Source organism: Meleagris gallopavo, chromosome 2, assembly GCF_905368555.1.
Source record: "Meleagris gallopavo chromosome 2, MGAL_WU_HG_1.1, whole genome shotgun sequence".
Lineage (NCBI taxonomy): Eukaryota > Metazoa > Chordata > Aves > Galliformes > Phasianidae > Meleagris > Meleagris gallopavo.
The window spans coordinates 95,979,998-96,124,176 of record NC_139405.1 but is presented as its reverse complement, the minus strand read 5'-3'; the positions used below and the strand labels follow the sequence as shown (position 1 = coordinate 96,124,176).

Genomic DNA, 144,179 nt, shown 5'->3' with positions numbered 1-144,179 from the left:
ACAGAAATTCTAATTAATGATACCAGATACCAGAGACTGATCATTATTACTATTCTTTCTCATTATTGCGTCTTAAAATTTGAAATACATTCCTATTTTTTATAAATCTTCAGCTGTTCCTGGTTAATCACACATTTTAAGGTTGCAAACAGTATAGGTGGATGACGAAGCACTTCCCCCTACAGGTTTCTGCATCCCACATCTCACTGCTATCAGAAACAGCTTCAAAAGCTGATTTACAACTTGCTGAGAAAGGAAAGCAGCCTCATTAAAAATGCAGAGTAATTTTCTGCTCTTACGATCCATCAACCACAGCAGCACTGGCTGTTATATTGACAGGGTAGTAACACCAGATTGCCACCCTTCCAGACCCAGGGCTGCTTGCTGCAATCTCATCAGCCGGGACACAAGCAGGAACACTGCCAGCTGACATCTCCATGTTGCTCCCAAGGAGCAAAGAGTACCTTTAACTCAAGAGGCCAACAAAGAAGTATTCAAAGCTATCTTAGAATTATCATAGAATCATAGAATGGCCTGGGTTGAAAAGGACCAGTTCTCTCAACCTTTCTTCATAGGAGAGGTGCTCCAGCCCTATGATCGATTTAGTGGCCATGGCTAAGAGGTGATGGTGAGAAGGGAACTGCCTTTAGAAGGACTAAAGGAAGGAAATTTTTTTTAATGAGTGGCCTACAGAAATCCGTGGGGAGATTGTCTTTTCTAATGTTCCTCCATTCCAAGGGGACATCTGAAACAGATGCTATCATCACCTTTGTCATGGTTTCTGCACACTAAGAAACTGAGTTTGTGATACCATGGACTATTATTTGGTATCTAACATAGATTGCAAGTGTGGTTATCCTTGTGGCAAGCTAAGTGAGACGCCCTTGGATGATTGGCTCAAACCACAAATATATTTTTAACCAGGACACTTCCTACCAGCTGGCATATAATAGTACTGTTTCCTGGTCTTTCCTCTTAATCTTCATTCCCAAGAGAGGTCTTGTAAAGATCCTTGCAAAACGGGATCTGATTTCTTAGACTTCATCTATATTCTTCATATATATATGATGAACTAAACAATTCTAGAGCCATTACCTCCCCTGCGGCTAACAGGGGTATAACCACAGCTGGTTGGCATCCATACTGCTAAAAAAACACACTGCGACAACAGGAGAAGTCCCTGGTTCACTATACCTTTCAGACTACACTTAGAAATCCTTTGGGAGAATTCTAGCCGGCCTGGAATTAATCACACCACATTTTTATTATTTTGTAATAAATTGAACAGTCTGGAATTAGACTCCTGTAGTTGACACAGACCATACTTACTGTGCACCTCCCAGTTCATACTCACTGGGAGTTTTGGACAATAATACTAAGAACTACTCTGGTAAGGGATTATTTAGTATTTCAGAATGCTTCGAACAACTCAATTATGAATTATGAAACTCCTTGCGCTTCATCTTTTCAGCGTCAGTCTCACCAAACCTGTAGCAGTTCTCCTATCCCTCATTCTTAAATGAGCTTAGTGTGAAATAATGATACTGGAGTCATCCTTCTGTGTGATGGGAAGCAGCTGAACACAGGGGTCACTTCTTTTCACAAAATCAGGTAATCAGGTGTCTCTGCAGTATGGGTGCAATAGTCTCAGATGGCAGCATGGCTTCTCTTTCTCTCATCTTTGGATTTTACTTTTAAATATTATCATGAATTCTCAAGGTTGTTTTCTGTAGTTGTTTTCAATGGAAAAATCAGGGGAGATATCCTGTAGATTTTGGCTGGATTGGTTAATGCATAATATTCTCTGACTAGATATGAAGGCACTACAGTGACTGCTGTGACATGGGACCCTAGATAAAGAACATGAATTTGAGGCTATGACAGATTGAAAGCTCTGTTCATCCACAGGAAGATTATATCCTTGCAAAAATATTGTAAGTACAACACCCTTGCTGCAAGGATAACATCATCCATACGTGATCCTGTTGGATAGTTAAAAACCTTCAGAGCAGACATCCTTCTCAGTTCAGCTTTTAGACTATATAATTATGCAATAGTAACAAGTGAATTCTTATTTTAATACCTTGGTATTATCTCAGAACAATCTCCCCAGAAGCAGACATCTTCACTTAAACATACAGAAGACCCTTCTCTGAGCTGCAGCAGATTGAATGCATCATCTCATTCATCCCTGTATTTCTGATGAATTAAGTCTAGACTATCATTCAGGGGATGAGGAGGATCTTCCTCAAGCAATTAATGGTATTTAAAATGTGATTGTAGACACTGGGACTAAATGGCAGGAAAAGGCTCTTGCTCAGACTATGCAATAAAAAGCAATCACATCTCTAGAACATTTGAGTTTCTTGTCTCCAACTTCACAAATCAGCTTTTCATTTCTATTACCAGGCAGACCAATGGAAAGTTGCTATTTTGAGTACTTCACTTTTACTCTTGGTGCTAAATTAGACCCCTACAAATGATGTTTGTGATTTGATTAGATGCTAGACGAGATTCCAGCTTTTGCCCACACAAATGGCATGAGAGCCAGCTGACTTTAACCACAGTTTAAAAGAGGCTCATCATTTAGCTCTGTCACATCAGTACCAGCTAGCAGTGGATGTGGTTTTGCTTGGAGCATCATTTCCATATGATCTTTGCTTCAGATACAGATGGGCTCATTTTACAGATTCTGTTTGTCCATGAGGCCACTGAAATCCTATGCAGCAAAGGTTGGATGCTGCTCTCAGCCTTATTTCAGAGCATTAGAGTGCTAAGACTTCCGTGGCTCATGTCTTGATTTCTGTGGTGATCTTCCCAACTTCATGCAGCAGCCCCAGTCCTTTAATAGACTTAATAGGAATGTTTCCACTAACGTTAATGGAGCCATTATAGAGAGCAATGTAATAAGCAAAAGTGAGGCTTCAAAGTCTGTATTTAATTTAGTGTCTTAATAACTTTGCTTTGCTGTGGAAACCAAAGACAAAGATTCCAATCTATTACATTAAATCTTTCCTTAGCACTTCTATGCTAAATCAAAATCAATCAGGCCTAGACCTTAGTGCTAGAAGTTTTCTACTGCAAAAACACAATCTAACATCCACATAATCAATCAAGAAGCTTGGTGTTAGCTCCTGGAGCAATACAAGAGCTCGCTGCATGTTAGCTTAAATAAGGGATCTGAAATAAAACATAGTAGACTGATGCCTGGTGTCACTAAAACCAAAACAAGATGGGAAAGTCATTTTTTTGTCTTCCTTGGAATGGAGACATTTCATTCAAGTGACCAGACGAATGTGTTCTGAATCACTTGGGAGAAAGCTAACATTATGATATGCATTTTGGAAACACTCCATTCGTGAAACAATGAGATAAAACTCAGCAATATGCTGTAAAACCGTCTGCAGAAAACTTCACTAAAGCTCCCAGGTCCCAAAGAAGCATTTGTCTTCAGCCCTGCCTCAGTCTTCTTGCTCCAGCAAACAGTCAGGTGTGATTGTAAGGGCAGCCAGGAAGAGACCTTGCAACCATGGGCATTGCCATCGGGATTACACTCAGCTCTCGCACTAAGATGGAGGAGAAACATTTCCACTTCTCTGCTTTGCACAGCTGTTCAGGGATTTGCACATTTGGCCTCACGTCTTGGAGCCCTTGTATCTGCATAGAAACCTTTGGCTCAAATCATAGGATCACAGGATGGTTGGTTTGGGAGGGATCTCATAGCCCATCCACTCAACCCCTACTATGGGCTGGCTGCCCCCCAGCAGCTCAGGCTGCACAGTACCCACCCAACCCAGCCTTGAGCACCTCCAGGGATGAAGCACCCACAGCTCTCAGAATTGTGGCAGGGCCTCACCATCATCTGTGAGATATGACAAAAAACACATACCATACAGTTTACCCATGTTGTATGTCTTTCTACCATGTGATTGTCTCAAAGACTTGATAGGAAATAGAAGAGGAAAAAACACAGGTACAAGACAAATCTAAATAAGTCGTGGTGAGGCAGAGAACAGCAACTAGATCATTGGCTAGAGAGAGACTATTTTCAGCTGCCAGCTATAATTAAACAACTCACTTTCCTAAGGCAGAACATCCTCTACTGTGAAAGGTTTTTGTTTTTAATTAAGTTGCCAAGGAACTGCTCTCACAGACGAGTCTGAGAGATCTTCAGCTCGTGGGATTGGTGTGAGGCAGTTAAATACATCCATGTTTTGTGAGAAAAGCCATGAACTATAACAAAGAATTTAATGGGAAGCTTCTCAGGTATTTCATAGGGTCAAAGCATCTCTGAGGTTGGCAGGTATCTCTGGATCCATCCCAAACCCTGCTCCAGCAGGGCAAGGTGTTACAGTGCTGTCATACCTTACACAAGTACAGGAGAGTCTGGACACCCCTGGACAATGCATACCATAAAGCATGGCCACTCATGGTCTCTGTTAGTGACACAGCAAGGGGGAATGGCTTCAAACTAAAAGAGCTAGATTTAGGTTAGACATTAGGAGGAAATTCTGTGCTCAGATGGCTGTGAGGCCCTGGCACACCCAGAGAGCTGTGGGTGCCCCATCACTGAGGGTACTCAAGGCTGGGTTGGATAGGCTCTAGGCAGCCTGAGCTGCTGGGAGCAGCCAGCCCATGGCAGGGGTTGGATGGGTGGACTGTGAGGTCCCTTCCAACCCAACTATTCTGTGATTCTGTTCTTTTATTTTCTTTTCTTTTATTCTACAGCTCACAGTGTTGTATTTGAATATGATATCAGTTGTAAACAGAGCAAGAAGGAAGATGCAGAGACAAATATGGCTACATAAATACATTGTCACAGGTGGCTGCCAGTATAATGTTATTTTTGCTCCCTCTCCTCTCTCCCACCCTTCATTATTTACTCTGATTATATTGTTTAGATCTCTAATTGCACTGTTCTCCAAAGCATTTATCTAATAGTCATTAAGTCAAACAAAGCAGTGTTATCTCATTCTAGCACCGTTGCCTTGAGCAGAGCTCTGCAGCAACTTTGGAGAAGATGGGTTCTTGTATGCCCCAGCAATTCTTCCTTATCCAGTAATGTTTAAAGTATATAATTATGTGCCAGATAACGAGTTACCTCAGCTGACATTTGAGAAATGCCAGTGTTGTGCTCCTTTGTGCACTCCAAGTCAGGCAACATTTCTGGAACAGAAATAGGCTGAGGGGAACTCAGTGCTGGGTGCTGAGGGGGCCTGTGGGGGCTGCTCTGGGCCCTCCCACACTGTGGGCATGAGGGAAGCTGGAAATGTGATGTAGAGTTGTGTGTGGGCTTTGGTAGAAGAGGGACAGATGGAGAAATATGCTGAGAGGAAAGGTGAGAATGAAGGGTATCGTGAACACACCTCAATGAAACGAGGGCATTTCTGTTGGGAATTATTAACATTTCTTCTTTCTTTTTTATTTTCCCCTAAGGACAGACAACAAAGTGCAGTTCCTGCAAGGACAGAAACACTTCCCCAAAGTTCTAAGAACTCCCTTGTTTTTTCAAGGAAGCATACTATGTTCCCTTGAAATATGCTGTCCTGTAAATCCCAAATAAGCCATTACCTTTCGCTGTAATTCCACTGGTCCTTCTGCTTCACTTTTCCCTCTCAACTCCTTCCATGTCTCTTCCATTTTCCACCATTTTATAGCTTTTTGTTTTCCCAACAGCGGTGGCAATTGAAGTTGCCAAAAGTGATGGCAGCAGTCACTGCAACCCATAATCATAGAATTATAGAGTCATAGAATCACAGGTGTTGGGAGGGACCTCTAGAGATCATTGCATCCAACCCTCTCCTAAGCAGGTTCCCTACAATAGATGGCAGAGGTGGCACAGATCCAGGCAGGTCCTGAATATCACCAGAGAAGGAGTCTCCACCACCTCTCTGACAGCCTGTTCCAGTACTCTGTCACTCTTACAGCAAAGAAGTTCTTCCACATATCCTGTGTTCCAGTTTGTGTTGCTGCTCCTTATTCTGTCGCTGTGCACCATGGAAAAAGCCTGGCCTCGTTCACTTCACTGCCTGTAGATATTTATAAGCATTTACAAGATCCCAACCCAATCTTCTCTTCCTTCAGGCTGAACAGCTCCATTTCTTTCTGCCTTTCCTCATCCAGGAGGTGCTCCAGGCCATCATCTTTGTGTCTGGCTCTCTCTAGAAGTTCTCTGTCTGCCCAGAATTGGACACTGCATTCCAGATGTGACTTCATCAGGGCAGAGGATGGGGGGGGGAGGGTGGCCTCTCTCAACCTGCCGGTCACGCTCTTTTTAATGTGCCCCAAGATACCATTGGAAAGGGGAAAGAAGTGGGACAGTTGGAGTTATCTCATTGCCTGTGTGTTCCTTTCTGCTTGTGCATTTGTAATACTTTCTATCTCTAAATAAAACTCCAAAGAAGCAAAGAGTGTAGCATGCATCCAGTCACCATCTGATGTTTAGTGCTCTATTTCTGCAGACTCTTCTGTGATTTTTAAACACACATTGCTATTGAGTGTCTGGAAAAAAAAAAAACAGCTTCAGGCCTACTGACTATAAAAAGTCAGAGAATTCTGAGACATTCGCTGGCCTAGAGCTCATTTATTGAGAAGGAAAACCAAACACATTTAAATCCTTAAAATTAGAAGTGGAGCTCTCCTTCATGAACCTGCATCACCTTCTAGAGCTCACCTGTTGCTGCTGCCACGACATCCCATGCAAGGAGTTCCACAGCTGTGTTGCAGGGAGGGGTCTCTGTGTATGCTGCCTGAAGGGACGTCCTGCCAAGGGATCGCTGCAGGAGTTCCGAGAGCTGAGCGTAGCTCTGTGCCTTCCAGGGAGTGAAAGAGACAGAGAGGCAGCCGCACTGCTGTGCCACAGTAGGATGAATAACAACCAGGTGAATTCTGGTCTGCACGTAACTTAAATTACTTAAAAAAATAAAATGGCACTGTGAGATATAATGCTATGGGTAGCAGAACAAGCAGGAAGAAAGAAAAACATTTCTGTGAGTGGTATAAATTCTCAGAACCGCAGTGCTGGCAGCTGTAATGGCACTGAATTTTTCAAATGGCTTCAGGAGGTCGATTCTCTACGTGTGAAAGAAGGATTCTATTTAATTATTAAGTTCTCCATGGAATAATGAGAAAATGGAGAGATCAGTGAGATATTTAACTGTGCATAGGCACTGGAACATAAAATACTTCCAGTAAAAGAAACGTAACTCTCTGTGTGCATATACACTTACATGCATGCTCACATGCATTAGGAGAGCCTACAAGCAGTGTGCACTCATATCCTATAAACAAAGCATTTCACTTCGCAACTTATGCTGGCTATGTGCTTTCCTTTTGTTATTGCTCAGCACCGAGCTCCTTCTGGGCAGGGATTTAATGGTGGAACAGACAGCAGACTGTGCCTGGGCAGATGCCTGAGTAAACTTTATACCTTTCTTATGTAAGGAAACACATTACAGCAAAATGTACTCAGTATGAGAAACCAGAATTGACATTGATGACCACAAGTAAATATTTTTTATATGTGTATTGCATAAAAATATGAGGAATATTAATTCTGAATAATGTTTAGTAATTGATCATAGAATCATAGAACCGTAGAATCATTCAGGTTGGAAGGACTGATTCAATCATCTAATCCAACTATCAACCCATGCCTGTGGCCACTCGAGACCATGGCACTCAGTACCACATCTACCCTTCTCTTGAAAACCTCCAGGGATGGTAAGTCCACCATTCTGATCTACGTTTCACTCCAACTCTGGTCTATGTTACAGCTTCAGAAGGCAGTTATGCAAATGTAGGTGAAAATAAAAAGACTAATGCCATAATTTACTTAATATATAGGGCTCCATTTACAAAAGCATTTGTACTATTTGAGTTTGTGTTTTAGTTCTGAGGTTGACACTGAGGCAGTAGGTTTCATTTCGGTTGGAAGTAAAATGCTGTAGTGCACTTCTTTATCTTTTTCACAGTGCTGCTCTATTCCATGAAGGTAAGCGCTCTAACATTTTAATCTAATTATAACTGATCGCATTATTGAGATTCTCTACTAAGAGCTTCACTAGACATATATGCTTTAGGTGCAATTTGAATGCCCAAATTACACAGTGCACTCAAAGCCCACATTAACCAATAGTTCCAGTCTTAATGACTGGAAAGTAATTGGGCATAGTCATTCCAGATGCCTGTACAGAAATGCCTCAGAACATTCTGATAAATAATATTCACCAGTATTTCCTCTCATTCCTACCCAGAACTTGTTGCATAAGCTCAATGGCAGCAAGCCCTTGCTAATTACTTTTGTCTTCTCCTTGCTGTTATGCAAAAAGGATCACTGTGGTCTCTGAATTAATGGGTTTCAGCCATACCTTAATATGGTGTGGGATTTAAACCCAGAATATGATTTAATTTTCATGTAATGTGAGAGTCAATTTTCATATTTTAAGAGTATGAGCTGTGTATTTAGATGTTAATGGGGATTTTCAAAAGCATTTCAGTGTCTGAAACTGTCAGGACTTCACGCTTAGCACACAATGGCTCCTACACAACCTTCAGAGCATCACAACCATCTGCCTTGTTAGGCAGTTACATACCTGTTAAAATCAGGCTGTAAAATTTTGCTAAAGACAAATTTGGCCCAGGACTTTTTCAGTCATCCAGTTTCACACGATTTGTGTTGAGCTGACCGTAAAGCTTCTAACTACTACTGAAACAGACCCTTTCTCTTTGAGTGCACAGGGATGGTTTGGGTCAGCAGTCAGGATGGGCAAACCAGGAGACTGTGACTTATACCTGCAGGTGGATATCCTGTAGCAGGTGGATATCCTGTAGCAGGATTGCTGAAAAGTCACTGTTCTGCTGGTGATGGACATGGTGGTGATGGGTTGATGGTTGGACTAGATGATCTTAATGGTCTTTTCCAATCTTAATGATTCTGTTATTCTGTGACAGACGACTGTGTTGCAGCACTTGGACCCATGCCATGGCTCGCTATTTTTTTTTTAACCTAATCCTACAGTAATTCTTGAAGGGGAGCTTGTTCACAGGACAGCTGAGCTTTAGAATCAATTTTGCTCTTGGTATGGAAACAGCCTCCACTGTTTTCAGTAGTCATGCCTCCCTGGATTTCCATGAAGTCATGCATAAATTTAAACACTGCATGCTTAGTTGGCATCCTGACCTTGACCGCTAGGGGAATGAATAGATAAATAAATAAATAAATAAATAAATAAATAATAAAAATAAAAACACGCATCAGATCCTGTCGTTACCGTGCTAATCAAAGCCAGCACTATCACAGGATCTGCTGAAAGAAGACCTACGCATACATCAGGCTTGCGCCAATTAAAAAATTGCTCATTGCCTAATTCATCAAACAGTGGGAAGTAGAAATGAAGCTTTAAATTCAGCAGAGATATTACTGCTAATTATTAACCACAGTCTCTCATTAAGCAGTTGTCTGTCATTCTGATGAACAGTATGAACAAAGAGGATGAAACATAATCTACTAATCAAATTGTAATGTAACCATATCCAATCAAACAAGCATGTGGTCATTTTCTCAGAAGATCAACTGGTGGCTTTATCTCACAACTGCTAATTAAGTGGGGATTTATTGCTCAAAAATAACACAAATTATTTCCGTATCACATTCCTTACTGTCACAAGCAAGGAAGGAAGAGTGTGCAGCACTTGAACAAAAAGCACAGCCGTGAGATGTAGCTCAGTTTCCTATCTTTGTGCTCCTTTCTAAGGTAAAGAGCCTTTATCTTCACCAAAGCAAATCTTACCACGTGGCCCTTGCTGACTCTGAGAGTGACTTTGTGTAGATTTTAGGTAATCCACTGCTCCATGGCTTTATCTGCCATATTCATCAAACATAAGAACAGATCAATACCCAATTGCCTGTAAGCAGTTAGTGAGTTGTTTCAAATCACCTATTGTGCTTACACTGAGATCTGTGGTCTCTGTGAATGATGAAATTGTAGAGGCAAGTGCTGCTCTTGTGAACTCAGGACAGTAACTGAAAGGAAAGCCCGCAGCTGTCACTAAAACGAACTCTTGTCCAAGCAATTGTATCTTATAATGACTTTTTTTTTCTCTGTAGGACTTGAATCAAACTGGATTCAACGGATCAGTCCTCTCTATGGCTATTTCAGGTTTTCTACTTGGCTTTGCAAATCCTGATTGAGTACTGGGGAAAAGTTGCAGTTTTGAACTCTGGAATTCTGCCTCAGCTCAGCTAAGCTCAAGGGATTCCTAACAAGATATTTAAGTTTTGGCTTCTATCTGAAAATTTGTTGATGAGTGCTACCTTCCTCTCAAATCCACTACCATTTTGGAAACGAAATACAGAGAGTCCCAGTGTGACAAAGCATGCAAAAGGAAAATCGTAAGATATACCTGCAGGTGTTTGAGCGAAAGGTGCCTATGCATGAACTGCTCATCCACACTCACATCACAGTAAGAGAGGCAATTGCAGAGAGCAATTCATGGGACTCATATATGCAGATACCTTTCACTGAAAGAACTTGCTTTCTACAAGAGCCTGTTTGTGTCCACTGGCTGTAAACAGGGTACCAGTTAATTAGTTTTCACTTGGGTAGCCATGTTTCAGACAGTTAAGTAAGCAAAGATTAATGCTGACTTGCTTCTATTATTCATGGCAGAAAGAAATTCTCATCTATTTATATAATCTACAGGACATAAGAAGTCACAGGTCTGAGTTTCAAGTCTGCAGGATTATTTTCCAGGCTTTCTCTGATCAGGATCTCAACACTCTACAGGAATGGGCTTCACTCAATTGTCTGTTGCACCGCAGTACCAGAGGGATGTAGCAGCAGTGGAATCGGGGTTTCACAATATTATGGGATTTTAACAAACCGTTCAAAAAGAAGAGAAAAGAAAAAAAAAAAACAACAACCATAAAACCTATCATGCGCTGCTTTATTTTGCAGTTCTGAGAATGTAACAGCCCAACATTTACTGAAATTAATTAGAGGTTATCCTTTTTCTTTGCTTCAGAGGTTTTAAGACAGATTTAAAAAAAAAAAAAAAAAGGCTAAAATAGAAATGAAGGTGTTTTTTTTCTGAGCAGAACGTTAATTAATCTTCACTTTTTCTATACTGGTTTGAAACTGCCCTGCTCTTTACACTAATTGTACATTTATTAACCTGACATTTAGGTCTGCACCTTCAGCCAAACCTTCATCTTCCCTTGACTTCCAGATCAAAGTCCTTCAGCCCCCTATCCTCCTCCTAGACCTGGCTGCAAGGAGGATCCTGAAACTTTCCAGGAGTTGTCAGCATTTTCCCTTGTTACTGCCCTTCTCCTTTATTATCGATGAACTTCGAAGGTTTCTTATTAGTACATCACCTTAATTTGTATTAGATTTTTTGACTGTCTAATTGTCATAACAACTTAGTACAAAGCTACCCAAAAGGTATTCACCTTGTCAGAAAAGTATCATTCAGCTAAAGAACTTAAAATGAATGGATTTTTCTTCAATTACCTGTTACAGAAAGATTAATCATGGCTGTTGAATTCCCAAATTAAGATATTCCTGCTGTAAGTAGTTAGGAATATGAAAGGCCTTCTGGTCTGTTTCAATAAAAAGGAAAAATCAATTGTAGAAGACAAATAAATATGATTCTGATAAATCTCAAAGGGTGCATACAAAGTCCAGTGTCTTGGAGCATGTTTCAAATAGCACAACACAGCACCCCGCACCTACAAGAGCCTTTCTGCAAAGGTAACCCTCCATGTCCCTCTGCACTCACAGTCGATCCCTTTGCTGCATGCTGTCTCCATCTGACATGGCTGAGTCACATCTTCAAACCGTCTGTTTCTCACCACAGAGATGAGAGAGGCAATGATTCAAGTGTATATGGTAGCATCTACGCTTGGCCAAATGAATGTCTTGTAAAGTAACATCTACACTAATGACATAAGAAGCAGCAGGGCCCCTTCATGGGGTCTGCATCCGACTGGTAGGAATAGACCAAATAAATGCTCTCATAGCCTCCAGAAAGAGCTGGTGATACGCAAACTGCTTAGAGGAAAAAGCCCCCAGCTGGGGATGAGTGGTTTCAGGGATTGCTAGCTGGATGTGACCAAAATCCTGTTAGGGATATGCATGATGGTTGCACTTTACTTACACGGGATGTCGGTTTGAAGTTCCTCAGGCAAAGCAGATCACAGAATCATAGACTCATAGAATCATTTGTGTTGGTAGGAACCCTTACAGACTATCTAGTCCAATTCCCCTGCAATGAACAGGGACACCCACAGCTCCATCAGATGCTTAGAGCCCTGTCCAGCCTGACCTCAAGTATCTCCAGGAACTGGACATCCACCATCCTGCTGGACAACCTGTGCCAGTGCTTCGCTGCCCTTATTGTAAACAAATTTTTTCTTTATATCTGAGACAACAGTATAAATAAATTTCCTGTTTCCTATTTTGTTGCAGCTTGTGACCTACTCTGCTGGCTGGACTGAACTCTGTAGGGCATCTATTAAATCTGCTGAACTACTGGATCTTGACAGGCCATGAGTATGAGATGAACACTGCACTGCTCTTTAAAATCAAGTTTATTCCATAGGGCACAGAAGGAGGAGGACTCCAGGTAGTTGGTTGCACCACTTAAACAGCTGAGCTACACATGGAGCTCAAGCACCAGCATCTCCGGTAGCAACTGCATCAGAGTTTGGAGGATTTAGGTTGTTGATTCTGATCCACTGTTTTTATACAGAAGGGTCTGAGTCATTTGCCCACTACAGAAAGTTTGACGTAGCTATGAACTGAACACTTTTCACTTAATTTTTTGAAGGAAATTGAGGCAGCCCGAAGCACAAGGAAGAAATGGGAAAACAACACAGCCCATTGAATATGCTCGATTTGATTTTTTTTAATGTATGACTTTTACTTTGATTGTTAGTAACTGCAAGTAGCATGCTATATGCTTATTGATTAGACAAAAAGGCTGCATTTTAACAAAGAAATTTCTACCTATCATATGTGTGCCATGTGCAAACTTACCATCCCCTCACATGATAGCAAGTGCTGAGCTCAGAGATAGGCAGTCACATTTATTCCTGAACTCCTCTATCTCCAGGAAAATTCACCCTTACACACGTGCTCCAGAATGACACTGATGTAACCAAAACATTCACTACAATCAGTGATGTAACCACATACTAACTGGTGCTGCAGTTGAAAAAACTAAGAGCTATCTCTCATGCTTTAAAAAAAATAGGTTCTTTTGACATGAAGCCAGCTGTACTCTTATCTTAATGGGGATGCTCTGACCATGCAGTGAAATGTGGGAATGAAGCCAGGGACAGGACTCCGCATTCAATCCATTGCTGTCTTTGCACACAATTTTTACAGCTTTGCTCTGAGTTTAAGAGCAGAACCAATTGACTCAAAAGGCTTACCCTGCAGAACGGTCAGGATGTGAAGTAGGGTTGGAAGAAGCTATACTTCTGTTTGGCTTTACTGTCTTTCTTTGTCTGCAAATGAAGAACTTGATTAAATATTTTAAAAGACATTTATTTCCTATCTAGAGTGGGTAAATTCTACTTTTGTTAAAGAGCTGAGTTACTCGGCTTTTGTTCTGGTACAGTTGGGCTGTATCACAGCTGTTCCATCTTCCAGATAAAGTAGATAGAGTGTTATGAAGCTGTGGCTTCAAAAGACTAAATATCGAAGCCGTCAGCCCTACAACAGGCACTGACACTGATAGCAGGATGTTCAGTCCATCTATCCACGCATCTGATCGCTGGCCTCCCGTCTCCCACCTCGCTCACCCTGCTCACAGAGGTGGGACATGACCAGAAAATAGTGTATGATCCTGCACCTGAAGCAGTGATCAAATACTGGGCTACCCAAAAAGCACCACTAGACAGCTTTGCTCACAAGATCTGTGTACCTTGTCATTGCTTTTCCTATATGTTAGCACCTTTCCACCATCCTTGTACCTCACTCTCTCTATCCCAATTTCCTCCCAATACACCCATCCCTAAATACTTTTTTCTCACTGTCTGTCCTGCTGTACCTAAATTCGATATTTTGATGCCATTATCTAGGTCATTTTGGACTTCCATAGCGCTACTGATGTGCTTCCCTTGGCACTGCTGATTTGTTCTCCACAGGGTCCCCAGTATTCCCCAACACATCCATCCAACCATCTGTGAAGTTGGGCTTCTTCTTGCCCAACCACCTGTGAAATCCAGCTCTCCTCACAATGCAATCCATAACTTCTGGCAGCTCTTGCACTGCTGACTGTGTTATCACACCGTGTCTTGCTCAGGGAGCCTCAGCTCTGGCCCCATCTGGTCCTAACAGAGCACGTTGCTCACAGAACGTTCCTGCTCCAAGAGTTCCTCTTGGGACAGAAGGAACAGATAGTTATGTCTTGTGTTATTTGTTATTCATTGATGCTACTGTGAAATATCAAGGCCATCTCTTCTAGGAAATAGTAATAGACACCTTCAAATCATGTGAAGGCCTGTCCTAATTCATAGGTGCCCTTCATGCCTGGAAGGACAAGCGGTGTAATGGCCAAGAATGAAGGATCTGGTAGCAGTGTTCATTCCAAATTGGTTCATTGAAATTTGTACTTGGAGCAGAATTAAAATCCCTTTAGTTCACACTTCTAAGATTACATTTTCTCTCCATATCTCTGTCAGTAACTCTTCAGGGGACTATTAAATTGTCTGTATCATATTTTTAGAAAAATATTCCCCCGTTTATTGCTAGGGAACAATTAATTTCTCCAGCCTGGATTTTAGTCCCAGCTATAAGAATTCCATCTAATTACTTGCAGCCCAGCCTCCATGTGTCCTTAGGTCACTTCTTCAAATGAGATTAGCTTCCTTATGGGGCTTCCTTATGTTAATCTGATGTAAATCCTAAACAATTTTTTCCCCAACAAGAAAAGTTCCAATCTGGGAATCATCTCTTTCTGGCAGAGCGGAGCAGCAGGTTCACAACCTCTCTTTGAAACATCTCCTTTGGCAGCAAGCTCTCCTGTGCTGCCTCCTGCCTGGCATCAGGGATGTAAAGAGGGGATAGATGGGATTCATCCCGTGCCTCACTAGATACAACTCATTTGCCCAGTTCTGTGGGTTACTGTGGGTGCAGCCCAACACTTGCATTTAGTAGGTATGAATAAGGAAAGGAAAATAGAGCAGAGGCAGGGGGATGGAGGCAATGGCTGCAGCCATGCTGCTGCTCCAAGGCTTATCTGTCCCCCTGCATAGTTCTTCCCGTCTCTTCACAGCATGAACAGGATGAAGTGGGACTGAGGGACGGCTCTTTATTTTCTCATAGTTAGAGTATGCATTAACGAGATATGCAAAGTAAAGAAAAGTTAATTATTATTTGACACACAAACCATGGGAGATGAATCACTGATGATTAAAGCAATTTTAAAGTCTCTCTTTGCAAGGCTCATGTAAACCAAAGGGGACAGTAGCAGTACCACAGGTCTGGTGGTGCCTGTGACACCTCTGGGAAGCAGAGGGAGATGTTTCCATCAACAGGAACCCACTTGCTCAAACTTCATCTATAAGAAGGCTAGATATTGCATTCATCAAGGCTTTGGTGTGATCAATGACAGAAATATTCACCTCGTCTGACATACCCAGATACTGTTTTGATATGAAAGCAGTCATTTTCTCTCTTTCTTAGTGTCTTACTATGACCAGCAGTCTGGACTTAACAGTCAGTGAAGCCAAGCAGTTGAGTTCTCTTTCTAGGGAAAATGGCATTGACAAGGCAATTGGAAAAGGGACACAGCCTTTCACCCTATGGCAGCAACTTTTGTCAGCTGTAAGGGAGAGATATCCCTTCAAGGAAGATCTGGTATTCCAATTTCTGCAACAAGTCCTGCATTTGCTCCAATCCCTGCTACGAGTCCTGTGGCTCCTCCCAGTATTGCAACAAGAAGAAGAAAAATATTCCTCTCAGGGCAGGTACCCAGAGGTACAGCCCTGTAATTGCTCCAGCTCCTGCAATCAGCCCTGTAGCAGCTCCAACGCCCATGACAGGTCTTGTAGTTACTCCAGCTCCTGTGATGAGCCCTGAGGTTGCCCCAGCTCCTGCAACCAAAGCTTAGCTGTAAAGGCAGCCTGCATCACGTACGTAACTTAGTTGTAGAAGTCAGGCAGATGACTCCCATACTAGATGTTTATTTTTCTGTATTTGTCCCATGATTTTTTCTAATCAGAATGAAACACAAATAAATGACTTAGAAAACAAACAAAACAGAACAAAATAAAACTGAATTTGGATGGCTGCTGGTAAATAAAGTTACAGGGTTTTGTGGAAGAGAAAGCGTAACATGAAAATCTTGCTTTGCACCTCATCTTCTGGCTCTCAAAGTCATGCAAAAACAGTACCAACAGGGAGAACACAAGCTACGTTATGCTGTAAGACTATGTTTACTTTAACAAGTTAGGCTAGAGGAACTGATTTTCTACATTATTAAAAGAATCCATAATACAATTTTCTCTCAGGTCAATAGCAGTTTCCTAAACAATCTCTGGGTATGCTTGTGGAGTAAATGCGAGCCAGGCTTCAATCCACATGCAAACAATATCTTTAAGAATCTAAAGGACTCTACAGTGTGGTAATGGCCAGAGCAGGCCAACTGGCCCGAAGGCCAAAAGTATATCCAGATTCAGCTCAATCAGCAGAAGTGTAAAGCAGCACATCAGCAGCCCAATGGCCAAGAATTTTATTCTTCCCTCGGCAGTTCTGCCATAGTTACACTGAACTCAAACAGTTTGGTGGTGAAATGAGGAAACATTGCCTTATACATTTAAGAATAAAAATATAATATGAAATTGACTGTAAATTATTTCCTTCTTTTTCTGCCTTGTGAAATCTAATTTTCACATGCAGCAGTGTAAGGAAGACAACTTGATTTCCTTCTGAGAGATTTGACTGTAGTACCTCAATTAGTTTACTGAGAGAGGTGATAACCCCAGAGCTGCCCTGAATCAAGGGTTTGTGTATGGGCTTTAGCAATAGTGATACTTGTACAAGTTATACACTGCCTCTTAATCATGAATACTGGTGTAGACCTTTTATCAATCTGCCAGTGAGTTCACAAGGCTCTTTAAACCAAGGTGCTGCTGAGCTGTAATTAGTTTTCTTCTCTCCTCTCTTGAAGGGCAACGTATTGGTGGCTGCCGACCTAAGAACTAGCTGTGAAGCTCTGCCAACTCAAAAGCAAACACGGGCCAATAAACACAAAACAATTTATTTTTATCAGTTGTGGCACTCAGGTCCCAAGCAGTGAGACGTTCTGCAAGTTTCTTTCAAGACTTTTCCCATCAGTATCAGGAATCATCAAGTACACAAATATTCTCTCTACATCTCACTCAAGAAGCTCACAGACGCAATGAAGAGTACTATGTTCCAAAAAACTTCACATTTCTCAGTAGGAATAAAAAACAGTTCCAGTAATTATGTGTCCATGAACCTTCTTACATGGGTAATATTTCCTCTGAATAATACAGAGATGTTCTAAAGCAATAGCTGACAATTACACCCGATTTCATGAGTCTTCTTTCCAAATCTCTCAGCATATATACACGGCCCTGCTCATAAAACAAATGTTCTTCCATATTCAAGAAACTACTTGTTACCAGTTTTAGCAGTGTTGCAAGGACGTGTTCTAACATTCGTTTTCATTATCACATTGTCAACCTCTTAAATTAACACTCAAGATTTTACTTCTTTTCCCTAAGATTGAGCTGAGAGAACTTGTGGCTTTAAACTTGAAATATTACCCCTAACTCTGCAATTAAGTTAATTTCTCTAAGTTAGGTGAAAAGGAATATGTCAGCATTCACTCTTACTCTGCTACCTCCATTTCCCTTACACCTGGCGATACAATGCTAACATTCGCCTGTTAGTCAAGAGTCTCTGTGTGCTGCTGACTGTGTGTGACACTGATGACGTTAAGACTTATAACAGAAATGTTAGGATGGGTCCCAGTGGGAAATGTCTGGATACAGATGCGCCAGAACACATGGAAGAAGTGGGATGGCATGTGTCAATGTCACCTCAATTAGAACATCATCATAGTCATAGCATATCTACCAATAGACATCTTCTACATACTTCACAGACAGGCCAAGGAAGAGAAAAAGGAGATTCTAAAACAAATTACAGCCTACTTCAAGACTAAAACAAGGACTCGAGCCATTAAAAGACAATAGTGAGAAGCTGAGGAACGGGAAATTTCATTAACACATAAGAAAAAAGTTTTCACTGAAACGTTGGTCAAAGACAGTGGTTGTGGAGTCTCCACTCAAAACCCAACTAGGTAAGGTTTCAAGCAATATATTTTGATTAACTCTGTTTTGGGCAGGGATAAGGGATTGGACTGACTCGAGAGTTCCCTTTCAACCCCAAGCATGCTGAGATTCTAATGGGGCTGGATCCTTAACATCCCCCCACAGGAAGACAAAGGATTGTAAGTAAATTCTGATCACTGAAATGCAGCATAGAGGTGTGGCAAAAATCAAAATCACTGTCAGATCCTCTGTGTGCAGAAAAGCTTATCCAAAGTCATCAAATGCTTATCAGCCTAAGGAGAACACTTCCTTTTTTCACAACAAGGAATCTTGTCCACCTGATGCATGAGATGTCCTTCCAGATGCATAAACGCTGGACAGATTCCTTGAACATCTGTGTCCTGATACTTCAGACCACACAGGTATGATGATCATAGAATCTCAGAATGGCCTGGGTTGAAAAGGACCACAATGATCATCTAGTTTCAAACCCCCTGCTATGTGCAGGGTTGCCAATCACCAGACCAGGCTGCCCAAAGCCACATCCAGCCTGGCCTTGAATGCCTCCAGCGATGGGGCATCCAAAGCCTCCTTGGGCAACCTGTTCCAGTGTGTCACCATCCTCTGTGTGAAAAAGTCCTCCTAATAGCTAACCTGAACAACCTCCCCTGTCTCAGTTTAAAACCATTCCCCCTTGTCCTATCACTATCCACCCTCATAAACAGCCGTTCTCCCTCCTGTTTATACGCTCCCTTCAAGTACTGGAAGGCCACAGTGAGGTCTCCCCAGAGCCTTCTCTTCTAAACAAGCTAAACAAGCCCAGTTCCCTGAATCTTTCCTCATAGGAGAGGTGCTCCAGCCCTCTGATCATCTTAGTGGCCCTCCTCTGGACCCGCTCCAAGAGCTCCACATCCTTCCTGTACTGGGGACCCCAGGCCTGGACGCAGTACTGCAGATGGGGCCTCACAAGAGCCGAGTACAGAGGGACAACCACCTCTCTCTCCCTGCCGGCCACCCCTTTGTTAATTCAGTCCAGAACACAGTTGGCCTTCCAGGATGCAAGCACACACTGCTGGCTCATGATGGGAAACACCGTTTTATTTTGTAAATGAATCCATATAACATCTGGCCTTGAGCTTTACCATAGTGTTTCTACAGTGCTGCAGGATTGTTTCCTATGTGATGCAGTGTGAGAAAGTGTGATCTTTTTGTTCTACCAGAGCAATGCAAAATTCAGCGCACAAAACATACGATGTCAGTTACTTGGCTATGATAAATTAAAACTCTTCTAATATTTGGCCTTTATTCATTTTTAAATGGTGTTTGACTGTATGTAGTTTGTCTAGTAGATACAGACTAGTTCTGAATTGAACTAATTAGAATTCCTTGGTTTTAACCTAAATCAACCTGGTCCAACAGAATGAACCCTTCTTGCCCTAAAGTTGGTGTCTACATCTACTTATGACTACCCAGTGAAAACAGAGTTTACAAGGTTTAATCTTGCATAAAATGGCTTTCCAGTTTAGCACTAGCAAACACTGTAACTTATCACATTAGCACAGAAGTTCAACTATTCTTGCTTTTGTTTTCTGTAATCAAGATGTTAAGGACTGTGAGGTTCATTCCTTTCTATTTTTCCCCATACCATTCCCCAGCATTACCTCTCCTGCATGAACAAACAAGCCCAGCTTTGCAGACCCCGCTGTCCCATGACAAGATGTGCCGCACTGCAAAGGCAGCCAGTACCATTGCAAAGGCAACCAGCACCACCTCATGCTGCTCTGCGGTACTGCAAGGAGCTGCGATCCTGCGGCAGCAGTGGATGAGAAATGGTCATTCCCCCCAACACTCCTCACTTCCCGATAATATCCTGTATTAAATACCTGCTTCTCTAGCACTGAATCATTTTGTGATTCAAAGCAATCAAGAAGTTTTGGATGAGATGCACCAAACTACAATATATTTTTCAGATTGTTTTCATTTGTTGCAACAAAAAAGCATCCTAAATCATATGCTAGTTTAATGTAAAGACTTCTGGGGAAGTTTTCACAGATCCAAGCCAGATTTCTGGTAAGAGACTCAGCCCCCACTTAACCTCAGGTATTCATAGATAATTCATATTCTGCTATCCCAAATGACAGTGCATCTTCTCATAGTACACAAGCAGGTTGGTTAGGAGAACAGACACCCCAGGACTCCTCTGGACTCTGGGGTTTTGTTTCTAAAGGAGAAAAAGGGACAGCCCTCCAGACCTGTGCCAAAGAATACACACGTTACAGCTCTGATCTGCTAGCAGTACCTTTCCGTCAGCCTCCTCCCCTGTACAGTCAGGATAATTAGATTTCTCATGGATGACATGTTTTAATTAGTGACAGTGGCTGGACAAGCCAGAGGAAAAGATCAGTTTGTTTGCAGCCTTGTAAACTCGAGTCTGGCAGAGCAAGTGCCAGACTCCAGCAGGACCAAAACTGCAACACAAAGAAAACACATTCCTTATAAAGATGCTTAATATCGATTTCACATACTTCTCCATACCCTTAGTGCCATCAGTTAAGTCCAGACAGAACAGCAGCTGGTGTTGGGAGATAAGGCTTTTTGGTTTCTTACATGTCATTTGTTTGTCACTCAAATGAGAAACTGCAGAATCTAAAACATTACTGAATAAATAGCAATAAATAGCTGAAAAATAAAGGGCATCGCTCCAGTGAAAGCATGGATGCCACCTGTTGAACCAGCAGATAGAGGCAGAGGAGTGAGAACCCTAGGGCTCTTAGTCATATAAGATGCGTTAATGAATATGGAATAAAACAGGAGCAAAAGATGCCTACAGACATTAGTGATGGTTTGCTGCTGGCTCATCAGACCCACAGCCTGGCCAGCTGCAAGGCCAAAGGAACTGCTGAATTCAGGAGGGCTCTGCATTCTTTACTCCTCCTCAGTCACCCCTCGCATGGCTATTTTTGTACTGTAGGAGTTCAAGTGAAACTGGTTGCCTTCTCATTTTAGCAACTTTCCTGCAAAATCCTGTATCTGTATGCCTTGTCCTTGTTGCAGTGTAAAACACACGGTTGTTTTGCACTGTATTGTACTGATGTACCAATTTCTTTGTACTACTACATTCACCTTATCAAGGATCTGCATTTATGTTTCCTTTCATTGTCATGACTGGTGTAATAAAGACAGATTGCAGAATGTGAGCTTTTCATCAAGTAAAATAGAGTCCCTGTGCTTGAAATGCTATTGCTTTATCTATTTTGAGGCCCAAGGAAATTGCCATTGCTACACGCTGATCAGCATAGTTATTTATTGCCCGATTCTTGGACAGATTTCTGAATCTGTTCCATATGCAGACTGGCTGCTGGTGAGATACTGAAAAGATGTTTGACAGCACACAGCCATCCAGTGCAATGGAAGCTAAATGCAACTTGCTTTTAAAAGCCTCCTGCTTAGTAAGGGCCCAAGCAGCCTGTTACTGTCAGTGCACATCACTGCTGCTGGATTGTTATTCAAAGCAACTGAATATTGAGCAAAGACACCTGACTTGCAATAATTATAGCAAATTGACAGTGGCAGGAGAAGTACAAACCAAGCCAGCCTTACAGCAACCATGTCATGCCAACCTGAGAGGAGGATGTGGTTCAGAAAGAGCAACTGGGAAGAAGTGGTCTTTTTGGAGTATCCTGCTGCTGTCCTTATCTGTACAAATAAGGACTGGAAGGGCCCTGGCCCCTTCTGAGGGGTGAAAAGATCCACTTTTTGGTGTCTCCTGAAAGAGAAGGAATATTTTTTTGTGTCACAGTAAGGTAACAGTGCATTAAACCTCACTAAAAATTTTATCATTGACTAAATATAACTAAAGATGTTTGCATACAGCAGCACAGGTAATGTCACAAGGTGGTAATGTCACCAGATAGCCAATGTCAAGCTGGAATGTTACTGGCATTTTTTAGCAGAGTAATTTCAACTTTTTTTCATGGTACAAATAGTTGCAGGTTTATATATTGTTCAGCTAGCAAAGTGGGGGTTTGCCCATTAGAACCTCAAGCCAAGACATTCCAAAAACATGGTGTTAAATGCCATAAACAAGTTTTGCCACCTCCTCCCTAAAATAATCAAGTTCTTCATGAAAGATAGCTGGGCATTTGAGAACACAAATACAGAAACAGAAAGATACAGAACCAAAAAACAGAGACATTTTTTTCCAGTGTAGCCTCATCCCCCTCATGGTGGGTTAAAGGGACTTTCCCAGACAGCCTCCATAGCTAACTGAGATGGATTTTTGTTTTCATCACTTAGTCCAGTCACTTTTTAATCCATTAAGGCTTTTACCATTCAATATTTTCCCAACCTTGAATCAGAACTTCCCTCACTGCAACTTCCATCGACTGGAGCATTTTCCCTGGTACTTCCTCAGAGCAGAGCAGGAATTCTGGCTGCAGGGCTTCAGCAGGAGGAGCACGCTGTGCTCAAGTAAGTTACAGTCTGCTCCAAGGCCCTTCAGTACAACAGTCTACATGGGATGTGCTCAAATCAAACTTCTTTTTTTTTCTTAAAGAAAGGCAGCTATGCTTGGTTTAAAACAGATCTTTTACCATTCCATAATGGCCAGGCAAAACAATCCAGCCATTAAACTGAAAATGACAAGAAACCTACTGAGCTTTCAGAACATTACATTCCCTATTACACTTGTATTTCTTGACAATCCCAAGGTGGTTTACAAAGCCACCCAGTCCCAGCTCCAACACAACCATGGATGTTTTAGGCAGTCCTGAGCTTCATGAAGAGATTAAAACTGCCTGCTTGGAACTACGAGGACCACCTGCAGCAATGCCAATAAACTGGAAGTACTTCTAAAGAATCCTATGGCCTGGGACATGGTCCTCTCCTCAGCATGTTACTTTCTGAAAAGCATACTGATCTACTTGAATTGTTTCCTTGTGACTTTTCTGTTCGTTAATCCTTAATTTTCTGGTATATCCACCAGGAGGATATTAAGTATCTTCCCATGGTTGCTGAAAGTGCCACTTCAAGCTTCAAGCTAGAAAGCTTGAGACTTTCTAAGAAGCTTTGTTTTCATGAAGCCTTCTGGATAAATTTTGGAAAGTCTCTTACGTATTAACTAACTGGATTTGAAAAGCTTTCATGTTTCTAATCCAAATTGGATGCTCATCTTCTATATCCTCTGGTCTGAGAGGTCTCCTGCATCATCTGCTTCCTTGCTTCACTCGAGCTTCCAGTGAGCACAGAGGCATTGTCAAGGATCTGAACCATTATTACCATTTTACTTTTCCTTTTGCTTCTGAAACCTGAAGGTTCATTCTATGGCAGTTTAAGTTAATAGAACCCAGGACAGCTGGGGCCTTGCCACATTCTGCCTCTGAGCTTTCACAGTCCCTTGCACACTGACCCAGGGATCTAAGATCAATGAAAATGAATGCTGCCAAGAACAAAGTCTCTAGCTTTCAGATGGGTGTCCCCACATGCTGCTGGCACTGCTTGCAGAGGAAACAGAAGAAAGCAAGACCAGACAAGTAACTCTGCTTCTAGCAGCACTGGTAAGAAAGTAAACACCTGATGCTGAAAAATATGATCCCTTCTGCTGTTATGCATAAGGAGTAAGCCTCATGTTTGTGCACCATGTGAGAAGGGGACAGGAAGCTAGCACAAGCAAGTCAGGCCAGGTGCATTAAAACTATTAGGTTTTACAATGTCATTTTCAGAGTCCAGAAGTGGTTATAAAATGGCTGTGTACCAGGCTAATCCCAAATACGTTACAATATAGAGAAAGGCAGTGATGGGTCCTGTTTGGGGGATATGGCTAAAATAATATTTATTTGGGGATAATGTTGAAGCCCGGTAACTAAACTCAGGAAAGTACCTGTGACATGCTGGCCCAACCCACACAGCTCACAGCTCTGTTCTTGATGTGAACTCAGTGAAACTAGCCAGAGTTTGAGCTAGGAGTGAGGCCTCGGAGTGGGTTGTGTGGGGTCATTGCCTCCTTCGGGGATCTCAGGTCAAAAGCATGGGCAGGTGGGAAAGCTGGAAGCAGCAGGATGTTCATGTTAGGCTTTTATTACCACATGTGCAGGGTTTGGTGCTTGTTCCAAAATTGGAAAGAGGACAGGACGCCAGCAGTTATGTTGGCTCCTGGGTGAGGAGAACAGGCCTGCATTGGGCCAGCTTGCAGAGTGAGCTGAGTGTCCTAAAGATCTAATCCGTGGAACTGAGAAAAGACGACTGGGGATGAATCTCCTATCTAGTATCTTTCATAACATGATAGTAGAGTTTCAATGAGTAGAAAAACATATTCTTAGATGTTAATTATGTTAGTTGACAGTAATAACTGTTAGTAAAAGGTAGCGAATGTGTCATTTTTGCCCTGTGGCACCCCTGAACAGCAGACACTTAAGTCTGCAAGATCTGTAGGGCTACACTTGCCAGTTAGTGAAGGCCTCTCAGAATGTTTTCTGCCTACATGCCTTCCTTTCTTGTAAGTATGGTTAGTTCTGGTCATGTATATCAAATTAGACAGCAAAAGGCTTTCTTTAAGCCTATAGACCTCCATCTCAGATTCATCCTAAACAGGAAATAAACCTCAATAAGGCAGGTGAGGCCAAGTGGCACCTGTCCCACCTCTGCTGCAAGCAGAGCAGGGAGCAATCCTTACCCTTTTCCTTTTACTCTCTCTTTTCTGGCTTTAAGGTTTCCTTTAGATTAGAAGTTCTTAGATTTGAAGTTAGGAGGCAGTCAAAATTTGTAAAGCTCCCCTGTACGCTATGCTCCTCTTGTGTATTTGTCAGTGTAGGAACCTGACAAGATTCGTTAAATACAAGAATATTCCTCATATTCTTATCATTATTCCTCTTGCTATCTGGTCTGTACAAATGTTATGGGGACACTTCAAGGAGGAGAATCAAAACATCCGCACATGTAACTAGGGCATAGCTTGTAAAGTTCTGTGAAAAGGATTTACACTAAACAATCTGTGTGGTATTGGCTTGGCTACAACAGGGCTAGGCAAAACATGGAAATGACAAATTAATGGAATTTGTGGATGCATAGCAGCCAGGCTTGTATGATGCAGGCTCTTGCTCCAATGATCTCTAGATGGAATTGTGCATAAGTCAAAGCAAGATAGAAAGGCAGAACCGCTAATAAAACCTGCCTTTCCGTGGCAGCAATGTTCAGGTTCTCTCCTATAACCGAGTGGTCAGATTGCAGCACAATAACAGTAGTGAAGACATTAGACTGGAAAAATGTCATGGTTTTACACACAGACCTATAAAAGTTATTCACAGCTCAAAATCACAGAGCTTTTAATTTCATCCCACTTCTAGTACTAATACCTGGGAGAGACTGAAATCATTTTAGAATTATAGAGACTGGAAGAGACCTCTGGAAATTGAGTCCAAAACCCTGCTAAAGCAGGCTCCACAGGAAAATGAACAGGTGAATCTTGAACATCCCCAGAGAAGGCAACTTGTGGGAATACAAAAAAGACTATTCAGAGCAGAAGCTGTGGAGCAAGATAAATGGTGTGAGAATGCAAGGCTGAGAACCAAGAACACCTCCAGAAAAAGAGAAAAACAAAGTCAAGTAAGTTGCATGATGGCCATGTTGATGATGACCCTGACTGGAGGAAAAGTGGATGGGTAGGAAGGACTATCCGGTTGAATAAGCACCTGCATGCACAGTTAAGGAGTGTTTGTGGAATGTTTTGTTGACATGTAAAGGCAGATGGGAAAGTTAAAAGAGAAAACTTGTGAATATATATATGGGATATTAGAACCTGTAATAAACGATTTGGATCATTCACATCTGAATCCATGCCTCAGATACTGCAGCAACTCCACTACTTCTCTGGGCAGCCTGCCCCAGTGCTCTGTCACTCTCACAGTAAAGTTCTTCCTCATGTTTGTGTGGAAATTCCTGTGTTCCATTGCACATTGTTCTCTTGCTGCATATGCTGAAAAGAGCCTGACCTCATCCATTGATTCCCACCCTTCAGATATTTATAAATACTGATAAGATCCCCCAAGTCATCCCCAGGCTGAACATCCCCAGGTCTGTCACCCTTTCCTCCTCCAGGAGATGCTGCAGGCTCTCATCGTTTTTGTGTCCCTCTGCCGGGCTCTTTCCAGCAGTTCCCTGTCTGCCCAGAATGGGACTCAGTATTCCAGATGTGGCCTCATAAGGGCAGAGGAGAGGAGGAGGATAACCTCCCTTTACCTTCATCTATTTTTAAATACAGGCCTTGTCTCATGAACTTCTGCATACAAAGTACCTTTCCATTATTCCCCTTTTCATGCACCCACCAATCACATGAGCATTCTTGCCAGTGATATCACAGCAGATGGTCATGCTGCAATAGAGAGGAAACAGTTCCAAAATCTCTTCGAGACTTCCTTCAGGGGTTGGAGAGTGTTCTTGAACATCCCATCCTCACGCAAATCCTCATGCAAACTCATCAAAACCCTTAATGCATTGCGTCTGCATGCAGCTCATCACCAGATAGCCTGCATCCCTGTAGTGTTTTCACTGTTACCTACAAAACTAGAACATTTTACTGTTCTAGTGATTGGCAACCCTGCCCACAACAGGGGGGTTGAAACGAGATGATCTTTGAGGTCCTTTTCAACGCAGACCATTCTATGTTTTATCACTCTACTAATATTTGTGTTAGTGTAGGCCCTTTCAGTGCTATCTTATGTGCAATTCCAGATAACACTTAATCGCTGGGTGTAGAAATGTTTCCCATAGAAACTCATCAGGAATTAACCAGATACATAAAGGTGTTACAAGTTTCTTATTTTGCAATGAGTAGATCAAGATATTCTCCTTAATGCTATGCAAATGTTTGTCATTCAACTGACTGCTGAGAGCACCAACCACCGCCATACAAATTAGTGCTGCAAAACACAGATGGAAAATAAGTGTACCATCTCTATGCAGTTCCTTTCACATGCCAGATCAAAACGAGTCAGTAATTTTCTCTGGCAGTAATTACGTGCTGTAAAGCCTATCACTGAATAATTTCTTGCTGTGAGGATTTTGCCTCGTTGCTCAATAGGGTCCCAGTGTCATACATGGGGACAAGATAAGTGGGCGTGGTAGAGATGGGTTGAAGGCTGGACTAGATGACTTTGGTGGCTTTTTTCAACATTCACGATTCTATGACTCCACGGTTTTATATCTACTTTTCCAAACCGTACTGGTGGAACGCAACAGACGGTGCGGAACCACCCCCCCTCCACACCCTTTCCCGCCCGCCGCCCTCCGCCCCACAGCGCCTCTCCCCTCCGCCCAGCGACCCTCACGCGGCCGCTTCCCATTGGTCCATTCCAATGCGCCTGCGCCTCATCCACCAATGGGCGGCGGCCACGGCGGGGAACACGGGGGCGGGGCCGGGCGGGCTGCGAGGAGCGGCGGCGGCGGAGGGTGGCTGTAGCCATGGGGGTGCGCGGAGCGGGCGGCGTGTGGTGGGGTAAGGGCAGCGTTGAGGGCGTCTGAGGGCTTGGTGCGGCCGGGAAGCGAGCCGCGGTGCGGTAGTCGGGAAGGGAGGGGCTCCGCGGGGGGCTCCGCGGGGGGCACAGAGTGTGAGGAGGCGGCAGGCCGCGCCTGGAGCCGAGCCGTGGCCGCTGTGCTGGCGGAGGAAACGCGAAGGGCCCGGCGGGGAGCAGCAGCAGCAGCAGCAGGAGGAGGAGGGGTGAATTAACGGCAGACAAAGGGCTGGGAGCGGGGCTGCTCCGATACGGAGGAGCACGAAGTGACGTCCCACGGCGGCAGCTTTTCTTGCCGGCCCTTCGGGCGTAACGCGGCTCTTTGGAGGCCGGGCTGGTGGCACTGCTGGCTGCCTGCTTTGGTTACGTGAGGAATCTGCTTCGAATGGCCGCTGATCTGACTGGTTCCACCCGCTGTGGATTTCAAGCAGTCGCAGATGTGTGTCTTCCTGGCTTAAACGCTTGTAGAAAAATGATCTTGTTACTTGCTGTGGATGGATTAAGCCTTGTGTGTTGTATGTGAGAGTTAGAATAAAACCCAAAGCACACCAGTGCTGACCTTGGTAAACTTCACCGTATGCTTTCTTTTCTGGGTTCTCTTTGGCAGATCTTCATGAGCTAGAGCTTTTCTATTTGAAGTGACTGAAGTAGTTGAGTGAGCTCTGTTCAGTTGCTGAATGTGTTTGCCACAGATCTTTTGAGTGATGATAAAACATGCTGGTTTCAATTCAGTCTTCTCATTCCATCTTGGGAAGGGTTCTCAGTTGAGATTGAGCCCTGAAAGTGCACTGGTCTGCACTGAGGGGGTACTGAAGGGACAGACTCAATCTAACATGGAAGTCATGGAAACCAGTGAGGATCAGCCTGAGAGAAGGGCTGGGAGATGCTGGTAAGGGTGTTATACAGTGGATAAGGTACTCGTTTGCAGTGTGGCAGTTCATCCCTGACCTCTGAGCACCCAAAATACGTTAATTTTGGTTTCCCTCACCTGCAGAATATGTATAATGTAACTAGACTTGCTGGGCAGGGCTGCTATTGCGTAGGTGATGCTGCACAGTCTGTGAACCACATGCTGTAGAATTTTTGCATGTCTGAGCTGTATTTTTCTCTCATATTCAGTCTTGAAGGAAGTGAATGTGCAGCTTGCTATGCAAATTATAGCCACTTGCAGAAAAGCCAACTATTTTTGCCTAGTTCTGACTTCAGTGTCTGAGTCTTTAGTGATTGAAAAAAAGTCTTCTGTTGTATGAATTGTGTTACAGAGATGCTTGTTTGTTATCGTGTCATCTCTTAATTCTGATAAGATAGAGGAAAGGGCTGTGAGATTGTACGTGGAAGTCTCAGATAGTAATAAGATCTAAAAGTGACAAGAAATATGAAACCCATTTTAACGGATAGCTGCATTCTTGTGCCTTTTCAGTGGGGAGTTCTGTTGTTACAGCTCTAAGGGTGTTTGAGTTGCTAACTAGAGAGATTCAGCAGCTGCTCTCCAGTCTGTTGCTAGATGGACAAATCAGTGCTGGATTAGCATCCTCAGAAAGATTGAAGGTAGTTATGCTAGTAGGTGCTGGTCTAAAATTAGTATAGCTGTGCTAACACTGCTTGGGACAGTTCTGCATTATGTGATGCAATGAAAGGTGTGTGTACTAGTACAGTCAACTGAGAATATGTTGTGCCGGAGAGATGGATGGATGGGTTTGGAGGTTCCATGAGAGTGAACTGAAGAAGAAAAATTGTAGCTGATCTTAGGGATCCACACGGAAGTCTGTGTGGTGCCAGCTGTAGTTAGAGTCACAGCTTTGACAGGGTGTTCTCTGGAGATCCTCAGCTTAGCAGAGGTCCAGCTAGCTGTAGGCACAGGAATATAGTATATGATCCAATGGGATCATGGTGTAGGTGAGTGAGTAGCATACATGTTGTCTTCTGTTTTACAAGCTGGAATCCTTTTTTTTTTTTTTTTTTTTTTTTTTCCTGCTGATGTGAAGGCTTGCTAGAGGGGGGGAGACGATTTAGCCACGTGAACAGGAGAGCTGAGAATGGTTTCCGGGAATGCTGATTGTTTTGATTCTTTTCTTCTAGGCACAGTGAGCTGCACATTATTCCTGGCAGTAAACGGTTTATATTCAGCCAGTGATGATGTGATAGAGCTGACACCAACCAACTTCAACAAGGAGGTCATTCAGAGTGAGAGCCTGTGGCTCGTGGAGTTCTACGCCCCATGGTGAGCATTACAACTGTATACTTGGTGCTTCTGCAAGATAAAAGCAAACATAAGAATCTGTTGCTGATAAGTCCAGGGTTCACTGATGGTACATGTGTCAGCTTGGTGGTGTCACGACTAGAAAATAGTTGTAGTTGAGATTCCTTTTTCAAATATCTTCATCATAGGAAGAAGGGGAAAATCGGTAAATGCTGTAACAACAAAGCCTTTTATGCCATTTTACTGCTTCAGTTTTTTAACTGAAATGAAAATTGAAAATGACTTATTAAGTGCAATAGATAAGTTGGAAGGCTCTTCAGTTCTGTCTTAACTTCAGTCAGATGTGAAGCACAGATCTGAATGCACACTTAGCACATCTTAATTTACTACCCTTTTCTCCCATGCAGCTTGTATTCAGAGCAGAGTCTCTTCATCCTGCCTGTAAAGTCTGATCATGCATATTCTATCTTTGCACGAATCCTCTGCCCAAAACTTCCACATCCTAATGAAGGGCCCTTCGTTGCAGCAGGCTGAAGGTGTTTGAACTGGGTGGTTTAGGAGAAGACTTGACCTACTGTCTCTTCTAGTGCTATTGCAGCTTTCCTGGCTAAACAGTGGGAATTGAGCGTAGTTTCAGTAAATGGCCAGCTTCTCTTTCCCTTCAGACTTATTGTGCCATGATGGTATGCTGCTTGCCAGTTAGTCGTGGGTCTTCTGGAGATGTTTGTGGGAGGTGGTGTGCCAAACTCTTTCTATTTAAGGAGTTACCTCTAGAATCAACTTTTTAGTCCTCATCGCAGAGCCATTTTATCTTTCAGCATTTTAGGAACAGAAGGGACTGTGTGCAAATCTGGATTCTGATGCTCACTTTTACCTATGTGTTAGGAATGCTGGAGAGAGGTGTGCATGTATATGTATCTATATAAAATACAGAGACATTTCTCTTCAGGTGGCTGAGGGATGATATGCTGTAGCATAGTCTCTTCCCCTCTTCTTGGGTAGAACTCCTGTGGTTTGCAGTGTGCAGGTGTTCTATAATTTCAAACCCTAGGAGGCCTTGTACTTCATGAGATACTAATGCAGATCGGAAGGAATGTTACTGTTACCCTTTGCTGTTTCTTTTTTTCTTTCATAAGGTGTGGTCATTGTCAAAGACTAACCCCTGAGTGGAAGAAAGCTGCAACAGCATTAAAAGTAAGTTTGACTTCTCACGAGTGTGCTTTTGTGGCAGTGGAGTAAAGCCTAGCTGTTTGTCAGTTGGCTTAGAAACGTGAAAGCAGAATGGAAATCCCCCCAAATTATATCAGTGTAATTATACTTCTCCTGCAGAAGCTGCCTGTCCCAGGTGGTTAAAAGACCATTTAAAAATGTTAATAATAATAAAAAAAAGTAGAGGAAGCAAGTCAGTTTTGTCTCAGTAAGTTTCCATTGCTGTTTTCCAAGACTGCTTTTAACAGCACCACAAGACTGTAGAATTCAGCCATCCCCAAAATAGCATGTTTCTCTTTTCTTCTTCTCACCCTTTTCTCCCCTCCTTTTGAAGTACAGGAACAGCATGAACTGAGTATTTGAGCACAGCTTTGTAAGCTGTTGGTGATGAGTGCTTCTTTTATTGTAGAAAACTTGATCGTGCAGTGATTTGCTGAGCTCTTTCCCAAAAAAAGGGGAAAGTAAAATATATATTCCCTTTTGAGGAGAAAACTATATAAAGCTTTCAGATTGAAGAAAGAAATGAGCATATGAGGTGTTCACTAGTTCAGTGCTTTTTGGGGAGCTGCACCTTTCATTTTGGTGGCTGTTTTCTTACTAATAACTTAACTTCCCACCCTGCACAGTATATAAAATGTGTTACATCACTGTAGAAGGTTTGTCTGAGTTTTAGTTCTTATTTCCACAGGGTGTAGTGAAAGTAGGTGCAGTAGATGCAGATAAGCATCAGTCCTTGGGTGGGCAGTATGGAGTCAGAGGTTTTCCAACTATCAAGATATTTGGAGCCAACAAAAACAAAGCAGAAGATTATCAGGGTAAGTGTGATACTCTTTCATGTGCTGCATGCCTATTAGCATTCCTCAGTATAGTAATGATACTAGCTGTTAGTGCTGGCTTGTGTGGCATTTATTCCATGTGTGGTGGTATGGTAATGGAGAGAGACAGGTGGCTGAGATTTGTTTGACCAGCTGTACATGTCCTATCAGTAGTTTTTAGTTGATGGAGGTTGGTAAGCAGTTCCTGAAGAATACTCATTTCCTGCTGTTTACTGGGAGCTTGCCACAGTCATCTCCCCATTGGATAAAGTGCATATATGAAAAGCAGAAAATAAATCTTGTTGCTTTTGTTTTAAGTCAGCGTCCCACTGCTGTTTCGCTCTCAGCCCAGCCCTGCTTTTCCTGAAGGATCCCAAGGGAGAGAATTTGTTCATTACGCTTGTGATTAATTCAGTGGCTGCCCGAGAAACAATGTGGTGCTTTAATGATTCTTTTTTGTTGCTTTGCAGGTGGCAGGACAAGTGAAGCCATTGTTGATGCTGCTCTAAGTGCTCTTCGGTCCCTGGTGAAAGACCGTCTCAGTGGCAGAAGTGGAGGATACAGTTCTGGGAGACAGGTATTGGAAGAAATGTGGTGTTTGGTTCCTGTGGAGGAACCAAACTGTCCTGTGCAGAAGGAGACAGGCTTGTGCTCCCTATTCTCTAAGTTGGAAGGAACTTCCTAATTTTATCTAGTCCAGTTCCCTGCTCAGCAGAGTGTCAGTTAGAGCACTTGCTTTGGACTATGTCAAGGACATAGGGGCTACAGAGACTGAAGTCTCTGGACAGCCTTTTCTGGTGTTTGGTCACCTTTATAGAAGGAATGTTTTCTTAGATGCTTAAATTGAATTCTTGTGCTTCAACTTGAACCCTTATTTTTTGTTCAGTCACTGGACATTAGAGAAGAGTCTGGCTTTTCTTTACTCCCTTACACCCAGGAATTTATATACACAAAAAGGATTCTCACTGAGCCTTCTTTCTTGCAGGCTTAGCGATCTCAGCTCTCTCAACCTCTCCTCCTATGTCAAATGCATGAAGCCCCTTAATCAGCTTTGCCCCCTGGCTAGACTTACCTCAGAGTGTGCATGCCTCTGTTACACAGGAGAGACCAGAACTGTACCCAGCACTGCATATGTTTCTCACCAATACTGAGCAGAAAAAAAGATGACCTACCTCAACCTTCTGGTAGCTCCTGCCTAATGCTACACAGGAGGTTGTTGGCTTCTTTGCCACAGGAGTGCCTTAGTGGCACAGGTACAACCTGTTCTCTACCAGGACCCTGTGCATGAGTTATTCCTCTCCAGATGCACTGCTTTACCTCTCACTGTGTTGAACTTTGAGGTAGTCTCCTCTCCTTCTGATTGAGGTAGCTCTGGGTGGCAGCACGTCCATCTGGTGCCTCAGACATTTACTGAGAGAAATTTGCTGAGGGTGTGCACTCGGTCCCACTGTCCAGCTGGGGAAGATGTAGAAGCATTGTTGTGCTGCTATTGGCCCTTGGCAAATACCAGTAGTGACTTAGTGGTACTTAGCACTGAAGATTCAATCCTTTGAACACAGCAGTTCTGCAGTCCAACTCCCTGCTTATCTAACCTATGCTTTTATCAGTTCCTGAATGAGGATGTTAGGGAAAACAGTGTCACAGATATCATGAAGTCAGGATAGGTAACATCCACTGCTGTCTCCTTATCCACCAAACTGGTTATCCATCACAGAGCTATCAGGTTGGCATGTTTTCTCTTTAGTAAATCTTTGTTGACTACTCCTAATGACCTTTGTGTCCTTCATTTGGTTGGAAATGCCTTCTGGAAGGATTTGCTCCGTGACCTTTCCAGAGATTAAGGGTCTTGAAGCCTGCTTGGCATTGGGATGAGTTTCTTAGGTTTTCTTTCAATTTGGTAGCATTCTGCTCTAGTTGGTTTGCTACATTTCTCCCTGAAGATAAATTGAAAAGCTTCTGATTCGTACTACCATTTCAAAATCATTTTTCTTGCATCCACATTCTCAGGCTGGTGAGAATAGAAGCCCTTGTTAGACTGTGCCATGTGGTTTATATCCCACTGGCATGTTTTGTATCAAAAGCAAGGCACAGAGGTGGGTGTAATGGGAAGTAGAGAGCACTTTGTTCTCAGACTGATCTGAGTATGAAGAACTGGGGAAGTGTTCCTGCATCTTCCTGGTAGTTGGTGTGACCTGAATGCTGTTTATGAGAAAAGGTTCCCTTGCTGTCTTTTGAAAGTGCTGTGGGAATGTGCATACACTTGTCAGTTCTAAAATGGGAAAGCAGTTTGACCTAACTCTCCCTGTTTTGTATATTCAAATAAAGAGCATTTGGTGCAACACAACACTGAATACCTCATGTGGGAAACCTGTTCTGGTTGCCTGATAGGTGAGGGTCTGTTTGTTTCTTACAGAGCCGAGAGAGCGGAGGTGGAGATAAGAAGGACGTGGTTGAACTGACTGATGACAGCTTCGATAAGAATGTCATAAACAGTGACGATGTGTGGATGGTGGAGTTCTATGCCCCATGGTGTGGGCACTGCAAAAAGTGAGTTCCTTTGTTTTTGTGGCGTTGTTGTTGTTTGTGTGCAGTAGCCTTCATCCCCTGAAAGGGGCTTTGGTTGTATCAGCTGTTCATTGGTTGGTTGGTTTTTTAATGTAATGCGTGGGCTTCTCTGCTTTTAAAGTACCTTGTTTTTGCTTTGGCTGCACTCCTCGACAGTAAAATTGCTGGTTATCAATAGAAATCAGGTTCAGAGGTGGGTTAACCTTTTCACCCCTTTAGATCTAGGATGTTCTTTGGAATAATCCAGCTAGAATATTCTGCAGACTCTTTTTCTTTTCCCTGAGTGGAGAGTGCTGTGTAGTGTTGGAATATGGTATACTTCTGTTGTCACTCTGAGGGAGCCCAGAACACCAATTATCTTGTTTTTCAGTCTGGAGCCAGAATGGGCAGCTGCTGCCACTGAGGTGAAGGAACAAACCAAGGGGAAAGTCAAGCTGGCTGCAGTAGATGCAACAGTCAATCAGATGCTGGCAAGCCGATATGGGGTGAGTGTGCTTTGCAGTGATGGCATTTCCTTTTCTGTCCCTGGTAAGCCAGATTTTCCTTCAATCTTACTGATCTTAACCTGGCATTATTTGTGTTATATTAAATGGCTCATACAGTTTGTATTCAACTAATTCTCGAATGACAGTAGCAACATAAAAGGAGTTAGAGGAAAGGAGTGAATTTGAATGCTGCTGATGAGTAAAGCTGTTTATCATCGTAACGTCTTGAATGATTTTGTCAACTGAAGTGAGAGATCATCCTTCAGGTTTGTATGTTGGAGAATGCTTGGAGAACATGTGCACCTTTGAGCCATGTGTCAAGAGTTGCTCTGCCAGCATTAACTGCCCTGGTCAGTTATGCTGTGTGCTCAAAGCAAACTGCCATTTCTTTTTAGTATAATATGGGAGGGTTTACAGTGTGCTGCTTATTTTCCCTGTGAGTGCAGTTAGCTGGTAATCAGGAGCACTAAGCATGTTGCATATGAAGTGTAGCAGAGGGAGCCTGTGGCGTGTTTGTTGCCCTGTGGGAACTGCACTGTCTCTCTTGAGACAGATTGGGAAACCAGTGCCTATAAGTAGAAAGTGTACGGTGCTCAGTCACTGTGAACTGAGGCTGAAGCCTTTGCTGCTTGTCTGTGCTAAAACTTGAAACAATGTTTCAGTGTGTTAGTTCTGTTTTGAATTGTTGCAGAAGCAACAAAATTGTTGAAGATCCCTTGTAGTGTGTTTTAAGATTCACCTGGATGTTAAATCTCTTCCTCTTAATGTAGGATACAGCAGAGTAATGGATGCCATCCACCATAAACGTTCAGATTTATTTAGCTGGTTATTTTAACTTGTCTTGCAGATTCGTGGTTTTCCCACAATTAAAATATTCCAGAAAGGAGAAGACCCTGTTGATTATGATGGAGGAAGAACTAGGTCTGATATCATTGCTCGTGCTCTGGATCTCTTTTCTGATAATGCACCACCACCTGAGCTCCTGGAGGTATCTCTACTTCATTTATTACTTTCCAGATTTCTTCTCTATTATATCCTTTGTAGTTTTTACAGGACTGTGTTGATTGTAAATGAAACAGCCAAGTTGTGCTGCTTGTGCACCATTTCGTGGCAGAAATAGACAAGAGTAGCAAGTCTGATCACTTAGCTTTCTGTTATTTTATTCTTACTGTGAATGTCCTGTTCACTTAAGGGTTGAGAATCGGTACAGTGAAGGCACCAACAGCACTGGTGTCAGTACATCTGAATTCTCTCTGTTGAGAGTGAAATGAGTGAAAAACTGAGTGAAGAACAAGACAGTAGGATTTTATCATCTATGCTGTCCAGTAGGAGTTGTATGAAGGCTGACACAGCCCGTTGTCCAAAAATTTCTGCCTTCAATATGGTGACTTCTAATTCTGGCTCGATGAAAGTAGGATTGGAATGATAATCTGAATCAGTTGTCTATGAAAGGGGGTATGTGCACTATCAGTGGGCAAGACAACCCACTGAGCTGCAGGAAGAAAAAACATCTTTACTGTTAATAAAATGATCATTTAATGAGATGACTATCTTCACCTCATGTTTTTAACGTCTTCTGTATGTGCTTTATAAAATATTAACAGCAGATGGACACAATTTGTGTAAATATATTCGAGGCTGCAAACTGAGCGGTGCACAAAGTTTGTCGATCACTGGTCTAAGTAAAAGGATTGATTCCCTTTCTAAGGCAATAGATGAGATCTAATTGGGATTGTTCCATCAAATAGCAATTACCTTTCCTTGTCTTCAGCAAATGCTGCACCCTGCTGGCTCCCCTTATGCTAGCAACAGCATGAAAGAACTACAGGCACGTGTAGATCTGGGTGTGCTGTTTGCAGTGATCAGTAATTAGACCAGTGGTTTGTTTTACACCAGCCCTGGTCCAAGGACAGTTATCTCGAGCAGGAGCAACATCTTGCTGTGTTTCCTGTAAGCCTTGTGTGGTACTGCTTGTTTTCCTATTGCTGCAGCTCTTAACAGAAGGTTTTATGAATTCTTTGTAGTTAGTCTTACCTTGAGGGATGAGCGAAGCAGGCAGTGCCTTTAAGGTCTGTATTGCTTCAGCTGCTTATTACCTTGTCAGATGGACCTGACAACCTGTTGGAGGGAAGTGCGGTCACAGCAGGATAACAGAAGTCTTATTTTTAACTGATTTTTCTTTGTCTTTCTTTTAGATTATTAGTGAAGATGTTCTGAAGACTACCTGTGATGCTCATCAGCTCTGCATCATTTCTGTCCTGCCTCATATTCTTGACACAGGTAGACATACAAGCAACCAATCTCCTCTGGGAATTTGTCCCTTTAAGCCTGTGGTTGTGTTTAACTTGTTTAATTGTCTGACAAACAGGAGCCTCGGGGAGGAATTCTTACCTGGATGTCATGTTAAAAATGGCTGAGAAATACAAAAAGAAAATGTGGGGGTAAGTGGTATAGTGGCCTGGTATAGTGGCCTGGTATTCTAGGGTAAGATGTGCACATCTTTAGAGGTGATGGGAGAGAATCTTGTAATGATGTACCTGCAGACAGAGTTGTTCCTTGTTCTGGATTCTCTATCTTGGTTGTTTACTGTCTGGGCTGAGAGATGCTTGCAGCTGTAGAATAAACTGTTGTGGTTTTTTTTTTTCTCATCTCTTATGCACCTCAAATCCTATCTGTGCAAGCTATATCTAAGCATTAATGTGATCAAGTACTCTTGTCATGAATGCTACAGTATTTTAGGGTGATATTTTAGACTCTGAGTCTTTTACTGGTGAGTAATGCTGCCAGTGTGACTGTTACATTCTCAAAAAAAAAAATAAAAATAGCAGCTTATTAACAAATCTCGTCCTCCTAAAGGAGCAAACCAGCAGGTTCCACCTCTTCCTCTAGAATGCATGTTGGTCTCTCTGGAAAGTGAGATTTGTTGGGATGCTGTCTGCTGAGAAGGGGCAGACCAGCATGAAAGTGTCAGGAAGAAATGTGGAAGTTGGCTGGTTCCAAAAGATCCTTGTGGACTTGCTAAGTATTAGAGAAACTGAGACCTGACCAGTGAGAAAACAATACTGGGTGAAATGTTGGTCTTTTAGTGTTTGTCCAGCAATCCTCTACATGTGGTCAGTACTTGGTCATAAAACTTGTTTAATGTAGGCTAGAGGTGCAGAAACTTGTTCAGATTGGTAGCATAGTTCTTTCCTTAGAATACCTTGCATGGTTGTTGTGATTCACCTGAAAAGCAACTGTGACAGTGGGGATGGCCTGGAAGTGTTGCTCAGGAGTGACTTCCTTCTTCTACTTGGTAGAAGAAGACCCTGCTATTCCCTGCTGACATGAATAATTGGCTCTGTTGAGGGCAGCTCAGAGTGCAGTGCTGACTATAGGGCTGCAAGATATTTGTGACTAAAATGACTGTAGTGCCTTTCCTGATTTCCATTTTCCTATTTATTTTTTTTTTCCTTACCCTAAGGTGGCTGTGGACCGAAGCTGGCGCTCAGTCAGATCTTGAGAGCTCTTTGGGAATAGGAGGCTTTGGGTATCCAGCAATGGCAGCTGTTAATGCCCGGAAGATGAAATTTGCCCTCCTGAAAGGATCCTTCAGTGAACAAGGGATTAATGAGTTTCTAAGGTAAGGAATCCTTCAAATAGAAGCTGTGGCTCAAAATAAAGATGGAGAAAGGGAATGGTTTCAATAGAACTGCGACTGTTAAGCAGTACCTTTCTGTAGTGAACAGATATAGTTAGGAAGTCAGCCATTTAGAATTTGATTGTGGTTTTGTTAAGACTTTTGAAAATAGTTAGAAAACCAAGTAAATTTTTGATCTTAAAAAACCTCTGTTTCTGCAGTAACCAAAGGAGTTCTTAGAATTTGGTAATCAGTGCTGTTCTACTACAAGTCACCTTTTTGGTCCTGTTCTGTGTCTTATTTGCCCTTGAAAGTATGCAAAAGGATTAGCACTTCAGTTTGTAGTGTTAGCTTTCTTCAGCAAGCATAAGCAGCAGGTGCAGGATGGGATGCTTCCAAGCAGGAGCTGGTTATCCTGGACCCCTTGGAGACAGCAGGGGCTTAGGCTCTGTTTAAAAGAAACATTGCCAAGAGTATTACAGAGGGCACTGCTGAAATATTAAACAGTGTAGTTTAAAATGTTTGTCTCTCTCCATCTTTGGAATTTTAATTGCAAATTGTCAGTGCTGCTTTAAAGGCTATTTATCATTTTCTGCTTTGCAAATTGAAAAGCTACTTCAAGATAATTTACATCTGGGATCTTCTTATCTCTGAAGAAAGGTAGTCAGGTGCCTTCCTTTAATCTGAAGCAAGCCCTGTTCCAGGTGGATGGAAACTGGAGAAAATTGTTTAATTCTCTCCTCTCAGGGAACTGTCTGTTGGTCGTGGTTCTACAGCACCAGTAGGAGGTGGAGCTTTTCCTAAAATTCATGCAGTTGAACCTTGGGATGGCAAAGATGGTGAGGTAAGAAGTGCTCTGTGTCTACAAGTGCTGATGTTCTGCACAGTTCAGAAGCAAAGGGACAGCAACTCAGAACTGGCAGTGTGGCGAGGGGGGGAAAGTGTAGCAAGTCATCCTGGTGATTCTGTGGCAGGAATTAGTTAACAGGAAGGTAGGCACCAGGCTCATTGTCTGATGTTAGGGACAGGCACTCCTGCCTGTTAGAATGTCACAGGAAAGTTCAGTCCCTTGAGGCTGAAATAATGCATTATTAACCCATGCTGATGAGGAAGATTGTAGCATATGCATCTAAGGCCCAAAAGTTGTGGAAATTTTTTTGATATGCTGGTTTTACTGAGTTCATAAGTAAAGCCCACAGAGTGATCTGAGTATGTTCTTGCTTAAAGTTCAACACTGCTGTAAAAGCCAGTTATTCACAATCTTTGGTCTACTTCAGATGGAAAATACAGTGACCCTGCACATAGCAGAGGAGTTGAAACTAGATGATCATTGTGGTCCTTTTCAACCCAGGCCATTCTATGATTCTATAATATGGTACTAGTTCTGTTACCTTGTCTGTTTGCAATTAACTTTATATGGGATATATTTAATGAGTAAGTAGCAAACATTCTTTGTCCAGTCTAAACTCTGATCAGTTGTCCCATGTTCCAAGTGCTGTCAGTTCTTATGAGCCAGAAATGACAGGAGGGAACTTTGCTTTTTCTATGAAGGATCCAACTCAGTGATGCTCCAGTGCTGTTTGCTGACAAACATTTGCTCAAAACTGTTGCTTTCTCACAGCTTCCAGTTGAAGATGATATTGATCTCAGTGATGTTGATCTGGATGATATCTGGGATAAAGATGAGCTGTGAGATCTTCAGGAAACTTCTTTTCTTGGGAGAGTTTGCGCAGCAGTTTGCAACCTGGTTCACGTTCAGATGGATTTTCCAGTGGCCTTTTTATGGAGAAATGGCACATGACACACTGTGCTATTTGATGCACTGCAGCAGTGAACTGTACGCAACTCAAGAAAACATTGCAGAAATTCTATGAATTGTCATAACCAGTAAACTTGATTGTATTCTGTGCAACAAATATTTTGAGGACAACATCTTTTTTTTTTTTTTTTTCTTTGAAACATCTTGGGTTTTATTTTGACAGTGTGCTGTTTGAGTGTTACAGAAGGCTGTTAGTGCAACCAATTTTAAATGTGTTTTTTTTTTTCTTTTCTGTGGAGGTGGAACCTGGTCAGCTTCTGTTTCAATTAAATAAAACAGAATATTTTTGACACACAGTGTTAGTCTTGTACAGAGAAATGGAGGTGTACATGCTAAAAGTTATCCTGGTTTGGATGACTCCTCAGAAGCAAATGGCAGAAGAGAGAGGCTGGTGAAGAGAGCTATCCTGAATGCTTTAACTGTGAAAGGTATTGATGGCTTGTGCTAAAGCTTGGTTAGAGAGGCAATCTTAGCTTAAATGTTCTTCCCTTTCCTATTCTTTCTCAGGGGTTTTCTCTTTCTTTGTGCCAGCCTTGATATGATCATTAAAACAATGGGAGTTGGGTTGCTGCTGCAATGGGAGATGCCATCCAGTAGAAGACGCTGCTGAGCTGGAAGCTGCTGGTTTTTCCCCAGGAGTGGCAGTGAAACTAATCCCCATTTTTAGGGCATGAGTATTTCTAGGTGCTAATAGTAAAAAGCCAAAGTGCTGTCTCTGGCAAATTGGATCTGGTATTTCTCTCTGTCTGACATTGTTTTGATATGAAATTGCAGTTTCCTTTGAAGAGGAAGCAGAGTTGGGAGTGAAGACAATTAGTGCTCCTTTTTTTTTTTCTTGTTAATAAGAAAATGCCATAGCCTTTTGTTGCTGTCCATGTCTTGTCTATCAGTGTCTAGTAGAGTGACCTTCATGTGATCAGTTTGTTTCTAAGTAAGGAATGAAGGAACTAAAAGTTCCCATCTTTTCAAGGAAATAACTTAAAATGGAAATGAATCATCTGGTGTTGTATGTAAGAGCCTGCCTTGCATAGGGATGAGCTAGGAGCAATGTAGTAACTGTTGGCAGCCTGACCACTGATGGGGGGCAGGAGACCTACTTCAATTCTGTGTTGTCCCAGCTCTTGTAACAAATGTGTTCTAACTGATGTGTCTTGGCAAAAACTGAACTTGTGAGGACTTGGGACCACAAGTCATTCCCCAGTCAATCTTTGAAACTCTTTCTTCTTAAGAAACAAACAAAAGCCTTTGGGCTTTGCTCTGATGCTCTGTCCTTTTTTTTTTTTTCCTGGTTGAAGTTCACTTTATTACAAAATCAGTACTGTACAATTAGTAGAAACATTAGCCACCACACCAAAAATCAGCCACAAAATTGTTTAATTTTAAGTCCAATAGAGATTCCATCTTTGTAACTTACCAAAAAATAATAAATACTACCATAGTACCACCTGCCTCGGAAATATGTTTTTATAATGCTATGATCTGAAGATTTGAAGTTTGAAGTCACTTTAAAAATTACTGACAGTGTTAAGAAAATCTTATTCATCAGCATTTCAATTTGAATTTCAACAGCTAAGGATTCTTAAACTATAACATTTGGGTCTTGAAAATTAATAGATGAAATGGTTGGTTTGTTCCTCTTAACTGCCATCGAGAAGACTGAGGTCAATCTTGAAATAGACGTAAGGATAGTATTCTTGATTACTCAGTTGTAAACCAGGGATGTCCATGCCAGGCTGCAAAAGGAAACAACATGACTTCAATATCAATAAAAGTGTTGTGCTGTTCCAAGCTAAAGCAGATTGCTTGCTTCACTTAGGTGGAATGGAGTCTTGCACTTGCTACACTCAACAAAGAATTTTCAGAGAATCTGGTGTTTGCTCAGTGTTTTTGGTAGGCTGTCTAATCCAGTATAGATATTTCCTTTTTTCTTCTTGGCTTATGCACGAACTTACTGCTTGCCTGATTTCAGGCAGTTGTAAACTCCTTTCGGTTTATCAGGGTCTGGGGAAACAAGTATTGCTGCCTGGTGCAGTCCTAGGCTGAGATGTTTAGTCAGTGACGGCCTTCTACAGAGTAAGGAGATCTTAGAGGCCTAGCATTTGTTTTACATCAGTTCCGTTGCTGGCATTGAGCTGAATGCTTGAAGCTTACCTGGAGAAACTGCCAGAAGTGAGCAGACCTATTTCAGGCCGGCAGCTGTAAGGAGCAGATGCTTACTGAAACAGTAATCACACTCTGCAACTCTCCATGATGACCTGACCCTACCTGACACTAATCCTTTCCATAAGCACCAGGGATTAGAGCTGTATCCAGGGATCCTCGCACTGTGAGGTGTTTGCTCCAACCCCTGGACTAAACTGGAACAAGCTCCAGTTCATGCAGCTGTAGTCCAAATACATACATCCATTATACTTGCTGCTGCAACTTCATCCAGATGTTTGAAGACCACGTTTAGGACATCTCTCAGGCGTTTTACCGACTTCCTATTTGGTTGCAGCAACATTGCTTGGAAGTTCACTGGAAGGCCGTACCTGCAAACACAGCAAAATACCCCACTGTTTTCTACAGGTCACTCTATTCCCTTCCTGCTCTTCTCCCTCTTCAACCTCCTGGTGCATTTCCTAGTGGATAGTTTATGTATTGCAAGGTCCCAGTTGTGCTGCGCTGCCTTCTTCTCTGAAAGCACTTCTATTTTGAAGCCGTAGGGGAACTAAGCACCATTCTTTTTCCTCTAAGTGACCCCAAAGAAGCATCTCATCAGCTTTACATGTCACCTGTTTTGTAGTCATCTGTACCATCTCCTGTGAGCTCCTGGAACTCTCTGTAAGGGATGTCCCCCCCCCCCATGAAGAAAGTGAGCTGGTACTTATTATCTTCGATAGGAATCTGCCAGCGCTGCATGTGAACCCACATACCTCAGGACTGATTCAACAAAAACTCTCAAGGCTTTCACATGAATCCAAGCCACAAACGCTTCACTGAAGTTCACTTTCAGCCAGCGCAGCAACGGGCCCTATGAGAACAGAAGTAACAGTGCTGTGATTCCTCCTATGCTGCATGACATGGCTCCATTGCTGATGCTATTGAAGGCATCACGGGCTGCTGAGTTAATTCTCAGGCAGGCCATTATTGTCCCCTTGTGGATCAGAAACTTGTGTGACCTTGGGCAAATGGAGTTATCTATCCCATGCCTCAGTTTTCAATGCTCGTTGGAGCTCACAGGCGTCTACTGGGATCAGAAAGCCTCTTCTAAGTGAGATCCTTACACACAGGTAGCAAAGGCTGTCAATATAGAGGCCAACAACTTGCTGTACTACTTACATACTGCTGTTTCTTATCAGAAGCTAGCTTCATCAGCTCTTCCTTTTCACATTTCAGTTCCTTCTCATCAAAATAAAACTCTCGAACCATGAACCTACAATTGAATGACATTTGCTCTCACAAGCCATAATCCAAGCAGTATGTACAATCGTTTCTTTGCCTCTGATGAAGCAAGATGGGGATGTTTTGAAGCTGCTGGCCCTTTAAAGGATTTACAGGGTGGGAGTTGAAGTCACCTCCAGAAAGCAAACATCCTGTTGCCTATCGCATGAGAGCAGGAAGAACAGTTGCTGGATTCCTTGCAAAGCATGACTGCTTACCTGTTCTCTCTAGCTTTAGCCTTGAAGTCATCCATCACTTTTCTAAATAGGGTGACTGTGAAGAGTCCTCCCTCGGCATCCTCAGCAATCATTCTGTGAGAGGGAAAAATCCTGCTGTGATTTGACACGGCCAATCTCTCGCACTCGCTTCTCCTTTCCCTTTTGCAGTTCTTTTTTTCATTTATGAAACAGCAATACCTCACTTTTCAAGACAGATGTGATTGAAATAGGGACCAAAGGCTTTAATAGCACCAACCACAGTATCTCTGATGCAGACAGCCTGCTTACACACATACTTTTTCTGCTTCCTAATATGTTCCTCTGCTTGTTCCATGCATGTGTTTTTAAGACGGGCAATTGCACAAAGCTTTTCTTCCTTTGTGCTTTCTGCTTCCTCCATTTCAGATAATGTGACAGTCAGACAGTCACCTCTCACAGCCTGGGTTGGACATCTTGTCTGCCTTGAGCTGAGCAGAGGAATATTTAATTCCTAGTAAGGATTTTTTTTCACTCTAGATGTTAATATGGAATATGCTAATGCAAAAATTTTACTGCAGAAAACAATTAAAGATGCAGAAATAGTGATTTTTTTAAAAGGAGCTTTCATAAAGTTGTACATGGTTATATGTCTGAATTAGGCCTGGATTACTGTAACAAGCTTTTATCTTTCTAAAACAACCAAAAGTCCTGTTTTGTTGTTCATATGATCACAGCAAGTGGAAAGAACTAACTTAATGGAAAAGGGAGCAGCAAGAAGCTAATTGTATGGGAAAAAAACCAGAGACTGAGGCCTTCAACAGAATAATTTCCAATTTCAAGTGAGAATGATACTAGGCAATTATGTTAACACACAGAGCCTATGTATTAGTCAACTGATTCTTGAGCAATTTGAGTGACAGATATGGCAGATGTATCTGCAGCCAGCAGGGACTTTAATTTGGGATGTCACTTACTTGGTGGAGCGAGGCACTACCATATCAGACAGGGATTCATAGGTCTTCTGCCACTGTACGTAGCTTGATCTTTGAGCAACACAAAGGAAAACAGAGTATATAAATGCAATATACCAGAAAGAGAACGTGTTGATAAAAATAATGAAGCTAATTGCTTAGAGTAGGAGCTCTTTGTGCTGGTTTTGTGACAGCAAAGCTTCTTCTGTCCTTTCCTGTCCTAAGTCACTAGCTACACTAGCTTCCCATTGTATCATCCTCAGTCCTCCCTCACTTTGGGTCTTGGGATGAGGAAGTGTGAAGCAGGAAGCTGGGGGTGGAAAAACTGAGGCTTCTGGTTTCTGTGTATAGGCTGCCATGTGTCCTGTATTCCAGGAGCTCCACAGAAGTGTCTCATGGTCCAGTGCTGACATGGTGCAACACTGGGAACGTGGCAAGTAGCAGCACTGGGAGAATGGGGCCAAAGGAAGGGAAAGTTTGCAAAGTGAGTCGTGTTTATAGCAGGAACCCAAAAGAAGATGCTGGTAATAAATTCAATAAACTTACCTAGAATAGATTTTTGTAACGTGTTTTTCAGACAGAAAAGTGATGGTACTGAGTGTGCATGTTAGAATAGCGTTGTACTAAGAGGACAAGTTTTGTGTAGGCTTTCAGAAGGAAGGATACCTTGTACCTTCACAATTGATAGTGATAGCAATTATCCTATGTGCAGGCACTTACTAATACATGACCAGCAGAGCCCTTGTGAGTTTGACAGGTCTGATTCCTTTTATAAACTGTCTCAGCTCCAGTACAAATCTGTTCTGCCGTGTTGGTTTTTCTTAACTCCTACCAGGAGGCTGTTTGAGAACCCGTTCTGTAACATTTACACACCTACATCCTACTTCTGTCCTGCTCTGAGCTGGGAGCAGTCTGTTCCTTTTGCTAATGGATCCACCTGCTCCCCAGACACAGCACAGATCAGCTGCCCCAACTGATGCAGTAGTGCCTGCATCCAACACTTAGGTCTGAAACTCAACATCACATGTGAGTGTGTGCACACCATCGCCTTACTTTGGCACCACGACTAGCAGTGTGATAAGGTACTCAGAATTCAGAACAAAGTCTTCTTTATGCACGATGTCTGCGAGGGTCCGAGTCAGCAAGTTTCCCCTAAAGCAAATGAGACAAAGAAAAAAATGACATTAGCAGGAATCCAGCAGCAGCACACCGTGCTGTAGATATGGTTGACAGTAGTGCATCCTAGAGTTGAAAAACACAGAGAATGAGGTGGCTAAAGGACACAGCTACGCTTCTAGGAAGGCCATTTATTTATTTTTATTGCAACTCCAGGTAGCAGCACATAGGTAAAGATCGTAAGCAATTGAAGGTGGTAGAGAAAATATTTTGGAAACTCTGAGAAAGTATTGCTCTGACCAGCAGAACAGAACAAAAGTGAAATGAAAGTGGGATGCTGGTGAGATAGGCTCAGCAGAGAAGGAAAAGAAATGCTTTTGCCTGGAATATTGTAAAACTGGCTTTCTGAAAAGCATTTGCACTGCTTCCAAAGGATACAGCTCTGTGTTGCAAAGGAATCTACTGGCTGACGCAGCTGATCTAATTTTTTACTCCCTAAAATCCCATCAGAGCAATATATTGGCATTTGGTTTTGACTCTTTACCACTACTTTGTCCTCCCACTGCTAATAAAGTCATATGAGGAACTGCAGTCTCCCCTGAGCTGATTTTAAGACATGCTGCTCACATCAGTTTCCACCTTGGCTTCCCCTTCATCTCTGGATGCTCAGTGTGCCCCAAAGTCAGGCACTAGGTTTGCACCCATCACAGCACACACAGTTCACTGCACAGCAGTAGATGTGGCATGCACTGCTCTCACGTCATCCATGCAACATTCCAGAGCTCAACAGGAACACGCTGTACTTACACAGTTTTTTTCTCCAGGCTTTGCAAATTTCCTTTAATGTTGTTGTATGCAGCTGATCGGGTCTTTAGATCTGCTTCTATCTGAGTAACTTGCTAAAACAAAAAAAGTGAAATGAGAAATTGCTTGGGATGTCATCCTCACCTTCCTCCTCCTACCTCTGCTCTGCAGAGAGATAACATAGCTGTCAGCCTCTCCTAAAACCATCTGAACATAGCCAAGAGGGAGCCCACTTCAGTTCTGGGCTCCACTGAACTGCTCAGTTATGGGCGATGCTCTCTGCAGCAAGAAGGACTTGGTTAGCTGTTACTGTGTATTTCATTTGCTATCTACATTGAACAACAGTTCATTCCTTCCTGAACAGGCTGCCAGTGTAAATACTTCATCCAACCTGCAACGTGTTGGATTTAATGTCAGACAACCATTTCACAAGAAAACCCCAACGTGGAGAATGATTATACAGTAAGTAAAAACAATAAAATATTACAGTGAAGGGGACTAAAATGTAGAATCTATCAGTGTAGTCTAATAAATCTGATAAAGGTCCATATATTTATGGAATGAATAGGCTTGTATATCTCTATATGGATACAGATATATAAACATTTATTGGTATTATTACGGTAGAAATTAAAATAAATCAACTGCTGCAGTACAGTGAGTTTCTGAACGTGCTCCTGCCCAAACCACAGGCAGAACTCTCATTGACTGCTGTAACAAAAGAGACCAAAAATTGCCAAAAGACATGATTCCCAATTCTGAGATCTTCTGACAACATGGAGCACAGTTTACCTTTGCTAATGCTTCTGATATATTCTTCAGTGGCTGCTTTATGGGATATTTGGCCATGTCCCACTCAAACCGGGTCAAGTAGCTAATCAGGTCAACTGGAAATACAAAGAAATGCATTAAAGCAGACAGCTGACATGATGGAAGCTCAAGACTGGGGTGGCAGCCCCCAGCTGTATCCTATGTAGAGCTTTGGTTGGCCCACCTCTGAATTGTCATAAAAATTTGATCTAGATCAAATTTGCACAAATCAAACGCTCAATCTAAGCATCCCCAAAGTAAAAAATAGTTGAAACAGAGACACTAGTGTTTGCTGCACTGGGCTTCTTCCCAGACAGGTAAGATGGAGAATATTTGGGAAGTTGCCATGGGGAAACGGGGCAGAACAAGCTCAGGGAGCTAAGGAAAGGAGGGACAAGTGGGGCTGCTCAGTGCTCCTCACTGCCTGGTGCAGAGTTAACCATTCCCAAGGCGATGGCTGAACGTAGTTCCCTGTGGGCTGCACACAGTGTGAGGAGCACTGTATGAACAGAGATGCATGAGAAGGAATGTGAAAAGTTGTTTAATTGCTACAGCACCGGGCTGAGGGTACCACCCCGCCTCGTGTGACATCAAACACCCTGCCAGGGAAGCACTATCCTTTCCATGGGCTTCTCTCACCCCACATCAGAGTCAGTTTACCCTACTAGATTTCCGAAGCACGGAATGTCTTATGAAAGGAGGAAAACAATTTCTTATCTAAGGATATATTGAACAGCAGGCAGAAAACACCAGCATGACCATGTTCTCCCTCACTTTCAACACACAGATTCAGCCCTTCCTGCCAATGCATGACCAGGAAGCACAGGAAGCATGTGGAACGAGGGCAAAGCAGAGTTACAGAAATTGCCTGTGCCCCTTTTATTCTCACATTCCTCAATCTCAGCAGAACTCAGCTGTTCAGCAGTTAAGCACAGTGTGAGCCTTCAGCCCATTCCACAAGTGTACTCCTTGGCCATGCTCCCAATTCCCTTCCCTTCTACACAGCTTCTCCTTGCTGTTGCCCAGGAGAGATGCCTCCTCCTCAGCAGCCCAGAAATCCTACAGGCTGAACACTTCTTAGCTCTGCTGCACTCAGCCAGCTCTAAGCAGCAATATAAACCTCCCCTACAAAATACTTAATTCTTCAAAATTGTTATGCTTCTCATTTTGTCTTTCTGTTCATTTCAGTTTTGAGCTCATTATAAAGACTGGCATTATTCCACTACTTACCAAATTTCAAAAGTCATTTTGAGCCCACCTTACTACAAAGGAACAGAATTCAGTCCAAACATTTTTAAAAAATCTTTACTTACTTTTCATATTTTTGATGCTGTCATAAGCAAGAAAGCATTTCCTGCTGCTGTGATATAATAACATTCCCAGTATACACAAATACAAGTTTTCTTTGTGAGAGGGGCATCTCTTCCAGCTATTGCCCACCAGCATGCAGAAGGTATTTTCATTTAACTGAAAGGGCTGTATTTGCTGATGCTTGCAATTCCCCTTCCCACAACTCTAATCAGACAATTGCTAGACACAGCCAACAATTCAGTTGGCTGGTGGACCAAACTGCTGTTAGGAATTCATACAGCTGAGCTAAAACATTTGTAATCAAAAAGCTGAGTGTCCATGTGAGCATGGTCCAATAGCCTGAAATTGGACTCTGCAGCAAGAAGTCATGTCTTACAATTTTGAATCTGATTTCATGACCTTCAGTTTTAGGGTCTTTTTTCTATCCAAAAAGGGAAGGAGGAAGAATTCAGTGTTGCTGCTGCTTATGAGGAATGATATTGGATTGTAACAGGGGAATCCTAAATATATGTATTTATATATTAAAATCGATTAATTTTTTTAAAGATGCCATCAATAATCTTAAAAAAGTCTTAGTTACATATGACTCCTTTGGATGACCAAAGGACTGAAATTAGTAGCACATACAAGAAACTTCCACATCCTTCTATTACAACACATGCAGAGCTGACAGGAAGGGAAAAGAGTGTAAAAAGAGGAAACAAAAGAAATAAGTTCAACCTGTTGTTTCTCAAGTCATAGGGATATCGTGATCAAGCTACGAGGTTGTTACTTGAGAAATCCATCGTAACGTGATCACTGTATCTCTACAACCAGACCACGACTTGTTTCTAGCACTACTATACCCAAATGCATGCTTGTAGCACCACTGCAATCAGCAACCCTCAACATACTTTTCAGACATTTCATTTTATCCTTTTGCCCTGTAACATAAATAAGTGGGATTATTGTACCTGGCCAGTTGTTGCACACATAAAAAGCCAGTCATTTCATGCATAAAGGACATTTCTAAAAGGATTTTCTCCCCAGCCTATGAAGATGGGGAAGAGCCTGGAGGTTGAGGTGTGCAAGGAGTGGCTGAGGTCCCTCGGTGTGCTCAGCCCAGAGCAGAGGCGCTGAGGGAAGGCCTCATGGCGGCTGCAGCTCCTCACAGGGAGCTGAGGGCAGCGCTGAGCTCTGCTCTCTGTCATGGAACTGTGTTTGGGGGGGGTGGGCGGAGGGGCAGCTGGGGGTTAGAGACATGAGGGCAGCAGGCATGGAACAGGGCAGTGGGCACGGCCCTGAGAGCCAGAGTTCAAGGAGTATTTGGACACTCTCAGAAACAGGGGTTGATTTTGGGTGGTCATGTGTGGAGCCAGGGTTTGGACTTCATGACTTTTGTGGGTTCTCTCCCAAATTGGGATATTCTGTGTTCTAACTAGTGGGCTCCAGTGATCCTTTACGATGTCAGAAGTGTCCCTGCCTGCTCTTCTCCTCTGCTATACAACAGCTGCTAGTCAGAGCAGGGCGTCACAAGGGAAACCAAAGAGAAGTTATTTGTAATGGGAACAACAGTGCATGTCCCAGCAGCCTCTGGCATCACCCTGTGAGTGCAGCCTGGCTCCTCTAAGGAAGCAGCATAGGGGCAGGGCAGTGACAAGGCCCTCCTTTTGCAATGGAGATCTCACACTGCACAGGCCTGCAAGACCTCACTGCCTACCTGCTGTAGAACAGCACCACAGCTCCACTAACAAAGAAAGTACATCAGCCAAGCTAGCACAGCAGGAAACTCCTCAGGCTTTCATTGTTACTGCAATACTGATTATAACAGTATTTCTGGTCTTGCTGCTCCCAGCTGACTTCATAGCTCTCTAGGAGTTAAATTGTTGCCCCCAGCATCCACCTGTGATGTTAGAAATCCACAGCTGCCAGAGCACAGGTTCTGTCCCAGCACTGCAGCAAGAAAAGCAAAGGAAAACACTAATATAGCACTAATCAATTCCATGCAGACTTTTAGGACATGATTTAGCTGCCTGGAAGTGATCCAGTCCGTGGAGGCCACAAAAAAGTGCTAGGTCATTTTAGGAATGTCTCCTGGTTTCCTCTTCACTCCTCAGCTCTGATGTTGGAAATATTTCTTCCACAAAACAGTACCAGACACTGAATATTGTCCTGGAAGCAAAGCCTGGAACTGTATAGAGTTTCTATTAACTCTGGAAAAAATGTAATGTGGCTAGATGTGCTCTTAGAAAATATTCCTGAGGTTGTCTTTTCTAATGGGTGAGTGTTTCAATTCTGAATGCTCACATTCTGAAGTAAATACAGGCAGCATCAATGCATTAACATATCCACATTCACAGCACCTACCTCCATTGGCCAGAAGATTTTCCTGAACTTTATCTTTGGAGTCCTCCATAACTTCTCCTATATACTGGACTATTTTCTTAATTACGCTTGGGTGTAATTAACAAGAGAAGCTTCATTAGTAAAGAAACCACAGAAATATAAAACAGATACTACAATGATCTGATAAACATGGAGATACCCACACAAAACACTTCTGAAGCAAAGCAGGTAAATTTGCAACTAAAATAGCAATAAACAACCTATGGCATACAGCAGAACTAAAATACACTGATCTCTGCAAACACATAGGTAATACCATCTCCCCAGTGCTCAAGACTCCCAAAAGATACAGATTCCATCTTCTGCACACTGTATTTCATGGCTTTCATTGCAAAAACCAGAAGACAAGAAACTTGTGTGCACATTCTGAAGGTGATGGAGGGACACGAGGCTACACACAGAACAGTCCAGTCTAACCCTGGTTGAAGATCTGCTCCATGGGATGCTAAATAAACCTTCACAGTTGTTCTTTATGACACCAGACAGTTCAGAGTCTAGGCTTGATGTACAAAATACAGCTGTACCATACCCTGGGAGGAATCTACACCATCTCACCCCAATTTACAGCCCTCTAAGGGCTGTTCTTGTTTTCACTGTCAGGCTGCAGATGTTTAAGGATCTCAGGCCAGCTGAGTCCTGGTGGAGAACTGCATTTTCATAGCCTAATACTGAGTTGGAAGGCTCCTTGAAGGCCAGCTGGTCAAACTCCCCTACAATGAATAGAGACACCTACAGCTCCATCAGGTTCTCAGAGTCCCATCCTTGGGTGCCTCCAGGGATGGGTGATGGGGTATCCATCACCACTTCGAGCAACATGTGCCAGTGCCTCACTGCCCTTGTTGTAAAATCTTTCTCCTTATATCCAGACTAAATCCCCTGTTTTAGTTTGAAACCATTTCCACTTTTCCTGTCACAACAAACCTTACCGAAGAGTCTTTCCACATTTTGCCCACACTCAGGCTGAGGTGAGATTGCAGGTGTAACTGGGATGTACTCTTGTGCTCTTTCAGATTTTGCTTGTGAAAGTGTTACAATGACATTACTTAATTACAAATAAAATAAAAAAATTAAAAAAAATAAAAGTCAAACACTCTTTAGATAATACTGTATATTAAGCATCACTCCCACTAAGGACACAGAAAGCTGCAGGCAGCAGAACCCTGCAATCTCCAGCCTCTGCACAACGCCCTGCAGACATGGGATCCAGAGAATACTCAAGTAGGAGTGACGGATGGGAACGTCAGCTTTAGAGAGCACCACATTACCCTACAGTGACATGGAAAAACACTCCACCTCCCTGTGTAAATAAATAATAAAAGTACATGGAAACAATAGATCCTGCAAACTCCTGCCCCTTCTCTGCTGTCCTGGCAGGAGGCAGTGCTGACAGGTTTGCGCTGCCTTTATTGGCAGTCCTGTTTATTTAGCAACAGTGCAGCAGGTAGCTGCCTCAGAGGAGCAGGAATGTAAATGTTCAGGTCATTTGAACAGGCTTGAACTCTCCAGATGCTGTTTTCTTTGGCTAAGTACAAGTGCTTGGTATTTTAACCCTTGAATCTCAATTACATACTCAAATCTTGGGCATTTATTTAACACAAAATGATACTGTAATTCCAATTCATTTCTCCTGATAATTCTTTGCTATTACTCTCCTCTAATCTATTTTTCTTATTTTTAAGCACTTTTTCCTTAGTTTTAAATCTCATTGATCCGTTTTGATCAGTTAGTTTTACAAACAAAGAAGACAAATAGGAGGAGTCCATACCCAACAGCTCACTGTGTAAAAACCTCACTGACTCTTTTGCTCAGTGCATACATCGTGTCACACGGTAAGTGCCACTGCTGTCACTAACAGGACAATTAATGGAGTGAAGTGGCATTCAGCTTGAACAAGGAAACATGTACCACCTTGGTGAGTTAAGACAAAGGTAGTAGTGGGAACATGTCACCTAAAACTCCCCTCAGTGATCGTACATGGATGCCACAGCAGGCTTTGCAGAAGTGGGAATTAACCAAGCCCTTGCAAAAATCACTTCTGCATGATTCCTGTATCCTTCAAACTCAGATCTCTCAGTTGCTTGGCTAGCTGCTGCTGCCCTAAGTAGCTTTCCAACTTTGCATTGGAATAGATAGATGGCATTGCCACTGTCTCATCCCAGATTTATTCCCATTCCCTTTTCACTTCAGCATGAACAATCCGCTGTATGAATCAGAGGCACAAACACTTTTACCAAGACTGTGGGGCAGGTTTCCCTACCAGACAGGGAGAGTCACGATAGAAACAGTCTTATTCATTAGTATTAAGCTGCTCTGTGCTGCTAAATATTCTGAAAAAGCAATTCTAAAAAGATCAACATTGTGTGCAACCCAGTGATCAAATGTTATCATCCTATTTCAGCCCACTGTGGTACCAGTAAAGTCAGAAAACTACGCTAGGGAGAAACGTATTCTGGCAGACTTACTTTTATGCAAACTGCCTAACGTAGGTTTGAACAACTTATATCAGGATCTCCATATGTGTTTACACCCACCAAACAATCTCTGAAAGCACAAAGCATATTCAGACAGGCAGCTCCTCACTAGGCCTGAGTAGGGGAGAAAAGGCAAAAAGCCCCAGAGCTGACCTGGCCACAGCTGTATGCAAGGTTTGCTTCCGAAGCAAAAAAAAGTTTCATCAATAAAAACTACTTTGTGCCATAAAGTATCCTAAAACCCGGCATTTCCTTAGCATTCTGTACTATTATCCTTTGTCCACCCAGGTCAGCTTGGCCTAAAAGGCAAACTTGGCAGAGATCAGCAAGGAGATCATATGAGTCTCCCTGCATAAATGGGTTTGACACAATGCCAGTCAATACTGTGGCTTTCCAGGAGTTTAGCAGAGGAAGAGTACCCAACTTCATTCAGAGAAATTTATTCCTTACATTTCCTTACAACTCCTATATTTGGTTAAAAAAACTCAAGGGAAATATTCTGGGAAAAAGAAAACTGAAGAGGGCTTCACATTCTCTAAATATTGCTTCATTAATTTGAGTTTCTGGATGGAGGGGGAGGTTGTTCTTCAAGAATACAAAAACATCACAACTGTTTCCCTTTGAGAACAGCTTTCCTTGAAAACAGCCACTCGGGCATCATTGTTCAGACAGAACTGCCACTGGCTCCATTCAGCCAGGTTTTAAGGAATGGCCCCTTCCTTGTGATGATCTTGTGACAACTGGCACAAGGATTAAACCACAACACAAACCCATCCACTTCAGTGCAGTTGTAGTCTGGGTTAAACCAACTCTGAGGTGAATCCAAGGACACAACATCCCATAAAAACAATGTCTGTTCCTCATTTGTAGGTAGTAAATAAGACCTATTTTACCTTTCAGCAAAGGTATCAAGTTTTCCCAACTCATCTGACAGACCAACAAGAGCATCCAGTGTCCCCACCTGTACAAAAGATGAGAAGCAGGTGAGAGATGCACGTCTCCAAGGCTTCTGTCAGCAGTGTTAGGGACTGTGATTTGTGAATTCAACAGCTCTGCAGAACATTATTCAGTCAGTGGATAATAAAGCAATTCCTTTTCTCAAGACCCAGGCACAAAAAGCCTTTTCCAATAAAGGAAAAAGCGTATATGATGTCTCAAGATCAAACATCAATGTCTTCCTTCCTGTTTTCATTCCTGAATCATTGAGTAGCACAGACTTTTAGCTAACAAAACAATGAGTAGAAATGCACACAGCATACATACAAAACAAAACTAATGTACTAAAAGAACCAAGGGAAGCAGAGTGTACTCAAAAGAGGGTCTCTGCATTCTCCTAAGACCAACATCTGCTTTTTGCATGACTCTGTCACAGTCATAGTTCTATGTTTATGGTATTGAAATATATTGCCAAATATATTGCCTCTTCTTGTGACGTTGCCAGCTCAACATTACGAAGGGTCAGGCTGAAGGAGTACAGGAGAAGAAACAAGTCTTGCATAGAACAATTAGCAGAACACAGAGAACTGCTGTATGGTCAGATGATGTCAGTACTTCGTTTCCCCCTATGTTAATGGACTCACACCAGTGCTGGTGGCACACAGATGGTAAAATCACAGCAATCTCAGGTGCATGTGTAAAAAGTAGCATGTGCAGCCTGCAGCATCCATGTGCTACTTCAGCATGTTTTCACTTGAGAAAAGGCCATGCTCCCCTTTCACTTGCATCCTTAAGTAACTGGAACAGTTACTCAAGCCATAACTTAACAATCTTCGTGGACTAAAGCCAGACCCTGGCTGCACCATGTGTAGCTTTGTAAGAGATGGGTGATGGCAGCTCCCGAAGGAACCAAGTTCTGCATCTGTTGCAGCTCCACTGACTTCAATGAAGCATATTTAGACTTCTCATAGATGCAAATGAAATAAAAATTAAGTGCAGATCTTATGAAAGACGGATTAAAGAAGGCAAAGATATATTAAAAAAAAAAGTCACAAATAAATGTTCTTACTGATATGAGGCTATACAGCCAGTAATACAGCTGAATATACGCACATCCATTTCCTACAAAGTAATATGCATTATATAAAACTGTCTGCTCTGTCAGTGGTCTCACTGGAATACTTCTAGATACTGAGCTGCTCCCTATGCATTAGCAATTCGAGATGTACAATGCTGTGTGATTTTTGTGATTGGAAGCAAATGGTACAGCAGAAGCAGTGCATTCTATTTAATCGGTCACTTCACTCCTTACACATGTATCCTTCCCACATGAAAGTCATCTTCAAGCAAAATGATTCTTGTCTCTCCCCAATCAGTTTTCAGTAGACTGAACACAGCTCACCCCCAGTCGCAATCTTTTTCAGCTCTCTGAAATGATAAATGTCACGTTTATCCTAGAAATCCTCAGTCTTGGCTGGGGATGTTTTGTCACCCATACCCAAACCCTCTCCTCATTTACCTTTAAGTCTGGAATATGGAATTTGCTGTTGCTGGACAGGTTGGATTTGGATGTCACCGTGTTCATTCTCTCCCATGCCTGCAGGTTTGTTTTATCTCCTGGGGCAGAAATCAGCCAGAACTCCGACATGATCCAGTACTTTCCCTTCACTCCTGATCACTGTAGAAACACAAAGCAGTTAAGAGGCTAAAAAAAGTACTGCGTAGAATGTGTTCTTCCCTAAGAACCAAAAAAGTTGGATTACTGATCTTTTGGTGGCATAATTACAGTGAGTCACTCCTGTCTCAGCCTGAAATGGAACATGACCTTCTCCACAATGTCACACACGCAGCGCAGCAGTTCCTCCTTTCTCAGCAACGTTGTTCCATTCAGTTTCTGAATGAAGAACCAAAGCTCTCTCCCCCCCTTTCCCTCCCCTCCCCATCCTTTAGCAGTGCACACAGTTCGGTCCCCATCACCAGGCTCCATCGTGATCCCCACTGCCAGGCAGACTCCAGTCACAAGGATGTAATTAAGGACTTCTGTTTGACCAATATTAACTCAAACATTTGGGCAAAAGTGCAAGCAAGACGTAGAAGGTCTTCTGAACTTACAGGCTGCAGGAGATGCCTGACGGAATATCACTTTCCCCGTGTTTTAATTTCCAGGTTGGGTAGCAAGGACCGGAGGAGAGATGCTGTCAGCAGAACAATATACACGGCGCAAATCCACGTGTGACAGCTGCGCTGGTGCTAAGCAAACAAATGAGGGCAAGACAGCAAGCAGCGGAACCACACTCCAATTCTTCCATCCAAAGGCTCTCTCGGACCCGTCCCGCCCCGCACGCCTTACTCCCAGCTGCACGGAACGGGAAACCCGGGGAGCGAGCACTCGCTCCGCAGCGGCCCCTGCTCCTCACAGCGGGTGGCGCCCTGAGGCGGGGCGGGGACGGCCGTGCTCGGGGCGGGGCTCGGGGCGGGGCGGGGCGGGGCCGGGAGGGGGGCGGGTGCGGAGTAGCGGAACGGCGGGAATATTGCGCGTTGTGGGAGAGGGCCGCGGAAAGCTGGCGGCAGGTTCGGCTCGTGCAGCTCCTCGCTATGCTCCCTCGTGGGCAATCCTCCATTTCCCCTCCCACACACAAGTGTCCTAAACTGAGAGGGTGGATGGTGTCTTTCCCTTCTGTATTATGAACTGCACCACTCAGCTTGGTGTTGTCTGCGAACTGGCTGAGGGCACACTCAATCCCATCATCTATGCAACTGACAGATATTGAAGAACACCGGTCCCAAGACAGATCCCTGAGTGACTGCTTATGAGTGGCCTCCAGCTGGACTTAGAGCCGTTGACAGCAACCCTTTGGCTATGACCGTCCAACCAATTCTTTATTCACTTAATGGTCCAGCCTTCAAATCCATATCGCTTCAACTTAGAGACAAGGATGTGGTGTGGGACCACATCAAAAGCCTTGCACAAGTCCAGGCAGATGGTATCGGTTGCCCTTCCTTTGCCCAGCAATGCCATCACTTTATTTTAGAAGGCCACCAGATCGGTCAGGCATGGTCTGCCTTCAGTGAAGCCATGCTGGCTGTCTCAAATCTCTTGCTTATCCTTCGTCTCCCTTAACATGTGAAGCCATGCTGGCAACCACATCAGCCAGTTCCTTCAGGACGCTGGGATGTATGTCATCAGACCCTAAGGGAGTAATGCTAGAGTAAGTGTCTCCAGCATAAGGCTGAAGCAGCTGATGGGAGATGTCCTCAATCACAGCCTCGGACTTGGATAGCTCTGTTCCTGCATCACATTACTAATGGAAAGGTTAAGGTCTCGGACTCTAAATTTATAGGCTGTTTGGATAAGGCAAGATATATTGTACATCTATCTTCCTTTGCTTCTCTTTAACATTTTTAGTGAGACATAAAATACTTATATAGAGGAGGAAAGTCTCTACTCAAAGCTCCCCACGAAGAGACAGAAAGAAGACTACTGGTTGAAATAATCACTGTTTCAGTTTATCTGCTTGCTTATTTTGGTTTATTATGACTGTGAAGAGGAAGGGGACCTGGGGGTGTTGGTTGATGCCCAGCTGAACATGAGCCGACTGTGTGCGCAAGAGGTCAAGAGGGCCAACGGCATCCTGGCCTGCAGTAGAAATAGTGTGGCCAGCAGGAGCAGGGAGGTGATCATCCCCCTCTACTCAGCACTGGTGAGGCTGCACCTTGAGTACTGTGTCCAGTGTTGGGCCCCTCGCTGCAAGAAAGACATTGAGGCCCTGGCACCTGTCCAGAGAAGGGCAACAAAACTGGTGAGGGTATTGGAGCACAAATCTTATGAGGAGCGGCTGAGGGAGCTGGGATTGTTTAGTCTGGAGGAGACTCAGAGGAGACCTCATTGCACTCTACAACTTCCTGAAGGGAGGTTGTGGTGAAGAGGGGTTTGGCCTTTTCTCCCAGGCAGCGAACAGGACTCAAGGAAATGGACACAAGTTGTACCAGAGGAGGCTTAGGTTGGACATAAGGAAGAACTTTTCCTCTCAGAGAGTGGTCAGGCACTGGAATGGCTGCCCAGGGAGGTGGTGGAGTCGCCGTCCCTGGCACTGTTTAAGAGGCATCTGGATGAGGAGCTGCGAGATATGGTTTAGTGCTTGTGGTAGCAATGGTAGTGGGAGGACAGTTGGACTAGATGATCTTGTAGGTCCTTTCCAATCTTGTGATTCTACGATTCTATGATTCTGTGATTCTATGATTATTGAGGTGGGTGTCAGCCCCTTTTCCCAGGTAATAGCTATAGGATTAGAGGTAATGGTCTTAAGTTGTATCATGGGAGGTTTGGGTTGGGTTTAGGAAATATTTCTTATCAGAAAGAGTGGTGAGGCACTAGCACAGGCTGCCCAGGGAGGTGGTGGCATCACTATTCATGGAGGTGTTCAAGAAACATGGAGATGTGGCACTGAGGGATGAGGTCAGTGAGCAGGGTGGGGATGGGTTAACAGTTGGACTAGATGATCCTAGTGAATCTTTCCAACCTTAATCCTATGATTCTATTCTGTTTTTTTTTTTTTTTTTTTTTTTTTCAGCCATGGTGTTCCCATGGGCACAGCAGAAGGACTTTACTGAAGCAATACAAAAGAATTACCCAGGTGTCTGGTGACATTCATAGTAATGGGGATCACTGTTTAATCTTCTTTCCCTCCTTCCCCCCACCCCACTTTTTTTTTTTTCTTAAGGTTACATTTTAATAATGAAAACAAAATTAGTTCAGCTATGTACATGACATAACTCAAATTTGCAGCCTTGTGATCTGAAAGATGCAATAAGACTCAGCAACAAGGTAAAGCAGAGCTTGCCCATCTCAGACCACATACAGAGCTGCCATAGATCCTTGCTGCAGTCTCAAGATGTGGAAATGCTTCACATGATTATTTCTACAAAAATTACGTTCCCAGAAACTTCTTAAATTTAGAATTGTGCCATCTGATAACACTTGTAGTGAAGAATGTAAAATCCAAGCTGAAGGGTTGTCAGATTTCTGGATTCTGCAATATAAGCCATTTTCTCTCTAAATGTTTTTATTGTAGCAACGTCACTTTTGATTCTCATTTTTTTCAGGAGGAATAACATTTGCCATGTTTACTTTTATTATAGTGACAACTATTATACTACTTAATTTGTTATTTGAAAATTATCGAGGAAGCATGATATTAATGTGTAAACAAAGTCCTATCATTTTTTATTATCAAGTTTTCTGGTTTTATTCTGACTTTTTAATCCTTTTTTCCCCATTACACATTTTTAGGCCTGGATGAAGAGAGGTTGGAGGAGGGCAGGATCACTGAGCCCCTTTGACAGGATATGGCTGTGTGCTGCTCACTGGTGGTCACTCAGCTGTGGCAGCTCCTGTGCCCCTGCTACTTCCTCAGCTGCACTGAGTGCTGTACCGTGTGATCACCAAGCTGCTTAATTCCCTTGTGATCACCACGTGTCTCCCTGTTCCCTTTGATCTGTCATCGCAAGGAAGCTTTCTGTGGCTTTGGCTTTCTCTGTGTTTATGAGTACTCCTTCCTCTGTCACAGTAATGTGCAAACACAGCCTCCAAACAGTCATTAAAAGCATTAATACCCTATCTGAAGTATCTTCTGAGGCAAATTTCTCTAACAAATAATCAGACTTAATTACCTACATAATTATGACATTGACATTAATGAGAAAGCTTATGTTAGCTTGCAAAACAGCAACCTCAGAGCTGCAGTTCTCAGTAAAACAATTTGTACAACTACTAAGTTACAAGCATTATCCATTAATGTGTATTTTTTCCGCTGTGCTTCCAAAGAATCTTTTAAAATCCCATTTCCTATTAATGCAAGTGTATTACTGCAGTAACATATGCAGAAGTCTATAACAGCTCAGTGAAGGAACTCCTAACATGACTTGATCATGGCTAATAATGATGATCTTTAAGGTCCCTTCCAATCTGTCCATTCTGTGGTTCTATAAAATATCGTTATTTAATTGAAAACAGTTTCAGTGTACTTTTAGGCATGTAAGTTTAGCACGCAAATTATTTCTCTGTTAGAATTCCTTAGCTGCATGCATGTGTGTGTATATGAATGGATGTTGTCTAGTTACCATTAAAGCCAGTAAAGATTTCTTCCAGTTTGCTTACCATAATGTTGTTTCAAAACACTGTATCATGCATGTCACAAGGGAACACACATAGCAAATCCTCATAGTATAAAAAGAGGAAAAGCAGGCAAAATTCTGTTCACCTGCTTGAGTTCTGTATCACACCTAACTGCTCAACTCTATTCACTTGAACTGAAAATCTAAAAGTGTTATTATTGCATGCAATAATAGTTATTTGGGGCACATTTGAAGCAAAAAGCTTCATCAAAACTTCAATTGCATCATTCAGATACAGATTTTTTTTTAACTTATCTGTGTGAGTGTAACAAGCAGATCTGGCTGCTCTAAAGTTATCAGCACTAGAACTTTAATAGTCCAGGTTCTAGCTGATATTTTTCCCATAGATTTTCTTTAAAAAATAAAAAGTTTTAAATGTATGCCATGCCAGACTTGGATTTATCCTCTTTGCCTGAGAGCTAAATGTGTCAAAATAAATAAATAAGTAAATAAATAAATATCAAGAATCTTGAAATACAATTTTATTTTCTGCTGTGCAGACAGAGGTATTTTATTCTTCTTTTTCTGCTCTATGGTCATTGAAATATACCTTGAATACTGAAGAAGGGATCAGGAATCTTTGGGCGTTCTCACCTAAAGTCACATATCTCCTTAGTATGTTAGAACCTCGTGGATTTTAAACCTCTGGGAATTTTTCATCGTTTCAGTCCTCCTGACCTTGTCTTACATTTTTTGAGGCATCCTTGTGTCATACCAAACAACTTGGGGAGGATGTCTGGAATTCCTTGAGGTGTCCTGAATTGAAAGGGGCATCTATATGTGGGCAAATAGATTCAGCTTTAAATGTCTGTTAACAGTTAGTGACAGTCTAAGGAATGAGATGGTAGAACTTAGAAACAGATTGAATTCACCCTGAAGAAGACACCAGGTGGCTACTGTGCCGCATTGCTCCTCAGGCTTCATTACTGGGGTTAACTGGGTGTGCAATTCAGCTGCCTCAGCTTCTACTGCCATTTGAGATGTCCTCCAGCTCACGCCACATAGCACATGGGTTTTCCACAGGTCTTGTGTCATCCCATCTAAGTGTCCTGGATAACATGGCAGCTCAAATGCCACCAGACAATCTACATTTAGGTCAGTGAAGCCTTAGCTCCCTGAAATGGGAGCTTTGACATCTCGTACCCACGTAGACACTTACATTAGGTGTCTGGGTCTCAGCTATGGCACCCTTTAATGCAAAGCAGAAAGTGGCAATATTGGTACTATGATTGCTGAAATACATAATGAAAAACATCAAGACATACATGAAGGCCCTGGAGCGTGTTCAGAGAAGGGCAGCAAAACTGCAAAGAGTCTGGAGCACAAGTCTTATGGGGAGCGACTGAGGGAACTGGGATTGTTCAGACTGCAGAAGAGGAGGCTCAGGGGAAACATTATTGCTCTCTACAGGCAACTGAAAGGAGGTTGTTGTGAGGTGGGGTTGGTCTCTTCTGTCAAGTAACAGAAATAGGATGAGAGGTAATGGTCTAAAGTTGTACCAGGGGAGGTTCAGGTTGGATATTAGGAAACGTTTCTTCTCAGAAAGTGTGGTGAGGCATTGGCACAGGCTGCCCAGGAAGGTGGTGAAGTCACCGACCATTGAGGTGCTCAGAATGGTAGACGTGGCACTGTTTTTTTGGGATGTGGCCAGAAGGCATGGTGGGGCTGGGCTGACGATTGCACTAGATGGTCTTAGTGATCTTTTCCAACCTTCATGATTATATGATTCAATGCAAGGAATTCTGTATATAAGACTTGATATGGTTTCGGTTAGCTCTTACACCAGCTGTGTACTGCCTTTGGGGAAAAGCTGTGACATTTAGTGGTACGGAAAAACACATTCATAGAGTGGAATAATATCATATTTTATTTGTTGCTGCTCTTCTAAGTCAGAATAGGCATCGCCTGACACAATTCCAACCCCGGTAACTCTGTGTCCCTGTTACAGCCTGCTGTAGGGAACCTGCTTCAGCAGGAGCTGGGCTGGGTGATCGCCAGAGGTCCCCTCCAACCCCTATAATTCTGTGATCTGCGTCTAAAGAGATTCTACATAGAATTTAAACGGCGTCCCATTTTTTACGTTTGCAGGAAGGATGCTGCCCAACCCGATTCTGCAGTGATTTCCAGGATTTCTGTGGGGCAAGAAAACGAACCTACTCAGCCACGTCTGCCCAAGCAGCTCCTTCCTACTCTGTGATTTCAGCCCGAACACCGCCTGAAATAGCATCATGCAGCCGCCTTTATGCTTTAACGCTGAAGAACGCGATTTTATCTAACAGCTCCCTCCCAACCCCCGGCCCGATGTCCGCCGACGCTCGGCGCCGGCCGGGAACGGGAAGCTGATGGAGCCGAAGCCGGAGCCGGAGCCGGAGCCGGAGCCGGAGCCGGAGCCGGAGCCCCGCCCGTGCACCGCGCACTGCTGCCGGGTCGGAGCCGAGCCCGCCTTCCGCTTCCCCTGCGGCCCGGAAGAGGTGTGTGAGCTCGCCATGCAGGTCTCCAGCCTCAACGAGGTGAAGATCTACAGCCTGAGCGCCGGCAGGAGCCTCCCGGAGGTGAGGGGCAGCCCGGGCGGGACGGAGCCGTGAGGGGGCGGGCGGGACGCGTGGGCGCCTCCGCAGCTGGCGAGCGTTTGAGCCGAGCCGCTCTGCGGACTTCTTTTTCGTAGGATCACAGGATGGTTAGGTTGGAAGAGGACCTCCGAGCTTACTACCAGGATTTTTAATGTAATTAAGAAGAAAGAATTGATGTTTCAGGCAGAAAAAAACTGTTTTCTCAGATTTGTTAGACTGTAACAGTTCTCTGATTCTGCTCATGTGCTGTAACCGTGAATACTGATATGTTTCCTTACAGTGGCTCTCAGACAGGAAGAAAAGAGCATTACAGAAGAAAGATGTTGGTGAGTTTTCCTATTGCAGCCCTCAGCAGAATGAGGCTGTACACATCTGATCTGCTAATCCAGAAGTGGGCAGTTTGCTGACACAAGGAAATTGTGCACAACTTATTTTCATAAATACGAATTTAAAGCTATACGTAATGCTACATGGCTATACTTTAGTTTCCTAAATAGTGCTGTGTGGATAGGACATTGCCAGCATTCTTTTCAGGCATTGAATACTTGGAGATGGTAGATTGTACACAATTGTGGTGGATGCATCCAACATATATTTTATGATCAAATCTAGCTATAGACCTCTGTATATTTATTAAGCTCAGCTTAGAGGGCAGCTTTGTGATTTTATCATATCATCATCATAGAATCATAGAATGGCCTAGATTGAAAAGGACTTCAAAGATCATCTAGTTTCAGCCACCACCCTGCTATGTGCAGGGTGCCAACCACCAGACCAGACTGCCCAGAGCCCCATCCAGCCTGGCCTTGAATGCCTGCAGGGATGGGGCATCCACAGCCTCCTTGGGCAACCTGTTCCAGTGTGTCACCACCCTCTGTGTGGAAAAACTTCCTCCTAATATCTAATCTAAATCTCCTCTGTTTCAGTTTAAGACCATTCCTCCTTGTCCTATCAGTGTCAACCCATGTAAACAGCTGTTCTCCCTTCTGTTTATACGTCTCCTTCAAGTACAGGAAGGCCACGATGAGGTTGCCTTCTCTTCTCCAACCTAAACAATCCCAGTTCCCTCAACCTTTCAATTTTACTCTAAATTTGTAATATCAAAGGAAATATTTACATACCATCATGAGCATTGTGTAAAGCAGCCAACTAAAAAATATGCTTGGAGGTAACAGTGTGATGGAATGTATTATGCATTTTTGTTGTGTAGAATATGTCACCTTTTTGTGAATGCCTGTTATAATTTGTCACATGGTTAGCACCTCGTGACAGACATCTATTTGGTGTGGTGATAGCTGGCTTCTCAGTGTTAGTGTACCACATTGCTCTCCTGGCCTGTGTTAAAGACAAAGATATACCTTTAAAAATATTCAGTTTTATTCAGTGAACTTAATATACTTTCATAAGAAATCATTACAGTATTGGACTGATAATAATAGTACTAGCTTTACAAATAATTTCTCTTTATGTGTATTTCTTTTTTCTTTGTAGATATCCGTAGAAGAATTGAACTTATTCAAGACTTTGAAATGCCCACAGTTAGCACCAAGATTAAGGTATCAAGAGATGGACAGTATATTATGGCAGTTGGTGAGTTAACTAAGGACCCCTCAGTAGCAGAAGCCAAAAGTACTAGTAATGTTTTATCACAGAATATGACAGGTAGAAGATAAAGAAATAAAACAAAAAGACCCTCCAGTGCAGCATTGAACATAATTGTGGAAGCCTAGTCTTAAGGTGTGATGCAATGCATGTCTTGGAACTTAAGTTGAGAAACATTTAATTTTCAACTATATTAGAAGAATACCTGTGTTCTGAAAACAACAACTTATTTGTTTTTATGGTGTGTTCATATACTTGCTTTAAATAACTTCTGAGTATCACTGAGTGTTTTTTTAAAAGATAGAGGATAATGCTGCATTTCATAACTGTCAAAGTGAGATCCTAACATGAATACTTCAGTTAGCCTTAATGGCACAAGGAGGCTTGGTTTTTCACACTCACTGGAAGGTATTGTTAAGTTCTGTTACTAAGAGGCCTCTTTATCCATTCACAGAAACATAGTTGTAGTAAAGAATGTATACAGAAAAGATCGTATTTTAAAAAAAACGTGTTAGTGTTATCTTTTTGTTCCATTGTTTTATTAAAATCAAATTCTTCTTTCAGGAACTTACAAACCGAGGATCCGCTGTTATGACACTTACCAGTTATCCCAAAAATTTGAAAGGTGCTTAGATTCTGAAGGTTAGTATAAGCTGTGGCTGTTAGTAGGAGAAATCTTTTGCCTACAGTTCAGGTTGAACTCAAACAAATTTATCTCCCTATTCTAAGGGGAGAGATTATGTGTTGGGGGAACAGAAGAATCTAGAATAAATTCTCACCAGTCTTCACCTCTATATTTTTCCTTCTTTTTTCTGTAAAGTTCTTTCCTCTCTTGGAGCTGTACGAAGACAGTAAGATCTGCTCTGAGCCAGTAGGTGTGGGGCTCAGAGAGAGACATGGCTGAAGGCTGCTGCTCTTTTTGGGGAGTGCTGTGTGAGGGGGAGAGAGAGAGGGCGAGAAAAAGGGAGAGAGAGATTGAGATAGCAGGCAGTTCTCCCTTCTGTTCTCTTCCTGCTCTGAAGCAGTAATGTAGGAGAGTGCTCTGTGGTTGCTCCATTCTTAAAGAAATGAGTTCTTTTGTTTTCTCACTGCAGCCCAAGTCAGTTAAAGAGAACTCCTTGATTTGTCTTGTATATTTCTTTATTATTATTATTATTATTATTAGACATAGGTGGTAGCAAAGGAAAGGCCCCAGTTTCACATTGTTTGCTAGTATTTTGGAGGGAGAACTTTTGTGGTGATGAGAGCAAGGAGCCATCCAGGCTCTGAGAAAGAGAGAACGTGCTGGAAATTGGACTGAGGGAGGAGGTTTTAGGATCTGTAGAGTTGGGGGTTTGTTTTGGTTTTGTTCTTAGGAGTCTAATGGCAGAAGACAGAGAGGTGGATGAAACTGAGGGGTTGAGCACAGAAAGCACAGAATAGTGCAAGATTGAATCACTAGTGAGAAATGGAACTGGTCTATTTTTTATATGCTATGTAAAAAAAAAAAAAGCCAAAAAAGAATGACAGCTATTGAATTAGGGCAGGAAAAGGGAAATAGAGCATAGTGGTGTTCTGTTATGTGATTCCTTAGTACTGCAAGGAATCTTATTTGGTGTAGAGACAGTGCTACAAAGTAGTGTGAGAAGGGAGAGTCAGGAAGGCTGGGGAAAGAAAGGCGTGGCATGAGAGAGACCCACTTTGAAAGAGTATGAGTCATTGTAATAGTAAATGCTTGCTGTTAATTAGAGCTCAAAGTTAATTTTTTTGAACTGGCTTCTTACGAGGTTTTTAAAATGTGTTTAACTTGCACTGTATCATAGAGTCACCTTAAATAACCTACCTTATTTAATTGGAAACAGTTTAGGCGAAGCAGCTTCTCCCTAATGTTCTGGACTCACCTTATTTAAAGCTAACTGGAGTCTCTGTTGAACACCTCAACATACTGATCAGTAGCCTTTGTGTTTATTGGCCCCTCAAAGCTCAACCTCTGGAAGCTGACGCCTTAGAAAGGCTGTGTCTGAAGATGTGTGTGTAGTACATTTGATCCCCTGTTATTCTTATCATCTTTGATGGTTCACCAAAGCTCCGTGGACCACCCACTCTCTGAAAAGCATTTGATGAAACCTTCCTAAATACACGTTTGAGCACTGCATTGAGGAGCATATCAAGTATACAAGAATGATAAAAAAGATTATAAGATGCTACATAAATTTCTAAGGTTTTCTTAAGTAACTTATTATTTTGCCAATAATGTTGTCTAATTAAAGATTTTATCATGATGTCTGCATTATGCATTGACACCTGTGAGGAATACTTATATGGCTAAAGGTTAGCATAAGAGTAAATATTATTTTCAGGATTTGTGCCAGTGTTTGCAAATAAATTTGCTTACTTAACTTAAAATTCTCTTGTTCTCTCCTGTAGTGGTTACATTTGAGATTTTATCAGATGATTACTCAAAGGTATGTTTAATGTTTTCAATGTATAAATGAGAAAATTGTGTAACATGTATTAAAATACATTTTCATATATAGTAAAGTTTTTTATTTAAAAACAAACAGGATAAACATTTTTTTTGTACCTTTAAAAGATTGTTTTCTTTGCCTCTTTGTACTGTAGTTTGCCTTACCACTTGTAAAGTCTTTTGTCTGCAGTAGAGAAAAGCTCTAAATAATCAGCTATCCTGTGATCAAGCTAATATGAAAAACATAACTAGTTGTTCTTGCTAGTGTAACATTTGGTTATAATTGCAGTGACAGTAGCCAACGTGCACCTTTTTTAAGAAATGGGGTAGCTACAGCAGAATTAGGCTGATTTGCTATAGCAGTGATAACTAAGTATATAAATGAGGCAAAAATTGTGGAGAGAAGTAACAGGTTTTGTTTATGAGCTGCTGTATCTGGAGGAAAGAGTTGAGTTATTACAACTGTGTGCCTTCTTCAGGCTCAGTACAATTATCACTCCTAATTCTGTTGAGGGCCCTCAGAAACAGGCTCAAAATCTTCTGTGTTTTTTCCAGCTGCAGCACTTGGTGTGATAAAAGATGTTATCTGTTCCTATAAACTTTGCTGATTTATCAGAGTATTCAGTCTAAAATGAAATATGGAAATTTAAGCACATAATTTTGCTGATTTCATTAGAACACAGCATGTTAATAGTTGAATTTTTATTGTATTTTTTTTCCTCAGAGACTTTAGCATTACTGATACAGGTTTGTCTTATACTTTCAGGCACATTATCTAACCTTCTAGCTCTAGGTTTTTCAAATTTTTCCTTTGTAAATTTTCCAGGAATGTGGAACTCAATGGAAGAAGGAAGTGACTGATATAGTAGGGTAGCCTCCTGCTTCTGGTTGTAAAGACCAAGCAATTATTTGCAAGGCTGAGGAATGTATTCTCATTGTTCACCCATCTCTGACTGGTCAAGCAAACGATAAGGCTTATGTGTGTTTTGAACTGAAATTGGTACTGCATTTCAAGCTGAACCTTGACAACCTTATCTTCAATTCTATTTTCCAAAAACATTCTAAATAGTTAAAAAGAAAACTGATTTCAGAAAGTTATAATATTTTAAATGTGACAAAGAGGGAACAGTATTTGAGAAATTGCACTTGAAATGGTTAGAATGATAAAAATATTCCTTACAAGGAGACATTGAGGGTTCATTTGCTGCACGAAATAAGACTGCTGCTCTGTGATCACCTCCTAAAGAATTCTTCCTTCTTGTCCAGCCTGCCCAAACCTGAAATTTTTGCTACTGCAGTGAGTTTGACTGTCATTTTTGTAACTGCATTTCAATTGTAGGCTGCCTCTAGATTGTTTCATAGTGTCCTCTTTGCCTAACTAACAAACTCAGATTCATCCAGACTTTTCACCTAGGGCTTGTATTGTATCCCTTATCTGGCTTGGCTTTGTTGATGTTCTCAACATTCCTCTTGAATTGAGAGCCCCTGCACTAGGTACAGTGCCTCATGGGCACTGTGCAGAAAAATGAAAATATGTCCTTCCCAGTCTGTTCCCACTAACCTTGTAAGGTGTCATTTTGAGGCTCGTTTGTGTTTTCACAGAGCATACTGTTCACTTTTGCTCATGTTTGTATCTGTAAAGTCTGTTATGTTTCTGCGCTCTCTCAAGGTTTAGACTTGGACTAAGTTTTAGTCTGTCTTAGGGGAGAGTGGTGTATCTTCTACTGTAGTCTTTTCCAAAATGGCAAGTGTTTCTTCTGTCTTTTTTTTACCACACACCAGTGGCTATGCTTTTGCTACCCCAAGCTTGTAGTTTTCAGAATTAATTATTACGAAGGAAAGACAAGCGTGACTTCCAGTTGAGTTGTATCCTTTTCTAATAAAAGACAACATAATTGTCTTCAAGTCCCACGTTGTAGGTACTTCAGCTTAAGACATAAAATTACTGGAGGTAACACAGTTGTTAGCAGAATATCTGCTTTTGTTTGTCTTTAGTTGTTTTTGTCAACTACTAGAAAATAAAGTCTTTTTGGAGGTGGTAAAAGAGAACTCAGCAAACTGCATCTTCCTTTTTCCTGGTAGAAAGTTGCATGATAGCTTACTGATAGTGAACTAACAAGGTGATATTGATAATTTCAGTTAAATGTGGTTTAATTTTGTGTTCTCATGATTTCTTTAACTTCTAAACTACACAAAGACACAGAGATTTCAGTATTGTCACTGCAAAATCACAAAATACTTGATCTTGTTATTGTTTGAAACAATGAAGTAAAGAGCTTTGCTTGTTGTAAACCTCCTGTTAAAAACATAAAGAAGTTAAGCACACAAAGGGTTGATTGGGCTGTGTATGAAAAACATGATTGTATAACATCAGCTGTGCAGCTGCATCTGTAATCTTGTATGAAATAGTAATTATTACTTGTGAAAAGGGATACTTGACTTTCATCTTGGATCTCAAAAGAGTGAGCCCTTGGATAAAAGTTGAAACACTAGAGTTTCTGATATTAGAAAAATGGGAAGTACAGAGAGGACTTAAATAGGCATAAAGTAGTCACTCAGGTCAGTACTTTGTAAGGTACCTCATGTAAGGGGAGAATGTGTAAATAAACATGACTTCAAAACAACCACTGTACTTTGTCTTTCCTGAGCTGCTCACTATTCGTGTAGATAGCAACATAGTACAATAGGGGGAAATTGAAAATCGTAGTGATTTCCTATTGTGTGAAGATCTACAGACTACACACATTCTAAACTGGCACCTTTCTAGTCTAATCTAAAGAGAGTTGAGCTTTAGAGTGAGTTGTTGACCTGTAATTGTCCATGTCACTTAATTGTTTACCTTCATCATAGAGTGATTTTGGGCCACTGATGCTTAATGCATCCCATAGTATCTGGGCAAGGTTTAAGGTACTGCATGAAGGTGATGGGAGTGGGAAGAATTCATTTATATGTATATGAGTTTTGCTATGTTATTTACAGGTATAGATCTAGCTTTCTAGTGATGCCTTTTATTCATTTTATCTTTAATAAAGAGATTGCTGTGGCTAATGAGAATAAAGAATGAATTCTGTCATTTTAGTAGAAATTTTTGAAGTGGATTGTAATCCATCGATGCGAGCATTGAAAAATCACTAGTTGTTTTCTGAGGCAAGTTATCTCTTCTGTATTTCAGTTCTTTCTGTTTTATTTTCAGATTGTCTTCTTGCAGTGTGACAGATATGTGGAGTTTCATTCACAACACGGACATTATTACAGGACAAGAATACCAAAATTTGGTAGAGACTTCTCTTATCACTATCCGTCATGTGACCTGTATTTTGTAGGAGCAAGGTAGTGTTTGAATGGATCATTTTGTTTTACTTCTGTCAGGAATTTTTCCCAAGAACTAAATGAACGTTAACTGAAAATTTAATAATGCTGTTGTATTGGAAAAAGCAGGAATTCTTTCCAGGTGGAGACTGCTTCTGAAGAGTGAAAAATGTGAAAGTCCAAAATTAATTCAGTTTCCTGTATTAAGACTTTTATTCTTTGATTGAGGCACTTGCAAATTTGTTGTCAGCAGTGCAATTCAGTGTACTCTGTTTTAAAAGTGGTGAACATCTTAGTAAGGAAAATTAAGTAGCTTTTTGTGGAGACTTTCAGGGTAAAGCTGGAGAAAGCCCTCGGCAACCTGAGCTAGCTGTGGTGTCCCTCTTCACTGCAGGGGAGTAGGATGGTCTTGGATGGTCCCTTCCAACACTAAGGATTCTCCAAAGCTATTCTGTGATATTTGATGAACATCACGTTATCACAGAATCACAGAATGGCCATGGTTGGAAGGGACCTCAACATCATGAATCTCCAACCCCCCTGCCACATGCAAGGCCACCAACCTCCCCATTTAATACTAGACCAGGCTGCCCAGGGCCCCATCCAATCTGGCCTTGGACACTTCCAGGGACTGGGCATCCACAACCTCTCTGGGCAGCCTGTTCCAGCACCTCACCACTCTCTCTGTAAAGAACTTCCCCCTGACATCCAAGCTAAATCTTCCCTCCTTCGACTTAAAACCATTTCCCCTTGTCCTGCTGTTATCTACCCTTTCAAAGAGTTATCCTTTCTCCAGTGTACAGGAAAAAAGTAATTGTGGTTTTTTCTTTGTAGTTTTGAAGTATACAGGCTAAATCTGGAACAAGGAAGGTTTCTGAACTCCCTGCAAACTGATGCTTCGTAAGTAACTGTAATGCATGATGTCTGTCTTCCATCCACCAGGTGGAACCAAACTACTGATATGCTCACCATCAGTACTGTATCTGAATACTGCCCAAATACACAGTACAATAGAATTGAAAAGCAACATATGCCTAGTTTGAACCTCATTTTATTTAATTTTACGTCCTATCATTCTTTGTAACAGTTTTTATGCTCTAAAATATCCACAAAGAAAACTCAATTAAAATTGCTTAATGTAGACTTATTATATATATAATAAATATATAACTTTGCCATTACAACTCAATTTAGCCATCACATAGAGACCTGCCCCCAGGGTACGTACTTTCTCAGACATGCCTTTGTCCTTCTACTCTTGGAGTAGCCCAGCGTGTTGGGTTTTTTTTGTTTTGTTTGATTGATTTTTTTTTAAATATCACCAGCATGTGTTTGATTCTTTTGAAAACCATAGCAGTAGCAGGAGCTGGGCTTCTTTTGTGTGGGGAGAGGCAGATGAGCAGAACAGGCTTCTTCTCATCAAAGTCACTGGTTGGTGAGCAACAGGTGGGGCTCAGTGGGTCGGATGGCTTAAGGAGCATAGCAGTAGTTGAGGGGCACAACTATAGACACCTAGTAGCAGTGGAGGGGGGAAGGGAAGGAAAATCCTAGAGCAGCAGAGCTGAGTCATGAGTGAAATCTGAATCAGGGAAATGAGAATTGAAGATTTGGGAAGCCTGTAAGGCAGGGGAATTGGATGAATTATAGAATTATAGGTAGCATTCTTAGCATAGAAGAAGTTGAGATGAGGGGTCTCAGGAGAAATATTTCTATTTTGGAAGAATTGTTAGAGAAGTGCAGGGCTCTGGCTTGAGCAGTTGAGAATTGGGGTACTTGGAAGAGGAAAGTGTAGACAGGCTGTTCGTCAGAATATGCTGGAGATGCAAGCTTCCAAACGTGTAATGAGGAAGGTCTTTTGATGTAATTGAGTTAAGAATACAGAGGAGCAGAGCAATATGGAAAGGCTTTGTGGTAGGTGGTGGGCTTGGGCAGAGAATCACTGAAATTGGAGAGACCCTGAGCCCAGTCTAATGCTCAAAGCTTGGCCAATGCTGAATTCAGATAAGTTTTCCCAGGGGGTTTTGTAAACTCTGAGGATAGAAATTCCAAAGCTTCTTTTGGCAGCCAGTTCCAATGATGAGGTACCCTCAAGGCGTAAAAATATTATCCTTACATCCAGTTGGAACCTCACCCATCTCAAGATATCAGCACTGTCTCTGATTTTCTCTGATAGCTCCAAATTCTTGGTAAGCTCCTCTTAAGTATGGGAAGCTGCTATTAGACTGCCATCCACTTACACACCCTCCCCCCACTCATCACTTCTTCTTTTCCAGGCTGAACAACAGTATATGTGATTACAGAAACCTTTTTAGTTACATTATTCTGAAGTCATTAAACTTGTTCTTTTTTCTGTTTTAGAGAGAATAATGTTTGTGACATCAATCCCGTACACTACTTATTTGCTACAGGGACAGCTGAGGTAAATGTTTGCATTCCTTCTATGAAAAGGGCAGCAGTGTTTGTATCTCTTTTGTATTAGTTTGCGTGAGGATAAGAAGGAATCATGACAGGAACTTAAGTAATTAATTTGATCTTCTTTGCTGTATTAAGTATAGATCTGTTAAACAGGAAGACTTAGAGTGGAGTGCAGGTACAATTTCTGAAATTTCTTGCTTGCTGAGATACGTGAGATTTTGCAGATGAGAGAAAATAGTTATCTTGGCTGAGAATGTAACTATCAGTTGAAATTAGCAGGCCTGTGTGCCCACTTAATCTTGGGAAATCTAGAGTTAGCCATTTTGATTCAGAGCACATTTGTTTTAAATACACATAACGTGTGGAGCTTGTATGCCTTTATTAGTACAACTCTTGTAGGAAATTTGATTTATTACTCATAGACAAAAGAATTCATAATTTTATTTAAAGACTTTCACTGTATCTTATATTTGTTGCATAAGCTTAAAATATATTTTCTAAACTCTGTAGGGTAAAGTGGAATGCTGGGATCCTAGAACTCGAAATCGAGTTGGGCTGCTGGATTGTGCTTTAAGCAGTGTGACAGCAGACACAGAGTGAGTAACGGCTACCTTTGCAAAGGCCATTCTTGTAGTGGTTTTTGTTTGTTTGTTTGTTTTGAAAAGTTTTGCTTCTAAAAACAGTACCCACTTGGCATTATAGTGCCCACTACATTCTAATGTAAGATTTTCTTAGTTATATAGTAACTCTTTATGTGTATGTCTGAATAATTTACACTATTATTTTAGCTATTTTTAACATAATTTTTTGCATCGTTTAGAGAGAGAACATCTAACTTTAAGAACTGTGCTTTGCAGGGTGGATTGTTTGCCATCTATTTCAGCACTGAAATTTGATGGAGCTTTGAATATGGCTGTTGGAACATCTACTGGGCAGGTAGTCCTAACTCCTTCTACAACACTTCTTAGAAGATTCTCTTGCAGTTGTCAGTCCAGGTCTATTGTATACTGAGTGCACTAAATGTAATACACAATAATACAAGTATTTCTAAGACTGTAAGTGATGTGTATGGAGCAGTAACAGTCATTCTTAAGCTGCAAATTGATTTGTTAAATGATCCTGTTCTTCAGAATACTGAAGGGTTGACTTAATATCATCACAACCTCCGATCTGCATAATATAAAATTTTAATCTTTGCGGTTTTCTTAAGACTTAAGAATCAGTTTTGTGAGGAAGTTCTCTTTCTTAGACTTCAGTACTGTCTCAGTGCAATACATATGCTCTACCTTATTTTGATTGCACCAAAACAAGCAGAAGTGATTGCCTTTCAACTAATGTGTTGAGATTTTTTTTGTCCTATCCTGTGAAGCATCATTTTGATTCATTTGTTGTTTCCATGCTAGTCGTCAAGTAGAGCGTGAGGAAACTTTGGTGTGCTTTAGTGATCCTTCAATGGGTTAAGCAAAGTACATTTTGGAGACAGTTATACAATAGCATTATTACAAGCACAATTCTTATATGTATATGTCACGCAAGCTTCACTGGAGACATATTTATAATCTGAGCTAAACAAATTGATAATGTTTTTCCCTCAAATTATTAGTATTCATACATAAGACAAATAAGGTTTATCAGAGATTCCATTGGAGATTTTTTAGATAAAAAAATGCATATTTCTGGAAGACAGCCTGTACTCACCACTTCTCTAAAAAAATAATTGTGCTCCCTGTTGTTTTTTTGAGTGAAAGGGATACTCACTGAATCTGCAGGTTTCTGGGAAGGAATCTGAAGATTTAAACCTTCTGAGGAAGAATTGAAAACTACTGGTGATTGGTGGATGGTTGGACTGGGTGATCCTGTGGTTCTTTTCCAACCTTAGTGATTCCGTGATTCTATGAATAGTACAAGAATGTGAAAGTGGAATATTAGTGATTTAAAACTACTTGAGAGTGCCTTGAAAACGTTTCATTTTTTCAATTTTAATTTCAATAGAAATGAAAAAGACTTTAGAAAGGTAGTAAACTCTTGACTGCAAATTTAATCCAATTAAACTGAAAGATTTTGTGGTTAAAATACATTTACATTATCAGAGTAAAATGGGCTTACTTCATCATTTTCAGAACTTGAGAGAATTTATTTATGGAAAACAAACAAAAAAAAAAAAATGTCAAGTTGAGTTAAATCATTAATGAAGACCTAGTTTGACTACCTCTTAACCTTAAAATATTGAAAAATTGATCTGTCTTTTATTCCTCAAGGTTTTATTGTATGACCTTCGGTCTAGTAACCCTCTGATAGTCAAAGATCACCAGTATGGCCTGCCTATTAAGTCAATTCAGTTTCAGCATCAGTTGGATTTAATAATCTCTGCAGATTCTAGAATCATAAAGATGTGGAACAAAGATACAGTAAGTGCTTTTCTGTTGCTGCGTTTGTATCTTTTTTTTTTTTTATTATTATTATTATCTAATGTGCAATTTGAGTAATGAAGTTGAAATTCGAAGTAGGAAGTTGGGTTTTTAATGCGTCGTAATTTACATAGCACTTTTCCTTGTCTGGCTAAGCAACCCTGCATCTGGGAAGGTATTCAATAGCCTGTCAGGTATAAAAGTACAGTCTTGGTGGTTTTTTGGTTTGTTTTTTTTTTTATCTGTTTGTGTATGTCTGCTGATGATGCTTTTTTCACTAGAAGGATTTGAACACAAAAAGTGGTATCTTAGCCATTGCCTTGGAGTGGGTATTTCTCTATGTGGACTATGAACATCCAGTACAGAACAAAATTAGTCATTCCAGTTCTCTGCTTAAAGGAGAGCTAGCTTCAAATGTAGATCAGTTAGTTTATGAAATATTAAAATCAAGTGCTTCTTACTTTTACAGGGATTTTGAGGCAGATAATATGCCAAGATCCAGGTAACAGTGTGCATTATTACGACAATAATGGATTATGTCGTAAGAGACAACATCTTTATCCCTGTCTTTAGCACCTACAGGCAAAGTTGCAATCTAATTACTGTAAGACTTTCTTTTGTTACATTATGCAATTTTTTTTCTTGTCTTTCCATCGACGCAGCTTGTACAAAATACATCATCCTGTAGATTCACTCTAATTCTACTGTAACTTGATTTGGTCAAAGAGGCTATCTTCAGTCATTGTATTCCTTCTAAAACACTTGCTCTGTGCTGTAGCTATGATTTTTTTGGCTTCATAATGAAACATATCAAGAGCAGTTACAGTAGTTTAGAAACACTTATTTTCTAACTATTTCAGGCAGCCATTTTTCTACTGTTGTATTTCTTCATGAACTTTCCACAGCCTTTTTCTTTTTTTTTATTTGCAAGCAATTTTTTTTTAAGCTCTTCAGTTAGTTTTTATTGTTTAAAAAGGCAAATAATGTATTGGCTATTATTTAAAACATCTGCAATGGCCCTCTCCATTTTTCCTAGGTATAGAGGTTCTCCTCACTGAGAATTTAACAGTGCAAGGTTTGTCAGGTGGCCTCTGCAGTGGGAAAAGGGAGGGTTTCTTAGCGCTGGAAGGCAAAGATAGCTTTGGACTCTTTCCTAGAGTGTGTTCCAGCTGGCTCCACCTCTCCCAGATGTTGGTTCCTGACTATCTCTGGCTGGGAACCAACTGCAGAGGCAGACTGCGGGGTGGAGAGCATATGGCTTTGATACCAGAATAGCCCCATGCTGAGACGTGCCTTGGGGTGGGGAGCGTGAGGCTTTTGTCTGCTAAGACTGGGGTGGGGGAGGACTCTTATTAATCATCGGGGAGAGACCAGGGATGGGTGGGGTACCAGCATATAACTGGGTGGGAAAGGAAGGGCCTGGAAAGGTAGGTGGGATTGCTGGAGGGAAAGAGAAAAGAGGAATAGGATGAAAATCTGCTCTGTTCCTGTCGCTCATTTAGAGCCATGTAGGCATGTACTCTCATGCTTTGTATTTTGTGGCCCAGTTCTTAGACACACTTCTTCAACTGGCTGTCTTGTGTCTTGGCTTACAAGAGCACCTGTATTTTGTCTGGATTTTTCAGACTCTGTTCCAGTTCTTAGTTTTTGAAAATCTTGTTTCCTGCTTTGACCGTTTTCTTAAATAATTTCATTACTGTGCTGAACTACGTACCAGTGGATGCTTTTGTTATTTTTATTTTGTGCTTAGACCTCTTTAATACTGAATTTGTAACTTACAAATAATGTGCCAAGCCGTATTTCATTTTAAGTAGACTTGGGCAGGCTGGAGGTACCAAACTACACAATCAAATTCCACTCCCAATCCATCATTTCAGATAATACACTTAGCAAAATGAGAAGGTTTAAGATTACCACATTCAGACTTGACCAAAATGAGGCAATGTGCCAGGAACTTGTGGCCCTCATCCTCTTTTTGCATAAAGTAAAATGAAGTGAAACTGATGTATCTTTTCAGCACAGAATTGTGAACCAAGAAATCAGAAGTGCCACTGTACATTGAGGTGTCCTCAGTAACCTGTAGGCTACACTTAAAAGACCTGATCAGAGACAGAATACAATATTGAGTTTCTATGTTATGTTCAGATACTTTTCTAATGTTTTATTGTTCTGCAAACTCTGTGCTATCATTACTCCATCATCCTTAGCTTCTATAATGGCTAGTAACGATCTTTAGATTTACTGTATATTTAATTGTACTGTTTGGAATTCTTTATAATACATTATCTTCCTTCAATTACAGGGGAAGATATTTACTTCAATGGAGCCAGAATATGATATCAATGATGTCTGTCTTTATCCAAATTCTGGTATGTTACCTGTATTTATGTCTTATTTAATTCAAAAAGGAAAGTGTGTGTTAGTCCATAATGTTGCCCTTTTTTAATTTAAGTGATACAAATTAGGTCTGCTTTACTTCTTATTATGCAGCTAGGAAAAATGGTTACTTGCTAGTTAATGTCATTGTTTGCTCTGCATCTGCATTAAATCAAAGGCTCTCAGCAGTTAGAATCTGCTGTGCTTTCAACTGAGTGACTGACTTCTTTTGCCTTTTCAAGATACCTTAAATATCTCATAAGAAAAAGAACTTTGTCCTTTCCAGATAAGTCAGAGCATACTTTCTAGAGCTGGGGAAAAAACCTCTTTCAACAAGTTCGCAAACTTTTACACGTTTACAACCATTTGATCTTTCCTGTTTTGTAAGTATGGTACTCGCTGCGTCCTTCTTAAGAAAGAATACTTTTGTTTTTAAGCACAGGGGAGTCCACAGGTTTGCATGCTTTTTGTGACTTCTCAGATTCGGTGCGTCTCATAACATTGTGTTTCAAGGTCAAAAAAAGGGCTGCTTTTAACCTGTTTCCAGATTCTAATTCATGGGAGAAAAAATATTTTATAGAATGGTGGTTGTAATCTTTAGACAGATTGCAGTGGACCTTAGTTTTTCCATAGTTGTTTAGTTAACTAGTGCATGATATATGCTTTCTGTTCAGAAAGCAGCACTGGAAAAGGTGAAAGAAACATCATGGCCTGTAGGATGGCAGAGGACAAAGTTCTTGATCTTTGCCTGTGTTGCAAACTGTGCTATTACCTTAATTTTAGAGAGGTAGCAGTGAACACAGAGCAACTTGGATTTTGAATCACACTAACTGCTCAATTCAAGATTGTAGATAAGGGAGTTAGAGATTTCTAACGAGTTAAAACTTATCTTGTCTTTTCTGCCAACTTCAGTTAAGAATCTCTTTTTTTTTTTTTTTTTTTTTTTAAAGATGAACACTTGCATATTGAGCTCTGCTGAGACAGCAGGCATTTTTGACTTTAGCAACAACACTGTAAGGTCTGCAGGATCCTGCTAATGCAAATATTAGCTCACTGTCTTAACGCTCAGGATTCTGCCTCTCTGAAACAGTGGTCTTCCAGTACTAGCAATTGGACTGGGTTTTCCTGAGTGCTATAGAGGATAGCAAAATTTAGGATGCCTGACTCTAATTCACCGATATTTAAAGTTTAAAGTATGAATATTTGAAGGAAATACTTCCAGTCATATCAGAACTGCGCTTGTGGAAAGCCAGGAGAGGCAGTGACACATAAATGCCAGTATGGCTGTGGCTCGGTGTTGTCATTGGGTCCCAGCACTCCCAGGGCACACCTGGGCATTCAGGAGCTGGCAAGGCATGGGAAATCCCAAGACTTTTGCCCAATCTGTGCTCTTGTACTTAATTTGAAGTGAATGCTGAGAAAATCTGTACTTTAATCTAACCCTTATCTTCTCTCATTCACTTAGAAAAGCTTTACTGTTTGCTGTCATGTGAAACAAAACATTTTTTCCTTATTTTATCTCACTGACATGGGCAAAAACTCAGAATTTCTCTCGTGAAAACTCGTAGATTTTGTTTCAAACTGGAAGAGAATAGTATCAGAAATGTTGTGAATGAGAAATTATTGAACCTACTTTTAGAAGGCTTTTCTTCTGAGAAAATTGATGCCTAGTATTCCTAGAGGTTTTACTTCTACCTTTTCTATTTGTAATTTTATTGTACTACTGGCAGTATTCAAGCTGTGTTTTTAGACTGTGGAAGGTAGCAACAATTTCAATCATTCCAAATTTGTTTCCACAAGTAGAAACTGTAGGAACTTTACTTTTTCTAAAACTGCTTCTCCCATTTACTACTGCTTCGTATTCACATTTTCATTCCTTTAAATCAGTGATACCATATAATTGATCACTAAGGACATTCAGTGTCCTTTCTAAGGATGGTCTTAAAAAACTACTACTGTGAAAGAACAGTTCTCATTTACTTCCCTTTTAACGTGATCAAAGCAGACTGCTGTGTAGCTCGATTGGGTGTGGTCCTTCTTATAAAAACTGGTTAGAACTAACAAGCTGAAATGATGAAAGTGCATGTAGCCATCTTTCATGGAGTTGTTCCTTTTTTTTATTTTATTTTATTTCTGTATTTTCCCCTTAGTACACGCCCTTGTACTCTTCTGAAGACAGTTTTCCGCCTTTAATTATTAGTGGAAGACTCTCAAAGAGGAGTTTTTCCCTTTGCTGTCATCTTTGAAGCACCTGCGGAATTAATTTGTCGTTTTATCTCTAGTGATTCATACTCACTCAGTGGAGAAATCTTTGCCTCCTGTAGTAGCAGCAGCGTGCTGATATACCAAGGGAGCACATCATCTGTGAAAAATATACCATGAATTCTTGCTTTTTCCTTCAGTTGCCTGCAACTCTTTCCAGATTTGGTGTTAAGCCTCAGTTTGCTGACTGAGCTTTCACAAGTGTCTTGCTCTGCCAGGAAAGCAAGCCCCCTTTTTTCTGATATTAAGAGTCCAGCTGCATTGTGTGTTTTTAATAAAAGGATTAGGTAGGAAGGATTACTCCACCCATGTTAATTGTGTTCCTGTAGTTGGGTGTAAATTATATTTCTGCCCTCCGGGTGTGTGGTAACTGCCCCATTTATTCATAGTCTCAGTGGCATGTGTTACTTCAAGATCAGAATGTTATCTAACTCGATTGCTCTTTTGTTCTTCATGCTCTGTCTTCATGTATTACACAGCGATCAGCTATGTTGGAAAGTCAAAACTGAAGTAAACATACAAGTATACGCCAAATGTCCTTACTAACTCCTATCTAGAGCAAACTTGGGGCTATTTCTCATTTTGAATGTATCCATATTCCTGTGACAGCTGCAAATTTTTTGTGGATCTTAATATTTTTACAGTAGTTTTTTTTTTTCTATTCAAAGTATTTGCAACCCTTATTCGCAGCATTCCTTAGGAAGATCCATTGAGATCTCAGATTTTGCTCTCCCCACCAGACTAATACCACTTTGATTTGAAGCTACAGTATTCTGTCTCTCCTGCTGACAATCTCCTGTTGATTTCCCAAGATGAAATATGAGTAAAGCAGCAGACCTTTTTATGATTTATGACTTTGGTTAGACTATAAATATGTGTTTGAAAACAAAGCAAAACAAAACCCAGCCTCTCGCTTGTGTTAGTTTGTGCCCAAAGTAGATTTTAAGTGTAAGGCAAACTGAATTTGTTCTGGATGGTGTCATGAGATGAACTATTTCCATTTGTTAAGAAAATTGATAGGCTGCAGTTGTTAGAGCTTAGTGTTGCTTAGTGATGCTGAGCTAAGATAGAGGACAAAGGGCATGAATATATAAGAAATTACACTTGATTAATTGCACTGCTATTAGGCTTTTCTTTCCTTAGTCCTGTGTACAAATCCACTTCTTGTGAATTAAATTCTTCAAGTATATATGTGTGTGTGTGTGTGTGTGTGTGTATTTAAAAGTAATGCTGTCCTTTTGTGACTGACATTTTTTATTGTGGAAATCTCTTTTTAGGAATGCTTATGACTGCCAATGAAGCCCCTAGAATGAATATCTATTATATGCCAGTAAGTAATACAAGTTGTTGCTGATTCTGCTCTTGTAAATCTGTCAGTAGTTTGGTGCCATTCATGATGTCATGTCAGAAAATGATTTCTGCAAATTCACATCTACATTCTCTGAAGTGCATTTAAGCTAACCCTAATTTATTCATGTAGTATGTTGAATTAATTAAAAACAAAAAACCCACAACAAACAAACAAGCAAACAAAACAGCTTGTAATTTGTCTTTTCCTACTTATTCCAAAACTGGCAAGTGGTGGTAGGAAATGCAGGTAGAGATTTGTGGAAAAAAGAAGTCAAATGTTTTTGATAGCTGGTCAGAAGAGAATTCTTAAGTAGGGACTGTATAGCTTGCTTTTGAGGTGATGTGTTTTTGCTCTGTTGGGAAATATTTCATAAGTGTCTTCAGTTTGTAGTACATAGTGATGTAGTCATGACAGTAAATATTATTCTCTGTTCTGACAGGGATATGTTATTGTGTGGTTTCATGTATGGTTGTTAGCAGTAGCTTCTGTTCAGTGCCCAGTATGGAGCTCTTCTCTCAGAAGGCTCACCTGATAACTGTGCATTTTCCTGCAGGTTTCAGGGAGGCTCAACAGCAGATCTTTGGGCGTCTGCAAACTGCATTTCTCTCTAGTTTTATTGTTGATTTTACAATACTGTCACTAGGGTGATCTTGGCCTGGTAGGAGATGAATACTGGGATATATGTACAGATGTTCCAGGCAGAAGGGCATACTGAGCTTAAAAATTATGTACGCCTCCCCCTAAGTCACTTTCTTCACATTTTGGACAAACTATTGATCTTTAGAGATCAATTTTAAATTTCTTTTATTTTTCTGCCCTTTAGAGCAGATTCATAGATTCATTAGGTTATTTTTTCCATTGTGGAACATACACTGTATACATGTTATGTATACATATGTAACCCCAGTAGTATACTCCCCTGAATTATTCTGTACACCACTTGTACCAAGCCTGTTGTCAGATTTTTGCATCTGAAGAAATGTAGAATTTTATACAGAAGGTTTTTGTGTGTTGTTTATGTGAGATTGTTTCAGGGGTGGTAAATTGTCTATTTGTTGAATTCTAACTACTTTCTGGAGCTGTTCCATGCTTTAGGTAACAAGGGGCAGAGGGACAACAAGTATTTTCCATTTTAGACCACATATTATCCGTAGGTAGAGGTTTCAGGAGTAGGTCTCCAAGCCTTTTTTATCTATCTGCCTTTTAATTAGTGGGTTGGAGAAGGCAAACTCCCACATTTTCAGAGTCTGTTCAGTTTTTAAAACTTAAATTGACTGGTTGCTGCATCTAAATAATTCGGATGGAAAAAAAAAAAGCACATTCTTTCTGTTGCTAAGGCTAGGGTTCAGCTTCTCACTGAAAATTGTTCATTGGGATTTCTGTTTTGTCATCAGGAGTGCATGACTGATGAACAGTACCACTATAGCATGTTAGAGGTTCATATTCAATCTTGCCACTGAGCAAAGAAAAAGTTTCATTTTCTTGATTTGTCACTAGCAGTGAATGTTGTTAGAATTTTTTCTAGTTAGTATCATTTTGATTCTTTGCACAGACTGTTAAAAAAAATAATAATCTGTTTTTCAAAAAATATCACTTTCATGGAATCCTCTCTGAATGTTGTATTTATGTTTCTAAAATCAAATATGGAGTTTTTAGCTAAGAAGTATAAACACTCTGTATTAGATCTAAGATTATACTCAACAGACATTAACTGCAAACATAAATACTGCCTAATACTGTCTAGTACTTTTTCAAAGTACAGGCTGTTCCAATGAAAATCAACATTAAACCATATTCCTTTTTCAACATTCCCTGATTAAGTCCACCTGAATTTGTTTGAATCATAATTTTTTACAGGTTTTAGGTTCACAGTGACACGTGATACAACTGGATCCAAGATTGGTTCCCAAATGATGAATCTGAAGCAAAAATACAAATAAGAGGGGTTTTGTGTGGTTTTTTGTGTGTTTTTTTTTGTTTTTTTGTGGGTTTATTTTGTGTATGAGAACACTTAAAACTTGTTGTGAAGGCTACCACCCAGGCTGTATTTGCTTTTTGAATAGGGTAAACTTGTCCAGTTCATGTCTTCACATCTAAAGGCTGATGAAGGTGCCTTAAGTATTTACATGATTGTTTTATTCAGAAGTCTCTAGTTCACTATGAGTGAATATTTTCAGATAGCATAAAACATGTAATATTCATTTTAGACAACAGAAGAGTTAAAGGTAGAAGAAATCACTTTGATATAAAGGCACAAGTTTCATACTCTGCTAACTTACTGTCTGCCTTTTCACTGGCAAGAATGAAAGGGCTGGCACAAATCACAAATAGCATGGTATAATTGAAGGGTTACTTGCCACATTTCCTATAAATCGAGTTGGTAGCTCACAGTAGCTGCTTATGTTGGCTGTTTTTATTGTTATTTGTTTAATATTTTTAAATTAAGAAAATGAAGAAAATATAAAACGGAGAAGTCATGTCAGCCTTAGAGCTCCAGGGCATTTGGTATTAAGGAAAACTCGATGTTATTAATGTGTTCATGTTCTACTTTTATTCCTTGATCTTTGGGGCTTGTTATTTGAGCTCAGCAATGCACACCTGTCCTTTGGTTTGTATGTCAGTAGGTTATTAAGGCATGTCTTCTACCTGTGCTTGGAACGCTGAGTAATTTGCTTTGTACAGACAAAGATGAGTTTGGTTGTGTGCATCTTTGGAGCAGAGCTTGAGAGACTATGTGATTTGCTGTTTTACCTGATCTTCTTTCACAGGAAAATTTTCTGGCTTTTCATAACAAGATTTAAGATTCAATGGTTTGGTTTTTTTGTTTGTTTGTTAATTTTCTGTCTGTTTGCTTTGAGATAGTCATGAATAGAATTTAAGATCCATCCTCTCTGAGATGAGGATGTTGACAAGAACAGAATTTTAATTCTTCAGTGCCCCAACAGAATAAATGCCTGAGGGAGAAACTACTGCTATGGAGGACAGTTGTGTTTCAGAGCTCTTGGAAGTACTTCTGTGTTTGATTGCCCCAGCTCTCATTGCCTTGTAGTGCTAGTAATTATTACTCTTTTTTGAGGGTTGTTTTTGTTGTTTTTTTTTTTTTAGTCTTTATTGGAGTAACTACAATGGAGTACTGTAGATACTTAAAATCTTGAATTTTATGGTGCTGGGCTCTAGTTTACAAAATATGAAAAAAATTGTAGAGTCATAGAATCACAGGGTTGGAAAGGACCTACAAGATCATCTAGTCCAACTGTCCTCCCACTGCCATTGCTACCACAGGCACTAAACCATATCTGGCAGCTCCTCATCCAGATGCCTCTTGAACACTGCCAGGGACGGCGACTCCACCACCTCCCTGGGCAGCCATTCCAGTGCCTGACCACTCTCTGAGAGAAAAAGTTCTTCCTTATGTCTAACCTAAACCTCCTCTGGTACAACTTGTGTCCATTTCCTCGAGTCCTGTTTGCTGCCTGGGAGAAGAGGCCAAACCTCTCTTCACCACAACCTCCCTTCAGGAAGTTGTAGAGTGCAATGAGGTCTCCTCTGAGCCTCCTCTTCTCCAGACTAAACAATCCCAGCTGCCTCAGCCGCTCCTCATAAGATTTGTGCTCCAGACCCCTCACCAGTTTTGTTGCCCTTCTCTGGACAGGTGCCAGGGCCTCCATGTCTTTCTTGTAGTGAGGGCCCCAAAACTGAACACAGTACTTGCGGTGCTCAGTAGAGGGGGATGATCACCTCCCTGCTCCTGCTGGCCACGCTATTTCTACTGCAGGCCAGGATGCCGTTGACCCTGTTGGCCACCTGGGCACACTGTCAGCTCATGTTCACCCCTCTTCACAGTCATCCAGCCACTCAGCCCCAAGCCTATAGCGCTGCATGGGGTTGTTGTGGCCAAGTACAGGACCCGGCACTTGGCCTTGTTGAACCTCATCCCATTCACCTCAGCCCAGTGATCCAGCTTATCTAAATCCCTCTGAAGGGCCTCCCTACCCTCAGGCAGACTGACACTATCTCCCAGCTTGGTGTCATCTGCAAACTTACTAAGGGTGCACTCAATCCCTTCATCTAGGTCATCAATAAAGGCATTGAACAGGATGGGACCCAGTACCAACCCCTGGGGGACACCACCTGTAACAGGTGGCCAGCTGGACTTAACTCCATTAACTACTACCCGTTGGACACAACCCACTAGCCAGTTCCTTACCCGAAGAAGAGTATACCTGTCCAGGCCACAAGCAGCCAGTTTCCCCAGAAGAATACTGTGAGAGACCGTGTCAGAGGCTTTGCTGAAGTCTAGGTAGGCTACATCAACAGCCTTTCCCTTGTCTACCAGTCTGGTCATCCAGTCATAGAAGGAGATGAGGTTGGTCAAGCACGACCTGCCTTTCATCAACCTGTGCTGGCTGGGCCTGATCCCCTGAATGCCATGCACATGACGTGTGATCTCACCCAAGATGATTTGCTCCATAACTTTCTCTGGTACCAAGGTCAGGCTGACAGGCCTGTAGTTCCCCAGATCCTCCTTACGGCCCTTCTTGTAGCTGCGAGTCACATCAGCAAGCCTCCAATCCTCTGGGACCTCTCCAGATAACCAGGAATGCTGGTAGATGGCCAAGAGCGGCTCATCAATCACCCCCGCCAGCTCCCTTAGCACCCATCATTCCCACCAGTCATTTCAGAAGAGTTGTGCAAAGGGGCATATCTCCATGGATGAATGCAGACAGCCCCAGAATCCTCTATCCTTGACTGGAGCTGGCCAGACAGCATAGGATTGTGCCCAGCCTAATATACCCAGCCTCTCAGCAGGTTTTATTGGTGTGGGCGCAGTGCTGTGTGAACACAGCTGTATGACTTCTGAACTGGAGCTGGTTTGTGTGTCTGGCTAGCCTGGAATACGGTCTGACTGAGCTCATGTCTGAATGAATTATCTGTCTACATGTGCCCGTTCTCTCCATTGTTAATGCCAAAGCTCAATTTCCATTGCAAAGAATGACTTGTCTCTTGAACTTCAGGGTATGAAGGAGTTGACAACAGCTATCATAATATTGACTGTAAGTGAAATGACGTGCTTCAGCTTTTACTGTAGGATTTTCAGCATGATAGGTATGACATTTGAGACTTGGAATGTCTGAGAGAACTATATTTTTCTTAAAAAAAAAAAAAAAAAAAAAGAGCAATTGTTTCTTTTGTCTGCAAACTGTTAGTAGAGGTGGGGAGCGATTTGGGTTTACTAGAAAGAACAGACAGATTTGGTTTTAAATGGAGAGAAGATACCCTGTGCAGGTACATGGTGCAGGAAGTGAGTAAAATCCCAGCTGAATCTGACCGTTAAAATGAAACGTTTGTTTTATATAGGTAAATCTTGAACACCTTTGCTTAGAGACTTTGTTTTTGTTTTATTTTGTTGGGCTTTAATGAAGGCAAGTGCCTCTGACTGGAATCGGGCTGTTTGCCAATAGTTTAATAGTTAATTTGCAGTTTATGCAAACACTTGGAACCCGCTTCTTGCCAGCTGGCTTCCTGGTACCTCGCTTTGATGTGTGCCTCGGGAAGACTGAAATGAGAGCTGTGTGCGCCTTGGGATACTTTTCAGACTACTGACTCAGAAACGTAAGTTGAGTCAATAGTGCAACCTAGTTCTGTCCAAAGAAGTGAAGGGAGGAAAAAGCTCAGCTGGCATCTGTTGGTCCACTGGACTGAGATCTGAAATGAGCTGTATTCTCTTAAATTTAAGCTAAGCTGTCAGCTTCCATGACAAGTAATGTTCTCTTTTCAGAGCCTACATATTAGCTTCTGGATGTTTTGGTTGGAAAGAAAGGAGCACATATGTTGTTCATTCTGAATGATTACTATTGGTTACATGAACACCTTAGTGCAGATATTTCAAACCAATCTTGTCTCCTTCGCTGGACTTGAAAATTTGGGCTACTTATACATACTAAAACTAAACTTGCTCTATTCATTAGGCTGCTAAAAGAAGAAAGCAATTAAGAGTTTAATTAATTGAGTGTAATATTCTATGTTCTGGATATATATATTTTTTTCTTTTGTTTTGTTTTTGTTTTACTTGCCTGCAGTCTTGGCAGAAAACTCCCTATTGAGGCTAGAAGCAATGTACTTTTGCTGTAGGGAAGATATTAAGCTCTTTAAGAAGAAATAAATCCTGGAGCATCTCTGGCTTCTCTTCAGGTGGTTTTGGGAAATCATTTGATATCTTGGTGCTCTCTTATAGTTCAGGGCTGTTGGAGTTATAAAGTGGAAATATTTCAAGGGCAGCTATTTCTTGCCTACTCAATGCTTCGGTTTCTCCAAGAATATCTTCACTTTGGGTCTGGATTCTAATACAACACCCTTTTTGGATGTATGCATCTTGTTATTGCTAGAGATATTTATTGACTTCGTCCTCATCAAATCAAGTGGCTTTTCAAACTAGACACTCTTGATGCTTCTTTCCTTTCACATATGCTATTTTAAATTATTTTGTTTCTTCATTTTTTAGATTCTCTGCTTGCCTATATTAATTATTCTTTATCACTGTTTTTTTTTTCTTGTACCACTCACAAATGTACAGTCTTTAGAGAACAAAAAAAATGCTTAGTCTTAGGAGAACATGTTTTGATTGGACTGTAGGTTTTCAAGTTAGCTGCCACTTTTGACTGAACTGAGTGAAGAGTTGTCAGTCTGGTGACAGTGCCACTGACTAGTTCTTTACAAGGGTTATAGGTTATAATAATCAGAGATTTGTTCTAAAGTTTTGTTGTTTCTCACTTAAAGATGTCAGAGATTCTTTGTGTATGGCATGCTCATACGTGCACATAACTCTATGATATAGCCTTTCAGAACAGTCCTATGTCCTATGTCCTTTTTTATCTGTCTGAGATTTTCTTTCTCATTCTTCCTTTTTTTTTTTTTTTTTTTTGAGGTCTACTAACTGTTGTCCTTTCTCTCTTGGATCTTCATGTGGTGGAATATGGTTAGAGGCTAACACCTCTCCACCGGTTGTGCTAAGACCAGTGTTGTGTATCATCAGCCAGCATTCAAGTGGGTGCCATTTGGCGTTATGAGTCTCATCTTCTAACCTGATGTTTGGCTTCTGCATGGCAAAAGCTATAAACTAAATAGTACAACTCTTTGTATTTCACAGAATCATAGAATCATTAAGGTTGGAAGGACTAAGATCATCTAGTCCAATCATCAATCCATCACCACCATAGCACTAAACCATGTCACTCAGTTTGGCATCTACCCTTTTCTTGAACACCTCCAGGGGCGGTGACTCCATCACCTCCCTTGGCAGACTGTTTCAATGCCTTACCACTCTTTCTGAGAAGAATTTTTTCCTAATATTCAACCTGGACGTCCCCTAGTGAGCTTGAAGCCATTAGCTCTTGTTCCTTCACTAGTTACACAGGAAAAAAGGCCAACTCCTACCACGCTACATCCTCCTTTCATGTAGTCGTAAATGACTGGCACTTTGATAGTAGTGGAAAAGATTAGCAGTAGCCTGTAAGATTATGATTTCTTTTAGGATGTCTTCATGTCTTCTGACTGGTATTATTAGGTCATCCTGAAATGCTTAAACTGTCTTCTAGAAGATGGTATGTTGAGTCTCAGTTGTTTTCAGAAGACAGTTGTTCATCTACGTCAATGCAGCTGTTACCTCAAGACCTTTTTGGTAAGGTGGAAAGCAACGGTGAAACTGAATTGAGCCAAGAGATTTTTTTGTCGCTGCCCAGAAAACATTTAGTTCCCTGGGAATAAAACATTGTAAAACAAAAATGCAGTAGTTATGACATTGAATGGGAAATGTTGGTCTCAACTGTAGCTCAGCGTATTTCAGGATCTGAAGTGACTATAAAGCAGGGATGTTACGGAGTAGCATATTACAATCATGCTTTGGGATGGTGTTGAAAGAAAGAAACTTTCCATTAATAAAGAGACGGTTAAGTACATCTTTGGCCTTTAAGCTAACTGAGTTTTTGTGTATCATTCTGGAACAATTTTCCATTCAGAACATTCTAATCCTTTATACATAAAATCATGCAAACAATATAACAAGAACGCCTGCTGAATGATATATTACCCATCTCACAGTATTAACAAGCTTAGGAAAAAAATTGTTTATCTTGATAAACAGAAATATGAACTTCCTCTTTTTAACCTAAACACTATCAAACTGAAAAATAACACGCTAGGCTTATTCCCAACAAAGGATATCCTCTCTTTCCCATCCACTGACTGAAAGAAGGTACTGCTTTTCACACACACCAGAAGAAAAACACTGATCTGTGATAAGTGGGAAGCAATTTCTGATCTTCCTGTAAAATTTGTTGTAGATGGTGATGGTGCTACTGACGTAGTAGTTTAACATCATGAATAGATTATGAAGCGTGAGTCCTGCTTACTGCTGCTATGAGTGACAGTATGATAGACATTTGTCCTCCTTTTTCTTTAATGAGCAGCACCATCACAAGTAATTAAAAGATGTAATCACTGAGAAGGAAGTTTTATACTGTACTATGTTCTGTCAGCGTGTGGGTTTTTAAGCTTTTTTTTATCAGAAAAGACAAAGGATATGATAATTCTCTGTGTAACTTCAACTGTATTTTTGAAAGTGGAGGATCTCGTAGCTTATCTGTATTGTCATCTGGCTGCATTACCAGTGAATCAGATGTGCTGAGTTATGGCTTATTTACTAAAATAGTTTCAAAGTTGTAAGGATTTAAGATTTCTATCATGCAAACCTGATAGATGAATAGAGTTAATCAAATGTATGAAAGCTAGCATTTGGAAACGTTTTGAAAGATATTTCCTACTCAGAGAAAATCATTTCCACAGTTCCATAAAACTTATTACTGAAATTGTTCTCTGGAAAGAGTAGGTTGGTTTGTGTGAAGGTATCCTCATTATCTGTCTGGAGGAGCTGCACATTCCTAACAGGTAGCTGCTTTTCCTTTCCTGTATATTGTCTGGCAGATGTGGTATAAACACCCAGACCAGTTTGCTGCCAGATTTGCAAAGAGCAATTAAACTGCCATGATAGGGAATTATCAGAAACTCACATACTCCTGGATTTCCAGCGGCTTGTCTGTTACATAAAGTAGTACAGCTGCACTTGCCACTACTTCTTTATCTGTAGCATTCCCTGAATGTCTGTAAAATGCAGGTCGTGCTCTGAAATCCAGTACATTCAGTTTGGTTTTCATGAGCTTAAAGATAATTATGTTGTAAAATTACTTGCTTTCTGACTTATATTGCATGACTCCAGTTTTCTAGTCCCAGAAGAGAGAGGCAAGTCACCATGCAGGGTGACAGTGGGAAAGTTTCCCATTCCATCAGAGCTCTTGCATTTCTAGCTTATTCTTAGTTCTTGCTTGGTTGTAATGTTGGTTGTAGTCAGCAGCATAAAATCAATCTAAGTGATAGTTTTGAAGTTTTGTCCATTGTTGGCCCATGGCCTTAGTACTACTGACTGATGCTGTTATATTTTGTGATGCACATTTTTGACAATGTCAAAACAAGCAGAACTTGTGTGGGAGTTCTTTCTTGATATAGCTGACATATCCAGGGCAATTATGAATTCTCTCACCTTCCTTATCTGTTCCCCTGCCATCACACCTGAAAATAAAGGGTGAGAGTGGTAGTACACTTGGAAAGTTTGGGGAACTTTCAATTTGTTTTCTGTGGTGGGAAAGTGCTTAAAGAAAGTTTTCTAATGGCTTTGGGAAGCCATTCTCTTACCTTGAGCTTTGTTTGATTCGTCAACTTAAAATGAAAGTGGGGTCTTGTGCTTCAAGTTTTTATTTATTTTCTAATCTTTGTAGCTCTGTATGTCTAGAGAGCTAAAAAAATGAATAAGGAATTTGGGAAATAGAAAAGTCCATAGCAATACTGTCTAAGATTTATCTTTTATGTATGTCAGCATGTCAGAACATGATAGGGATACTGATGAAAGCATTAGACTCTTTTATTCTTAATGCCACTGGTGGTAATTGAGTTAAGAAGTATCCCTTTTTCTTCCTGTCTTGTGAGAAAGAGAATTAATCTACTGATTTTATTTAGTTGTGACAGTAATGTTCTGTCTTTTCTGAAAAATTATTTGCTATCCCTATTTTGGTACTTCTTTCTCAACATTACAAGGAACAGGACCATTGCCTTCTCCAGAATGTGGTAGCTTCAATGAGAAGACAGTTTAATGAGAGCAGGCCTGTGACTGGTAAGCAACTGATATCTGCCAGCTGGGAGAATCTGAGATTAATAAAAACAAATATGCCATCTACAAAGCCGAACTGGTTAGGATTAGAAAAAGAAGACGTTACTATCTATTAACTACTAGGCAAGAAAGATTTAGTATTTAATTCCTAGAAGAGGTGTGCGAGTTCCTGTAGCAGTTCTTAGTTAACACTAGGAAGATCTTAAAAGCTTCATTTTCTTTAATGTGCTCTCCTAAGGAGCAAAACCTCCAAGTGCTCATTTGGCAGCTCCCGTAGCACAGTGAAAGGTAGGAAAACCAACCTCCCTCAGATTAATGAATCTTCCAAAAATGTCTGGATGTGTTGGAGTTATAGTGAGAGAAAAAGCCAATTCACTGTATAGTTCGTTGACATTTATGAGTGTATGGGCTTAAAACCAAATGCAATGCTGTTGTGAGGAACAAAGAGAGGAAAAAGAAAAGAGCTTTTCAATTTCTTGGTCATAGCTGTGCTCCAGTGAGCTACTTGTTGGCCATGGAAGTTAGTTGCTGTAAAAGAATCAAATCTACTCCATATAATAACGTAAAGTGAATGAAAACATGAAATGAAAAATGAAAGCATATGGGTAATTCATTTGACAATAATTCATATTGTCAAAATCCATTTACTTTAGAGAATTAAAGAATTTTACTCATAAATTAAATGGGATTACTTATGAGATTGAAAGGGCACAACTGGAGTTGGCTGCAGAGTGTTCGTAGGGAAAAAGCAGAATAGAAAGGAAAGGCAGGATGATATTGAAAATTGTGAATTGTTTGGAGGACGTTGGTTGCTATGGGACAGGTACTGTATATGGAAACGTAGACAGAAACATAACAAGGTAACGTCATCCCAGGGCTCTTCTCTAACACAGGCTCATCTCGTGGCTTCCCCAGAGTATGTGGCCTGTGCACACCGAAATCCTAAGTGCAGAAATAAGAATGGAGAGATGGGGGCTGTTGCATGTACAAGCCAGAAATGGTACATCTGGGATTTGGGAGTTACCGGTGTGGTTGATGTAACCATGAGGGTAACAGGGTATATAGCAAGGTATTGTTTTTCCTCTTCCCTTTTCAATGCCTATGATGGAAACTTTTCAAAATTATTACATATTGAGATCTGTCTAATGCTTAAAATTATAGAACAAAACATTAAAAACAGTACTCTTAAAATGAATAGTAATTAATTACTCATGTAATTGCATTAATTAAACCTGGCTATGCAATTAGGGAGCTAATTTTATTGAAAACACAATTGCACATTTCAATCACTGCCCACACCCTGGAGATTGCCCAGTTTCTTCTCCTTCCTCATTAGACCTTCTAATCTCCCTCTCCTGCTGACTAGCATAATTGAAACAATGTGTGCACACGTAGATGTGCATTTGCTTTCTCCAGCACATAGTTACAAATTTAAAATGATTATGGTACTTTATGAAATGTGTGTGTGTGCATATGTGTGTGTATAGATCAAATATGAATGTATGTGTCCGACAGGTAAGATATGCATTGAGTCATATGTATAAAGTATATTTAATTTAGAAAAGAATTTTCTGTGTTTAACTGCTTGAAGGCATTTTTTGTTTTGTTTTAATGAGAACAACGCAGTGGAGGTCTTCCTTGGGTCACGGTGTCCCAGGCTGTTTTATCACAGGCAATCAGATTGTATCATCTAGTCCATAAATATGTTGCATTTCATCTTAAAATCAGTTGTTTTTTTCTTCCTATTATCTCCACGCATTTTCTGGTGTTTAGCTAAGTTGGCAGTGTTACTGTGATAGCTTTGCCTGTATTTGTTCTCACTGCTTCACAAATCATCCTGGTGGCTTTTCACTGTCTGTGTTACACTTTGAATTAGTGTATGCTGAGCATGATTACCTGAAGCTTTACAAGATGTCTCTGCTGAATTATTATCCCTGTCCTATCCTAACACAGTGGCTTTGTGATTGTTCTATTGATTTGTGGTCAGATAGTATCATTTTTGCTTATTCTGTTCTTTACATCTGGTAACGATTGGCTGTAAATGTCATTCAATTTGCAGCTTTGTAGTTTTCAGGGAGTTTGTCATTAGTACATTTCTCAGGCATTTTCCCACTCCATGTGGCAGTCACTGGTGAAAATATTCAGTAGCTTCACTTGTGACCTCCTTTCTGTGCAGCAATTAGCATAAACTGTTTCTCATTAGCCAGTCTGTATCCTGTCTTCCAGTTATTAAAATTATCATCTAACTGGTAATTCTGCATAATGCACTGTGCCCGGAAGTGTGCCAAGGACCTTCAAGATCTGCTGTTTCTATTGTAATTGTCATTATTCAACTAGCATGGCAGTGAATGCTGTCACTGCAGTTGAATATTTCTGCTGCCTCATAAAGGTCATACAGTCTGACTTCAACATCCATAAAGATGAACAATTTGAAGATTTTTGAAAGGAGGTTTTACTTTTACATTATGTCATGAAAAAATAGTGATTTGTTTTCATACTTAGTTGTAACTTTGTAATTTTATGTTTCCTATGGGTATGGGATGGTACAGCATCACAGTGCTAGTGTCTGTGAAGGTGTATGGTGCTGTCTTGTAGAGTTAAGGCAGAGACTCTGAAAGCACTTAAGTGTTTTGTTGAATGATATCCACATGCACACTGTTAGTTTTCCAGAGGGAATTTAGGCAGTTTTGACTTGATGAATTCAATTTAATTATTTAAAATCTGATCTCTGCTTCTCATAAACACCTTTGCATGTTTTTAATTGTTAAAATACATAAATAAAAGTTGGGAGGAGTGTCTGATATTTGACTCTTAATGCATTTCTGACATCTCATATCTGATAGCTAAAGAGTTAATCACTGTCTTGGATGAATTATTCCTGGAATTCACTGTTTATGTCTTAAAAAGTAGATCTTGGAACCTGTTCTGACCACTTGAGGAAAGTCCAACTGCTGAGTTCACTTCTGTGGATTTGGTCCCTTAAATCGTAGCATCGTTTGAGTTGGATGGGACCCTTAAAGGCCATCTGGTCCAGCTCCCCTGCAATGAACAGGGACACCCACAGCTCCATCAGGTGCTCGGAGCCCCATCCAGCCTGAGCTTGGGTGTCTCCAGGGATGGAGCATCCACCACCTCTCTGGGCAACCTGTGGCCAGAGGGCTCACCACCCTTATTGTAAAAAACTTATTTCTTATATCCAGTGTAAATCTTCCCTGCTTTAGTTCAAAACCATTTCCCCTTGTCCTGTCACAACAGATCCTTATAAAGAATCTGTCCCCTTCTCATAGCTTCCCTACAGAAACTGAAAGGCCGCTGTCAGGTCTCCCTGGACCCTTCTCTTCTCTAGGCTGAACAACCCCAGCTCTCTCAGCCTGTCTTTGTAGGAGAGGTGTTCCATCCCTTAAATCATTTTTGTGGCTCTCCTCTGGATGCACTCTAAAAGGTCTACATCTCCTGTACTCCACATCTGGATGCAGTACTCCAGGTGAAGCCTCACCAGCACAGAGCAGAGGGGCAGGATCACCTCCCTCAACCTGTTGGCAGGTCTTTAAGCAGATTCTTGTGTGCACGCACGTTGGTTTGTGCATTCAGAGTTGACTAATATAAATCTCATGACATCTGACTGTAGAAGCTGCTGAGCATCTTGGGCTGCTTATATGTTGAGTGAATTGCACATTTAAAATTGCTAGGATTAGACCCGTTCTTCTGGTCTCAGACTGTCACGTGGCATTTAAAAGTGTGCAGGTGCTGTCTGGTGCTCCAGACTGAAGATAAGGAGCACCTTTTATGGGCTAAGAGAAGCACCTAGTGTGTCCTCGTGTTCATTAATTGCAGGGGAGATACAGAATGGTGCTCAAGAATTAGGCACGGCCCTAAGTACAGTATAGCGCTACGCAGAGCTGCACCATGCAAGGCACATGGTGGTACAAGGTGATTGAATTGTCTTGTAAAATAGAACTGTGTTCTCTGAAGCTATTTTATAGTATTTTAAAAATGTTTGTCAACTTGTTTTCATTCTTCCTGTTCTTGGGCAGTTTGGCCTTGCCCTGGGAACAGCTTGTAAACTCAGATGAGTTGTATGCTACATTAGTTGTCATATTTTGTTTTCTGTGTTTACACTGGAAAAAAAAAAAGACGTTCTAATGTATACTAATAAAAATTTGGCACTAAATGGCCTGCTGCTAATAATATTAGTTAAAAGCTTGTATCTTTGCTTCATGTGGTTTTGTATAACACATCAAAGGCTGGTCACCTGTAGCATCCATGTTGAATGAGGGCTGCAGTGAGAAGTCTCTGTGGTCAGCATGCCCTGCTCTGTGTCTCCTGCTCAGGAGAAGGGGTGCCTTGTGGCCTTGCCCAGCAAGAGAGGATTCCCAGGCCTTGATCACATCTTGTTTGGAATACTTTCAGGAGGAAGGAGGGAAAGCAGGAAGCAGTCTGCCTGTGTCGCTGCCAGCTGGCTCAGCCTACAGCCTGGGCTGCTCTGTTAATAGGCAAAAATAGTTTCAGAGATGGTCTTTTTCACTTTCACTGGAAATCAGTGGAGATTGTTTCAAGAAGTGGTAATTCTGCTGAAAATGGAATAATAATGAACATAGCAAAAATATTTTGGTCACTGTTGATGATGATGTCTGGTTTTCCTAGCCTAAGAAATATTTGAGCAAAAGCCAGGTTTAGATGTGCCCTCGTTTAATAAGGATTTTCCCATTAGCTGTATGTAACTTCTCTGATACTCACAGAGAAACCTATCTGATAGTTCATCAAACTGTAAGGATGAGGCTGTGGAACCCAGCTGTTCCACGCGTGCTGCTGCACAGACAGAAACCAGTGACCTGGTACAGGGGAAGAGTTGCATTCCTGAATTTTATCTTAACGTAACCTGGTTCCCATAGAGTGCACACAGTTACACTGCTGGGGTTTTATTTTATTTATTTACTGTTTCCCCCTAAAACTTACACTCCTGCAAAATACTGTACTGCATGCTTTGACGTTCCAGCTTTGACTGGTGCTGTTCCAGTACGGAGTGGATCTATAGCTGAAGAGCAGATAAACTTTTTGCCATGATTTCTGAAACCTGTGCTTTAGTTCTTCTTTTAAAGATTTACATCAGTCAAGATCACACGTGGGGATTACCCTAATTGGTTGCAGTTGTCTAAATTCTAATGAGTAATATGTGATGTGTAATGCTTGAACAGATAGTGCCATGCAAATGGCAGTGATGAAAAAAGTTTATTGAAGTGATAGTGATCTTTACATAGTGTGTCAGCAAGATGGAATGAAGGGAAACTCTTTATTTAATTGGAGAGTCGAGGAGTCTCAACTCTCACTTCTAAAAATCATGAGCACAGACACTTAGATTTGATTACAGAAGTTATGTTCAATTAGGTAAGGTTTAAAGGAGATTTCCCTGTTCTAGTCATGTTTTGATGATCTGGTAATGAAGAAATGACTACTGATTTATATGGCATGAAAAATAGTGGGGCATTTTATATTCCTAGACTACTTTCTAATTGATATAAAAAATTGGCATTTATATTTATTTGAGAGGAAATAACTGAATGGAAAACTTACATGGAAAATCTGCAGTGTTGACACAAAACTGATCTGAAAATTGTATGATGTTTAAGCTGTTACAAGATCAAAAGTGGGAGTTTGGTTAATACTTTAAGGAGTGAAAACTTTCTTGTCAGTGACATCTCAGGGTTTTCCCTGTAAGCTCTTACTAATTGGACTAAAATATACAGCACTGTTAAATAAATAAATAAATAAAATTGGCTGTTACAGTTCTCAGCTAAAGACAAATCATGCTAGATACAAAGACAGCGGTATTGCAGAGTATTATTGTCCAGAGTATTAGTCTAGAATATTAGTAGATTGTTATGATCTAGAATACAAGCTTGCAATTTTTGTGTATAGTTGTCTTCAAAGATCTATATAGACGTGCAGTAGTCTATTTCTAGTAGAAGACTACTACAGTACATGTAGTACGTCTACTGATTGCCCTCTCTTGTTAAGGAAACTATTCATATTGTATGTGTGTGTGTGTGTGTAGTTTTTTGTGTGAATTTTTAGTAAACAAAATGGAAGTCTCATTCAGAGTCCCTCTCTAGGAGATAACTGACTTCTTTATGTTCTAAAATGCCATCTGATTGGCTCTGGAGAGAAAAATGTAGTGTTGGATTTTTCCATTCAGCTAGCTCACCTACTACAATAATAATATTGGAACAGCTGAATATGCCTGTGTGTATCAAGATAGAGCGGAATTTCAATCAGAGCAGTGGGAGGGAAAAATGAAGGGAGATAATGATTAACTTGGGAAGTTGGAGGAAGCATACGTGGAAAAGTAAGTTGATGGTGCCACATAATATTGTTCAAATAATTCCTTTGCCTCATGGTGGAAATATGCAAGTTTTGTTTTTCAGTATTTCCCATTATTTTTCACACAGTCTGAATTTTCCTCGAATAAAAGTACATTAAATATACCTGTGGTGTTCTGTTTTAATTAAAGTAAATAGGGCAGAATAGGATTTAACATGATTATGTAGTGAAGTAATGAGTTTACGATCCTGCTGTGCTTTACAGATTAGCTGATACCTACTGCCCTTAGTTAACTTCTTAATTGTATTTATAACATTTAGCTCTGAGCTTTTAATAGTTTACTTGGTCAGACTAGGATCACTTGAAACACTTGAGGTCTCTATATTGTTGATTTCAAATAAATGACCTATGGTAAAATAACACTTACTTAATCAGTTGTGCTCCTTATTGATAATGCATGCAGGAGGTTTAATTGCTGTTGTTCTTAAGGTTTATTTGACTTCAGAGGAATTCATTTATTACAGCAAAGTAGCTGAGAATGTAAGGGTAGGCTTTTTTTTTTTTCTGTATGAGAATATGCAATTTTTATAATATCCACAGGTTTTGGGACCTGCCCCTAAATGGTGTTCTTTCTTGGACAACTTGACCGAAGAACTGGAAGAGAACCCAGAGAGCACAGTTTATGATGACTACAAATTTGTAACCAGAAAAGACCTTGAAAATTTAGGTAAAACATTTGAATCTCCTTCTTAGTTGCCCAGTTTTTTTGTTTGCCTTGTTTGTTTATTTGTTTATCATTTACACATTTATAAGTTTTGTAGTTCGTATGTGACCTATCAGTGAGAAATGTTGGGGAACCATTCAAAAGTCATTGGCAGTAGTTTCTTCCAGTCATCTTGGTTATTAATATAGCAGACTGATGACTTTTTGTTCTTTGGTTTGTTATAAAAGATTTCCTTTTTCTCAGTTTTGAATTTCTAAGAAGATACGTGAAAGGAAAATTTGAAAACTCTTGAAGTGTTTTGGTTCTTACTCTTAGGTTAGGGCCTAGGGTGATAGTTTTATGATCTGTTATGGTATTGTATTTCTTTCACCATGTTGATTCTTCAAAGATAGTGACCTAAGGCAAAATTCTCTGAATCAAAATGTCTCTATGCCACAGTAAAAAAAAGTGATCGTCAAACATGTATAGACTTTCCGTTAAAAAATCTTAGTTTTTCTTTGTAAAGTGCCTATGGTTTGCAGTGCTTGTAGGCATCTTTAAAAAGTGTAACATGTAAGAAAAATTGATTTTGTTGCTCTGAAGTAGCTTAGATTTCTTGCTGTCTGATTTTTTTTGTTGTTGTTTAACTTAGTCTTGATGTACTGGGTGTGACTGTTAGAGATTGATGTATCGCGTCAGCAGTGCTTGTTTGTCTTGATCTGAGTAAGAGAAGTGGCTAGCTTGGAATAGGAGTTCTTTATCCATGAAAGCTCTTTGAAATCCTCTGTAATTTTTTCCCAGGCCTTTCTCATCTCATTGGATCATCATTGCTCAGAGCGTATATGCACGGCTTTTTCATGGACATAAGGCTTTACCATAAGGTAAAAGAGAATGATGCTTGTAAACTTTCACTATTAACAATAAAATATGTTTTCCCCCACAAATAGAGGACTGTATCTTGTATTAATGATGCTCTTTTTACTTTCTTCTGTTTAATCAAAGGCAAAAATGATGGCCAACCCCTTTGCTTATGAAGAATACAGAAGAGAGAAAATAAGACAAAAAATAGAAGAAACACGTGCACAGAGAGTTCAGCTGAAGGTAAATGAATGTGCTTCTGAAATCACAGAATCACAGAATCACAGAATTGTAGGGGTTGGAAGGGACCTCTAGAGATCATCGAGACCAACCCCCCTGCCAAAGCAGGTTCCCTACACCAGGTCGCACAGGTAGGCGTCCAGGCGAGACTTGAATATCTCCAGAGAAGGAGACTCCACAACCTCCCTGGGCAGCCTGTTCCAGTGCTCCGTCACCCTCACCGTGAAGAAGTTCTTACGCACATTCGTGCGAAACTTCCTATGCTGCAGCTGATGTCCGTTTCCCCTCGTCCTGTCTCCACGTACCACTGAAAAGAGACTGGCCTCACCGCTATGGCCGCCACACCTCAGATATTTATAAACCTGGATCAGGTCCCCTCTCAGTCTTCTTTTCTCAAGGCTAAACAGACCCAGTTTACTTAGCCTTTCTTCATAGGGGAGATGCTCCAGGCCCTTCACCATCTTTGTGGCCCTCCGCTGGACTCTTTCCAAGAGATCCCTGTCTTTTTTGTACTGGGGAGCCCAGAACTGGACACAGTACTCCAGATGAGGCCTTACCAGGGCAGAGTAGAGGGGGAGGATCACCTCCCTCGACCTGCTGGACACGCTCTTCTTAATGCACCCCAGAATACCATTGGCCTTTTTGGCCACGAGGGCACACTGCTGGCTCATGGCCAACCTGTCGTCCACCAGGACGCCCAGGTCCCTCTCTGCAGAGCTCCTCTCCAGCAGCTCATCCCCCAGCCTGTATTGGTGCATGCTATTATTCCTCCCTAGGTGTAAGACCCTACACTTGCTTGTGTTGAACCTCATCCGGTTTCTTACTGCCCAGCTCTCCAGCTTGTCTCGCTGAATGGCAGCACAGCCTTCAGGCGTGTCAGCCAATCCTCCCAACTTCGTATCATCAGCAAACTTGCTGAGGGTGGCCACTATCCCCTCATCAGGGTCATTGATGAAGATGTTGAACAAGACCGGACCCAGCACAGACCCCTGGGGGACACCACTGGTTACAGGTCTCCAGCCAGACTCTGCACCACCAACGACGACCCTCTGCGCTCTGCCACTCAGCCAGTTCTCAACCCACCTCACTGTCCACTCGTCTATCCCACACTTCCTCAGCTTTGTTATAAGGATGTCGTGGGAGACAGTATCAAACGCCTTTCTAAAATCAAGGTAGATTACATCTACCGCTCTTCCCCCATCCACCCAGCATGTGACAGCATCATAGAAGGCCACCAAGTTGGTCGAGCACGACCTCCCCTTGGTGAACCTATGCTGACTACTCCTGATAACCTCCTTTTCTCCCAGTTGTCTGGAGATGGTATCCAGCACAAGCTGTTCCATCACCTTTCCAGGACGGAGGTGAGGCTGACAGGCCTATAATTACCCGGATCTTCCTTCTTGCCCTTTTTGAAGACCGGAGTGACATTGGCTATCCTCCAGTCTTCAGGGACCTCCCCTGTTGTCCAAGACCTCTCAAAAATGATGGAGAGCGGTTCGGCAATGACCTCCGCCAGCTCCCTCAGCACACGTGGATGCACCCCATCAGGTCCCATGGACTTGTGGACCTTAGTACTGCCTAGGCGCTCACGCACGTCCTCTTTCCTGACTAAAGGGAAGTCTCCCATTCCCCAGACCCTCTCACTAACCTCCAGGGTGTGGGATTCCTGCAGGGGAGCCTTTTCACTGAAGACAGAAGTAAAGAAGGCATTAAGTATCTCTGCCTTCTCAGCATCCCCCGTTACGAGGACCCCCCCTCACTTAGTAAGGGGCCCACATTCTCCCTAGTTTTCCTTTTGCTATTAACATACTTGAAGAAGCCTTTTTTATTATCCTTTATCACTTTAGCCAGATTCAATTCCAGATGGGCTTTAGCCTTCCTCGTTGCATCCCTGCAGGCCCTGACTACATTCCTATATTCTTCCCAAGTGATCAGACCCTTTTTCCACATTTCATGGACCTTCTTCTTTCCCTTGAGCTTGCGCATGAGCTCCTTGCTCATCCACAGAGGTCTCCTGCCACCTTTTCCCGATTTCTTGTTCACAGGGACGCACCGATCCTGAGCTTGGAAGAAGAGCTGTTTAAATGCTGACCAGCTCTCAGAGGCCCCCTTACCTTCTAACACCCGAGCCCACGGGATAGCTCCAAGTAGGTCCCGGAAGAGATCGAAGTTGGCTCTCCTAAAGTCCAGGGTAGCAATCCTACTTATTGCTTTGCTTCTTCCGCTCAGGATCTTGAACTCCACCATCTCATGATCACTACAACCCAAACTGCCCCCTACCTTTACTTCCTTAACAAGTCCATCCCTGTTGGTGAAAATAAGGTCCAGTAACACCCCTCCCCGCGTCGGTTCCTCCACCACCTGCATCAGAAAGTTGTCTTCAACACACTGCAAGAACCGTCTGGACCGTGCGTGCCTGGCTATGTTGGTCGTCCAGCAAATATCTGGATAATTGAAGTCCCCCATAAGCACCAGTGCCTGGGAACGTGACGCTACATCCAGTTGCTTATGGAAGGCCTCATCAGCCTCCTCATCCTGATCAGGGGGCCTGTAGTACACCCCCACAACAGTGTCACCCTTACCAGCCTGCCCCTTGATTCTCACCCATAAGCTCTCCACTGCTACATCACTCTCCCCCAAGTGAATTTCAATACATTCTAGCTGCTCTCTCACATAAAGAGCAACTCCACCACCCCGCCTAGCCAGCCGATCTTTCCTAAAAAGCACATAGCCCTCCATGACAACATTCCAGTCATGCGAGCTGTCCCACCACGTCTCCGTGATCGCGATGAGATCATGACCTTGAAAAAATTATTCATGAAGAGTGATGTATTCCTAAGTGTATCTTAGAGGTGTAATTACTTAGGATTTGATTCTGTTTATCATCAGAGACAAAAAGTAAACTTAGCTTTAGTTTATCGAACTTTTTGATTGGAGCCATAAAATTCTCATGCATATGAATCCCACAGATGAGTGACTCTGCTGCTTGAGCAGATAACGTGGTGATAAAACTTGTATCTGCTTGTCTTAAACCTAAACGTATTATTTCATTAAAATGTGATACTCTCAAAGGGGATATATAAACACAATACTGTTTTTTATATCAGTATTCTATTTATATCAACATTCCATATATATTCTGTAGAAACTTCCCAAGGTCAATAAAGAGCTCGCCCTCAAACTGATTGAAGAAGAAGGAGAGGAACAACAGGCTACTAGAAAAAGGAAACAAAAGGTGAGTATCTGTTTTAGATACTTCTCTAACCTGGAATGCAGAAATGGTAATGCTTACAGTTACTGACTTGTTGTTTTCTGGACCAAAACATTCAAAAATCCATTCTTTCTTGTCTCATAAATAACTTACTCTACTAGGTGACTGTAAGATTGGCTTCTATAGCTAAAGAACTAAAAAGGCCCTTCAGTAACATTGTCATCTATATTGCAAATTTTGAAATACCTGCTGTTGAAGATGATAATGAGCTTTGTAGGGGTCCAGAAGCTAGTTAAATACAAAATCAATACCAAAGTTTTTCAACTGGGGGGAAAAAAAAAAAAAAAAAAGCATTTTTTTTCATTTGTTAGTATTTTGGTGGTAACCGTGACAAGATAGATGTAATGGGTATAAATGAGGAGCAGGAGGCCGCCTGAAGTTGTATTTCAATATAGTTGCCTTTCTTTATAAAATGTAATCAACTGTATATAAAGTAGCTAAGATGGCTCATTCTTATGCAACAGAAAATTTTACTGATGTTGAAGTAATCCATTTTTATCTTAGAACTAGCATGAAGGAAAAAAGTAATTAATGTTTAGTTTCTAACGGGAGCAGATGGCACAGCAGAAGTTTGTCTTATCAGCCTCTTTGTATTAACAGAGTCCAGGTTCTTTATATAGGTAGCATTTTATAGGTGCTCATTCTCACAGGTGTGCTGCATTCATAAAAGGCATGTATTAGCTTTGTGTGGCATGTAATGAAACCTTGTGTGATTCAGTTGATATAGTAGGAAGTATGAACTACTGAAAAAGTAGGTGGTAGTAAAACCTTAAATTTCAGCTTTCTAAGCCTGTGTTGAAATGAGTACCTTATGTGGGGGGTGGTTTGCCCAGGAACACATTGCATCTTTACACAGATTAAAAAGAGTACATAAAGATGCATGTTCTGATTATTTGTGACTGTGGGACTGATTGAATTTTTAGCTTCCAAATGAAACTGCAGGTCATACTTTTGCAACAGCTTCTGTTTTTGAAATTTATACTTGTTTTCTCTATCCTTTTTCCCCACTTGATAGATAAAATGAAAATCTAGTGCTCGTGTGGGTTGAATATGCTATAAGTTTGGCAACGTTAGAAGATAAACTTCTATTGTAAAATGTGTGTATTAAATGATTTGAAACAATGACAGCCAGTATTTGTATGAGCTGAAGTTGTAGTTTGAACTGTTCTTAATTCAACTCATTTATACTGGGTTCATTTTTTTTTTCTTCAGCATGAATGAAACTGCTTTTTCCTTTCCATATGTGAGGACAGTGAAGAAATTGTCATAAGATGTGTAGAAATACTTTTATGTGTTTACAGTAAAACAGCAATAGCATTGCATAAAGAAGTGTTTACCCTGATAATTTGTTTTATGTGTTGTAGAGTCATTCTCATCCAGGCAGAATGTTTGCCTCGGAGGTACTGCTGATTAGTCAATAGATGCCAGCATGTCTCCAGACTATCTGGCTGAATGTATGAGAAACACTAATTCAGAAATACTAGTAATTGTGTACTCAAGGTGTCTGTAGTGTGCAGACTACACACTAAAAAGTAAAAGGCTGTCTTACCTACAGGAAGCTTAGAATTATATTTATTTGATGTTTGTGAAAGTAATAAAATATATAACGATATAACAAAAAATTTCAATTTATGTGGCTTGGAAGGATAAAATGACTGACATGTACTGTTCTTGAACTTTGCGTAGTTGAAAAGTTGTTACATATTTTTACCAATGTCAGTTTTGGAATTTTATAACTAACTGATGATTCGTTTCTTTTCCAGAATCTGCCTAGCCTTCTCAAAGATGATCGTTTTAAGGTCATGTTTGAGAATCCTGATTTCCAAGTAGATGAGCAGAGTGAAGAATTTAGGCTACTTAACCCACTTGTTTCTAAGATAAGTGAGAAAAGAAAGAAGAAACTAAAGCTCTTACAGGAGCAGGAAGCAAGAGAACAGGTAAAATATTTTCTTTTTGGACTGGGAAAAATCAGTATTTTTCTTTGTTTCAGATTTTCAGATTTTTTCATCCTGAAAGAGGGAAGCAATGCAAGTCTCTCTTATCAGCTGCACTACTTAGATGTAATTTATAATATTATCCTAGTTTTCAGATGTATGCCTACATCAGTGTAGATTTGAAGGACATATGATGTGTAGGTGGAGATAATTTTATTATTTTTCATTGCTGCATTTGCTGATAGTACTTTCAGTCAAATTGTGTATCTCTTCAACTGTATCTGTGTAAAATCTGTCACTTAGTCTAACTGCAGGAATGGTTCGAAAAGAAAATTAGTTGATGATTTCTTATTTTATACTATTTTTGTCTGCAGGAAGAGGAGGAAGAACCAGAAGGAAAACCAAGTGATGCAGAAAGTTCTGAGAGTTCAGATGATGAAAAAGGTTGGGTTGAAGAGGTCAGGAAACAGCGCAAGCTTCTGCGCCAAGAGGAAAAAGTAAAGCGGCAGGAAAGGCTCAAGGAAGATCAGCAAACATTACTAAAACCTCAGTTTTTTGAGATTAAAGAAGGAGAGGAATTCAGAAGCTTCAAAGACTCTGCCAAAAAACAAAAGTTAATGAAGTAAGACAAATGTTCCTATTTTAATAGCGGAGGGTGAAAGATTCTCAAATATTTCTTTATGACACAGGCCAGTGGCAATTTCGTTAGTTAGCATGATAGCCTTGGAAGCACTAATAAAGCCACATCTGGTGATTCAGGGATATGACTTAGGGGGACACAGTCATTGAAAACTCTGTTTTGTTCTTAAACAAATACAACATTTCAAGTATGCCAGAGAGACAGTGTGAACGAGATGAGTAAGAGGTTAATATTCTGAGCCAGATTTGAGGTCCATTACTCATTGTTGGCAAACTGCTGCTCACACAAATAATAGCAGTGATATCTCTGAGACTGGTTATATTTCTCCGCTGGTGTCAGTATGAGATTGACAATCTGAATGTAAAATACTGCATATAGAATTCTCTGAAAGGCTTGGGAATACTGCATGATTAGCCACTACCTGGAGTAGGTTCCAGATGGTAAAAGAAAAAATTGTACTGTGTAAAGGGCACACTTATCTTTTAGATTCACAAAGACTTGGCTTTGAGGTGCTTAATAATGTCTGTAAATCTCACTGATATTTTTTTTTCAGAAGTGAGTTTAGGCCTTTGGAAGATGAGGTTTAATAGCCTTTTATTATTTAGAGAGCAGACACTAATATTAAAACACTGAGGGACAATATCAAAGTTCTCGCAGTGCGTTGGATGCAGGGCAGAATTTTGAGTAGTGTTGGAAACATGCTGTTGGGTTAGATGGATCTTGTAATAGCCATTACTGTTTTTTACTTAGAATGAAATAATACATTCAAAGAAAAAAAGAAAGAATAATGTAAGGATTGTTTTTTTATGTCGTGAATAACTGCCAGTGCAGCTTAGATGCATCATGATAGCCGATTTCTAGAGATAGGTAAAGAAACACGTGATAAAAATACAGCCTTTCCCTTAAACATACAAAGTTTTAACTGGAATTGTCATATAAAAAGTGTGACATGAAAGGAGCCTGAAACAAATGGTCGAAGTGGTCAAGTGGCCCTTGTGTTCTCTTTGTCACTGAAATATTTCCTTTTTAAGGCAGGATGGCTGCAGCCTATTTGCCTACTGTTCTTTTACACAAATTTAGTTACTGACCTCTAAGGGAAATTTTCAAGGACTCTCAAATTGAAATATTAAGTGTTCATTTTACTCAAAATATGGGACACTTGAAAGTGAAAAAGCGTACTGAAATTTAGGCAAGTAAGCCAAGACAGCTTTAGAGAAGAGAAACATTTAGAAAAAAGTTTTTAAAGAGTGTGACACAGAATGAGGTGAAGTCTTTCATCTGTAGTTTAGGGGAAAAAAAAATTCTTGCTTCAGCTAGGAAAAAATGAAATCAAATACCACAGTCTTGTCCAGGGGATGGAGGAATATCAGTGATGTCATAAACCATGGAAAGACTTAGAAGAGACTGCTTGAGGGATGAGAGAATCTGCCTTAAGGCTCACTGTCAGTTCCGTGCAGAATATTTTTCAAGGGGTGACGTGTAATTAGGGTTGCTCAGGTTACATGCACTCTCTGCAGTAGGTTCACAGATGGGATGTATTTGACTTTTTTGGTTTTTTTTTTACCTAAGCAGAAAGTGATCCCATTTGTATTCATCCAAGCATTGTTCTGACAGTGTAAGCTCAGTATTGCTCAAATTCAGGGAGCAAACCTTAAAATTACAGATGGTTATACAGATATGATTATAGAATCCTAATGATTTAGTCTGTGTTGTGACCTAACTTGTTTGGTAAGCATTTTTACACAGCTGAATTTTATGAAAAATACTTAAATATGTTTTCTGCTGGCCTTCCTCTGTGATAATAGTCAGCATAAAAATAATTAATTCAGCTAGTGTGCTGAAAATTGGAAAGACTGTAGTGGCATGTACAGTCTGGTGAGGCTGGCATGTTTGTCTTTGATTTGATTTATTCAAGCTATGGAATGATGGTCTGTGACCAATATAATTAAGTGCCTTAATACCTTCACTACGCACTTAATGGCTAGGTGTTCTTTTTTCTCTAATCATATAATGTTCTACCTGAGGAAACAGTTTATGACTTACATAAAACTGGGTGTTTCTTTTGACATGCTCCTGACTCAGCACGGCTCCAAGCCCAACTTCTGAAGTGGTGGTGCATACTATAAATTTCTTAGCAGACCAACAGTCTATGCAGTGCTCTGTGCAGGAAAGCTGCCAAACTTATTTGCGATCATAACAAATACCTTGTCTCAAATCTGTCTACATTTCTCTTCCCCCTTTTGTGCTCTTATGCTTACATATGAAAACTTGCTATTAGTGAAGATGCAAAATTTTTCTTTGTTTACTTAACGTATAATTTCCTTGCACAGCAACTTAAAAGGAATACATAAAAGGAGAGAGGGTTTTTTTAATCAGGGTCTGCAGAGCTCTTTTGATTTTCTTGATATCCCTTCAAAATGTTTGTCATTGAAGTTGGAGCCCACAAAAATGAAAAACTGAAGTAATCCTACTCAGTCAAGCATAGATCAATGCAAGAAAGTCAACAGAAGCCAACAAACATAGCTGGTTTCCTAAGCATTGCTTAAGTGCAACAGCAGGAAAAGTCCTGAGAGACTCCTCTATTGTTTTGAAAAGAGGAAAAGAAGCACCTGGTCAGTTTTCATTTAACCATAGGGCAGGGGAGATTGCTTTTAATAACACTCCTAATATATCAATTGAATCTATTTGTTGAGGATGATTTTAAAGAGATCCTAGCAGTGCTAAGCTTGCATGTGTCAGTGTGTGTGATTCACTATCACTTGGGATCCATGCATTTTCAGATAAATACAGCCATATCTGTGCTTACTCAGTAAAATCGCAAACTTAAAGCCTTTTCCTCCTTTTAGTTTTTCTCCTGACTGAAGCAGTGTCTGGGCAGTCATGCCAAATAATTGCTGGGTAGAAGCCATATTTCTCCAACTCACTTTCAAAGGGGAGAAAAATGGAACTTTGCTTGGATGTAGAAATCCCACCACAATGTCTGTGACTGATCTTCTGCCACAGTTAGCTCTAAGGCTTAGCTTGTCTTCCTGATTTGCACAGATGGAACAAGTTTTTACATGTAGGCAATGAAAAATATACTACAGAAAAAGACATACAATCAAAGTACCTAGTCATGAGAAATAAAGTAATTCTCGACAGTAATTTTTCACTGTTAATCTGAAGAGACTGTTACATAAATGGCTCATTAACCAAAATTCTGCAGGCTTCAGAGGCTCTGTGCGTAGAGCACACTGTGTGAGTCTTTCATCCATAGAAAATCCATTGACTTTGGTGGCTGCTACTCGTGTGTATTTTTATGATGATTTATTTTCCACCTCTTACTTCAGGAAAAAAACAATGCTGAAGAGTTGTACAAAAATATTTCTTAGAAATGTTGGAGGTTGGTGCCTGAGAGCAGATAACTCCCAACCACTGACCGATGAGCACCGGTGTGGCACTCTGCTGTGGGTCAGGTTCCCTCTTCGGTTCTCAGACCCACATGTCTGTGGTGTTCTCTTGCTTGCAAAACTATTTCAGTTATACTGTTGTGGGACACAGTGTCTGAATAATCATTTCTAATTGAATTATTTAGCTGTTGATGGTGAAGTGATGATTCTTTCTCTGATTAATTCTAACATATAGTCAAGATTATTTCCTTCCTTCAGAAGAGTTTCTTAAGCTAGGAATTATAAGATACCAGCTAAAACTGGATCTATCTTGCCTTAAGTATTTTTGTGTGCGTGCTTTTATCTGTTACTGCTGCTGAATATACCTGACTTCTTCTAAAATGTCTTGGAAAAGTATAGCAATCGTGGGGTGTGGTCTCTTTCTCAGCTGGAGGCCTGATGCTTTTTTAGAAGAAAAGACAATGAGCTTTTCAGAAGAAACATTTTTTAAATTTATGTAAGCAGTATCTGGAGGGAGTAATTGGAAGTTGTATTGCTTCTCTGTTCATTGGTGATTTAATTTTTAGACATATGGCATTGAAGGGTTTCAGGGAAACTAAGATTTGTTTTGACTGCATTATTGGAAGTTCTTGTGGTAAGAAGATGGCAAGAATAGAGACTAACGTTAATTGTTCTCTGCAGGAAAACTCTCGGAGATCGTTTAAAGCTTGAAGAAAAACTTGGCACACTCAATGTATCTGATACGACAGTGGGCAGCAAACAGGCTACGTTCAAATTAAAGAAGGTGAGATATACATAGATATATATGTATACGTTTAAGAGATGCAGAAGGTATCTTTAGGTTTAGCATGAAGGAACAGGAACTTTAAAACGGTCAAATACATGTCTCTCTTCATTTCTTCATGTGCTGCCAATGTTTCTGCTTCTTGCCAAGAGAATGAAAGCCTCCAGTAGTACTCTGTGTATTTATACCCATATAACCCAGGAAGCACTCATAAAATCTTACATTCCAGTGGAAAATACTGGCTTCCATATTTTAGTAGTTTATTTGCAGAGATATGTCATCAAAATCTTGTGACCTTAGCTGACATCAGTGCCAGGACTAATGAGATTTTGCAGGTTCTGGCACAATTGGGATGCTGTAGGTGACAGGCTTTCTCCTGACTGATAGTGCTGCTGGGTCACAGCGTGATTAAAACAGGACTCCCATCCACTTTTGTCATTGAAATTGTGTGACGCAGATAGTGAGAATGAGCTCTGGTCTTGTGCTTGCCAAATTTCATTTGAAGTGTGTGGTTGACTGCTGGCCATCTACCTTTCGTAAAGAGTTGTTATTTTCCTATCTTCAGAAATTTTGTAGGTCACAGACAGCTGATTATTTAATAGTGTAGTTATAATGGAATATGTGTGCGTCTGCTACTGCTGCTACTTAGGTTTGGGGGTCTTTTTTGCTAGAACCGAAGACACATTAGGAAAGCTGAAGATTTGCATTCCATATTAGTTGATTATATTTTAGCTGATAAAATGTACTTCAGTTAAAAATGAAAAAAAAAAATTTCCTCAAGTAAGGTTTTTTTCTTTCCAAATGTATTTCTTAGCAGAGGTCAAATATTCTTCTCATCAGTAAAATTACCATCACAAAAAAAAAAAGGTCGAACTGATCACTTTGTCTATGCCTGAATACATTTTTAAGAAGCCAAATTTATTGAAATATTTCTACATTACTTCCTTTACTTGTTCATTTACTCCTTCATCTGCTTTCAATTCTTGTATTTCTGGAATTTAAAGTCTGTTGAAGGTCTGTCTAAATCAGCCACAGATTCCTCTGCAGGATAACCATTTTACCAACTGCTGTAACTGATACGTCAGTGTCTTGCAGCTATGTAAAAAGGCTTTCCAGGGCTTCTAAAGCACAGTTTTTTTCATGGCCACTTTAAATTAGAAAGGGCTTTGTCGCATCGTTTCTTGCAGTTGTTGGTAAACAATAAACTTTCTGAAGATTTGGATTCTATCAGCTACAGCTTTGAGTTTTTTACTTCATTGCTGATAATGTGTATCAACTGCTAACTGATGTGGCTTTAGTGAAATACAGAAGTTTTGCTCGTTTGCATTTAAGATTTTAGAAGTCTAGTTAAAAGAAAAAATATGTCTACATTAAGTGTTTGGGAATAGATAGGAAGAGCTAGGAAGAAGTCCTTGCAGTGTGCTTTGTTTTGGTGCTCCTTTTTAGACCTGAGCTATGATTCTGTGATAAAGAGAAGCCAAAAGAAAATTCTGTATTACTCTGATCATCAGCTTCTGGTTAGTGATGCCCCAACCTTAACTTGCAGGAGTATGCAGGAGTAAGTAGAGAGGTTTAGCAGGAAAGACAGTTGTGCTTCCATGAGACTGATGTCATTTGACCTTGTAAGTCAGTGGGATTGGGGCTGTTGTGCTGTAGCCAAGCCCACAGATCCTCAGCAGCGCCTGACAGATTCAGCAATGAAATTTTGCCATTGATATTTTGCAGTTTAGTTTTCAGGAGATTTTAGTTGGTTCCTACAATGTGAAGTTCTGTTCTGTTTTGTTTTTTCAATTTCAGTGTGCTATATCACTGCAACTTATTATTAGAAACACATTTAAATTGCTCAAGTATTTACAGTATTATTGGACATATGATTTTTTTTTTTAATGGGGGTTCAGGGAAAAGTGGGCTGATGTGTTGTTAATTACAGAATTATTGATGCCGTGGGGATGCAGCTGTTTGAGTTACCGTAACTCAAGCACTGTTAATGCAGTTAACCTGTGCTGCTGTTGAAATCACTCTAATTGCTGAAGAATTTTATAACATGGACACTTGCCTGAGCATGGATAGTTCAAGTCTGCTAGTTCCAGTTCATGCTTATTTTCAAGACAAGCACTCAGGCTTCCCAATAAAATAGACGTTTATGGCCATAAGAACATTTTCCTCTCTATATTATGCAAGTTAACTCCTTCTGATGCAATTTTGATGAAGAGGAAAAACATTCACAGGTGCAGAGATTTTTGTTTATTGCCATGTTTAAAATAATTCTAGAATTGTCTACAGCATAGCAAACAGTTTCATGAAATTCTAAGACCACATTTTATTAAAACCTGTTTGTTTCAGTAAAATTAAGTAAATTAGGATAAGATAATGTGGGACCATTTCTGGGAACGTTTCCAGATTTCCCTAGGGGATTTCTGACTTGATATGTAAGTATTTGAACAATGATGTGGTTCATAATTTTACAAGAACTTGAGGGTTTGTTGTTTATTTTTTTTTATCTTCTAACATTCTAGTCCGAGCACCAGAAGAAACAGCAGGAAGCTGAGAAACAACATCGTCAAGAGAGGAAAGCTCTCAGGCGCTCTGCTAGTCATCTCAGGAGCAAACATGGAAGAGGACAACGGTTTCATTGATTTATGTTATTTTTTTAAGAAACTTTTTATTTTTAATTTGAAAAAGGGGCTTTGCAATACCAGTGCATTTGTATTTTGTTTCATTGATGAACAGAAAACAGAACTTGCTAAACTCTGTCTTAGTTACTGAAAAGTTTATGAAAGTGTAAGTATTGTCTGCAGGACGCGGTGCATATGGTATGTTGTAAATGCCAGAGTGAACTGTATTTGTGCAGAAATCACCAACAAGTGTTTATTGTGTAACACTGTATGTTTTCTGTATAAGAATTTATGTATACAATGAGGCTGACTGTCTTCAATTTAAGAAAACTGCAGTTTTGCTTTCTGAAGTCTTTCTTTATGACTTTTTAGATACATGATCAGGAGAAAATTATTTTGTCTGAAAACTTTGCTCTACAAGAGCACAACATTTTTTTTCTTTTATGCTGCTTCTTGTATGTCATAACAACTATGTTTTTCAGAAATTGGTGTTGTCTCCTATGTTCTGGGTTGCCTGTATGTCCAAGAGGAGGTAAAAATGATTGCCGTGAAAGCAATTGAGAATGGCAAATTGAGATTTTATTGAGTCAGGATTCTCTTTTCACACTCGTGTACAAAAGAGAATTTGAGAAGGATAATCAAGTTAAATTTTGTGAGCATTGCATTTAATCAGAAATGGTTTGATATGTTTTGGTAAGCAAGCCATTATTCAAGGTAGGTCAAATGGTGTGTATTTACATACAAAGCATATTAAGGCCACACAAGTAACCTCCATTCCTCCCAAGTTAGTTTAGGTAACTAAGTTAAGAAACTAGGACATATGTTAAGGATATATTTATTTTGTATGTCTTATTTTTGATTACCAACAGAGCGCTTGTTGCTAAGCGGGATAGAGCATTTCTTCTTGATACATTTTTTTTAATTTTTTTTTAATCTAGAAAACCCTTAATTCATATATGTCATAGAATCATAGAATTGCTCAGGTTGGAAAAGACCTTAAAGATCATCGAGTTCAACCATGACCAAACCATAATACCCTAATAACCCTCTGCTAAATCATGTCCCTGAGCAAACTAGTGTCATTCACTAGTTCAGTAAATAATTTTTTTTTTAAACTTTGATCTTAGGGGAGCTTTGTTATTGCTTTTTACACAATTTTTTAAATTGTCTTTTCACTATATCCAAGAAACTGTGAACTTTGGATCCAGCAAAAATCAATGAATCTACCTATGACTATAAATCACTTTGAGACTTGGAAGTTGTTAAGACTTTTGCTTTATAAACCAGAAAGATTATTAATCCATTCAGGTCTTCTGGACAGTATTTATCGTACTATTGGACCAAAAATGGGGAAATCTTGCTGGACCTATGGGGAAATCTTGCTTTCTTAAAGCCTGATGCTTTTCTGAATCAAGATTGATTGTCTTTTAGATGCAGGATAATTGATCACACACTTGGATTTTTTTTTCTCTCTGTTTTAATTGTACCTGCTTTATTTCTTGCTTCTGGTTTTAATTATATTGTTTCCTTTTATTTAAAAATGTTATTTGCACAGTATAGGTACAGTGAGGCAAACTAGAGATAGAAATATGAGTAATGGATGCCAGCCATTCTGGAGAGTAATGCTAGAAAATTGGTGGCCTCACATAGTATTTGTAAATGAGAATCTTAGAGTTGACCCGAGTCTGAATATTCATGGGAGGCACGTGTAGCTTCATCAGTTGTGATGTGCCTCTTCAGAAGGGAGACTACTGCATTATAAATTCTTCTGCTTGTCTTTGCCCAGAAACACCTCCTTGTTGATGGTTCTTTGTTCATTAGTTTCTTTGTTGTGCACTTGGTTGCTCAGGACTTACATGAGTTCATAGTGGAATAGGCAGTCATGTAATATGCAGAAGATGCAAAGCTCTGTGCAGTCTTCATCTTAGCTACAATTCATGCTCACCAATGGCTGATGCAGATTTTGAAAGACCAGTGAGAATTAATCAGAAACAGGTCTGTAGTTCTAAAGGAGGTGCAGTCCTGCAATAATCAGGAACAAGGTTCATGAGCTAATGGTAATGAAGTTCTGCCAGCAGACCAACTTGACAAGTCTGTAATGAAAAGGCAAGCCCAAGGGCAAGCTAGCAGGTAAGGATCAGGGAGGTACTTGGGTGGGCATGGGCATACTTGCAACATAGCTTAGAGGAGGATCAAGGGTGACCCAGTCAAAGCCTTTGGCAAAGTTTTCCAGAGCTTTTTAACACAACTCTTCTTGTAGCAGTCCGGTACCCAGTTACTTGGCTGTACTCTACTAGAGCTGGCTTTAAGTACAGCAATGAAACCACTGGCAAAGGAAGAGGTAGCAGAGCCTGCTTGAGATCTGGCATGAAGCACGTTCAGATTCTTGGGACTGATAAAAAGCATTGATAAAAGACTAGATAGAAGGGGAAGATTTGAGAGCTTCAACAGAAGCTGACATATTAATGCAGCATCATTGCAACTAATTAACTTCATAATGCAGTCAAAGAAGGCATTTATTAGGATATCATTTTCGTTACATCAACTTTTATTTAGCTAACCACACCACTTTCCGTATTACAGGAATCAATGTTGATTCAGTATGGCTGTTCCTAGAAGCTAAGCAGCTGCTAGGATATTTTTTTATATTTAAGATTCCTGCTCTGAGGTAAGTGACTGTATGCTGTAGCCTTCTGGAAACCCTGACTGTTTTGTATGTATGAAATGTAGAGGTGATAATCAGTTTTAAAAAAAAGAAAAAGAAAAAGCTCACTGTGAGTAACTTTTAGAGGTTAAATGTGAGTGGAACAGTGGAATACTGAATCTGATGTCGCTTATACTTGAGTACTTCTTTATTCCACAAGTACTGTTGTTTACATCAGGCTTTTTAGTCGTTCAACTAACAATGAACCAGAATTACTTGTGTAATTTTCTTTTAAAATTGCTGTTAACAGACCAAGAAGCAGTTCCTTTGGCTGTATAATTGTTTTAAATGGAGAGCATCCTCCAGTTTACACACAACAGGAGTACTATGCTCCTCAACTCTTTTTTAATGTCAGAACAGAAGTGTGTAAAATGTATATACATGTTTTCAGATAGTCTGTTTCTGGAGGTATAGACCTCCAAGTAGATATGATTTGAAATTGCTAATTTCAGGAATGAGTGGTGAAGGGGTACTGCTGGCCAGCAAAACTCCATGCTTCACTCTCTCACCATCTCCTCACTTAGCGGGTGATGGGTGATGTGAAGCACTCAGTCTCTGTTGTGTCTTTTGGCCCAGAAGTGACTCAATTCTCTCAGGGTTACCATGACATCACAGAACTTGCCTTCCCAGGCCCAAGATAGTGCATAAGGCAGTGGAATAGTTGCTTCTACCATTGTGAGTATGTTGTGCTTATCCTGACAGGTTTGTGGTATTGGTCCAACACGGTCATTTCACTCGGCCTCACCTTATTGGAATCCTTTCCACAAGTTACTGTTCCAGAGGGACTTTAATCACACAGCTCGCTTGATTGCAGCACATTCCACACTGCTGGGTGACCTGTGTGGTAGCCTCGATGGACAGGTCCATCCCTCAGTCAAGAGCCCATCTGTGTGTGGCATCTCTCCACAGATACCCTGATATTTCATGGACCCATCAAGCCACAGACAGCTCCTAGTCGAAGGAGTCAATTTTTGAAACCCAGTCTACCTGCTTATTTTTCTGGTATTCTTCAAGGTTCGTTTCTTGTGTATGTGAGCATCTGCATGCTGTACTTTAACAACAATGTTTTCTGCTTGGACAGCAATGTCTTGTATGTCTTGTCACAGTGCAACAGCCCAGATGAGTTCATTTATGCACCACTATGTTCTTCTTCCATTGCTGTAGCCACTCCCACAGGGTATTTGGCACAATCCATGACCCATTGTAGCTTACTTTCCGCTTTCTTTTGGCAATTTTTAGGGCCAGTTGGATGTCTTTTACCTCTGCAAATAGGTTCAGCTTGCCTTCTCCTTCAGTGCCTTCCTCATCTCATCATGTTGGACTCTGTACAGCAGCTTTCTACTTCTGATGGGTTCCTGCAACATGGACAGGATCCACCAGATAATGAAACATACAATTTCTGTCTCTTCTGTTTTTGTAGTTCTCTAGAGCTCAGTGTGTATTTTCATTCAAGTATTCCATTGTTTTTTTTTACGATTCTGCACTTCAGAGATGAAATTCAAAACCATCACAACCATGACAGGGACCTGTCCACGTTCTCCCACATACCTTGCCACCCATCACCACATTGCCTTGGAGCAGATACCTGGTGATATTCTTAACTAATTGTTTAATCCTAGAAAGAAACAGAAACACATGGAGGCCTAGTAATAAGAGCGTGTTGGTTTCATCAACAAAAAGAACTCTCTACACCAAAATCAACCTAGCAATGTGGACAATTTACACATACTGCACTCCTCATCCCATTACCACATTACTACCTCGCATATTCTTCACAGCTGTTACATCATAAATTCTTCTCTGTTACATTCTTAGTCAGTGTCTAGTCTGTGTCTTGCCCATTACTTCTCTGCATTATCATTCTTATATTTAATTCCTTGAGCCCAAAGTGGATGCCACAAAGAACTGAGGTGGTTTCACACTGATGGGCAGCCTCTCTCATTCCAGCTCCTCAAAGGAAAAGGGAAGGGGAGAAAATAGGATGAAATACAAAAGGCTCATAGGTTGAGATAAGGATAATGTAATTAAGGGGAAAAGAAAGAGAAATACAATAACAATTAAATAAACAAAAGAAGAAAAAAAAAAAGAAAAGGAAAAGCCATGTGGAAGTAAAGAGGGAAAATAGTTATTCTGTATGACCTGTCACCAAAAGATGTTTGGAAAAATCTTGTAACACAGGACTTCATTGCACATAGCAGTTATTTGGGAGCACAGATGTTTTCATAACAAGAGCTCTCCTCCTTCCCTTTTCGCATTTTCAATGCTGAGCCATGGTATGGAATATTTCTTTGGTTGGTTTAGGCCAGCTGCTCTGGCAATGTCTTCTCCTCACCTCTTGACTACCCCCGGCCTGCTGGCTTTTGGAGTACTGTAGAGAGTCTTAATAATAGGCTAGTGCTGTGCAGCAGCAGCCAAACCATTGGTGTGATATCAACGCTGTTTCTACAGCTCAGAGCACTCGTGTGGGGAATGTTAACTCCAAGCTAACCAGACCCAGTTCTGAGGGAGTAAGAATTTTCAAACTATTCTATCTTCCTTTGTGTCAACCTTTTTTTGTGTCTGTGTTTGCATTAGGTGGGAAAATGAGTAATAGACTTGAGTTCGAGGAAGAAAGACTCAAAGGGCAAACTTCCAATTTTGTCTACAAGTAGCAGAACAGCTTGCCTGGGGAGTCTGTGTGGTGCCAACTGGAAGATTTGCAATGTCAGATGAAACATCTGCAGGAACCCCAGAGGTACAGATGAGTGTGTCTGAGGAGGGGGAATGGATGTGTAAACCTGAGAGGACTCCTCAAGTGTGGTGATTGTAGAGTTGGTTGTAGCAGGGAACAGGCATGCAGCAGTAATGACTGGAGTCATTTTTCCCTTTTGCCCCATCCTTCAGCTGAATTGCTCAGTAGTTCTATCTTTGTATCTCTTTCATGAAGATTAAATACTTTTTTGGTGTGCATCCATAGCTAATACATTTTTTCTGATCTTGGGAAGTATGGGTTTTATAAGATGGATGAAACTGCATAAATATACTAATAAACTTCAGCTCTTGATCATTATCTCTATGTTTCAAAGCCCATTTTGCTCAATAACTGTTTCTTTGTTATCTTGAAGAAGCAGTCCAATTGTATCACCAAAATGAACAATTATAGTGCAGCCTGCAGAAAATAATCAGATTCAACCAAGCTTGTAGTTTACACAACTGGAGCAAAAAGAATCCTCATACTTTAAAGACTTTGCAGATGGATAAAGGTGAACTTTGCAATGCTGTTCTTTAGTCATTCTGTCTAAAACTGGCTATTCCTAATTCCCATACCCCAACATAATCTTGGCTTTCTCCCTTTTCCCCCTTCCTCTCTTTGGTGACTGTGCTCACGTTAGCTGTGTCCTACTGTAGGTTCCTTCCTCTTTGTTCGGACCTACATCTTTGGTCTATATGGAGCCTAGTGCAAATTTCTACTGATAAAGCAGCACACATTGTCCTGTTTGCACTGTAAGTGGCATTTCTGTATGAAAAACTTGTGAGCATCCTGTGGTACAGATGAGTTTGCACCCTGCATAACCAGAGGTAAAGTAAGCAAATTTCCTTCAATATAAGTGAAGGAAAACTGCAATGGCTGTGAATCGTCTGTGCAGCTCTTAGTGTAAATTCAAAGCCTTATCTCTCTGTTGCTGACCTTGGTTTTTCAAGTCCTCCTCTTCTGTTCTTTGCTTACTTCGTGTTTTCAGACTGCAGTGCATTTTCAAGGAGTGAAAATTGACCCTGAACACTGTTGCTGCTCAGAAAAGTGTAATTTCTTTTTCACTGTCGGAAAGAAACATTTGCAGAAATAAGTGCTGTGTTTTCTTTGACTGTTATATTCAATTATGTTTAAATATAATTGCAGCAAGTTCATGTATTTGTACAAAATGTCACTGTTCCCGGTGTTGGCATACATAAGTGACATTTGGATTGGCTTACCTATGAAAGCAAGTCCTTGTTTCCATTTAATCACTCATTGAGTGGGGCAAAAGTGAAAATCCTATTTCCTCATTAAAGAGAAAGGGAGGCAGTTGAAGTGGGAAATACCAGCCCAGCCCTAATCAAAATTTATACTCACAGTTCCTGGAACCACCCTTCCCTTCCCTACAGCAGTTTCTGCCAAAGCCTTTCTGTCTCTCCTCCTTATTATCTCCTGTTTTAACGTCTGGCTATTTCTTGTGAGGTGCCTGTATCTACATTGCAGATTTTCTGTTGATACCAGAATCTATAGTAAAAATATGTAAAGTGTTGAGAATGACCACTAACATGGCAATAGTAGATGGATTGCATGTAGGCTTACGTTGAACAGGACGGATTTGGACAATCTCAGATGCAGAGATTCTGGGCCATCAGAGTGCATGGTGGGGGCTCAGAGCTGGCATATGCTTTGTACAAACTTTTTTAACAAAAGAAATCCCATTTTTAGTGCTCAGTGTGTTTCTGTACCACTATTACAGCCTTACTTTAGGAAGGGTCTGGTTGTTTAGGCTGGAGTCAGTTTTTTGTTACAATTTTTCAGTAATTTCACTATTACGTTACTAGAAATGATCCCAGCTCTTGAAGCATTGTGTGCAATTATAGATGAAGTTCAACATTCAGAGGAAGAATTAGAATTCATATTTCAGTAATGGATATTATGTGTTTCTCCTGTAAATGTATTTTCTTATATGTTGTAACCTTTGAAACACTACAATTGTGTATCTCAAGTGAAGTGTATACTGTAGGGTCCATAATAGGCTGCCTGCTTCCCTGTAAGGATTTTATCTTCTTATGCAAACGACAATGTAGTGAAAAGTAATTATCTGTTGGGGTTTCACAGATATTCTTTTACATGGAATCAAGAGTGAAGGTTGTGACGTTTCTGTCATAGCTACTCTGTTTTTCTCCTTTCCCATGCAGATATAGGGTTTCCCTACAGGACTGTTGCAAATAAATATCCTCTATCTGAGGTATTTTAGACAAGTTACAACGCATCTCTTTTGCACGATACCATGGTAACTACGTGACAGCAATTAAAAAATTAATAGAAGCAGAGTCTGGGTTGTGCTTCGTCCTGGGCCTGGCACTGTTGTTTACAAGCGTAGGTGTGGGCAGAGAACACCATGTTTGACATCCCAATGTGCGTGTAGCTGGGCACCAGTATCACTAAACTGAGTTTAGCCAGTTAGAGACGAAATCAGAAGTGCTGATTAGCTTAGGGAAAAGTATTTCATGAGGACTGAAAAAAGAGAGCTCTTTAGTTTCTTGGGCAGTCTCTCAAGCCCATGAGAGGCTCCTGTCAAAACTAAACAAGTTGGAAACTTCTCTAGAGCAGAGATGAGGCACAAGGCTATTTTGATTCTTCAGGAAGCATTTGATCTCCCTGGGGTGGTGGGAAGGAAAGCTGATTTCAGTGGCAGCTTTTGGGACTGCCAGTATTGAACCAAACAAGGGCAGTTTTGCATTCAAAGAGTTACACCTCAGTGTAACTGAGGATGAAATAACCAATGGGCCAGGCAGGCAGCTTGCTGCCTCCAGTGGTTTTACAGAGGAGCTTTTCTGGTCCTCATTCTGAGAGTGCATGCGATGACTACTGAAGTGATTTCTGGAGAGTAATGCTTAGGAAGGATGGATGTCTGGGTCTCTGATGATACTTGTGTTTCCTTTTAATCATGGAGAAGCAATAGACATATCATGTCAGTTAAGAAATTGAATTTCCACTTGCCTCTGAAGATCCTGGGAAGTAGAACAAAGAAGCCATCACTCCCCATGAAATTAGAGGAATTTCTCATAGAAAGAGATAATATGGAAAAAGAGTAGCATAAGTAAAACAGCCAGTAGGACAGCTGGGAACGAAGGGAGAGAAGAGAGCTGGAAAATCCTTTGGGATCTGGCCAAATGTTTTTTCTTGAAACGCTTTCTAACAGAAAAGAGCTTATCAATGCAACTGTCTAAGTTCCAAGAGCTGAAATTAATCTGTTCTGGTTTGGGGTTTTCAGTGAAAACTTTCTAGCTTTTAATTTTACCACCCTTTTCTCCTAGAGGGTGGAATCCTGTCCTGACCTGCTTTGTTTTGGGGGTTGTTTTTTGCATTTCAATTTCTTTTAAAGTACAAAAACAACAACAAAGTCCCACTGGATTCCTCCAGCCAACGTGGCAATGCTGTTAGAGCTGATCAGACAGAAAGAATCATGTGACCTCTTACAAACCTTTTCACTAATTTTTATTTTGTTTTGTTTTCCCACCTCAACTTGTGGAGATACTGGGCTGGGATAGCTGAGCAGTGTCTAATCACAAGGTCTGAGTCAGTGGATGCCTGTGTGGAGCAGCAGTCTAAAGTGCCTGCAGTGAAGTGCTGAGCTGTCTGAACCCTTTCTATCTTTCCTTTTTTTCTGGCTAGGCATATTTCTGACAGCATCAAGAAAGTGACCAGCAGCAGGTTCCCTAACCTCCTTTCAGCCGACCAAAAATGGTTCTAGTGAGTATTGTTCAGAGGGCAGAATCATTGCAGGAAGCTTGATAGACAACCTCTTTGTTTCTTCAAGGTGCTGTTAGTTATGAAGTCCAACAGCAAACCAGTTTCTGCACTAAATAGAAATACTAAGAAGGAAAATGATCATTACTGATGTTTCATTCTAGTGTAGGTAGGCTTTCGTGACAGTTGGTAGGAACTAAGTGGAAATAATGTCTTGATCTCAGCATGTTTTGGAGCTTTTGACTTTAGACAACCCTACCTCTGGTGTTCCATGTGTTACTTCATGTCTACACTGACTAATACATTTCAGGACATCCAGATGAATAAACTGGGCTAGAGAAACGGATGGGCTTAAGAACCTGTCATTATGTAAGGTACTCATCTGGCCAACAAATTTCTTTTGTTAGACGGTAATTCCCATAGGCCAAAACTTGTCTTCTGGCTAAGGCATCTTCCCAGAACTTAGTCTGGCCTCCAAACTCGCTCAGAGTTCAAAGGTGTTTTAATCTAAAAGTGCAGGCATACCCCTGCTTTGACCACAGCTCTGAAGTCCAAGGTGAAGGCTGTCTGAAGAGCCTGACAACACCAGTACTTTTGGCCTTCCCTCTGCAGCAGTTCTCTGAGCAGTTATTCTGCTCTTTCTTGAAAGTCTTCAATACATCTGTGAGACCAATCTGTCCAGACGTATCATCAGTGCTTCAGACATGTATGTCATGCTTCCTGAAGCAGTATTCCTCTACACTGTGCTGAACAGCATTAAATCACATCTGTCTGTAGTAGATTTTATTGTTCTCACATAAGTATTGAGGGTTTCTGAGAGTAAGGAAAAGCTGATCAGGCGTTTCAGGGAAGAAGAGAAGCATGATACCATGAGAGACTGCTACGATGGCTGTGCTAGGCAGTACTAAGGTCCACAAGTCCATGGGACCTGATGGGGTGCATCCACGTGTGCTGAGGGAGCTGGCGGAGGTCATTGCCGAACTGCTCTCCATCATTTTTGAGGGGTCTTGGATAACAGGGGAGGTCCCTGAACACTGGAGGATAGCCAATGTCACTCCGGTCTTCAAAAAGGGCAAGAAGGAAGATCCGGGTAATTATAGGCCTGTCAGCCTCACCTCTGTCCCTGGAAAGGTGATGGAACAGCTTGTGCTGGATACCATCTCCAGACAACTGGGAGAAAAGGAGGTTATCAGGAGTAGTCAGCATGGGTTCACCAAGGGGAGGTCGTGCTCAACCAACCTGGTGGCCTTCTATGATGCTGTCACATGCTGGGTGGATGGGGGAAGAGCGGTAGATGTAGTCTACCTTGATTTTAGAAAGGCATTTGATACTGTCTCCCACGACATCCTTATAACAAAGCTGAGGAAGTGTGGGATAGAAAAGTGGACAGTGAGGTGGGTTGAGAACTGGCTGACTGGCAGAGCGCAGAGGGTCGTCGTTGGTGGTGCAGAGTCTGGCTGGAGACCTGTAACCAGTGGTGTCCCCCAGGGGTCTGTGCTGGGTCCGGTCTTGTTCAACATCTTCATCAATGACCTTGATGAGGGGATAGTGGCCACCCTGAGCAAGTTTGCTGATGATACGAAGTTGGGAGGATTGGCTGACACGCCTGAAGGCTGTGCTGCCATTCAGCGAGACAAGCTGGAGAGCTGGGCAGTAAGAAACCGGATGAGGTTCAACAAAAGCAAGTGTAGGGTCTTACACCTAGGGAGGAATAATTGCATGCACCAATACAGGCTGGGGGATGAGCTGCTGGAGAGGAGCTCTGCAGAGAGGGACCTGGGCGTCCTGGTGGACGACAGGTTGGCCATGAGCCAGCAGTGTGCCCTCGTGGCCAAAAAGGTCAATGGCATTCTGGGGTGCATTAAGAAGAGCGTGTCCAGCAGGTCGAGGGAGGTGATCCTCCCCCTCTACTCTGCCCTGGTAAGGCCTCATCTGGAGTACAGTGTCCAGTTCTGGGCTCCCCAGTACAAAAAAGACAGGGATCTCTTGGAAAGAGTCCAGCAGAGGGCCACAAAGATGGTGAAGGGCCTGGAGCATCTCCCCTATGAAGAAAGGCTAAGTGAACTGGATCTGTTTAGCCTTGAGAAAAGACAACTGAGAGGGGACCTGATCCAGGTTTATAAATATCTGAGGTGTGGCGGCCATAGTGGTGAGGCCAGTCTCTTTTCAGTGGTACGTGGAGACAGGACGAGGGGAAACGGACATAAGCTGCAGCATAGGAAGTTTTGCACGAATGTGCGTAAGAACTTCTTTACGGTGAGGGTGACGGAGCACTGGAACAGGCTGCTCAGGGGGGTTGTGGATTCTCCTTCTCTGGAGATATTCAAGTCTCGCCTGGACGCCTACCTGTGCGACCTGGTGTAGGGAACCTGCTTTGGCAGGGGGGTTGGTCTCGATGATCTCTGGAGGTCCCTTCCAACCCCTACAATTCTGTGATTCTGTGATTCTGCTCCATATCTGTACTGTACTGAACTACAGGTCTGTAACTTGGGCTGACTAGCTTGTGGCTGTTGAGAAAGATGGACTTACTCTTCTCTCTGTTTTTACTTGGTTGTGTAACTAAAGATGCCCAAAGGCAAATAATTAATTTGAACGAACAGTACCTAATTTGTATTGGCTCTAATGGATGCTGCTTACATTAATTATAGGGATCCCATTGCAGAGGATGAACTATTACTGAATAATTTCTTAGATTCATTAAACATAAGCTGGTTTTCATCCCACATGCAGCGCCTTGAACTGTTCCTGCATAATTTCTCAATTGATTCTCTTCAGGCTGCAGGTCTTGTCTTTTCCACCTCCACAGACCCAGTCAACAGAATCAGCCCTGCTGCTTTGACACAAGCTGTACTGTCACTGACACTGGAGGAGTTCTGCCAGTGGTGGGATGGTGTTGGCTGCATGTTGTCTGTGACAGCTGCAAGGCTGCTTAGATTGCCAGTAAGTCTGGATGGTTATGGTAGGTAGGGTTAGGGGCAAGGAGTATAGTGCAACAATATAAGGGAAAATGGCTCCATTGGTGTGGTGAGCCCTAATGGCTGCTGCCCTGTCCCCTAATGATGCTGGACTGTGATGCAGAGGATGCAGTCCATACTGTAGTTGCATCCAGCCTTAATCAAGCTATGTGTAAGATAATTGCTTCCTGCATGACCACCTCCAGCAAAGCCTTCTCAACATGCTGCAGGGATTATTGCTAATGCAGCAAAGGCATATTTTGGCCCTGAGTTGTTACTCATACTATTCAACTGAAAATTTCTTGAGTTATTTATTAGCAGTTAAATGCAAATAGGTTCTGCCTTAATGCGGAAGGCAAAAAAAGGTACATTCCCTGCTCTCTGAAATTTGTGATCTAATTAGAGACAGTACTTGTCAAAACATCTCTGTGTCCTGGTTTCTGTTACTAAGGACTTAAACCAGAGACACCCTTTTCTCTGAGAAGATACAATCAAGGATGAAAAAAAGAACGGGAGAAAGAATCTTTAAATATTTATAAACAAATAAAGCAATTCACTGATTCTTTTTTCATCTGTTTCTACTTCCTAAAAGGAAATTAGCAAAGACAACTTTTTTATACTTTGTGCCCTTGAAACTCTTATGGTTTCCACTTGCAAAGGTATCTCCTGCCACATTCAGTAACAGTTTAGGTATAGAATGTCATTGTTGGTTAGGTTTTGTAAGTAGAAGGCTTTGAATTTTACCCTGGAGAATAGGTTCAGTAACTGTAGGTGATTGCATAGGTTTCTTATGTTGTGGATTGCAAACTGCCAGAGTGCCTGGGGAGAGATGAAAATCCTGCAAACATTTGCAGATCCAGGTGTTGGTACTTCAGGCTTACAGTGATCTTCTAAAGAGCAATTGCAAAACCTTTATTTGAGTGGGATACAGTTATGGTGCAGTTCATGTTTGCTTAGGGATATGACAGTGGTTCCCACCTAACAGTCACACCACTATCAGCAGTGTTTTTCCTGGGGACAAATTCCACTGGGTATGGAGGCTGTGTCCTTGATGCCTTAAATTCTGTGTGCTTGTCCAGCTTCCCCTTGAAGCCTGCAGACCTTCAGCATCCACATCTGTGACCACTGCATGGTGAGCCCCTTCCTCATGCTGGTGCTGAACCTGCTCTCTGCTGCCTCTGATTCAGCTTTGCTCCAGGCCCTGAGTTTGAGGATAGTGAGGCACCTGTTTTCACTGTAGTCCTTTCTGACAACACTCTTGGTCTTTAGATTTCTTTCATAAGTCTTCAAGTCATTTCTTTTCCAGGCTGAGGTCCTGAACTATTCAGTCAGTCCTGGTACAGAAGCTGCCTCATATTTGAGATTTGTGTAAGTGTGCAGATAATTCATCACAATTGATTTTCTGAAAAGCTCTTAATAGTGCATTCTTCCTTGGCATAGAAAGTAGGTTTGGTTTCTGCCAGTTGTTATGAGAGTCGAAGGAAAGAATCCTCCTGGGAATTGCTATAGATAGGAAAGAAAGGGGGACAATAACAGGCAATTTCCCTGACAGAAAGAAGGGCTTCCCAGGGATCTGTGTCCCTGTGCCTTCCCATATAGTTATAAATGATTTTCAAAGGTATCTAACCACTCAGGAAATCCATAAGCGAAGAAGGTTGCAAAGAGCTGCAAGAAAATTCAGTAAACATGTAGGAAATGAAGTGACAGCTATCAGTGTGTCATGCTGTGACACAACAGTGGCATATCCGCTATGCAGAGTGATAAAGGCAGGCAGGAAAATGCATTGCTGCAGAGATATAGCAGTGAGCTCTGAACTGGTTATTGGTATTCAGCTAAAATCTTGGAGAAAGTTCTCTGAAATCACTGATTTCAACCATAGACCAATGTTATTGGACATGATAGGAGAAGAAAAGAAAAAAACATCTGTGCCAGATGCAAACACCCAGTACTCCTCTATCTTGGGAGTTAAGTTCAGTTCTGATTACCTCACTTTAAGAAAAGATATGGTATGACTGAAGTAAAACAGTGATTTTTGTAAGAGACATTAAGAGCCTCCTTGCAAGTAAAGATTACATAATGTGGCACTCAACAGCCTGGAAATGAAGACTGTTGAGCAGGCATACAATAGAAGTCCATAAAACAGATGGAATGGTGTGTAGAAGATGAAAAATTATGAAAAACTTTTCATAAGGTAAAATCAAGGTGCCACCAAATGAAATTACCAGGTAGCAGGTTCAAGAAAACACCTGGAGCATCTGCATCATAGAATCGCAGGATGGTTGGGCTGGAAGGGACCTCACAGCCCACCCAGCCAACCCCTGCCGTGGGCTGGCTGCCCCTACCAGCTCAGGCTGCCCAGGGCCCACCCGACCTGACCTTCAGCACCTCCAAGGATGGAGCACCCACAGCTTCTCTTGGGAAACACAACTTCTCTTCCGCAACTTCTCTTTATGTGTCCAATGTAAAGATACGTGGAGTTGGTTATCTTGGGCTAATATGAAGGCCAAACATGTTTGCCAGTCCTGGAAAAGCTGAGCTATGCTCTCCAGCAATAAGTTCTTTAAGACTTTCTGTACATGAGAATATCCAGCTCAAGAAATTGGTGATTGCCTGAAGCTGGGAGCATGTACTGAGAAAAAAGATCACTCTGTTTTTTATACGCTTCTGTACATTACCTGCTGCAGGGCAGGTAAGTGGGCTGGGGTATTTGTACGTTGCTGGGAGAACGCCGAAGCACTGCAGGAGTGCCAGGGAAGGCTATGAAACTTTATGCAATCTTCCCACTGCTACCATCACCGTGGGGGCTGAGGGTGCGTTACACATTTGACGTACACCAGAGCAGACATGCCATGATGTGACTCAAAAGCCAAGCAAAGCCATGAGCTGGGCCGTAGGCGTTGGAGCCACAGTTGTGTTGGTCTCCTGTGTTACCAGCAGCTTGCCTAATGGTAGAGGCAGCAGAGCCATGTTGCTTCAAGCCCTGGAAGCCGGGAACTGCAATCACTGAGCATGTAGGTGTGAGCCGTTGTTACAGGATCACAGCACAAATGGCCCAAATGAAGCACCAATTTTGCAACTTGTGAGCCCTGATTGTTCCACTGGAAAAAGCAGAACAGGAGTGGGCTTACAAGACAGATGGCAGCGTCATCTCTAGGATGTTATGTCTCTCTGCTTGGTATGGTTGTATCTCTGGACTGTGGCCAGATGCAGGGCATGGGGAGGTGCTCATGCATGTCAGAGCTCACGTGGGGAAGTTATTGCTGACCAAGTGTCCCTCTCTACCAAAGAAACCAATTGGAAAATAGACACAAGTAGACAAGAATATGTAATAGACTGTGTCGGGAAAGAAAGATTTAAAAAACATAACATCCAGGGTTAAGTATTTGCAGTCACACAGCAAGCTAAGCTCCCAATTTACTCAAACAGCATGGGGAGAATTGGCATTTGGTGGTGGAAGGAAGGGATGACATTCAGAGGGACTTCAACAGGCTTGAAAGATGGGCCCGGGTGAACCTAATGAGGTTCAACACAGCAAAGTGCAAGGTTTTGCACTTGGGCTGGGGGAATCCCAGGCATCCATACAGACTGGAAGGAGCGGTCCTTGAGAGCAGCCCTGTGGAGAAGGACTGGGGGTCTTGATAGATGAAAAACTTAACATGAGCCAGCAGTGTGCTCTTGCGGCTCGGAAGGCAAATGATATCCTGGGCTCCATCAGAAGAGGGGTGGCCAGCAGGGACAGGGAGATGATCGTCCCTCTCTACTCTTCTCTTGTGAGGCCCCATCTGGAGTACTGCGTCCAGGTCTGGAGCCCCCAGTACAAGAAAGACAGAGAGCTGTTGGAGAGGGTCCAGAGGAGGGCCATAAAGATGATCAGAGGACTGGAGCACCTTTCCTACGAAGACAGGCTGAGGGAGCTGGGCTTGTTCAGCTTGGAGAAAAGAAGGCTGCAGGGTGACCTCATTGCAGCCTTTCAATACGTAAAGGGAGCCTACAAACAGGAGGGAAATCAACTCTTTGAAAGGGTTGATAACTGCAGGACAAGGGGAAATGGTTTTCAGTTGAGGGAGGGAAGATTTAGCTTGGATGTCAGGGGGAAGTTCTTTACAGAGAGAGTGGTGAGGTGCTGGAACAGGCTGCCCAGAGAGGTTGTGGATGCCCCATCCCTGGATGTGTTAAAGGCCAGATTGGATGGGGCCCTGGGCAGCCTGGTCTAGTATTAAACGGGGAGGTTGTTGGCACTGCATGTGGCAGGGGGGTTGTAGAATTATGATGCTTGAGGTCCCTTCCAACCCAGGCCATTCTGTGATTCTGTGATTTGAAAATCACTACCTGCAAGAAGAGGTACAAGCAAATAGTGAATTGCTGCATATTCCTCCATCTCCTGTCTAAAATCTAACCACAAATACCAGAGCCTGGAAATCCCTTCTCAGAGGCAAACCAGATTACCAGCCCTGAGTGGCTGTTGTGCAGAGACCTGGAGATGTCCCTGTGGCTGTGTCATGCACGTCATGAGGCTCAGCAGAAGTGCTTGTTGGCTGCTGCCCAAGTTAACCTCACAGTGTCTGCTGTATGTAAAGTATGAGTAATATTCAGCCTTTGAACCACAAGCAAACCACTTCAGTGTGGTTCCATTAAGGTATGTTCTACAAATGATAATTGCAAACAGCTCCCTGCAATCTATAAATACGTTCCAGTTCCCCAGTCTCTCTTGTCTGATGGGGCAAGATCTTTCCCTTGAAACCAGAGCAACGAAATGAAAATATTTCCATCTTATTTTTAACTATTGCTGACAACCTCTGAGATGACAAGAGAACAGTTTTGTTTGTTTGTTTTGTTGTTATTGCATTCATGAAATCCAGGCACAGCACACAACACTGAAGCTTAAAGGATGTGTTTGTGGAATAAAACCTGTTTGGCAGACCGCCACTCTGCCTGCTAGTAGTCTTGAAGGTGGTGTTTCTGTAATCCTGCTGGAAAACAGGGCACGGCAGAGCATAACACACCTCTGCTGTTCCAAAGGTATATCTGCATTTAGCACAAATAGGCAAATGGAATCACGTCTGGTTTAGTTAGCTGCATCCTGGAGCCATGGCACAATAGATGAAGGTGGGGGTTGATGTGGTGGTAGCACATTATTGTTTGCATGTCCTTGTTAGCTACCAGCAGTAGGGAAATCAAAGATTATGTTGCAACATCTAACAGAGATTGTAATGAGTGTTTAAAGGGAGCAAATTGTTTGTTAAGAAGTGTAATCTTGGCCTATCTAAACTCTGATTTGGACTCCCTGTATTTTTTAGCCTGGACTCTTGAAGGACTTGGGCATTACTCACAAGTGGCAAGAAGGCTGGGTCTCTGACACAGGTGATTGGACCAGGTGCTTTCTCTTCACCTCTGAGGAGCAAGTATAGAATCATAGAATGGCCTGGGTTGAAGAGGACCTTAAAGATCATTTAGTTTCAACTCCCCTGCTGTGGGCATGGTTGCCAACCACTGGGCAAGGCTGCTCAGAGCCACATCCAGCCTTGAGTACTGTATAGCCTGCTGGTTAACGCGTTCCTCTGGGAGGTGCTACTTGTGTCCAAATACTGAAATATTTTGTAGATCTTAGCACACTTGCATCAGGTGATGTTGGGATGACTCCACTCCAGGTGGCATATGAAGGTCATCAGCAGACACGGCTCAGGGGGAGCCGTCAGTTCCCAAGTTTGCTCTGACATAGCTCCACAGTCTGCTTCCATCAAGCCTCCTTCACCAGCTCTGACAAATCTTCCGGACAGGTATCCCCACCACTGGACTCAGTCGACAGTTTTCACTGCAGATAAACCTGGCCAAAACTAGTTTCCATTTTCTTGAAGTTAATTCAGATGAAGCATTTTCAGTTGGCTCACCTAAAATCATTCGCATTTGTTTTTCTGTTCAGCACTGCAAGCCCATCTCCTCTGCCCTCTCCCAAGTAAAATTTGCATGTCCTTAATCCTAGGGTTTACTTAAGCAACTACAGAGGATCCCGAAATGACTTTTTTTCCAACTGCTTTGTCTCCAGCTGGAGCCAATTACTGATTTGTCCAGTTCTCACCACATATATTATTAAGATCAAAGGCAGACCTCAAAACACTAACAACTAATTTCAGCATTATAGTCCTAATAAAAGGAAAGCGGGCCACTATTGAGCAACATCTCTTTTGTATGTGGTAACTTCTTCATTGAATTCTGAGGCTTTCTTTCTTCCCAGATAGAATTAATCATAGCTGCAAGGATCTATGGAGTATTGCCACTTATAAATCTGCAGTGGGGGTGGCAGATGAGGATAATTTCAGTGCATCTCTGGCAGGAGCGTGGAGAGAGACAGAATAGTGTTAATTTGTTTTTTTCTTATTCTAATAGAATTCTGTATTCAGTGTTAAAGATTTTTGCAAGGGACTCCTTTCATCACATGGCTTTGTAGCAGATGTCAATTTGTACCATATCAAATCTACTGTATCTAGCACAGGCAAGAAAAAAGTACCATGCTTCAGTCCTCTGAAGAGAGGGTTTGGAAAAATACAGGGGAGAACTGCCAAGTGCGATAACGAGGGGTTTCAGAATTAAGGATGGTGAGCACTGAAAGTGGAAAGGAATAAGGCTAGGGAGTAAGGAGTGTCGTTAACAGAAGAGACAGGCAGTCGTAAATCATTTGCCCTCACTGAACTAGAAGATAAGAAAAAGCTACTCTCTTTTGAAGTATTTCTATGTTTAGGCTCTGCTTCCTAGAACAAACATTTATCATTTCAGATTTAGCTCTGGTAAAAAAACTCAATGGCCTTCAGATCTGAGCTGAGCAACTCTCTACAAGCCAAAATACTTCTGCTGGCTGGCTTGTAAGCTCTGATGATGAGGAAGGTCTGAAGCAGAGCATGCCAGCCCAGCCCTGCTACAGCATGTACTAAGAGCTCACCTGGGGCAGGGGCACAGGGAGCACAATCATCTTTCTTTCTTTCTTTCTTCTTTCTTTTTTTTTTTTTTTTTTTTTTTGGTATATTTGTGATTCCATTTTCAATCAGTGTAAGTACTTTATCTGGGAATTTTCAAATGGAGTGTAAGGAGTTGAAATTAGACTTTCAAATCAAAAATCTGACCACGTCTCTTTACATTTATAAGCCCTATCTTAGCAGAGAGACATATCCCTCATTCACAATAACACTTTATTCATGTCATGGATTTTTGGCAGTACGTGCATTTATGAACGACTGTTTTCAAAGATGAAGTACAGGAGAAGGAAAACTTTAACAAAAATCTCTACTGAATACCCTGAGAGCTCTCTGAAAATTGCAGCCTCTGCCATCAAACCAGCCTGATGTGTTGATTTCACAAGAACAGGGTCACATATCCCACCAGTTCTGTGTTTTTGTTGCTCTCTCTTTTTGTTTTAATAAAAAATATTAAATATTAAAATAAGTTCTGGTACTTACAGATGTGAACTGTAGCGTATATTTTATGAAGGCTGCTCCAAAAGTAATGTCTGCTATTTTATTATACTGGCTTACAGTATCAGAGGTGGATGTTGGTGGGATGGCAGTCAACAGTGAACCTTCTCATCAGTCTGACACAATGGCATCTGACATGGAAGTGTGTATGAAGCAAAGAGGTATCAGTGAATTCCTCAATGTGGAAACAATGGCACCTGTTGACATTGGCCAACACTGACTGAATGTTTGTAGAGACCAAACAGAGGATATGAGCACAGTGAGGTGGTAGGTGATGCATTCTAGCAGTAGTTACAGCAACAGTGGGTTACCTTTGCTGGTGCAGATTGTTACAAGCATGGCACACAGGCTCTTGTTCATTGCTGATGAAAATACAGAGCTAGTAGTGGAGACTGTTTTGTAGCTGAGATTTTGTTCTATCAAATAGTGCTGTTGTGCTCTTTGTATAGTTGTAGAATCATAGGATCATAGAATGGCCTGGGTTGAAAAAGACTACAATGATGATCTAGTTTCAACCCCCTGCTGTGTGCAGGGTCACCAACCACCAGACCAGGCTGCCCAGAGCCACATCCAGCCTGGCCTTGAATGCCTCCAGGGATGGGGCATCTACAACCTCCTTGGGCAACCTGTTCCAGTGCATCACCACCCTCTGTGTGAAAAACTTCCTCCTAATACCCAACCTAAACCTCTCCTGCCTCAGTTTAAAACCATTCCTCCTTGTCCTATCACTACCCACCCTCGTAAACAGCTGTTCCCCTCCTGTTTATACACTACCTTCAAGTACTGGAAGGCCACAGTGAGGTTTCCCCAGAGCCTTCTCTTCTCCAAGCTAAACAATCCCAGTTCCCTCAACCTTTCCTCATAGGAGAGGTGCTCCAGCCCTCTGATCATCTTAGTGGCCCTCCTCTGGACCCGCTCCAAGAGCTCTGTGTCTTTCTTGTACTAGGAGCCCCAGGAGCCTGGACGCAGTACTCCAGATATGGCCTCAAGTTTCCAAGCAAATAAATAGGAGGCATTACTTTCAGAGGCCACTGTGTGTGTGTGACCCAAGACAATTCCTATTCACTCAGTATGGCCCAGGCAAGCCAAAAGGTTGGACACCTGTGTCTTAGTGGCATCTGATGAGATGTTTTTTGCTTTTTAAGAGATTTGTGCTTTTTAAGACATTTCTCATCCCAAATACTTTGCTCTTGGATCTGGCATGATCTGACCACAGCTTCTCCTCCAGCTACTTACAGCAAGGGATTTGTATGCACACAGTCACAGCACATAAATCTCTTCTAAAGGGATCACTGCAATCTCTTTAATCAGCACACTGAGGTAAGCCCCCGCAAACAGACAGGCTGCAGCAAACCTTTGTCTATGTCAGCATCACCACCAATGCTGTCCCTCTTTTGCCCCATGTCAGCCTTGGAGCAGGAAGTGTTTTGGAGCGAACAGGAGGAAACACTCGTGGGTTCCTACAAGAGCTGATGATAGTATCTATCTTGCTTGTGCTGTTTGGCAATGACAAATTTGTGAACAGTGTGCAAAGATGAGTAAGAAGATCACAAGCACGATTTCCTTGAGATTTATCACAAGGCAAGTTGCAGTAACTCCCATCTCTTGGCATTCCCTCACAAGTCAGTGCTTACAGTATGCTTTGGTTCACATTTTGTTCTCTCAGTGTTAATGGTACTGCCGGCACCGCTGCAGTTACAGATATGCTCCTAACCAGTGAGACCCAGGAAGTACTGTTGGAAAGAACTGCGGTTTGCCTCAGTAGGAGGACAGAGTAACCTTTAGCTTTCATTTTCTTGACTAATTTACAGGTCAGCTTCAGCAGGCCTGCACGCACTTGAAGGAACGACAAGCTGCGTCCAGTCCTGTGGGTCTTACTCATGAGACTTGTCCTTACTCATCGTGTCAGCCCCCGCAAGGTCGGCAGCCTGCTGTGCGTTCCAGCCTTCAGCAGGAAGGCCTGCTTGCTGTGAAGGGGATCTGCTTGTCCTGCACACTGTGACAATGCCGCCGTTCCTGAAGGCAGCAGGAATTTTACCAATGCGAACTCAGATGTGCCGAAGGCTGCAGGACTCTGTCTTCTTTGTTGTAGGATTTGTGTTGAGTCTTCTGGGGAAGGTGGGAGTAGAAGCAGAGTGTTTCTATTTACGCGATGCATTGCGAAGGACATTCTTCTGCGTGCCCTTATTTCCCTGCAGAAGCACAAGTCACCCAGAACTGCGGAGCAGCCAGGGACAAGGAAATGGGGTGTGCTCTGGTACAGGCGGCTCTGTGTTGGAACAGGTCCAGGTGCAGATGTAGAGACCACCCACCCCCCAGCCCTGATGATCACAAACATCCTGCACATCCGTTTCGGCGTGGCATCTCCATCAGCAGTGTCCTTGGCTGGGGCTCCTGCCAGCGGCTGTGTTTTCAGAGCAGAGATTGATGTGTGCAGATCGCCTGGCTTGAAATAACAATGGTGCTTCCTGCGGCACCGCGGGCACCCCATGCTGGTAGCCTCCTTTTTATCTCTGCTTCCTGTTAGATCTGAGTGTGTGGAAGGAAGGATGGGCTTACAGTTAGGGCACTGGGCTGGGGGGCTGAACTTCAGATCTCATTTCTACCTGCTTTTTCCCATGAGGTTTTGAGAAAGTCACTGAAACTGTCTCGTTCTGTTGCGTGTTTGGAACAGGAGTGATTCTCTGTCTCAGAGGAGAAATAGCTTTGCAATTTTGTGCAACATGCTCATGAGAGTAATTAACAAGTATGAGAGAGGCAAAGCTGGTATGTGGGGCACTCAGGCATCCTGTTTGCTAGCAGTGAAGATACCATGGTATCAGGAATTACAGAATTACAGAACCACAGAATATCCCCAGTTGGAAGAAACCCATCAGGATCTCTGAGGCCAGCTCCTGGCTTCACACAGGACCACCCAAAATTCAGACCATATTTCTGAGAGCGTTGTCCAAAAACTTCTTGGACTCTGAAATGCCTGGAGTTTGTCGGGGTTCCTTTGTCTCCCACAGACACGTAACATTCATCTTTTTGTAGGTACTGCAGCCTCAAACTAAGGAGAGACATTATTACCGTGTTGTAACTTTCAAGTAACTACATGTAGGCAGATCTGCCCATGGAGGAAAGTCCTTCCTTGAGGTAAGCGCAAAGCTGCCATGACAGTGCGCTCCCACAAAGTTGCCATTTCTGACAGATAGATCAGGAGTTTGTTAGTCTCTTTAAAAACCTCTGTTTCAGGTGAAATCGCTCAGAGAAGCAGGCCTCCAGTACAGGTGTAGTCAGCATGGAGACTGACTAGTTGATGCCCTCACTCCATTGCCCTCAACTCCACACTGAGGGTGCTGTGATGGCACCACGGAGGAGTGCCTGGCAGCCTTAGACAGTGCAATGAAGACACAATGATTAATGGTTTTAACTGAATTTTTCCCATCCTTGTTTTTTGTCTCATTCAATAAATCAGTGATGACCGGATCAGAGAGGCTAATGGCTTTGCTGCAGAGCCCAGAAGAAGCATCCAGAAGGGAAGGCACATCCATGACTTTAGGGGTGGCAATCCCTTAGGGAGCAGCAGAGGACTGTGATGAAGCCACACTCTTTGCACACAAATCTGCCCTGCAGATTGTGTGTCTCTCTTCAAGGAGAGGGAATCACTTTTGGAAACAGATTTTCTTCTAGATCATGTTAGGAATTGAAACCATCTAAATTCTTTCTCTTTGTTTATTTAAACAAATCTCACTATCTAATATTGTCCAGTTCAGATTGGTCAGTTGATCAATTTGAACATGTTTGTGCTCAAGTGATTTTCTAAATCATGCTTTGAAGCATGTCATTACACTGGTGCAGAAATCAGTAGAGATACTTTCTCTTGTTTCTTCTTGCTGCATTAGACCACTTCAATTCAGAAAATAAAATGCATCTTTAATATGTTACAAATTAATTTGGTAAAGTCTCAGATCTTGGTTTTATTTAAGGATGTGCTGAAAACATCTGAAGAAGATAAGTTTAAAAAAGGAAGAAAGTATAACCAAAAAAATATCCACCCTTCTTCATTAGCTATAAGCAGCATAAAAAGCTTATGAGTATTAAAAGTGCCATTAAATCTATTTATCTTTTTAAGGTTCAATGTTTCTTTTTTGTCACTTCTCAGCTGCTACCCTTTAAGGTCTCTTTTTAACATCCAGGCCACAAGCCCAAACATCCTTTATCTTTTTCACGGTACATTTTTCCTTTCCTGTTTTTCCTCACCCCAGAGATTTGGGATGGTCTGAAAAGAGGACAGAGCTCCTGTTGTGTCTAAAGATAGCTTCTGGGGTGGATGGTAATGGGATAAGGAGCCTTTCACCCTCTGATTTGGCCAGAAATCAGATTGGTCATGACTGACACCGCTCTTCATCATGCAGTTTTCTAGTAGTCTGTTTGATATGGTTTATTCATGTTCACACCGATCCAAATTCCATTTGCCATCAATCACCACCACGAATGAGCTTAACCTCCACTCAGCCCAGCTCCACTAAGATGCTGTGAGCCTCTGGATGTGTCTGCCCTGTCTGGACTTTCTCCTCATCCAGGCCTTGTGAACAGCTTAGGCCCAGTCTCACAAAGGGGTTCAGATGTGGCCACTGTGACCAGAAAGCTAAGCTGGACAGACCTCAGAATAAAAGAATGGGTCTGGGTGTTTTTTTATTTGCTTGTATTTTTTGTCCCATGTGTGCCTTGCTGCTTTTCCAGTGTCTGCACCCCATTTTGTCTGAATATTAAGAACATGTTTTTAATACACAAGTATTAAAGTACACAAGGAGGCATCTGCTGGGTGATTTCTGAACCCCAGAGCTCACCCTGTGTGGTGCTCTCAGGGGGTAAAGGAGACGGGCAGGATTACACAAGCAGGGCTGGAGCACTGTGGTCTGTGTCATAATTACAAAAGAATGATAGAATTATAAAAATATCAAGGTTGGAAAGACCACTAAGATCATCTTGTGCAACTACAATCCATCCCCACCATGCCCACCGACCACATCCCTCGGTGCCGCATCTCCACATTCCTCGAACACCTCCCAGGGCAGCCTGTGCCAATCTGACCACTCCTAATATCGTACCTGAATCTCTCCTGGCACAACTTAAGGCCATTAGTTCTTGTCCTGTCACTAGTTATGCCCAGTGCTGCTTTTGGTTCTAGAGCACCCTTCTTACAATGAAAGGTTGAGGCAGCTATGCTTGTTTAGCTTGGAGAAGAGAAGGCTCTGGGAGACCTCGCTGTGGCCTTCCAGTATTAAAGGGGGCTTATAAAGAGAAACTGGCTTCTTATGTGGTCTGACAGTGATAGGACAAGAGGGAATGGTTTTGAAGTCAAAGAGGGGAGATTTAGATTAGATGTTAGGAGGGACTGCTTTGCTCAGAGGGCAGTGAGGCCCTGGCACGTCTGCCCAGAGAGCTGTGGGTGCCCCATTCCTGGAGGTGCTCAAGGCCTGGTTGGTGGGCCCTGGGCAGCCTAATTCAATGGCTCCCAGCCCACAGCAGGGAGCTGGAAGTGGATGATCTTTAAGGTCCCCTACAACCCAAGCCGTTCTGTGATTCTATGTTTCTATACGTCATTTGTATCCTGCTAGGAAAATGTCTATGATGAATGAACTTGTGGTACCTTTGTTTGGTATCCAGGCTGTATTCATACAGCAGTCCTTTTATCTCTCTCTCTGTTCTTTTTTTTTTTTCTCTTTTTTTTTTTTTTTTTTTGCTCTTCCTTGTCACTGGTGCTATTTTCTGTGCCTCTGTGTTGGAAAAGAATTTGGAGCAGCACACTACAACTGTCATTCTTTATCTAGTAGCAATTGTATTCAGCAACTCTGTGTTCAAAGCAGTGTAGATAATGAGAGGAAAATTTAATTGCACCATCTTGATCACATTTTTTATATTTTCTTTTTTCCCTTTGGGACTGATACCTTGGCCATACAGTTGTAGACTTGTCCTCTGGTAACCTAAGTCACCCTCTAATGGGTTGTCACCATTCTGCAACCTGGAGGAGCAGGGCTGTGCTGGCTGTGGGGTGGGATAGGCAGCACGTGAGGTGGCTCTCCAGTGTCATTAGCTGGTATTAGCTAGCTATTGTACAAGCTACTTTGGCATCTTCATCCCTATAAATCTGCCTGGTGTAATGAGGCTCACAGGTCATTTAAGGTGGAGGGCTGTTGGCTGGAGGACTGAAGACCTGTCTTTCATCCTCATCCTCATGTAAGCACTTCCACATGTTTGCTCTCCATATGCATTCTGTAAGCAGAGAGGAATCCAGTGAGAGCAATTAATTATCTTACTTTACTTCAGAAATATACTTGGTTTGCCAAATTCTACTACAGTCACATTTTGTAGTTGATTTAAAAGGAACAAAAGAATAAGTCTCACATAGTATAATTAATATGTTGATTGTAGTTAATTAATAATAAGCTTATTTTTACTCCAGAACGTGCCCAGAAAGTTGTATCATCAGCACCTACTGAGAGAGTAACAATTAATTAGGCTTGCTATTTATGTCCACAAGAATACCCATCGCTTTTTTACATGTTTGAGCTGCACAGATGCTCTAATATACCCTCACACTCTTACAGCTTACTTTATTTTGTGCAAAGAGAGGCAACTGCTGCTATTCAAGACCTGAGATAAGACATACACATCTAAAAACAGGTGGGCCAGTACTTTTCAATGATACTTAACTCATCCCTGTTGGCACCCTGGCAATGAGCCTGGTGTAATGTGAGGCGCTACCTCGTGACCCTGCAATCTGTAGACTAAGAACATTTAAGGACTGTGGTCAAGGTCCATAAAAATGTTTTCAGGAGCAGACCTCCCTAAAAAATGATTATTAGATGTGAAATGATACAATGAACAGAAATGGCTGCAGCATAGATGCTGCCATACTGCTGTGTTTCTCAGAGTAGGTACCTACTCTCTGCCTCCTGCTCTACCTATGTTCATACTGTGTACATGTTAGAAAACTCAGACGTCTCTGCCTGGTGAGTGGTACAGAGCTGGTCATGCCCAAAGTGCACTGAGACACAGAACAGAGGTGGTTTTGGGGTCCCATTTCTGGAAGTGGGCACACAAACATTGTTTTTTGGGAACACCTGTATTTTGGCTACATGGTGGATATGCAACCAGCTGTGTAAAGAAGCGGGAGCTAGGTAACAGTCTTCTTTTATTTCTAAATCAGCTATGGAAACGTTCTTAGCAAATAATAGATAAATTAAAAAGTCAATGACAAAAAAAAAAAAAAAACACAAAAACAATAAAAACTCTTACTTCCTCTAAAAAAGTAATGGAGTGTGGGTCTTGTGCCTTTCAAACATGAAGTAGGGCTCTGTGGTTTACTGCTGCCAGGTAGTTGCTGGTGCACAAAGCCAGGACTTTTGAGAGCAGCATGGTGCTGGGAAATCTCTGTCCCACAACCACCTACTGCTTGGCCATGAGATGGCCAAGTCTTGGTTTGCATCTCTCCTTGTTCCTTGGTCATGTGCATGGATTCCTTTGGAGCAGAACCACTCCATGGCATTTAATAACACAGCACTTGGCACACTGGAGCAACACTCCACTGAGGATTCCTTTTGCTACCAATGTGCTAAATAGTTTTAAAAAAAAAAAAAGTGGATTATTCTTCCTTTCTGTAATGCTGTCATTCAGACAGATAACGTTTGTTATCTTCTGAGTGAGAGTTGACTAAGACCTCAAAATGATGTATCTTGCTTATAGAATTATTTGATTTCTGTATGTTGTATTGTCACAGTTACAGTGAATGAACAACCCTGGCTAAGGAAGAGAAGTAGGGGCAGGGCTTTTAGACTTACACTTTTTCCCACTTGTCCCAGAAGAGCACTCGGAGGAAGATCCCCTCACAGGTGTTTTAGAAAGAGGGCTCTAATTCTGGGAACTCACAAAGAGCAACTTAGTCTTTCTCAAAGTTCTAAACATCCACAAACCAAAGTGCTCAGTAGATCAGATAACCTTCCACTGAGCAGAAGAGCTCTTTTAGGACGGAGACATTTTCCTGAAGATCTATGTCTGAGGGAATGTCAGTCTTTTGCAGACTGACATGGCATGGAGAAGCTCTCCTGCCACCATCCAAACCAACTCCTAGGTGGCTGCACTTGGTTTGTGTTGGATCCACCCCGATCAGGACTAAAAGTCTCCCGTGCCTGATACAAAAGGCTGTGTGGAAACCTGTCTGATGTGAAACCGAGTCAGCAGTTCAGATAAGATGGAAGCCCAGACACACATTCCCATCCTCAAAGGGCAGATGAAATAGCCTTTAAAGAGTGGGAACATTCCCTTTGGGGCTATTAAACAAGCCACCACAAGTCCTGAGTCATCGACTACGAGCAAGCTTTTAGTCCTCGTGTCACGTTATTTCTTGACCTTTCAGTGGCTCCACTCCTCTGTACAGGGCTGTATGGCTGTGAGTACCCTAGTGTGGCCCAGAAGAGGGGAGGCAAGATGGTTTTGGCTCCAGGCAGCACTAAACTTGTGACTTATCAGGGAGCTCAGGTTTGAACTTCCACTTTCCCAATGCCTGGCAAATTGCCTCTCTAGTATGGATGATGCAGCCATGGAAACATGCTCTGCCACATCACACAGACATGGTAAGTTGTGCTAACTACGGCATTGAGGCAATAATCCCCTGTGAAGAGCACAAATTAGAGAGGAAATGCTCATTTTCAGTAAATGGTTTCAAATAAAACAACTATGACAGGACAGCTTAAAAAGTCTTTTAATTAGTCATTTTTCTTTCTACTGCTTAGTGCCTTATGACTGCTAAGCTTTTTATTGCTTTACATTTCTGTGCCAGCTTGTATGGTAACCCAGTAGCCTACTTCAAGCTCTAGGAGCAGCAAGAGTTGTACTAAGAGCACCAGACATCTTTTTGAAAGCAGCCTTAGTTTTTGTGACACAAATGTGCAGCAATTTCTGACAAAGACATTCTCAGGTGCAGCCTCATTTCTGTTCTTCAGTTTTACCAAAAGCAGCAAGAGGAATGGTGAGGTGAGCTTCATTTCAGGAAGACAGTGCTGGAGGATCATCTTGCTAATAGCCAGTCCTGCAGAACCGAGCTGCTACTGGGCACAACCTTGTTTTGCTCTGTGTTAAGAAGAGCTCACTTACTCACTTGCTTTGTGGATCCCAGTGCCCACAGTGTGGGCTGCTCTTGTTGCCATGAGCCTGCCTCAGTGTCATGTGCTTCCCCACGTTGAAAAGGACTGCTTGTAAGCAGCTATCTTCAGAAACCCCAGGCTTTCAAGCCCACCAGATAGACAGCGTGGTACAAGCACCCAGAGCCATGCACGGCCCAAAGTGAAGGTCCAGTACCTCTGGGTAGAGATGTGATAGGCTAAGATGGAGGCATCCAGAGCCAGCAAAAGTGACACCTTGTGCACAAGACCGTCTGAAACTCTCTTCTGAGGACAGGCACTGACCCAGTGTCTGCATTCATCTCCTGGGATTTACAAAAAAGCTCTTATAGGCAGATGGTCCTCATGCCCTTGTGTTTGGATGCACTGTGAGAGACTTTTCTTCTCTTCCATTTCCCCTCTGCTGAGAAGGCTTCAATGTGATCTTTTTCTTCACTCATTTTAGCAAATTCTAAATGCCACATTTCCTACCCACTACAGCATTTACCTACACATGGGCCCAGCTCCAGGTGGTAGATGGGTGATTGGACTACCATGATCTTAAGGTCTTTTCCAACCTTAGTGATTCTGTGATTCTATGTACATGTGTGGTTCCATGCCCACTTTCTGCTCAGGAGCACACTGGGTAAAGAGCAATATCCCTTGACTCACTAAACTTTCTTCTGCGACAGACTGCTTTGATGTGGTCAGTTCTCTGCTAAAACATTGAGCCCCTCTCCTGCTGGGACTTCCAGCTTCTTCTGAAGTCTCCTGCTGCCTCTTGAGAACTGCAGTTTTTAAGAAGCAGAACTAATCTGATTACTTTGCTCTTCTTAGGATTATTTGTCAACAACCCCCACTTTTCTGCAGCAACATCAGGAAAAAAAGACATTTATCTAGCATATAGATATGTTTTATTTCAAAGTGGAGCTTTAACTTTTAAAGCTTTGCTGTGGTCTAGGAGACGTGGGTGATACAGCCTTGACAGTGCCACGGATACTGAAGCACTCCATGTTACTGCAGTTCCGTTTTATCAACCTGAGTTAATAAGCTGTACATGGAGAGATCCCCTGTGTAATGTCAAGGAATCCACCAGATCGCAACCTATAAAGTTACCAATTTCTGACCATTCTCGTATATATAAATGCTTCTATTTTGTCCAAAGCATATTTTCAGTTCAGTGGCCTCATAAAAATAGCAAAGTAGACAAAATATTCTGGACAGAAATCTGCTGAGCAGAAGAAATCTTTAGTTGGAAAGTACCCTTTCTGCAATCTCACCCAACCCAAAACACTGGCTTACAAGTTTGAAATCGTATCACTTTTTAATTAAGTATGGACTGATGTTACCTTTAGAATCACAGGCTGGAGACACACGGTGCTAACAATTATATATCTTGATCTCTATCCCATAATCCTAATGTTATGCCAGTTGGCTATCAACGTATGTCCGGAGCAAAGCAAGCATTTGGCATCCTAGCAGCCTTCAGTGATTTAAGAGAAACCCCAAATGACTCTGTAGTGTATATTCCTAGTTTAATCTATAAGCAGTACCTACAGCTACTGAGAAAAAAATTTTCTGCATTTTCTTGGTCTTCAGAAGCTTTAAGGAGCATTCCTGATCTCTTTTTCCCAACTATAAAGTGCTTGGTAGTTTAATAACCATGTTTTGGAAAGGAAAACCAAATTCTTCTCCAGGGAGTGACTTTAGGATTCAACACAATAAAAAGACCTTCGTCACGGTCTTGTGTGCACAGCTGCAAATGCACACTCACAATAGCATTGTCTTTGAGGTATTTTGTGGACTGCACACAACTGGAAAATCCTTTGCCACAGTCCATCTCCTTCAGTGATAGATTGCTTACGAATATTTCCTGAATTGTGCACTGTGGTTGCTTGTTTGCTTGCATGGTGTTTGAATCCATTCAGATGTCTGTAGCATATCTGGATAAAAAACCTAGCTGTGTCTCTCAGAGAAATGTACCTGTGGCCAGATGGCATTGGAGCTGGGAAAAACTGGAGGTGGGAATCCACCTGCAGGGATAGGTTCAGCTTTTGTGCTCAATCCCTCTTTTGTAGCTTTTCCAAAGATGGGTAACTTCTCCGTTTACATTAGTGGTTGCTGTTCCTACCCCTCTCGTTCCTTTGGTTTGGTTTAAGGAGGCCTAGCACCTATAATGTAGATATTCTCATTACTATTTTTTATTTAATCATGTATATTTAGAGTGTTGCTAATACCAACTACAGACTACTTGGCATGAAGGACTTCATTTTCTGAATCTCCTACTGTGAGTTGGCCAAAGTTTCTCAAAATAATTCCTTCATTGCCTGAATTTACTTCAGTTTTCAGGTAGCTGTGTCACAGTGTGGCTGAGGTGTGTGGGGCTCTCTGGGTCAATTGGGCACATCCCCTGCTCCAGCAGGGTCACCCAGAGTAAAGTGCTCAGCACCATGCCCAAGGGCAATTGGAAAGCTCCAAGGAGGACACCCTACAGCCTCCTTGGAGAAGAGTTCCATTGCTCCAGCTCTTTCTGAGAAGGGAATCTGCTACCTGCCACAAAAGGTACATGAGAAGAAGAAGCTGCTCCAATAGCTGCTCTTTTTTAGACAACTTGAC

At 41.5% G+C, this 144,179-nt stretch overlaps 3 protein-coding genes across 3 annotated transcripts; 2 read left to right on the top strand and 1 right to left on the bottom strand.

The window, feature by feature from the left end:
- The first annotated feature begins 27,681 nt into the window (after positions 1-27,681).
- PDIA6 (protein disulfide isomerase family A member 6) lies at positions 27,682-40,820 on the top strand. Its single transcript, XM_010707915.3, has 13 exons — positions 27,682-27,800; positions 29,896-30,037; positions 31,153-31,210; positions 31,914-32,040; positions 32,511-32,617; positions 34,454-34,587; positions 34,976-35,090; positions 35,938-36,078; positions 37,286-37,370; positions 37,459-37,531; positions 38,554-38,712; positions 39,457-39,553; positions 40,331-40,820. Exons 1-13 carry the CDS (start codon positions 27,767-27,769, stop codon positions 40,400-40,402), a joined length of 1,344 nt encoding a protein of 447 aa, XP_010706217.1. The 5' UTR covers positions 27,682-27,766; the 3' UTR covers positions 40,403-40,820.
- A 1,065-nt stretch (positions 40,821-41,885) lies between these two features.
- On the bottom strand, positions 41,886-57,414 carry ATP6V1C2 (ATPase H+ transporting V1 subunit C2). The gene is made up of 13 exons (XM_010707916.3): positions 57,065-57,414; positions 56,472-56,630; positions 54,910-54,977; positions 51,507-51,592; positions 47,832-47,926; positions 47,043-47,134; positions 46,173-46,271; positions 45,123-45,191; positions 44,170-44,262; positions 43,850-43,943; positions 43,444-43,541; positions 42,930-43,059; positions 41,886-42,261 (listed from the first exon to the last, which is right to left on the bottom strand). Exons 2-13 carry the CDS (start codon positions 56,598-56,600, stop codon positions 42,166-42,168), a joined length of 1,149 nt encoding a protein of 382 aa, XP_010706218.1. The 5' UTR covers positions 56,601-56,630; positions 57,065-57,414; the 3' UTR covers positions 41,886-42,165.
- A 6,117-nt stretch (positions 57,415-63,531) lies between these two features.
- On the top strand, positions 63,532-113,183 carry NOL10 (nucleolar protein 10). Its single transcript, XM_085218016.1, has 21 exons — positions 63,532-63,678; positions 63,977-64,022; positions 65,188-65,286; positions 65,863-65,940; positions 67,705-67,742; positions 70,938-71,074; positions 71,888-71,953; positions 73,412-73,472; positions 73,979-74,064; positions 74,326-74,404; positions 75,727-75,876; positions 78,179-78,245; positions 81,792-81,844; positions 99,000-99,126; positions 99,904-99,983; positions 100,105-100,203; positions 103,346-103,435; positions 105,235-105,408; positions 105,780-106,027; positions 110,116-110,218; positions 112,735-113,183. The coding sequence occupies exons 1-21, from the start codon at positions 63,613-63,615 to the stop codon at positions 112,852-112,854; spliced, it is 2,067 nt and encodes a 688-aa protein (XP_085074142.1). The 5' UTR covers positions 63,532-63,612; the 3' UTR covers positions 112,855-113,183.
- The last annotated feature ends 30,996 nt before the right edge of the window (positions 113,184-144,179 follow it).

Bases quoted from the DNA above. Each gene is read 5' to 3' on its own strand.
- ATP6V1C2 (XM_010707916.3), bottom strand. From the start codon at position 56,600: ATGTCGGAGTTCTGGCTGATTTCTGCCCCAGGAGATAAAACAAACCTG. The intron at 45,192-46,172 runs GTAAGGCGATGG...TGTTGCTCAAAG, and splicing joins CTGCTAGTCGTGGTGCCAAA to ATCAAGCTACGTACAGTGGC. The intron at 43,060-43,443 runs GTATGTGGGTTC...CTGTGTTTGCAG, and splicing joins TTTGTTGAATCAGTCCTGAG to GTACGGCCTTCCAGTGAACT.
- NOL10 (XM_085218016.1), top strand. From the start codon at position 63,613: ATGCAGGTCTCCAGCCTCAACGAGGTGAAGATCTACAGCCTGAGCGCC. The intron at 75,877-78,178 runs GTAAGTGCTTTT...CTTCAATTACAG, and splicing joins AGATGTGGAACAAAGATACA to GGGAAGATATTTACTTCAAT. The intron at 105,409-105,779 runs GTAAAATATTTT...TTTTGTCTGCAG, and splicing joins AGCAGGAAGCAAGAGAACAG to GAAGAGGAGGAAGAACCAGA.
- PDIA6 (XM_010707915.3), top strand. From the start codon at position 27,767: ATGGGGGTGCGCGGAGCGGGCGGCGTGTGGTGGG. The intron at 34,588-34,975 runs GTGAGTTCCTTT...CTTGTTTTTCAG, and splicing joins TGGTGTGGGCACTGCAAAAA to TCTGGAGCCAGAATGGGCAG. The intron at 36,079-37,285 runs GTATCTCTACTT...TCTTTCTTTTAG, and splicing joins CACCACCTGAGCTCCTGGAG to ATTATTAGTGAAGATGTTCT.